Source organism: Cetorhinus maximus, chromosome 12, assembly GCF_964194155.1.
Source record: "Cetorhinus maximus chromosome 12, sCetMax3.hap1.1, whole genome shotgun sequence".
NCBI lineage: Eukaryota > Metazoa > Chordata > Chondrichthyes > Lamniformes > Cetorhinidae > Cetorhinus > Cetorhinus maximus.
Genome location: NC_135890.1, coordinates 29,631,493 through 29,775,671, shown reverse-complemented (window position 1 = coordinate 29,775,671; position 144,179 = coordinate 29,631,493). Strand labels below are relative to the sequence as shown.

At 43.2% G+C, this 144,179-nt stretch overlaps 1 protein-coding gene across 2 annotated transcripts; it reads left to right on the top strand.

Annotated features, from left to right (window-relative positions):
* The first annotated feature begins 68,385 nt into the window (after positions 1-68,385).
* LOC144687341 (hepatocyte growth factor-like) lies at positions 68,386-140,009 on the top strand. 2 transcript variants are annotated; one of them, XM_078553327.1, is made up of 18 exons: positions 68,386-68,538; positions 72,463-72,619; positions 79,494-79,606; positions 83,936-84,050; positions 89,368-89,510; positions 89,813-89,933; positions 90,657-90,775; positions 91,508-91,673; positions 99,450-99,583; positions 102,342-102,444; positions 107,879-108,009; positions 109,310-109,339; positions 111,922-112,018; positions 117,556-117,630; positions 119,857-120,000; positions 123,833-123,939; positions 125,012-125,157; positions 139,058-140,009. In XM_078553327.1, the coding sequence occupies exons 1-18, from the start codon at positions 68,487-68,489 to the stop codon at positions 139,244-139,246; spliced, it is 2,142 nt and encodes a 713-aa protein (XP_078409453.1). In that variant the 5' UTR covers positions 68,386-68,486; the 3' UTR covers positions 139,247-140,009. The 2 variants fall into 2 exon arrangements, with proteins under 2 accessions (XP_078409453.1, XP_078409454.1); XM_078553328.1 differs by lacking the exon at positions 109,310-109,339 and having other exon boundaries at positions 107,879-108,039.
* The last annotated feature ends 4,170 nt before the right edge of the window (positions 140,010-144,179 follow it).

The following is a 144,179-nucleotide window of genomic DNA, read 5'->3' as shown; positions in this document are numbered from 1 at the left end:
TGCCTTGACTCCACTTGCTCTCCCTCAGTGTGTACTCTTTTTATAAATGTTTGATGCAAGTACACCCTGCTGAAATGATTGATACTAATGTAAGATCATGGTTAGCATATTCTGAGTTAAATGCTGTCATAGCATGGTTAACTGCCTATGTATTCCAGCCAACTTGCTATCAATAGGGTTTGGGGATGAGCTATAAGCAGAGAGCACATAGGAGAAGCTATGTTGTAGCATTAACCTCACAGCATCTATCTATGACCTTCAAGAGTAATCATTTTGTATAGAAAATAGTGTTCATTAATTAACTTTCATCCTGTTTGTTAATAGTGGTGTCACACTTCTGTGATGATGTCATGAATATTTCAAGAATTCAAAAATAATGAAGATTTATCTTGTTATTTTGGAATTTTTCCACATTACCATATCATTTTAAGGTTGGTTTGTATGTAAATATGAGGAAACTTCACCCAAAATGTTAAAACCTGTGGAGAAAAATTCAGATTTCTGTGCTTTTTCCATTCAATAACTTGCATTGTGTTACTGTAAATATATTGTCCTGAACACTGAGCCAATTTGGTTTTAAGGTTCTGGGAGACCTATGTTCATAAGGTTGAAGGATTGACCTGAGTACGTTTTTGCAGGAAGTATTTTACCGCCATCCAGTATGGACAGCCTCAGCTCATTAATCCGTATGCACATGTTTATTGCCAAATGGAAATTAACAAAAGATAAAGTAAACAATTAATATTGTTCATTGCCAACCTAAAGAAGCATGGATTTTCTAAAGGAATTGATCTACTTTAGAGTTAGGTTTTACTCATCTCTTATAGGAAATCTAATTGGTACATTCTGCTAAGTTTTAAAAAGGAGTAGAAATTATAAATCCAGGCTGCTTCTTTCCCCACGTCACACACAATTTGTCAATTGGGTGGAATCCTATCGCTTGTTGGCTGATGTTGGCCTGATTTATTATAAGGAAATATTAGATTGTATTTAGATATATTTGCAGAAAGATATAAGGAGTTTGATTTTTTGCTTTTGTCATATTACTTGTTTGAAATGCGTTTGAAACAATGGGTTCATAGATACATGGTCTACAAGTCTTTTTTTTTAGATAGCTGTGATTCTGCAAAAGTAATTGAATCCAGCCAAGAGCCTGATGTTAAGAATCTGAATCAATATGTGCTAAAGATGCTGCTTCAGAGACATTGTAATGGCTATCATGATTCATGTAATCGTCTGAACTCCAACCAGAATGAATGTACAGATCAATTCAGATATTGGATAGTCAATCTGTGAAGACAAAAGGGTCACTCAATACAGATGTGAAGTACTTAAATGAGTTGGATGCAATGATTCTTATTGGTTGTAAATGGTTCAAATTCAGTGAAATAGTTATTTTCTTATTCACAGAATAGTACTGAGAATATACATTTTTCATTTTGAAAGTCTCCATTTTCCCATTAGTCATCAAAGTTGTAGACCTATTTCATAATGCCTTAATCTGCTGTCCTGTTGGAGGAACCATATCAACCCCTGTAGAATTTTTAGCACAGTGATTAGGAACAGCTTTGAATTTCACTGAGTAGTATAGATTCATAGACATTTATAGGACAGAAGGAGGCCAATTGACCCATCGTGTCCACGCCGGTCAATGAAGATCTGACTACACTAATCCCATTTTCCAGTGCTTGGCCTGGAGGCTATGGCAATGCAAGTGAACATCTAAATACTTCTTAAATGTTACAAGAGTTTCTGACTCAACCCCTTTCAGGCAATGAGTTCCAGACTCCCATCACCCTCTGGCTGAAAAATCTTACCAACATAAAAGATTCTGTGGTGTTAGGACGATATGCAGATCCCAACCCAGAGGGCATCCATTTGTGATCTTCCTGGAGGCGGCCAATTAACATGGTGCCTCCAGGAGTCCTGCCCAATCAGGAATGATGGGTGGTTTCCACAGGCGGGAAGGCCAACTGGAGTGCCTGAAGTTGTGGACAGTTGTCAGCCCCACCATGAGAGGTGGGCACTGAATGTACGCAGCCTAGTCAGAGATGCCCACATCCTATGAATGAATTAAGAATAAATCAGGAAAGCACATCAAGGTGGAGATGCCCTCAGACAATAATTAAAATAAGTTTGACCACCATTCACAGACCACCATTCGGGAGGGGAACCCCCTCCACATATTGACCTGCAGCAGCAGCTGTGGCTGTCTGGCACACCTGGCTCAGGAGTGGGAATTGGGTAGTTAAAGGAGGCCTGACTGGCCCTCTGCCTGCTGCCAGGTGTCTACCTCCAGCCATCTGCTGGGCTTCGACTTCAGTGGGGGAGGGGGTCTGTGTGCTGTCCGAAAGATCCTGTTGGTGTCACCAATCGTCCCCAAAGTGGGCATTTAATTGCCGTTAATTTGTTACCACCCATTGCCAGTCTGACCCCACCTCCAGTAAGATTACTCAGAGATGGAGCTTTCAAAAATTCCTTGCCCTCATGCCTTCAAAGCTGCCTCTATGTGGCTGATCAGATTCAGCCCACTGTCTTCACATACCTCTCTCTCATCAAGGCAAAACAAAACGCAGTACATAATTAAACAATATATGCTACATTTTCTGTTGGCCTCAGAGTACCAGTGACAATTCCAATGTTAGTAAACAGCTTGCGGGACAGTCGATTCTTTTCAAACTTTGGAAGCTTAAAGGCAGGCTATTAGGCTAACTACACAGAGTTTAAACTTCGATTAAGTTACAACTGGTGCAAAGCTAAGATAATGTGAGACAACCTCCTTGAGGCAACCCCGCTGCCAATGGCAAACATATATTTTTTTAAATCCTGTTGCTCCTCAGGTAATGTACAGTTTAATATGAAAATGAACCAAGGTGGTTTGAACCCAGTCATGTCTCTGATGAGAATAAACATGGTCAAGCTGTTTATCATCGAGTCTTGATTATTTTGAGTACTGCATCTTTATGCTTACTCTTGTCCTTTTAATCCATTCAGCTCATCATAAAGTTTTCCTTTTAAAGCTTACTTATGGTAGATAACTTGATCTGATGAATTTTGGCATGGGATTTTTTTTAACTCCAGTTCTGAGTGCGACATACAAATCTCAGCCTTTCATCTGAACACTGCACTCTTCTGCAGTAATTGTTTGCCTCTGTGCCTCTTTAAGATCTGCCAATTTAGCTGTATGGGTGATGACTGTTTCTTCCAAGTTAAGTCGGACTCTTGACCAGGAAACAGTTAAGACTGCCAATTAGTCTTCAGATGGAACCATAGATAAGTTACAGCACAGAAAGAGCCCATTGTGGCTGCGCCAGCTGAAAAATAAAAAATAAAAAACTAGCCACCCATTCTAATCCCACCTTCCAGCACCTGGTTTGTAGCCTTGCAGGTTACAGCACTTCAGGTGCAAATCCAGGTGCCTTTTAAATGAGTTGAGGATTTCTGCCTTCACCACCAACCAGGTTGGTCAACCAGATTGATTAACCAATCTTACCAAATCAGGTTTATGTATCTCATATTTGACTTTAATGTATCTATAATAATTTGGAGCATTGCATTTTTTCACAAAAACTTCCTTCTGTGGATTGGATAATTGAAGCACCAATGTATAACTCCAGTGCTAAGATTTTATTCTCATATTTGTACTGGATTAAGAATTTCAGAGTTTGATTCTGTTTGCCCTCGTTGGAAAGCGCAAATTGGTTACTAATGTTTTAGATGCTGTAGGGGTTCTGTCCCTTCCTCTCTGCTAATAGTGAGAATGTTTGGTTTTGCTCTTACTGATTTTCTATTTAGCTTCTAATATTTTTCTTTTGTCTTTCCATTTGAATCCACATTTCTCACAGAGTGCCATGTAAATTTTAACACTTTCAGTTATACTGGAACGTTTTCCGCTTATATGTCAAATTTCATTGCGTAGATTGCACTGGAAACAACAAGAATTAATATTATGATTGATCTTCCCGCAATGGAAACCCTTCAAGGTGCCATGTTCCTCATATTTACTGCAACCTGTTGTCAGAACTTCCTTGTCTGTTTATACTCTCTCCACACTTCAGGCAAAATCAAGTGCTTTTTGACTTTTAAATTAGCTTTCTCTGAAAGTTTATTTTCAGAATTGATTTTAATTGCAACTGCAAACAAATCTGTCCTAGGGCGATGTCCAAAGTGCAATAAGTTAACAATTTTTAGGTAGTCCCCTCATTCTGTTAAAAACTGATTAAAGGATCAATGCTCCTTCAGTTTTTCTAGTATGATGTGCAATGTTTAACAGTAATCCTTTGAGATAAAATGTTTCTTCCTCAGATTGCCAATTCATTTTTCACGTTTGCTTTAATCAAGGCAGCTAAGTATCTCCTTAAACTTTTAATTTGACCCCCTCAAATATGAAGTGGCCTTTCAGGTTGACCTGTTTTAACTGCTGATTGCCATCTTGGTAAAGAAATATTTCCTGTCATCTCCTAAATTTCAGAACCCTGAACCTTGACCTGCTGCCCTAGCATATCTATGAACTTACAGAAAAACTAACAGGAAATACCAGCTAGTATATTGAGGCTGTCCGATACTGTCACATTGCAGCTGAGCATCACGATCCTCAAAGCTCCGACCCACCCTAAAGCCAAGTGTTCACCTGGGAAAGACAACAGGTTTTTTAAAAAAAGCTAGACCAATTTAAGGGGGGAAAAAAGATAGGTAACTGAGCTGCAAGAGACCACAGTGTTCATGAGGAAAATTGTCAACATCCTACTTAGCCTTTTTATGTAGCGATATCAGCTACAGTCAGAATGCATCCAGGTCAATTTTGAACACGTGCAGTAAATTCAGTCAATGCATGAGTCAGCAATCTGTTTCAAAGGTTGATGACCTCTGTTGATGAAGAACCTTCTAACATCCAATCTAGCCCTGTGCTTGTGTAACTTATGCACGTCTCTGGGTTCTCCCTAACTATCGAATGCATATAGTCTATCCATGTGGACACAGCCAACTCCTTCATCATTTTAAATATCTCAATTAAATCTTCACGAAGTCCTATGCTTTTCTTTTGTAAGAAATGCTAGCTCTCTAAACCCGATCATGCTACGTAAGGATTTAGAAGCGAGGTATCAAGCTAGTAGCTCTTTGAAATTTTACCAGCAATGTCATATCATCCACTAAATGAAGTGTCTGAAACTGGACACAGTATTCTGGATGAGGTCAAATCAAGATTTTGTGTAATGACACTATAATGTGTTTGTTTTATACTGGATTATCCTAATGACATGTTTGAAAATTGCATTTTTCCTTTAATTGCAATCTCAGCATCAGTCGAGAACTTTTTAGAGACTTGTACTATGACACCCATGTCTCTTACCTGTTCAACAGACTTTAGTTCAGGACCCTGCATGGCATACACATACATTACGTAGCACTACCCATTGGTGTCATCTTCCAGATGTGTGCCCATCTCTTCATGTCCAGGTCTGATTGTAGGCATTTCTTTTTTAGCCAAGGTTCTAACAGTCGCACAAATCTTTTTGCCAATAATGAACACGTGAACAGTTCTCCCACTAACCTTCAGGCAAAAGTTAAATATAGGTTATGAAAAACAGCAGTCCTAGCAGATCCTGTGGGACTCCAATAGTAATTGGTTTCCTTACTGAAGCACTATAATTAGTAGTAGCCCTCTGCCCATGAAATAGCAACCATTTCCCTATCTAACCCAATACCTTGCCTCCAATCCCACAAAACTCTATCTTACAGGGCAATCTGTTGTGTGGCACCTTGTCAAGCTTTTTGAAAGCCAAATATAAAATGTCAACATCCACCAACCAAGTGTCTTGCTCAGAAAATTCAACCAGGTTAGTGAGTTGGGATGTTGACAGTATCTAACAACAACTTCATTGTTCAGCTGGTCATGCAGCGTATCTCTAATATTCCCTTCTAGAAATTTGCCTGTAACTAAAGTCAAGGAAATTGGCCAATGACTTTTCAGTATGAATTGTTGCCCTTTTTGAATATTGGCCTCAACATGAGCCTCCCTCCAATGGATGGGAAGAATTCCTAACTCTTGTGTTGTAAAAATACATAAGCAAAAGGCACATTTAGCACATCATAAAGTATTGTAAAAGATTTATATCTGCCCTGATAAGTACATTAAGTACCATAAAGTTCTCCTGTGTTTTCTTTGTTCAAAGCTGAAAAATATAAGTTTGAGCAGTTATTCTTCTTAGCCTTTAGAATTGGGAATCAACCTGGTTGGCAAAGTCTGCATTACCTCAAGGGACTGGATGAGCCCCATGCACCTTGTCAACCAGAACTATATTGCGCAGTCCGGGCAATGCCTGAGCTGAGCACTCTGCTACAGCATGAATTCTAGGGATTTGAATTTAACTGATTTGGCAAGTAGAACCTGAATAGACATCCTGTTTGTTTGTACTTCCTAATCACACAATGAACACTGAATGAACTAATATCCCATAAAGCCTAAAAAAAATAAAGCGCACATTTTATTAAGGCTACAAAGATGGAACTGTGAATAGGAAAATAAATCAACAGTGATCATTTTACTGATTATTTATTCAAAAGTCATGATTTAAGACTATTTGGGGGGAAGAAATAACAGAATTGTTGCATCCACAACCTTGTTAGTTAGTGGACAGATTGATTTTAATATATTTTCAATGAAGCAGCTTTAGTTATAATTGAGCTGCAACGTTTCAAAGTCCCTGTTACATGTATCATTTGATGCTAATTTTTTTAAAGCTTAAACTGGTAGATAAATTGGTGAAGAGCATTGCTGCCGTTTGTGTGTGTTGTATGAGGTTTATATAGCTTTTTTTTTTCAAAATCATCTAGCCCTGTAGCCTTACTGGGTTGCAAGTTGCAAAGCTGTTTTACAATTTGAATGAAGGGAATTGTGCTGTTGTTGACCATAGTACAGAGTGTCCAGATCCTGCTTTAATGGATTGTTTTATTTATGGTCGCAGATGGTTCAATGTGTGTTTTTGCAGAAGGTTCTCACTGCTCTCTGCAGGCCGAGGCCCTCTCCCTTTTTCTTGTGCTTTCTGAACGTTTTGTGGAACTTGACAAGCCTGAAAGAAATTTTGTATAAATTTGTACAATACTGTTAAAAAAAAAACAAAAGTTTATAATCTTAGAAATGTTGTGTTACTTTATTCTTGTGCAAATATATTCCGAATATAAGATTTATCAGTTAAATCATTAAAATGTTTCACCATGCTGAGTTTGTGAAGCTGTGTTATTTTATGAATGAACTGTTCTGACAAACATTTTCTGTATGTTTGAAACCATCGAATAGATTCTATCCATTGAGATGAAAATAATGTTAGTCATGTCAAAATATTACAAATTCAGTACACAAAAAAAAACGTGTATTGATGTAGCATATCATCTCAGAGACAGCCAAAGCACTTCACACGCAATACATCATTTTGAGGTACAGTCTAGGAGATTGGGAAAACAAGCTACTCTTCTTCACATAGTGCTGTGCGATCATTAACAAACACCTGAATCATCAAAATAGGCAGGTATGGTCTTGCTTTAACATCTCATCTCAAAGTGTAGTACTACACTGAAGTGTCAGCCTGGTTTATGTGCTCAAGTTCGGGAGTAGGGCTTGAATCCACAAACTGTTAACTCAAAGGTTACATACTACACTACATACTGAGCCAAACTGAGATTAGAATCTGGTTTTAATACAGAATAATCACAATGGCAGCACCCAATTTGAAAAACAAAGACCATTGATTAATAGTGAAAATAAGTAAGTATTGACAAACTGAAAATAAACCAGAGCTGAATGGAAGTTGCATGGCTGACTCTTTAAGCGGTTCAGTGGGTGGGGGTGAAGGAGATAGTATTATCCAATTAAATCCAAGATCATGAGATAACATAGACACAGGCCCAGCTGTAAATTCCCATGAAATGATATGACCCCTTTCTCCTCATTAGACTGAGAGAGTTTAGATTCCTCTCCACTTGTTCACAAAGAATCAGATATGTCCATTGGAGAACTAATGGCGAACAGTTCCATAAAGACCACAAATGTTTAATTCCACCATTCATACTTAGTTAAACCAATAGAAGGGTCGCTTAGCGATACATAGAGAGGCCCCTGTTTTCTCCTCGTCCTTCCTAAAAGCTTGAATGGGACTCAGTCAAATTTCCACTCGGTTGGGTGCTAAATAGAAAAATAATGATCTGAATGACTGTCCCAGTCAGACTACAATATTGTATTAAAATATTTATTATCTAAATTACAGGAGCTGGTTGAGATAGGAAGGGAAAAGGATTTATTGATATGGAATAGCAGTTGAAAACTTCAATATTGCTTTTCTCTAAAATTACAGAACAGCAGGGTCTGTAAGAAGTCAATCCTGCTGTTCACTAAGGAACCACTGAAATGGTGATATTTGGAGAGAGCGGGAACATTATGTTTGATTGTCACTGCTGATGCTAGGAGTTAATGTATATTGATAAATCACCTGCAGAGCTTCAGGGGAAGGAATTATTTTAATGTCAGTAAAAGAATGCTGTGCATTATCAAGGATCTGTGAAAGTAATTTCAACAAATCTGCCTCTGCCAGTTTTATCGGATCAAGCACCAAGTGGTGAGAAATTATATTTGTCCTGAAGTAGTCTAGATACTGTCATGGACTTTTATTTTTGAATGTTGTATGAGTTGAACACTGATTCCAAATCCAAAATAAACCCCTTTTGGGCTATGGTTTGTTCATCAGAAAATCCAAATTTTGTTCCAAATTGAATTTTGTGGTTTTGGATAAATCTATCATTTAAATGAAAATAAAAACAAAACATGTTTCTTCTTCAACAAAAGCAAGGTGCCAGGAACATGCAGAGGAACCATTTGTTTGTTTCAGTCCTACAAAGGCCATTTTGTTACAGCTCACTAATGCTTTGTGACAATTCCCTAAGTAGCTTTATAGAAGAAGGAAGTAGCGCTTTTAAAGGGTTTTTAGATTTCTTATATGTGCGCCATGTCTCTTGATTTTATTGTGGTATCTATATTAGAATCATGGTTCCTTCCAATTGTTTTGTAGCCCAGAGTCTATCTAATTCCCTGGCAATGGAATATCCCCTGTTTGCAAGTGATATGTTGGATGGTGTAAGCTTGATTCTCTGGCTGTCTAGTCAGAAATATGAACCATCAGGAAAAAAACATTTGATCGTTGGAAAGTATGCAAAGAAAAACCAATAATAGCTGTGGAGATACAGCATGAGGAAAGCGTAAAGAAATCTTGGACCCGGATGCAGAAGTTCCACTCCCATTGTGACATATCCAATTGTTGCTGGCACGGGGAAGGCGGTAGGCTGTGAATCACACAGGAGGGAAACCCATACTCAGCAGGGCCATTTGAACTTAATGCTGAGTTCAACCTGACCTCATTTTGGCTGGCCTGAACCCGCAGTGTAAGAATCACTAATTGATGGAGTAGACATAAACACGCTTGAAGGGTGGATATGGTCTAATTATGTATAATGATCTGAAGTTTTTTAAATTCCATGCGCTTTAAAATTGGGGAAAAATAGGCTGCAGCTGGCAGAATTAAAAGAAACCCTCTGCTGGACTGCATTGATTGATAGGCCATCTGGTATAGATTAGAAATAAACATTAGCATCTGTTCATTCGGCTTCAATGGAACTCTTTGTTGACATTTGCCCGAGTGCTATTATTATGTTATTATGAATCCTTGGCTGAGTTTCTAAAGCTACATTTATCTCAGCAGAGGCTTCTGTGTTCACAGTTTGACTGACAGTTTAAAGAGGCTTTTAAAGGATTAGCTGTCTATAATGTGGGGCCTAAATAGAAGTTTATTTGTTTTCGGGAGAGATTAACCACTTGAGATTTAGAAGCTTTGAATGGATTTCATTCTTGTAATTTTCTTCACCATCAAGTGTATATAAGTGAGAGCTGTATTAAATTGTTAAAAGTTTATTTTTTCATCTGCACATGGCTCCTGAGGTCTGCCCATGATGGATACTGGGTGAGTGGCTATGGAGGTGGCATGTGGGTATGAGGGGGCCATGGGGAACATGAGCTGGCATTAAGTTGACATGGGGGCTTTGTGGGTATATGTAGGTGTTGGGGGCATGAGTTGCCTTGAGTTGGCATGTAAAGTATAAGGGGATATTGGGGATGTGTGGATGGGGTAATGAGTTGGTGTTGAATTGGCATAAGGCTATGAGGGGGCATAGGGTGTGGGTGGCATCAATTGGCATTGGAGCTATGAGGGGGTGGGGAATGGGTGAGGGAGTATGAGTTGGCATTGAGTTGACATTGGGGCTATGAGAGGGCTTGAGGGTTGGGTGAGGAGCATGGGTTGGTATTGAGTTAGTATGAGGGGCTTGGAGATGGATGCAGGACATGACTTGGCATTGAGTTGGCATGGGGGCTATGATGGAAATGTAGGCAGCGGATGAGTCATCATTGAATTAGCATGGAGTGTATGGGAGGATTGGGGGTGGGTAAGGGCAGGAGTTGGCATTGAGGGGGCATGGGAAATGAGTGACTGGTCATGAGTTGATATTGAGGAAGCATACGGGTATAAGGGGTCATGGGGGATGGGTGGGCGGGGGCTGGTGGGGATGTGAGGCGTGAGTGCTGGAGGGTCTGACTTCACTTACCTGAACCTAAATTTCTACAATTTCTATTCTGAACACCCATGTATCTGAGAGGAGCCTATTTCTTTATAAAGAGTGCTAATTAGCCATTCTTGGTGTCATGCAGTGCCTGAAATTTAAAAGGGACAGACAAAACCTCTACATTGTCCATGCAGTTTTGTTTGACAGATTTTTGGAACCAGGCACGGCCCTTTTGTGCTTTAGGTCATCCTTAACTCTGCTCTATGTCAATTATTTGCAGTTTCCCAACAATGTATCCATTTCCCAATATCAGGCTAACTAGACCAACTTCATGCCAAGAACAGCCTAGTGCATGCTGGTTTATATATCTTTCTTACTTCCGGATATATCTCCAGGTTAACAATTAAAATGTAAAGGGATATCTTCACCAAAATGCTGAAGCAAAACGGCAACCTGATTTTGCATTGATTTTTGTGATACCGTAGGATCCACTGGAGACAAAACAGCCTTTTCTTTTCATTGTTATTTTAACCGTAGCATCAATGGGTTGGCAGATCTGAAAATCTAGGCTAAGTAATTACAAAATATCTTAGGTCAAAAAAAAAAGGGGCATCGGGCTTGGCCAAATTTTGGTTTTCAATCAGGTGTATATTAAATTCTCTATTGTAGATTAAAAACTGTGTGGTTTTAGGATTACCAAGCTACTGCAATGATGACCAGCATCTTCCAGTTGGCGAGTGGGGACGGGGCCTGCTCGCTGACGTGTGAAGTGACGCGGGGTGACGTTGGGTGTGCGTCCCGACGTCACCCCGCGTCATTTAGATTGTCAGATCGGCGGGTGTGCATCTGAGTCAGCTGCGCGCCCGCCGACCTGTTAGCGGCTTAGTAAGGCCATTAAAAAACCAATTGAACTCATTAATGGACCTGCCCGTCCAACGTTAAGGTTGGCGGTCAGGCCGGGAGCCCAGGCGGGCTTGTGAAAAGACATGAAACCTCATCCACGGGCGGGATGAGGTTTCACGAGTGATTTAAAAAAATGCAGAAAATTTGACAATAAAAGCTATGGACATGTCCCAGCTAATGTAACAGTGTCACATGAGGAGACATGGCAGGGAAATTTTTTTCTAATCTTTATTGAAAGTTTCAAATTGGTGCCAACCTCCATGAGGCAGCACTTTGCGCACCTCCGGCCGAGGGAATCCCCCCCCCACCCCCCCGGCCCCCCGCCCGCACAGGGGGAGCACATAGCGCTTCCTGGCGCACGTCATGCTGGGTGGGCCTTAATTGGCCCGCCCACGTAAAATGGTGGCGCGCCTCCGATCGGAAGTGTGCCCGCTCCCACACTCCCCCCCCCACCGCCCCCCCCTGCCGACGGGGGAGAGAATGTTGCCCTATAAATATAACATTTAGTTACAAACTGGTTGCAATGGGTCAACACCTAAATCTACATAAATGTCCCTTGCTCAGTTTTTGTAACACACGGGTATTCCTTTCCAGGAAATGGCAGAATCAGGCACCCAAGTTGAGCACGACCTAGGGGAACAGATACATTAGATATTGCATTCTAGTGAAGCAGAACTTCCAAAATTCAAATGATGCCATTGAATGCCCAGTGAATGTCAAAACATAGTTACATGGTCTAAATAATTACTGAGAAAACTCTCAGAATCTTGATGGTGGGCAGAAAGAACCAGCATGCTATTCAAAAACAGCTCACATAACAGGAGGAACCTTGACGGGCAAGGGGAGGTGGGTTTTGGTGCACCAGGAATGTTAAGTGCCCTAAAAGTGATGTCGGGTTTGAATCCTGACATCTTCCCACCCTCTTCCGAGTTTCACCAGGGTGGGTTTGAAGACAAGAATGGGGGAACCCCTGTGCCGCTGCCTGTCAGGTAAGCCATTTAAATGTTCAAATAGGTAAATATGTACTGATTTAACCAAGGATTCTGGCTCTAACAGAAGTTGTCAGCAACACACCAGGGTCACTGAGGTGAGTGCATAGGGAGGCGTGCTTCTTCAGTGACACTGACAGGCTAGGAAGCCTTTAAAAAGTGAAATTAAAGAGCTCCAGCCATGGCCAGGTGAGAGGTTGCTTTTCACAGTACTCCTTCTCAATACTTTCACTACTTGACAGATGATTGCCAACTTCTTGGAAGTCATTTCACCTGCGTGTCTGGCACTCCACTCACCTTCAGCTTCACTTCCCAGCTGTTAGCCTTCACAGCAGCATGGGAGCATATTATACAGCTCCACCTTCCACCTCTGATGAAGATCAAGAGGGCAGAAACAACAACACCAGCAGAATTAGCTGCCTTCTCCTCAGCCACATGTCACTCCACAGGTAAGAAGAGGTGGACACAGAGCTCCAACTTGAAGGAGGCAGGACCCTTAACACAGGGTTTGTGGACAAAGGATCAGCTCTCTTGATATGTGAGCTGTGCCTCAGGAAACTCAGGTTTTCACGGCAGGTCACGACTGGCATCTGCATCCTCTTAGATCAAGACCTCCTTCCCAGTGAGCTAGGTGGGCACACATTGCCAGTGGCTGTCAAGGTGACTGTTATTGAATGGCCATCCCCCAGTTTCTTCGTCTCCCTGTTGTTGTTCTCTTCTCCTGCAAGAATAGAAGGCAAAGAGCTATGACTGTTAGATGTAAGTGTGTGGAGAGGACAAAAGGGCAACATTTGTGATGGGTGACTCTAATGCACGGCTACGGAAGGGCAATAGGATGAAGGTAAGTGAGTATAATTGGCTATTTAGATGGGAATATGAAGTGCCTGGAGCGAGAGGAATGCATGCAGCTGTGAGATGTGCTATCCTGAGGAGTGCTGTGCAGGCAAATGTTGTGAAAGTCAGGGTTTGGAGCTTGGTGCCTGAAAGTGTTGTACCACTCAACTACCCTCCCGAGGTCCTGGATCCTCTTGGTGCCCTGTCTCCAGGTTGGAGGGAACAACTTCCCCAAACGCTTCCATCCGCCTCTGCCCAGTTGGAGAGGTTTCCCTCCCATCCTTGTGAAGATCACCCCACTGCAGCCCCTCAGATCCCACAACAGGACCTCCAGAATGGAGGGGCAGCCTTCCCATGTCTCCTCTCCATTCCTGTGGTTGCTGCAGGTTCAAAAATCTCTGTCCACTCGAGCCATTTCAATCCATGTCATGGTACCTTTAATTAGAAACCCTTTCTTCGACAGAATTGGTATGTCATCCGCCCAGGCTCTCTGGTTGACCAGGGAACATGGGAGCAGGATCCTGATGCCATGGTTCAGTTAAAAAGCCTTGGCAAAGCTGGCTGAAACTACCAATGTATTCCTGACCTGCTAATCGGTCGAAAATCGCACTGCATGTATCAAAGAGCGAGGACCTTTTAATACTTGCTTTACTGACAAGGAAATGGTCCTGTCACCTGAACACCCAGTGAGAACAAACTTCCCCATTGAGGACAAAGATGTTCTGTCCATTATCAAAGACAAATTCCGATTCCCCCATCAACAGTGGAAATCCCCCCCACCCCTTCCTCCATTAAGATTAAATCGATGCCATCTGCTGACCTGAAACTTTCCCCCTCCCTCCACTTACAGCTGCTCTAGGCCCATTCTAATGCCCCATCCACTGAAAAACAACTTGTACGCTTACATGCCAAATCAGCTCAGTGTCAACTCCCTCCATGAGCCAAAAACCAACCCTCGGCGCCCCTCCCCCACCCAACTGTGAAGCTTTTGGGAATAAACAATAAGATTCAGTAAGAACGTTTTGCACGTGCTGTTAAAACATGGGGGAGAACTTTTAGCTCAGCGGCCGCCTGACCCAACTAAGCATAAAATGATGCACGGTGACGTTGGGTGAGCATCCTAATGCAATATTTTGGTCAGTGGATGCATGCCAACATATTCCCTCCCCTGAAGGATATTAGTGAAGCAGATGGATTTTTAATGACAAATCATTTCATGCTCATCAGACTTTTAATTCCAGATTTTTTGTTGGCTTCAAATTTCACCATCAGCCATGGAATTTGAACCCAGGTCCCCAGAGGATTGTCCTGGGTCTCTGGAATACTAGTGCAGTGACAATACCACTATGCCACCGCCTCTCCCTACGTGTATGCTCTCATGTGCAGGATGTCGACTAACCTCAGGTGCGGTCTCGTTTAACTCATTCTCCACCTGAGATTTTGATGTTGGAATCAGATCGATGCTTATGAACGGTGCTTTACCACTGTGGAGAATGACACGTTTTGTGTCACGGTTTAGGTACTGCGTTTAGCAGTGATTATTAATCCTTCTGTGTTACAACAAATATCTTGATGTCAGGGGGGTTGTTTGCTTTCCAACATGACCATTCGGTTTCTCAAGCACTTTATCTCCACAGAGGCAGCAATGTTACTTCTGCTCCATTTCATACTGGTCCTACCCTTCCTGAAAATGACATCTTCAAGTAAACTGATGTTTCCCTTTGATCGTTCTGGTGAAATAATTGACATATACCTCATGACCATCAGCCTTGGAAATGAGCATAGAGTCAGCCTTTTGGGTCTTTAGTCCAAAGCTTTATTCTATTTGAGAGAGAGAGAGAGAGAGAGAAAGACTGTTGATTCCAGGGATGGAATTCAGCTGTGTGTTACTTTTACATACAGCACAGCAACTTGTATTTGCACAGCGCTATTGGCATGCAGGTAGATGCCTTGAAGTGCTGAATGTTAGGAGGAGAAACTAATTGACACCAGGCAGGGGGGTAAAATGGAAGAACAGATGAGATACCCAAGGCACTGCTAAGGTTTAGAGAAGATTTTTAAAAGCAGAGAGGGAGGTGGTAAGGCAGTATAACTGGGCAGGGATATGGACTGCATTATTTGAAGAAATTGAAGATTGTAAAGAATTGAGGCAGAGACACCACTTTGAAGAACTTTACCAAAATAAAACCAAAGGTTGAGCAAACCATGGCTTAGGCTTTGGTGGCTGGAGATAATGTATCAGAAGTAGAAGGAAATGGAGAAGATATGGAGGAGGGAGCTAACTTTGCATTCAATCAGTTTGCCAAAATTGCATCGTGTTGCAGTGTTCTGCAAATAAAGGCCTTTCGCCAACATTTTATATTGAAACTGTGCCCCTTTAATAAATGCCATGTGTGTGAATAGAGCAAATCATATTGTTTAATTGCTTTGCAGGTGCGAACTCATACTGTAGTCAGAGCTGTCTCAGCCATGACTGTATCTGTGGGTCTAAGTTGTCTGGTAAAACAGTTCAAACTGAAACTGATTCATACATAGATGTCAAGATTCTGAAACAAGGTTTTGGGATTCTATTAACTTTAACCTTCCTCGTAGATAATGAAAAATAATTTAAAAGTACCTGTGGTCTGTGTAGTTTAACTACACTGGTAATTTGAATTTGAGCTGAGGGTAGATTTCTTAAGTCAATTTGTCTGATACTGATTAAAAAAAAAATCTCCATGTGCCCCACAGTTAAATAACCTGCTAATACTCACTGACTCAGTTTACACACAAATAGTGGTCTTTTGGGTAATGTACTGGAGGGTGACTGGCCCTGTGGAACCACACAGCAGGAAAGAGTGAAATCTTTTATGAGTGGGAGGGAACATTTGGCAGAAGAAAATTAGCCTGTAAAACAAACAGTTTACATCAGAAACAGCTGCACAAGAGCATAATGCGCATTTGAAAGTTTTTGATAATTAGAAAGATTGTCAAACAATAGAAGCACCAATTTCTTTTTCGCATCAAAGGAACTTTTAAACTGTATATGTGTTTTCATTGGAGTTTAATTTATAACAATTAAAGCATTGTGCCATCTGCTGGTTGGTGAGTGTATGGCAAATTAAGTTAATTCATATGAACATATGGGGCAGAATATTACGCTCAGCATGCGGGTGCGCGCCTAACATGTCCGAGCGTAAAATGACTTGCGATGATGTTGGTCATGTGCCCCAGCATCATCACGCACTCGCGTGATATTTCGTTCGGCGGGCACGTGCCGGAGTTGGCTGCGTGCCTGCCGATGATTCAAAGGCCTCTTAAGGCCATTAACATCTAATTAAATTCAAATCTAAACTGACTGTCCAACCTTACGGTTGGCAGGCGGGCAAAAAGGCCAAGTGGCCTTTACATTTTTTAGGGAACCTCATCCATGAGCGGGATGAGGTATCCTAAAGCAAATAAACATTGAATAAAAACTTTATTTTGGAATTGAAAACATGGCCCACCTCATGTGACAGAGTCGCATGAGGGGACATGTTTTATTAAATTTTTACTGTCTTTATTAATTTTTTAAACAGCGCTCTAATCTCCCTGATGCAGCTCCATGCCTGAGGGAGATTGAAATGCTCTTTCTCACGCAGGCGTGAGCTGTGCGTGAGGCCTGGCTCTCCCTCCTCACCCCGCCTGCACAGGCAGCGCTCAGCGCTGCCACTCATGATCCACGCAGGGTGGGCCTTAATTGGCTCACCCGAGTGAAATCACTTTGCGGAGCCAATCATGGGCAGTGGTCGGCTTCCCGACCGCCCCCACCTGCCCCAACCGAGGGCAAAATCCTACCCATGAACTAGGGGCAGGAGTAGGCCACTTGGCCCTTCAAGCGTGCTCCACCATTCAATAAGATCACGGCCGATCTGATTGAAACCTCCCGCCTACCCCCAATAACATTTCTGTTGTTAATCAAGAATCTATCTATCTCTGCCTTAAGAATATTCAAAGACCCTGCTTCCACCGTCTTTTGAGGAAGAGAGTTCAAAAGACTCATGACCCTCTGAGAGAAAAAATTTGTCCTCAGCTCTGTCTTAAATGAGCGACCCCTTATTTTAAACAGTGACCCCTAGTTCTAGATTCTCCCACAAGAGGAAACATCCTCTCCACATCCACCCTGTCAAGACCCCTCAGGATCTTAAAGGTTTCAATTAAGTTACCTCTTACTCTTCTAAACTCCAGCGGACACAAGACGAACCAGTCCAACCTTTCGTCATAAGACAACCCATCCATTCCTGGTATTAGCCTAGTAAACCTTCTCTGAACTGCTTCTAACACATTTACATTTTTCCTTCAATAAGGAGAACAGTACTGTACACAATACTCCAGATGTGGCCTCACCGTGCCCTGTACAACTGAAGCATAACCTCCTTACTTTTGTATTCAATTCCCCTTACAATAAATGATAACATTCTATTAGCTTTCCTAATTACTTGCTGTATCTGCATACTAACCTTTTGTGATTCATGCATTCTGATATCCAGATCCCTCTGAATCTCAGAGCTTTGCAATCTCTCACCATTTTGATAATATGCTTCTTTTTTATTCTTCCTGCCAAAATGCACAATTTCACATTTGCACTCACCATATTCCATTTGTCAGATCTTTGCCCACTCACTTAACCTATCTATGTCACTTTGTAGCCTCCTTACATCCTCCTCATATTTTACTTTCCTACTATCTTTGTGGAGTCAGAAAATTTAGCAACCATAACTTCTGCCCCTTCATCCAAATCATTGATATAAATTGTAAAAAGTTGAGGCCCCAGCACATGACATTTGATCAGACCAAATATTAATAGTTTTCAAAATTAACTTTCTTTTTCAAATGAAGAACAAAGTTAGTACATGATAAATAAAACAAAATCCAGTTCATACTCTTCCAATTGGTCTCGTTGCCTGTAACCACCATGCTTCCATATGTTCACTGTCTCAAAGTCCCATATTCCCTTTACCTTTAACCTTTCAAGCTCCACTGGTTCCTCATATCCAAGAAAATTGACTTCGAGGCCTCTGCCCTTGCAATCAAAACCCTTCAGAGCTCTAGCCTACCCAATTTATCCCTGCACAAACCTTCCACTCCGCCAATGTCTGCTTAGCCCTTGTTTCACACTCCCTCTGCTCCACCATTGGTGTCCACTCTTTCAGCCACTCTGCTTATTGAAATTCACTCTCTGAAATCCTTTCACTTTGTCACCTCACTGGCTGCACCTACCACTCCCCCAGCCTTTCCCTTTTCCCCTTCTGTTAAATAGCCAATGATTTTTGTCCACTTTGTGAAGCGAATTGAAATACCTGTACCTGAGAGGAATTATACAACAAAGCTTCCAAACTGTTGACTGAGGATTAGTGTTCAGATCAGAGTAGTGGAGGAATCCAGAATTCAATTTAGTAGGAACTTTTGAAGAAAAGCTACTGTATGGGATTAGATTTGAGGAGATTATGACATGGAAGTGAATGCAAGTGTATGTTAATTGACAACAGTTTAAAAATGATATTTCTCAAAACGTTCATATATAAATGGGATATATAGAGTATATGGAATCATATCAAGCACAACGGGAGATGGTTGTTGCTGTTGGAGGTCAGTCACCCCAGCTCCAAGACATCACTGCAGGAGTTCCTCAGGGTAGTGTCCTAGGCCCAACCATCTTCAGTTGCTTCATCAATGACCTTCCTTCCATCATAAGGTCAGAAGTGGGAATGTTCTCTGATGATTGAACGATGTTCAGCACCATTCAGGACTCCTCAGATACTGAAGCAGTCCATGTACAGATGCAGCAAGACCTGGACAATATCCAGGCTTGGGCTGACAAGTGGCAAGTAACATTCACGCCACACAAGTGTCAGGCAATGACCATCTCCAACAAGAGAGAATCCAACCATTGCCCCTTGATGTTCAATGGCATTACCATCACTGAATCCCACACTGTCAACATCCTGGGGGTTACCATTGACCAGAAACTGAACTGGACTACCCATATAAATACTGCGGCTACAAGAGCAGGTCAGAGGCTAGGAATCGTGCGATGAGTAGCCCACCTCCTGACTCCCCAAAGCCTGTCCACCATCTACAAGACACAAGTCAGGAGTGTGATGGAATACTCCCCATTTGCCTGGATGAGTGCAGCTCTCATAATACCCAAGAGGCTTGACATCATCCAGGACAGAACAGCCTGCTTGATTGGCACCACATCCACAAACATTCACTCCCTCTGCCACCAACATACAGTAGCAGCAGTATGTACCATCGACAAGATGCAGGAATTCACCAAGGCGCCTTCGACAGCAGTTTTCCAAACCCACGAACACTACCATCAAGAAGGACAAGGACAGCAGATAGGTGGGAACACCACCACCTGGAAGTTCCCCTCCAAGTCACTCACCATCCTGACTTGGAAATGTATCGCCATTCCTTCACTGTCGCTGGGTCAAAACCCTGGAACTCCCTTCCTAACAGCCCTGTAGGTGTACCTACACCAATGGACTGCAGTAGTTCAAGAAGGCACCACCTTCTCAAGGGCAACTAGGAATGGGCAATAAATGCTGGCCTTGTCAGCGAAGCCCACATCCCATGAATGAACAAAAAAATGTATATACTTCAATGATATAGCACCAGTTTTCTTCCATACCCAGAATGTGGACATTGTTAGCAAGGCTAGAATTATTGCCCATTGCTGTTTGCTCTCAGAAGATGGCGATGATACTTCTTGAACCATTACAATGGTTTAATGCATCCTCAAAGGGCAGTCAAGGGTCAACCACATGGAGCTGGATTTTCACTGAGTCCAGATGTCTCAGGCACTGTTTAAAAATGGCGACTGGGGCCCGATTCCAAGGTTTCAGATTTTCAGGAGTCCTTTTCAAGTGTGCAGGCAGGTTTGGGGTCAAAAGCCCGGACTCTAAGTTCCCTATCTGGTCGGCTCCCTTGCAGGGATAGGCATGCCCTAGTCCTCCACAATTTTCATGGAGTCAGGCTAGGTTTTCAATGAGTCATGGTTTATGGCACTGCAGAGCTGTCGTAAGCCATAGTTTGCTTGAGGGGGACCTTGTAACAGGTAAGCTCAAATGGCCGTCCTCTCATCTCCCATTACAAGGTGTGCCCTCCACCCATCCCCAATGGTCCCTCATGCCCCCTATGCCAAGCTGTGGCACTATTGACCCACCATACATTGCATAGAACCAATGAACCCTATAGTGATAATAGTATATGTAAAAAAAACTGTTTTAAAATGTTCGTTCATTCATAACTTTCTACTATGTTTTAAAAAGTTCATTTTACTATAGCCCAATTAAAGTGTCAATCATCTTGACCCTTTAAAGTTTCAATAGTTGAAACTGCAAGCACTTGAAACCTCTTAACTTTGTAAATAAATATTGTGCAATTGAATAGCAGAGATCAGAGAGCCAGAGTAATGTTTTCACTGGGGTTTGATGCTTCAATGCTTTAATGGATGTCTGGGCTCTCAGCCAAGAATACATAATGAAGCTTGGCTAAGAACCCAGAAAAGCCTGTTGAAACACCTGAGCCCCAGAGAAAACATTGCTTGATTGACAGGTCTGGTTCCCTGATCTCTGCTGTCAATTGCACAATGTTTATTTATAAAAGGTTAAGATGCTTCAAGTACTTAGAGCTTCTATTATCGAAACTTTAAAGTTTCTGAATGGTTGACACTTTTATTGCCCTGCAGGAAAATGACTATTTTTAACATAGTTGATAGTTAGGAATGAGTTACTTTTTTAAAAAGCCTTTTTAACATGTCATATTGTCACTAAAGGAGGTCTTGTGGTGCAGTGGTAGCATCCCTAATGCTGGGCCAGAAGCTCTGGGTTCAACTCCCACTTCAGGACTTGATGGCCATGGAAGGTTTGTTCATAACATGACTAAACAGTTTGATTATCAGCCTGTAAATCCTTTCAATATACCTGATATCAGGTATATTGAAAGGACCACCAAAACGTGGCACTCAGAAACTTAAGTTAAAGTCACCATGAACACAAGAGGAACAGGTCACGGGTGATTTTATGTTCATTTATGTTTACTTTAGCTATACTGGTCTGGGAATGAAGACCAGAGAAGGTTATGTAAATTGTTTGGAATTGTCAAAATGAGATAAATTTTGTTTTTGTTTTCATGGCCTGAGTATGCTTCACCTTTTTATTTTATTGGTGCAGGGTACGCCAGTATGTAATGCTGGACCTAAGTGGTTCTGAACTTAATTGCACAGGCGCTGAGTTCTCTTCCTGCAGGCAGGAAGAACAATGGTATTCCTGGTCAGCCATACTGCAGAAGGCAATGGCAAACCACTGCAGTACTTTGCCAAGCATAATCATGGACCAATTAAATGGAAGTCCATGGTCATTAACACTCTGTTAGGGTATGGGACCTGAAGGAGGAGGATTGTCACTATAGGGTTCATTGGTGTTCTATACAATGTATAGTGGGTCAATGGGCATGTAAGTGGAACAGTTTACATAGGTAGCATGAGGGGCCATGTGGGGTGAGTGAAGGGGCACACCTTGGCATGGGGTGCATGAGGGTCCATGGGGTTTGTTTGAGGGCATTGCTTGCTATGAGGGCAAATGGAGATGCAGGGCATAGCCTTGGCATGGGGATTTGATGGGCACTGGGTGCTTGGATGGGGGGGCTGCATAGCTTTGTATGGGGGCATTAGAAACCATAGGCGGTGGATGGGGGTACGAGGTGGCATATATGGGGTTGGATAGTTTGTGGTGGTGAGGGGTTGTTAGGGCTGGAGGGCCTTTTTGTCTTTATTTTAACTGGGTGGAGGTCCCACAGTTCTGAGACAGGCCTTTTAAACAGATCCAAAATGAGAACCCCGTCCTTGTAGGCACTTTCTCCCGAAACGGCGGGACTAGCCCAGAATTTTCCCAACTCCCACTACCTGCCTCAAGGGTGAAATTCTAGGCCTTGGTGTGGGACTGAAATCACATATCACATGACTGAGTAAGGGTAGCAGGGTTCCTCTTTTGAGGGCATTAGCGAACAAGTTGGATTTTAAAACCACTTGACAGCTTCGTGGTCACTTCTACTGAAAGCAGAGTTTTCTTTTTAATTTTCAGGTTTTCTCTTTCAATTGAATTGAAATTCTCAAATTGCTATGGTGGGATCCGTCCTCACTTTCTCTGGATTGCTAGTCCAACAATATAAACAGTACACTATTAGATTCAAGAAGGTTGCTACCAATGCAAAGATGTTACACTGTTGAACCAAGAGAATGAACTTCAATTGCAATGAGCAATCAGGATTCTAGACCAACATGAAAAAACACAGACAACGTCCTGCATGGATTTGAAAATCTGGACTGGTGCCAGACCATAATGACGCGCATCTCATCAAAGCCAGTGTACAGCCTCTCTCTCTCAGTCACAGGTGAACATTTTGTGTCTGACTTTAAGGACACCCACGTGGCATAATCATGATGGTAGTCAACTGAAAAAGGTGCTGGATCCATTAACACCCTTTTTTATACTGGCGTTCATGTTGCCACCATCTAGGACAGGCTGCCGTCTCATGTAGTAGGCATCTATTCTCTGAATTCTGTCAAGCCAGAGCTGGATCTGTTTCTGGCTGGGATGGACAGGATGATCATCTTCTTACAGAAGCTAGATAACGCAGGGAATTCAGGGCCAGAGTGACCTCCTCGAATAGTTTTGATCGCCTAGAAAGGATCATAAGAAATAAGAAGCCATTCAATGACATTATAGCTAACCTTCAAACTTAGCTCCACTTTTCCACCCAATCCCCACATCCCTCGATTAGATTCCAATCTGTAACTCACTCCAGGGTATCTGTTATTCTATATATAAACTCCCCGAACCCCTCGATTAGATTCCAGCTGTAACTCACTCCCGGGTATCTGTTATTCTATATATTGATTCCCTTCCAATGATGGAGCATCCCCAGCTCTCTAGCATAGAGAATTCCAAAGTTTTACAACCTTCTGAGTGAAGGAGATTGCTCCTTATCTCAGTCCTAAATAGGTTGGTGAGGAATTTCCCAGATATTGTTCCCCAAATTGGCTTGGATTTTTGTTCTGGTTGATCTCACAGGAGATCACATGGTTTTGGCTGGGGTGTATATATAGTAATGCACAAGGTATCACAATTACATGCAACAAACTGGATGGAACAATGGGTCTTTACCTGTCCATCATTCTTGGTACATTCCGATCTTGAGTAGTTTCCTGAGATGTGTGGCAAGGGCATCCAACCTGTTTCAGGCAGGAGGCCACATGACATTCAAACATACATAGGACACAGATGGCAATTTTAAGGTACAAATGGGCAGAGTGTACGCTGCTCAAAAATGGTGCAAATACATTGAAAAGTTTGTGGCGCTAGGAATTTAGGCCCCTTCGACTTTGGGAAGCGGCAGAATGACACTATATTAAGGTATGATATATGCTAACTAGCAAACAAATTTATTAATCTGTTAAAATAAACAACAACAATAACACAGCATAGTAGTTATCAAACATAACTATCTCCTTGAGTAAGTAGAAGATAACAATTAATTTTGACTGCTGCATCAATCTAGATATTTTCATATGGTAGTTAGTTTCCATTTATTCCCATCCACTGAAGCTATGTGGCCTGACTGGAAGTCACCAAAGGCTTTAGACATTTCCAATGTGAACTAGCCGAGCTGAGAAAATACTTCCCAGAAGATGACAAATTGATGTTAAGTTTAAAAGAAAGCTGCTAATCAAACACATATTTGAACAAACCCCAGAAGATGTTTGTATTTGAATTGAATTAAATGGTATAGCCCTTTCCTCACATACCTGGCCGAGACAAAATAAGTCTTCTAGATTTAGATCAGATAAACTTGAACATTTTTTTCTGTGACTGAAGCTAGTCTTAATCCCTTGGGTACAGAGAAGAAAAGAAACCACTACTAAAAATGTCTAGAATGTCTTTAATACCATATATAATACTTTTGTGCCCTGGGTTCTTATCATACTCATCTTTGAACAGTGAGTGCTTGTGCTTAATTGACCCTGTACCATTCCCTTTGGCCTTGCACCATCAGCACTTTTGTCATTAATCCCTCCTGCCTCCCACCCAGTCACCGTCCTTCGCTTTGTTCTTTCACCCATCTTCCGCTCTTTGTCTTGTTTAAAACCTATTATCTCTAACCTTTCCCAGCCAGGGTTTAGTGAAACATCACCACCTGAAACATTAATTTTGTTTCTCTCTCCACAGGTGCTGCCTGACCTCTTGAGTATTTCCAGCATTATCTGTTTTTTTATTTCAGACTTCCAACACCTGCAGTATTTTGCTTTTGTAATTGTATTCACTGGACTTCCTCTCCCTGGAACTGGCCATATGCACACAGCTCATGTTCTCCTCAGGGTCCCTACGTCTGATTTTTAAAAAATAGCAGGCTAAATTACAAGGTCTACTTAGAAGCCTTTACAATGGAAACCTTCATTTCTTTTGGACTTTTTAATATTAATTATTTTTCATCTGTAGGTGAAGCATAATTTATCTTCTGCGTACTCGAGTTTTCGTTTCTAATTCATACTGTTACTCGGATAAATTAGGCCAGAAAATTTGACATAATTAATGCTAGAGTGAGATTGCCAGTTAATTGCCCATCTGTGCTACGGACCCATGCTTATGAGAAAATGGATTGAGACCCTCCATGTTCAATTTATTGTGGACTACAACCTTAGGGCTTGGAGCCAGACACTTTTGTCCCATCAGTTGGATTGGAAACTAAAGTCTAGAGGCAATTGGAACATATGTTAGCATACTGGCCTGCCATGTCACAAATACTTAATTTTAATATAAATATGTCAGACCTCTGCCTTGGGTTAAACTCTTTTGCAAACCACAAAACCAATTCTTCTAAAATGGAAAAAAGGTATATTGTGTGGAACAAATCTTCAGAAGGAAATTGTTACGAATTATAAAACTCTTTTAGCAGAAAATTGCTGTAACAGTGCTTTTTCATGTATACTTTTTTGCTTTGATACATGGCATCTGTTGCAAATCAGGACTTGGCAGAAAATATCACAGAACTGATCTATTATCCGCAGAACAATAACAATCATTTACTGACTGAAACATTTTGGGATGTTTCTGAGAGAAGCGATAAAGAGCCACATCAATAAAAAAATTGTTCTCTCAAAGAGCTGGTGTAATGGTTCAGATTTTCCTGTCAAAATACCTGTGAGGCTAACAGCGCAATTGTCATTTATATTAAATGGCACAAAAATGTTAGGTGAAGGAAAGATGCATGATTAAACGCAATTATCCAAAAGCTGTTGTCCAGGCTGAGCTGCTCCACACTTAGTTTAGTGTGAACGGTGTCTCACAATGTTCCTCACCATTGAAATGCAGTGAATGGTGTGAAGCTGTCATATTTGTGCGGTAGATGCAAAATAAACTCATCACAGAAAATTAAACCTTGTCCATTCCAGCCTAAGCACCCCTTTAATGACATGATAAGTAGCCATTTCTGCCAGTGAACCTCTTCTGCACTGAAAATTAACTATTGTAGGTGTGCAGTCTATTTCATTCAAGTCTTAATTGTTATTGGAAATGTTTTTAACGTAAAATTTAAAACATTTTTAACTTTTCTTTTCTGTCTTTTTACTCTCTCTCTTAATCCAATCTTTCATTCCCTCTCTTCATTTCTCTTTCTATATCTGATTTGACATTGAATGCACCCACTCTAATTCACACTTCTTGGTCTTCATGCTGATAATTTCACAATCCTTCAATTTGATTGATTAAGGAGATACCCTGTTGCTTGCCCGGTTCACTCAGGCCTCATTTTCCTGGCTTCCCTCATTCTGACTTGATTAACTTGCACTTTCAGCAACTTGTCACAAAAACAGTGTAAAGTCTAAACATGCAAGGGCGAATCTAATTAATGGCAGATGCCACTGGCTGTCCTGTCACTGGACAATTTGGCCCAATACCCTTCAGTGCTGAATTGAGCCAATTGGCAAAGGGACTGCAGATCTGAAGCGATTACTGTACTCAGCAGATCAAATCTCCACCAGCAAATCACAGAGAATTCAGTTTAAACTGTAGTTTGTTTGTTCATGAGAACCATTACTTTTTGTTGTCACACATCACAAAGGAAGCAACACTGCATCCACTCCAAATGTGACTTAAGACAAAATGTAATCACAATGATCAACAATGTTTATTTTGTGATTTAGTTAGTAAATGGAAATCTGCACCATTATTTCTCCAACATATGGCCAAATGTAAAATAGAACCCACTTATTTATCTAAAAGTTGTATGTATGCTAAACATTAATTATTCAGCTGTTGCATACAGTTTATCTTAAGATGTGAGGGGCACTGAATAGCTATCCTGTCACCTTATACATAGGTATATGTTGTGAGTGGAAACTGACCACCATTCACAAGTCTTCAGATCAGACTACTGTGAAATCTATACAAGTAGCGTCTGTTTGCTGCCATGGAGTGCTCATGGTGTCCCTATGGTGGCACATTACTTCTTACCTACATATTAAAGCCATAGCAATCATACAGCATTGATTTGCCAACATAATGCCAGGGGCAAGGAGAAATAGTTAAGAGGAGAGACTTCATACAACAATGTTTTCACTAAAGCAGGGAAGGCTAAGAGGAGATAAAAACAAAAAACTGTGGATGCTGGAAATCCAAAGCAGAAACAGAAATACCTGGAAAAACTCAGCAGGTCTAGCAGCATCGGCGGAGAAGAGTACTGTACTCTTCTCCGCCGATGCTGCCAGACCTGCTGAGTTTTTCCAGGTATTTCTGTTTCTGTTTTCGTTAAGGCTAAGAGGAGAATTGGCCTTGTTTTTCTTAAAATTATGCTCTGCTTCAATTTAGCAAAAGCCATGGCCGAAATTTCATGGCCCTGTCGCGGCAGGGATGAGGCCATAAAATGCAGCAAGCCACTCTGAACTTCATTGACGTCAGTGGGAATATAAAATCCTGCTGCCGTAATATTCTGCCCCATGTTTTAGGAACTCACATGTACAGGTACACGTGGAGCGAAGCGTGCTAAAACCTTGCAGTTTATCAGCAGTGACTTATACAGCTAGGACACCTTGTCCATTGGTGCAATGGTTTATAGTGTTTCCTGGAGTAGAGTGGGAATAATTACAGACTCCAGTGATGGTTTCCTTCCAGGTTACATTAATGAGCTAGGCTGCCTAGTTGGCCATAAGCAGAGCTCCAGATTAACTCTGAGCACCAATATATTTCCTTATATGTTTTCCTAAAATGTAACCTCTCACACACTTATACAAATTCTAATTGCCACTTGTCTGTTTCCTCTTGAAATATTTCAAAGCCTGCCTGTTTGCCAAATCCTCTATATTTATGTTACAGCAAAATTTGCCATGTTGCTCTCTATATCTCAGTACAAATCACCTACAGGCATTGGAACAAAAGTGGACCCAGCAGTGTCTACAGAGGTGCACTGTTTCCAAATCTTCTCCAAACCAAGCAGCACCCATTAATCCCACTCCTTTGTTGCCTGGTCCATCATCGAACTTTCAATCAAAACTGCTGTTTTTCTGAATCTTTGTGGCAAACCTCCTGTGTCTATGCATTCTGAAAATCTATACATGCTACAATTACTGAATTTCCTTTGTCTAGACAATCAGTCATTCTTTCAAAAGAACAGAGGAAATTTGGTCACCAGTTGCTCATCAGACAACTGACAAACATAAGCTTGAGCGTTTGTTATGCAGATAGCTGAAACTTGTCATGAGCAACATCTTGCGCAAAATGTGCGAGTGCCTGTGTGATCAATGGGTGAAATGGAATTTTTTTTCAAAGGGAAGGAAACAAATCAGATGTTGGGATGTATTTAAAGGTCAGTATTGAATAAAATAATGTTATCTTGGCACATAATACATCAAAGGTGGATTTTTGAATCCTGTTTGTGGGATTAATCTTGTCTATTCAGTAGTATGTGCTGTGCACTCTGCATCATCATTCAGTACGCCACAATGTAGACATGATCAGCATGTCAATAATCAGAGTGTGAAAGCCTGGATCATTTGCTATCAATGTTGCACAGATCACATCCTAAGGAAGTGACAGAAGCTTGATGTCACCAGTGATTGTGACGCGTATCCCCATTACCCAAATTATTCTACAAAGAACATTCCAGTAATGGCATGGATATTTGAAAGACATGGGAGGGCAGATAGACAGCACATAAATTTGGTTGCTGCCAATTAAGTTACAATAATTTATCAAGTATGCAACAACTTACATTTAATTCCTGTATCTATTGGCTCCTCATTCTACACCCTTCAACTACGGCCATCAATCTGCTTCTGTCTGCCTGTCCCAACCTTTAATAATAATATGTTTGCTGAATAATTACTGGACTGGTACCTTTGCATTCACTATTTTTTTTTTATTCTCTCGTGGGATGTGAGAGGCAAGATCAGCATTTGTTGCCTATCCCTAATTGCTATTGAACTGAGTGGCTTGCTAGGCCATTGCAGAGGTCAGTTCAGAGTCAACCATATTGCTGTGGGCCTGGAGTCACATGTTGGCCAGGTCAGGTAGGGATGGCAGATTTCCTTCCCTAAAGGACACTAGTGAACCAGATGGGTTTTTACGACAACCATTACTGAGACCAGTTTATAATCCCAGACTTTATTAATTGAATTTAAATTCAATTTTGAATCTATGCCCCCTCCCCAGTCCCCACCCCACCCACCACCGCCCCCCAGCCCCCACATCTCCCCCAGAGCATTGGCCTGGGCCTCTGGATTACTAGTTCAGTGACATTGCCACTATACCTCAATCTTTTCCCAGGTTAATACCTTACATCTCCTTACATCTTGCATTTGAATATTCCCTTCGCCACCGTGAAAGCAAGTTTTCCCAGGACAGCTCTATGTAGAATGTCAATGTTTACTAATACAAAAACTATAGAGCATGACGTGATCGTGTGGTTTTACATATTGTTTTACTTCTCAGATTAAAAGAGAAACCAATGTAACACACAGCGTTAACCACAGCTTTAATTGCAGCTGCCATGTTCCCCTTACCCTGCCAAAGTGAGAGAGATAAAAATACACTGAAATATACAGAAGTCACAACACAGAGACAGACCATTCAGCCCAACCAATCCTTAGCAACACTTATACTCCATGTGATAAAATAGTCTTAATCATATTGACATGCACGATTCTCATATCCCTTTACCCTTTTTCCTTTACTCATCTTTTAAATTTGATCTTGAATATTAACACACTTTCTGTCTCATCCACTAACTCAGGAAATGAATTCTGCAGCCTTTCAATTTTCTATGCAAAAATGTTTCTCCTGCCCTCTGTTCTTATCTTTTACATTTAATTTTGGATCTATGGACCCTCATTCTAGACCCTTCACCAACTGGAAACAGTCCATTTCCACCTACCTTGCCCATCCTTTAATAATTTGAAATACTTCTTTCATATTGCCTATCATCTGTATTGTACCAGCATAAAAGACCCAACATTTCAAATTTTTCTTTCCATTTGTATTTTCATGTACTGAGCAGCATCCTAGGGAATGCAAGTTGTAAAGTTTCGATATAAAGAATTATATTTAACAGATCCTGTACAAGCCCATTATTAATGTTTAGGTGCCTCAGTAAGTGAGAAAAACAGGTTTAGCTTAATGGTCCGGTTAGAGATGTGTCTTGTTATTAATTGAGGAGTCAACATAGTGAGTATGCCTGGAATATATCTAGCTTTAGCTAACAACCAGCTTGGTTGCTTTCAAAGGTCTCATGTTATTTTTCACTTGCCTATAAGCAAGCTATAGAGTTAATAACCAATGTAATATGATATAATAATTCGTGAACATATGTTCAGACGAGCAGAATTTGTGAGATATGTGAATGTGCTATTTGTATACATGAGATGTTGCCTTTACTGAGCAGATACAGGACCATACCTTTGCTAAGTAAATACTGGGTATGAAAAATAAAATATACTTTGCTGAGTAGATACTGGGCTGGTACCTTTGTGGAGCAGATATTGGACCGGTACTTTTGCAGAGTAGATACAGGACTGGTACCTTTACGGAGCAGATATTGGACTGTACCTTTACTTAGTAGATACTGAACTGTACATTTGTTGAGTAGATACTGGACTGTACATTTGCTGAGTAGATACTGGACTGTACTTTTGCTGAGTAGATACTGGACCGCATCTTAGCTGAGTAGATACTGGACTGTACATTTGCTGAGTAGATACTGGACTGTACTTTTGCTGAGTAGATACTGGACCGCATCTTAGCTGAGTAGATACTGGACTGTACATTTGCTGAATAGATACTGGACCGTACCATTGCTGACTAGATACTGGACAGGTACATTTGCTGAATAGATACTGGACTGTACATTTGTTGAATAAAACCGGACCGTGCATTTGCTGAGCAGATACTGGATTGTACCTTTGCAGAGTAGATACTGGACTGTACTCTTGCGGAGTAGATACTAGACCGTACATTCGCTGAGCAGATACTGAACTATAATTTTGATGAGTAAATACTATACCGTACCTTTACTGAGTAGATATTTGACTGTAACTTTGCAGAGTAGATACTCGACCGTAACTTTACGGAGTAGATACCGGACCAAAACTTTGCGGAGTAGATACTCAACCGTAGCTTTGCGGAGTAGATACTGGAATGTGCCTTTGCGGAGCAGAGACTGAACCAATACTTTGCTGAGTAGATACTGGACCGGTACCTTTGTTGAGTAGGTACTGGAACGGTACCTTTGCAGAGTAGATACTAGGCTGTACCTTTGCTGAGTAGAGACTACTTAGGTCAGTATTTTACAAGCTATGAAGTGAATTCTCTAGTCCATAGTGTTTGATCAAAACCCAACTGATTTATTCAGTAATTTAGTCTAAAAAAAGCAACAGAAAATATTTAACAAACACATCATACAGTCACATTAAAGTAATTAGACTTTCAAAATATGCTGTCATCTCTTGATGATATTTGTAATCACTGGGCAAATTAGAATATGTCAAGATGGGATTGGGACTTCCAAACAAACAGTTAGAGCTGGAAGTGATCTGATACACAGATTTACAATTAACCTTAATCAGGCATGTGTTTATCTAGAGTTATTGTTGGCAATCTAGAGTTAAGTAGGCAACTTACTGTTCTGTACTAATTAATTAAAGAAATAAATTGTACGGATACTTTTGTATCTGCTGGCATTGTAAACTTTGTATATTACTGGTAATTAAGTATACAAACCTTGTAGAAGACATAAAGCTTAGTACTCTAGTCAAGGAGTTAGTTTTTAATACTTAACAGGGAGGACTTTTAAAGGAAAATATCACTGGATCCAAATACTTTTGAAAGTAATTGAGCGTTATTAACACTGTTGCTTTAGTCTCCCAATTCTATACAAGGCTAGAAGGGTACTCCCAAGTTTGAATAGTACTCAGTGCTTAGTGAACCGACCTCATCCCAGTCAACTGTTGGGGATGCTACAGTTGGCTTTGCTGCCTTTGATTTTCTTCCTTCTCACTCATTCAATCGTTGAACCCCTTGGCAGTTTCTACTCAGAAACCCCTAATGGAAGATGCTTGAGAGTGGAGACTGGTGAGAAAAGGATTGAGCTTAGCTGTGAATCTCTATGGAGTCAAATAATCTACTTCAGTTCCTTCACCGTCACTGGGTCAAAATTCTGTAACTCCCTCCCTAACAACACTGTGGGTGTACCAGCACCACATGGACCGCAGCAGTTCAAGAAGGTGGCTCACCACCACCTTCTCAAGGGCAATTTGGGATGGGCAACAAATGCTGGTCTTGCCAGTGACACTCACATCCCAGAACAGAATAAAAAAAATATAATCAGCAAGTGTTAGCAACATTTGTAGAGGTGGGGAGGATGATACTGGGGCTAACTTCTGAGAACAGATAGCAGAGGCTTGGCTTTTATTCCCTTAAATACAGACGATCAAAGGGTGATCTAATCGATGCACTTAAGATGATGAAGGGTTTTGAAGGACTGCTAGTGAGAAGCTATTTCTTGTGGTGAGAGAGTCAAGAACAAGAGGTATGCCCTCAACATTTGAGTGAGGCTGTTCAGGAGAGATGTCAGAAGGAACTTCTTCACAAAAGGATAGTGGAAATCTGAAACTCTCTCCTCCAAAAGTTAGATTAGGCCAACCAAAAATTAAAAAATTGAGATTGTTAGATTTTTGTTGGGCAAGTGTGGGAAGGAAGGTAGGTAAGTGGAGTTAAAATATAGATCAGCCATGAACTACTTGAATAGCAAAATGACCCACTCCTTTTGCTTTCTCCTATACTGTATTTGCAATGCCTGTGTAATTAGGGAAATTATTGGGAAACAAATATTGTATAGTTTTATCCTTTCTAAATGTCATGTCAGCCTTGAAGACATAAACATAGGACAAAATTTTCACCTCCATACTGGGGTGATGGTGGGGGCAGGGAGACATGAAAATTCATGCTGCCAGCCAGTGTGCGGATTTACTGGCACCATCCCGCATCCAGGCCATTTTTCTGAAGCCTTGGTCAAAGGTGGAAGGGCACAAGTGGCAGCCAATTAAGGTAAGTTAATTGGCCATTTACAGAGGCCGACTGGAATTTTCTAGTCCCCCCCGAGGCATCACTATGCCAGCCACCTAGAGGCAGCCACCCAGCAGACAAGGGGGGGGACCTGCACTTCATGCTTGACTCTCTGCCCACTTGGTTGTAGTTGTGGCTGTTGGCTGCCCTGTTGGAGGGGGGCAGTGAGGGGAGCAATGTTTCCCCTTCATAATGGTGGTCAGCAGTTGTGGCCATTTTTTAATTTAGAAGTTTATAAAGTTGCTGAGATGCCACCTCAAGATAGAGCCGCTCTCTCTCTCCCTTACCTACAATGGTAGGCTGCAGTTCCTTCTGATCTGGAGACCCTCCTATTGTCCCTCCAGCTTCGAGAGCCCTCCTGCCATCCTTAATTGGATGGCAAGCCCACCCTTTGACCATTAATTGAGCAATTTGGGGAAAATCACTGCTGAATGACTATTCCACAGTTCAGGGCCTTGACCCCCATTTAACCCCAACATCAGGAGGTCCCCACCCAAACTCAAAAATCCTGCTTGTAAACTCTTGTTTGTGACTCTTCACCGATACTGCCTAGCCTGCTGAGTGCTTCCAGAACTTATGGTTTATTTCATTAAGTGTCAGCTTGACTTCATGGCTGTTTTGCCTCTGATTCAGAAGAATGTGAATTCAATTGTCATTCAGAGGATGCGGCACTTAATCTAGATTGACATGCCAGTGCATGTTAGATAGGGCAGTCTTCCAGGTGAGGTTCCTGTCCATCTTCTTGTGTGCATGTAAATTTGTATTTGTGCATGTAAACAATTTGAAGAAGTGCAGAGATTGAACCCAGTGTCCTGGCCAACCTTTATCCCTCAGCTAACACCAAAAATGGATGATCTTGACATTTAACTTTTTATTTATGCACATTTCACCACATTTAACAGTAATTTCATTGCAAAAGTAAATCATTGGGCATGACTCATATATTATATAAAAGCATTTTCTGCTTTTTCTCTTCAATCCCTTGTCTCCTTTTTTATATGATAGCCTCTGAATTTATAATCATCAATTTTAATTTAGTCATTTGACACCATGCTAAACTGCAATGTGGAGCTGAACTGTCCTTTAAAATTGGATTATTATATATTTTTCATGTTCTCTTAACCTTGCCTTCAGGACTCTTTCAGTTCCCATGTGTACTCTTAACCAGACATATAACTACCACAATAATCTGCAGATTTATTGCCTTTTGGGACTGGATCTTTGAGACAGCTGAGCAACTTTGGAATCTTAAAATAAGTTGACGTGAAGTGAAGATTAACTGTATGCTTGACTTGCCCAGCAATTCTTAACCATAATAGTTGTGTAGGAGGGGGAAAAAAAACTGTCTCTGCTCTTGCTACACTTCCACAGAAAACTTTCCATTTGCTTCCAGTCCTTCTGTAGTCCTTATAGTCCTGAAAGCAATGGGTCAAAGCTCCTTGGAAAAATAACAGTGTGTTAATGATGCATTTTATTGCTACTGCACTAATCAGCCAGCAGCTTCAAGGAATGAGGAAATATGCCAGCGTATGCAAAGCTCCAGAACTTGCTGGTTGATGTTCACCACTCTACTGTTTGCTTTGCATAAATGCCATCTCGCCTTGTGCACTCTCCCCAACACCGTCCAACCATACCCCCATTATTTTTCAGGACTTGGTGGATTTTCACATTAATTGCTGGAGAAAGTTGGGGACTCATAATTAACAATATAAGTTCCCTTGTTATGTTGATTGTTAATGCAATGCCAATCTATCTGTCTGGCCCAGAAAGACCACAATTTAAACCATGGAGCTTCATTTCTGCATTTCAGTGTTGTAAATCGTTGTTAAAGATTTCGGGATAAAAATTCACTCTGGCCTGTTTCTGGGTGTGGAGAGGTGGGTTAGGGGTGTGGTTGCAGTTCGCGACCTGCCTGCGCCTGTTGCCATTGAGGCAGGCAGAACATAAACTTGTTGCTACCTCCTCATTTACCTGATTGTCATGTTGGTCTGTGTGGGGTTTTTGCTGTTGGCTGCCTGAAAGCTCAGTCAATTGGCTGAGCTGCATGCACTGATCTCATGTAATACAGCCAGCCTGCTCCTCTTTAAGGCAGTCTCTCCCTTTTAAAGGGCAGCCACACTCTGTAGAACGGGCTGCCACTGGCTGCTTCTGCTGACACTAGCTCCATGTAGGAGGTGCATGAGAGTAGAGAGGGCTCCTAGGTTCATGGCTGCAGCACTGGAGGTTTTAGTCATAGAAGAGGACAAGAGGAGAGAGGTCATGTTTCTGTGGGGGGTCGGGGGGGTGTTGGTCAGAAGGAATGTGAGCAAGTGTCCAGGGAGGTTAGTGCATGAAGTCTGGCCATGAGGAACTTGCAGCAGTGTCACAAGAAGTTTAATGGCCTCATGCAGGTGGTTAAGGTCAGTGAACACATCTTTGCATCATATTTCCTACCCACTGCTCCACTAACCACACATGCTGTTCAATTTACCACACCCCCATCACTCAGCCTGACACTCAGGATTCACATCTACCATCCAAACACTCCACCTCACCCTCACACACATCCCAATGCTGCCAGTCTCACACCTAGCTCCTGCTGCTTTCCACAGATCTCCAGCTATTCAACTTAGGCAGGCACATCAACCAAACACGGTCCAGTACAATCACTGACATTCTTTCCTCTACCTTGCAGGAAAAGATTCTCCATAACTGCTGGAAGAAGAGCAGGATTGATGGGGGGTGGGGAGGAGGGTCAAAGATGCTTCAATCCCTTGCGTCCTGTGAAGGAAATGCTTTTCTGCATTTTAAGGCCGACAGTGACAGAGCCCATGTCATCCAGTGTTGCTGAAACATTGGAGGATGATGGTATGTTACAACCATATGCCCCTCCTCATCCTGGATCCTGGCAAGGAGTGCCGCTAATGGTGTGACCTTGGACCTCTTGCTTTATACCCCATTCCACCCCTCACCCCACCGCCTTCACCACCCCCCCCCACCCCACCAACCATATGCCCCAACCCTTCTTGAACACCAACCTTCCCCTTTCTGATTTTTGGCTTTCAAATGCCCAACAGCTGCCACTTATCCAGCCACAGAACCCAGGAGGAGAGCAAGCAATATCACAACATTGATGGAGAGGCCCATCGCTTGATCTGACACTTGGAACCAGCAGTTCCGACACTCACTGGCACCTACATATGAAATAGAATTGAGATCAGCACATGGTGAGTCACTGGGAATGAGTGGACTGCAGCCAGGCAGGGGGGAAAGGATAGTTTTTGTGCCAGTTCCCTGGAGGGCGATGTCACAGATGAGTTCTGCTGCAGGGGACTCAGGTGTGGACTAATGAAGCAGCATATTGGAAATCGCTGATGAGTAAACACATTGAGATGCTGGGTACATTGACTGGCCTCTCAGACAACCTCCGGTCACTGTCAAGGAGCATGGAGGAGGCCAGGTCTGAGTTGGCAAGGGGCACCGCACAGAGCTTTACCTCACCGTAGCCTCTGCTCATCTCCCTGTCATGTTGAAGACCCAGAGGCACAGCAACTGCAGCCTCCATGCTTGCTGCAGACTTTGTGTGGACAGGTCACCAAGTTCTCTGCCCTCCTTGAGTGGATGCAACAACGCTATCTGCCAAATCCAGCAACTCACCACAACACTTTCAAAAACACTCCACAGTAATGCCAGAGACTTAGCAATAACAGCATTTAATCTAAACTACCTTATCTGAAAGTTAATTGCCTGGCCTTTTAAATAATATCAGTGGGGGATCCCTCTTGCATATGTATGAATGTCCTTTGGTGAGTGGCAAGCAAATATGTTGAATAGGCCCGTGTAGTCCAAGCTTGTAAATCATGTATCAAATCAGCCACTGGCGCTCTTTGATATCAGCTGAAAAGCTTCTTCCAGCATGCACACAGCGTGACCATATTTGTGCCCTTTCCAATGGGGCATCAAGTTAAAAGCAGTGTCATGATAATGAAGGAAAAACTGAATTGTGTCCTCAAATGTTGGATTTTAAAAATAAGACCTGAGTTTTTAAAATGCACACAAGCCACCGACTGGAATGCTGTAGGGTGACTCCCTGAGAGGTAATGGAGCCCCGCCCTGTTGCCAGACCAGGTACTTCTAAAGACATCCAGAAACTAATTGCTCCCTCATGTAGAGACAATGGGACGTAATGGGAGATGAGTATCATCTCATCAAGAAATCCTGTGAGCAATGCTCAGACAGATTTGTGAATTTGCTTCTCATTTGGAATATACAAAGAAGGGGTTAAAAGTGAGCTGAAAAGCTGCCCTGGTGTCTGTCTGTTGGTGGATGTTCTGAGACAGAGAGCAAGTGCTGAAAGTTTGAATCAAAAGTAACAGCCACACACAGTACCCCTGCAAATTGCCATTTTGCAGGTATCCCAATCTCTCTCCCTCTCTACCGAATTAGCACCACTGGAACCTCGAAACTGATTATTCATCTGTCGGAATCAACTGTACTGGAACCTCAAATCCGACTGTTCATCTACTGGAGTCAATTCTACTGGAATCTCGAATTGCAATGGCCGCAATGCTCAATCACCTACTCCCCATGAGTCAAGGACTGTCCCTATACCTTCATATATATTCACTTACTTCAAGCTAAATTCTTACTTTTAACCTGTATGACCGTACATGCATGTGTTTTATCCTTTCTTGCCTTTAGTAGTTAATAAACTTACTCTTACCTTTAACTCATGAAAGTCTGACCAAATTGGCTCCTTCGAAACCAGAACCATTGGGTCTGGGAAAAAGGTATCCACGGAAGGGATCCTTTTCAGGTTAAATCTTGTTGGAACCAACAGAGGGGGATGGGGTGCTGCATAAAGACAAGGAGCCAGTTTGTCCCTCTTCACCCGGGGCATAACAATTTGGGGGTGTCCCAGCCAGACGGTGACAAACTGAAGGGTCTCGCCTGGATCAGCAACTTTGGGGAACCTCACCTGGGGGTGGGTCATAACAGTAGCAAGGGACACATTGGAGGGCCTCTGGCTTTCGTATCATCAGCTGCTGCGACGCTATAACTTAGAAAAAAAATTTACTTCTTGTTTGACTTTTTTTCTCTCACTTAATCCATTCATTCCTTCTCTCTTTCTGTAGCTGATAAGACTCCGGTTCACCCTCCTTCTCCAGTATTCCTGTTTCCCTCCAATCCTTAAATCCCCTTCACCATGGCTCTAAGGGTCCTGTTGTCTTCACCATGATCAACTCCCATTTCCAGCACGTTACATCACAAAAAGGTTTTGAACTGTGGCAAAATATTTAACTAAGGACATGTGCTGTGAGATCCCTCACCCCAGCAAGAGCTAGCCAGGGGGACAATCCTGCTTTAACTGGAGAATCCAATAATCACAAACTTTATCACAGCATCTCTTATTGTCCTGAACGTTCTGCTTGATTCGTTTCATTTCCAACTTATTTTCCTTGAGACTGAAGTACTATAAATTGGGATGACCTTTTCACCCACGTGGGCTGAGATGAATAATGATAATGATAGTAATATATAATAATAAGTATGCGTGTGAGGATTCTTTCCTTTGTCTTATCTTTCAATGCACTGAATGTGAATTTGAGTTGTTAACTTTGAAAACATTTCCCCAGAGGAGTTTTGTAAGTAAGTGAGCAAGTGTTCTGTTGTCCAAACATCTTCGGGTCTGCATGACTCAAGTGAAGGGCATGAAAGTTGCAAATGACCTGTAACGCTGTAAGCGATCACATTCAATGAAGCACCACAAAGTAAAACCAGTGACCTACACTGGGGTAATTTCACCTTCACTACCTGGGTAGAACTTGCCTGGTTTTCATTTAGCATTGCTAACTTTGATTTGACATATTCTTGGGGGTTTGATCATTTGACATTTGCATGCCTGATTTTGATCACATGGCATTTGATCATGTGATATTTATTTGCTGTTTGTAAACATTTTTTTATTTACCTTATTTGAATATCTTAGTATCACCAATCCCTGAATAAGAGATTTGACTTTTTATTTTGTAGCGAGAGGAAGAAGATAATTTATAAATCAAAGAAAGAACACAAAATGGAAAGATTCAATAAGCATTCTTTAAATAAAATCGAGATGGTTCCAGAGCATCAGGGTCAATGAGAAACCCCAAATCCCTGATACATTTTGTTGTATCACTGGAATTTAAAGATTTTGTACAATTCTATGGGCAGAATCATCCCAGGTTTGCACTAGGTGTGGTAGCGGCTGGGAATAATGATGTTTTACCTGTTGGCTGCAATGGCAGCTTTTCACGGCATATTGCCCCATTCCCGCTGCATTAATTATACATTACGGTTATATTATACATGCCGTTTCAATGATGGGCGGGTTCTCATTCGCCCGCCACACCATCACCTCACTTCCTCATGCTGGGCACCATATTTAAAGTGCATCCACGCACACAGCTCTCAGTGCTTCCAGCCTAGGACTGCTGCACGGAAGACAGGATGGCCCTGAAAGGCATAAAGACTGCAGCCCCCGGTTTAATGACGCGTCCCTCGAGTGCCTTTTGGTCACAGTGGAGGCCCGCCGTGATGTCCTCAACCCCCACTCTGCCGCAGGAGGGGCAGCAGTATCACCAATCCGGCTTGGGAGGCGGTGGCAGTGGTGGTCAGTGCCAATGCCCTGCAAAAGAGGACAGCCACCCTGTGCTGCAAGAGGGTGAATGGTCTCATCCGTTCTGCCAGGGTAAATCACTCTTCTCATCACTCTCGACTCACACACTCACAAACCCATCGCATATCCACAGGGATCTGACACCTCAAGGGACAACACCACTAACTCTCACACACACTCTCACATCTCCATCAGGCTCATACCCCCTGGAGCTCATCTCCTCATCCTGTCCATGGCTCCGCTCACCACACAAACATTCCCCACAGTGCCATGTGTCCTGCTCACACTCTTTCCATCTGTTTTCATGCAGGAGAAACTGGCTCACATCAGCAGGGAAAGGTCCCAAACTATGGGAGTGGAGTGGCCCACATTAGGCACCTCACTCACTTTGAGAAGTGCGCCATTGCGTTGACTGGTGAGGATGTGGACCCTGCCTGTGGTGATGGTGAGGTCAGTGGCAAACACGCTCATAAGGATCCTGCTCCACATCACCCCTTTCTCCTGAGTGTTCTCTCTCCTGCTTTTGACTGCTGCGCTAATTATCTCTACTTCGTTCACAGGGAACTCAGCCAGCCTGTCCCTCAGCTCCATCCGTGTGCTCACCTCCAGCCAAGAGGGCACCTCCTCCATTGAAGGGCTGGAAATAAATAGCCTGGAAGGCCCTGGGAGATGGCAGATGCCATGGAGATCCTGGTCCAGCAGAACGTGGAGATGTGTGCAGACATGCACTCCATTGCGGTCGCCATGGGTGAGTTCCTGCAGTGGCAACATGAGAGGGAAATGGGGCACCTCTACACCCCCCAGGCGCTCCTGCCCCTCAAGGAGACAGTCTGGGGCCATCGGGCACTCGAAGGGAGGAGGAGTGGCAGCTGGACACCCCTGGATCATCCACTCAGGAATCTCAGAGGCTGTCCTCTCCCTCCGAATCCCCTTTGCCTGTGACCCCCTCAACCTCATCCTCTGCCACCCAGAGGGAGCAGCTGGCCCACAGGAGGACAGCCAAAGCAAGTCAGGACCCCCAAGGCCTCAGCTTTCCAGAGACCCACATTGAATCATCAGAGGCAACCATTGCACAGGCTGTCTCCACCCTTGCTGCGGATGTCAGGGTAGCACCTAGAAGCCTAAGGCATTCAAAAGTTAAAAAATTCTGATCACAATGGGCTGCACGGGTGAACACATTTTGTCACTTTACAACCTGAAAATATATTCATTTTCATTGAATAATGTGTAATGATGTCTTTCAGCTTCATCGACAGGCTTCGCGAGTCCTCCCACTACATCCTCCCTCTCCCCCCCAAAGGAGTTCAGCTGTACACAGCCAGTCCACAAGTGATTCTGGAGGGAGACGTGTGTGCGGCAGGGCCTTTTTGAGACTTGTACAAGCACTCTCCCATGCACACACTATTCCTGCTCACACTCACCTCAGTGTCCTGAGTATTTTCAGTGCTGCTGCTGGGGTCTCTTTCAGTTGACCATTTGAGCTGATCTACATATCCACCCACCCGCTGATCACACTCCCATGCAGCACCTGATCTCGCCCACCATGAGTCTTATTTCACTTTTGATTTAAGCAGCATGATGATGATTCAGTTTTTCTTGCGCTCCCCCATCCTCTCCCCTCCCCAGTCACCCATTCCCTTTCCCCCATCACTGTAGACCCCCCTTGCATGATCTTCCACTCCCCCTCTGTGACCTACCAACCATAACTTATTTCTTTCGGGGATGTCCAGGTGAACGTGTACATTCCCTTCCTTCCCAAAAATCCCATCCCCATCCACATTAATCTCCCCAATCTCCTCCTTCCCACCCCCAGGCTCGCGCCTGCTTCTGAGTCTACACCAACCATCTTCGCCATCACTTCCACCGATACTGTCAAATCATCACCCTACCGCCTCACTCTGCCCTCTGTCATTCTCACCATTCCCTCATACCACACCCAGCCTCAGTTTGCCCCCCAGGAGGCAGTCATGGTCTCATCAGAGCCCTTCCTTGCATGTTCACCTGGACATCCCCTCTTTGGATTCCTTCCCCCCTTGGAACTCCGTACCCCCTTGGAAATCTTTCCCACCCTGGACTTCCCATCCCCGACCGCAACCTCCCCCCTCTTAGTTCTTCCACTTTCCTGACACCTTCTGCCACCCTTACTCCTTCCCCTCTCTGGACTCCTTCCTCAGCTCTTACCTCTTCCTCAGCCCTTACTCCTTCCCCCTTCCGGACTCCTTCAAGCATCCTTACTTCTTCCTCCACCCTTATTCCTTCCCCTCTCCACATTCCTTCCTTCCCCTGGACTCCTTCCCCTCTCCGCGCTTCTTCCACCACCACCCCCGAACTCCTTCCCTTACATCTTCCACCCCCCTTATACCTACCTCCCCAGTTGTTATCTTCTCCCCCATTACCGCCTCCTCCCCCTATAGTCCCTGCCCCCAAACCTTTGCCCCAACACCTTTGTTCCCCGCCTCCCAACCTCACTGTCCCCCCGACACCTCTTCCTCTCCCAGTCGATCCTGGACCTTCCCCTCCCACCCCCTGGTACATCTTCCTCTCCCAAACACAGCTGGACCTTCCTCTCCACCCCCTTCACCATCGTCTGTTATGAGCAGATTCTCAACGGTGACTTTCCACCTTCTGTGAGCTGCTTGAAGGCAGAGCCATATCCATGAGAATCCACCCAGCATACCATGGACATTCCTCCAGGGCCCCGTTGCTGTTGGGCTCCAGCATCTTCTGCTTCTTGGACGTCTGCGATGTGAGCAAGACCCTGACAGTAAGCCCCGACTTCTACATGTCACACTCGTCAAGATGTGTTCTGCACCAACGTATTTTCCTGCCAATGTGGGTGAGCGATCCAGCGTCTGGGGATGATTCCAGCGGACTGACCTTATTATGATAAGCAGAAGTATTTCAATGAGGTTCTTGATGTCTGATAGTGGGGAACGCAGCCCACCATCGATGGGCAGAGCGGACGATTGCAAACTGGTTTGACAATGTCATGAAACTGATTTTTGGCCTTCTTGCCATATTGTCCACTCGCCGCTGAACATGTCCAATGCCAGCAGGCATGGAAAGTTCCACCCTATGACTTTTACAAAACAAGTTATAAGCAGCAAGTTATAAAAATAATAAATAAAATCAAAATCAGACTTACTTCAATTCAAAGAGCCCAAATCCTCCTCCTCCCAGTTTGCCTCTTATCTCTCTCACTCCCCAATTTGTGTTTCTCTCTCCCTCTCCCACTTTGTGTTTCTATTTCTCTCCCAGTTTATGTTTTTCTCTCTCTTGTCCTAGATATTTACCTTTATTCTCTCACTCCAGCAGCTTGTGTTTCTCTCTCTCCTCCTTTGCCTTTCTCTCACTCCATCCCTCGCTTAGTTCATGTTCCCTTCTCTCTCTCTCTCCAGGTTGTGTTCCCCCCTCTCTCTCTCCTGATATGCTTGGTCTCCTTTATCCAATTGGCATTTCATGTGATGTTTTCATGAGACTGCACTAGATTGTTTGGGGTAATTCTCTTATTTGATTGATATTTGTCAACACAATGATTGCTTATTGTCCTCTGTCAGTGAGTATCATTATTATTTTATTACCTTACCTCTTCCATTGATATTTGCTCCAGATAGTTTCTGGTTTTTCAGCAGTACCATTCTAAGAATGTTAGACAGGGTTATGTGGAAAGAATATTTGAAGCATCATAAACTGTGGTGCATCACAAAGGAGAAAAGCTCCAGTTTCTTTTGCAAGCTGTTAATTTCAAAATCATTTTGAACACAACTTTAAGCTTTCCAGAATTCTTTCACATTTAATTCTGTTTCCATTAATTAACTTCCACCGAGGCCCTGATGATTTGTATTTATTAAATTGACAAGTTGTCCAATTAATCAAAGAAACATTTGGCATTGCTGTTTCACCGAATCTATTGGCAATGTATTCCATAAAGGATCACGGAGTGCTGGTAGCTTCTTAATAAACCACTTGAGCACCATGACAAACTGTGACACACCGTGTGACCGATAACACTTTCAAATTCAGAACATTCATTGCTGGTGGACCTTTTTTTCCTTATCTGGAGAGACAATTTTAGGAAAATTGACAAAAGTGAAGTTCTGATAATATTTCCACGTGAAACTTAATGCCTTCTAGTGGTGGCAAATATTCTAAAAAGCTAGGAAATCCATCAGTGCATCAAGAGATCATCTATCTTTGAATGAATCCCTGTGATTGAACAACTGAATCACAATTGATATCAATCATGGATCTGGAGAAATACTGAAAGCTGGTGTGCTGCAGGCACTTGCTGATTTTTAACCAAATAATTTAAAAAAAAATTATTCATTCACGGGATGTGGGCTTCACTGGCTGGGCCAACATTTATTGCCCATCCCTAGTTGCCTTTGAGAAGTTGGTGATGAGCTGCCTTCTTGAACCGCTGTAGTCCCTGTGGTGTAGGTACACCCACAGTGCTGTTAGGGAGGGTGTTCCAGGATTTTGACCCAGCGACAGTGAAGGAACGGCGATATATTTCCAAGTCAGGATGGTGAATGACTTGGAGGGAAACTTCCAGATGGTGGTGTTCCCATCTATCTGACAAATATCACTGTATATCTTACAGCCAAAGTTTATTTGTCTAAACTTCATGAAATAAACAGAATTCTTTTTTGAATAATTGTTATCTAGCTTTGTTAAATTGCTTTCTTGTGCAAAGCCCTTCATCCTGGCGAAGTTCCATTGAGAGATGTGACTGTATGCAATCGTCTTCTTCCTGAGCTGTAATGTCATTCTATTAGGAGTATCTGAAGCAGTTTAGAGAATTTACAGCTAGTGTATCTCACTCAGTAGTTTCGGTGGGAAAATCAGTTTTTAAAAAAATTTTGTTGATAGGACACAAATGCTTTCCATATGATAGACGTCAGTGTCAGTGTTTGTATCTGCCCACATGTTGCAATGGCTTCCTGTTGTAACGAAAGGGATTACTCACTATTATCTGTTTCTAAGAATGAGAAATGAGCCAAAGTCAGAATGTAATTGTTGCAATATCCTGACTTGCAAGAGCCAATTTTAATTCCGTTCACTGGAAAACAACCTGAAAATTGCAGTGCTGTACTTATCACTTAATTCTGAATGCTGCCGTTCTATTCAAGGCATGAGGAGGCCCCCAAACTTGGCTGAAACAAAAAGATATTAGTATTTCGATCAGAGTCCTATGACATCAGTTGGATCCCAATGCCATTTTTACCGCAAAAATCGAAGGAAGGGTGCAGTACTGGACTTAGAATCATTAAATGGCTACAGAGGAGGCTATTCAGCCTATCATGTCTGCGTCGGTTCTCTACAAGAGCAAATCGGCAAGACATACTCCCCAGCCCTTTCGCCTCGGCCCTGGATACTTTTTCTCTTCAGGTGTTCATCCAATTCTTTGTTCAAAGTCATGACTGAATCTGCCTCCACCATCCTTTCAGGTAGCACATTCCAGGTTGTAGCAACTCACGGCGTAAAAGAATACTCCCTCATATGGCCTTTGATTCTTTTGCCATTCACCTTATATCAGTGTCCTCTGGTTCTCGACCCTTCTGCCAAAGGGTACAGTTTCCCCTAAGCTGCTCCGTCCAGACCGCTCATGATTTTGAACGGCCCTATCAAATTTCTTTTCAGGAAAACAGCCCAGTTTCTCCAGCCTATTCATGTAACTGAAGTCCCTCATCCCTGGAACCTTTCTCGTGAGCCTATCCAGTGTTACTGGGTGGCAAAGGTGTGCAGCTGATTCAGAACCTCTGTTTAGAGGGGCATTCATCTGTAGGTACTCAAATCATTGGGATCTCCTCACAATTCATCTTGCTGCATTTTTGCCCTGCAAATTCACTTGATTTCTGCTCTTTTCTGCCTTAAAACCTTCAAGAAATTCAATGCGTGTTGGATCCTAGTCACCAGTTTGTTGGATCCTGTTCACATGCTTGTTGTAAGGGGTGGTCAATTTGGTACTAATGAGTAGCAGACACTTGATAAGTAGAAACTCTGTGTTTATTTACAAAGGAGCTCAGCAGTAACCAAACATGTGCTTACACTTCAAACTCTATCTCTACACTCTACTGCTGCTATTAACTACTGACTACAGACTACTAACTACAGAGGTAGCCCGTGCTCCTCTGCTATTGGATACTAAGATCATGTGATCTTCCATTATAGCATTCTTCTTAAAGGTATATTACACATCAGATTACCACAACGGGACAGAGCATGGCTCAACATGGACACCATTCTGGTTGCTTTGCACTGGTTGGTGGAAGAAGCACATCGGCAGTAAGTCAGGTAAGCTTCTCATGAGTGCTCATTTCGGGTGGGCAGCTCACTGCATCAGTTGCAATGAGGTCTGGTTGATAAAATGGATCAGGCCTCTCACAGCACCTCCCGGGGGGGCAGTTAAAATTTTCACTTTGGTGCCCCTAATGAGAATGTGATTAGCTTCCCAGCAAAAAACTTATTTCGCTTTAATTAACACAATATTTGCCAAAATGCAGAGCAAATGAAGATTGCTTTCAATCATTGATTTAATCAATCAATACTTATTGAGTTGGCGAAGGTGAATTTTTAGTTACATCTATCGGTATAAACTATACTACAAAGAACAATATATTTAGTCTTTGGAAAAGAGGACAGAATGTTTGGACCACTGCCTGCATCATCTAAACAAATAAAATTGCCAGAGTTCATTTCACATTTCAAGCTTCATTGTTCAAAACAGATTTTACAGTTGGCAACAAAGCAACAGTGCTTTTTGCCGACCTTGAAGAAAGCTATCAACAAAAGATTTAGTGATCTCCGTGGCATGCATTTCCCCTTTCCAGACAGCAGTTTAAACCTGGTGCCAAGTCAAGGGGATCTCAGCAGTCCAGCAGTAGTGAGGTCAGTAAGCAGGTTAAGCAGCCAATCACATAGAAGTATTCACAGAGGCAGCAAACCTCTCAGTGCTTCCAGCCCAGGACTGCTGCACTGAAGACAAGGCCCCAATAGGCGAGAAGACTGCAGCCCCCAATTCAGTAACATTTCCCTCGAGCGCCTTTTGAACACTGTGAAGGCCCGCTATGATGTCCTTTACCCCCGCTCTGGCCGCAGGATGGGCAACAACATCACCAATCCAGCTTGGGAGGCGGTGGCAGAGGTGGTCAGTGCCAATGCCCTGCAAAAGAGGACAGCCACCCAGTGCTGCAAGAGGATGAATGATCTCCTCCGTTTGTCCAGGGTAAGTCATTCTTCTCATCACTTCCAACTCACACACTCACAAACCCATCACACATGCACAGAAATCTCGCTCACTGCCAGTTCAAGGGACATCACCATTCACTCTCTCACACTCACCTTTATTGTCCTCATTCTGTCCATGGGAATACTCATCACCCGCACAGGCCAGGCATACTTATCATCCGAAACAAAAACAGAATTACCTGGAAAAACTCAGCAGGTCTGGCAGCATCGGTGGAGAAGAAATCAGTTAATGTTTCGAGTCTTCATGACCCTTCGGCAGAACATGAAGACTCGAAACGTTAACTGATTTCTTCTCCACCGATGCTGCCAGACCTGCTGAGTTTTTCCAGGTAATTCTGTTTTTGTTTTGGATTTCCAGCATCCGCAGTAGCTTTTAGCTTTTTGTTTTTATACTTATCATCCGGCCTGGCAGGCGTCCTGCTTACACTCTCCCCTTTGGTTTTCATGCAGAACAAACTGGCACACAACAAGAGGGAGAGGTCACAGACTGATGGAGGAATACCTGAAATCAAGGTCCTCACAGACGTTGAAAACAGAGCCATCCAGGTTGCCGGCAACGATCTGGACCACTCCTGTGCTGATGGCGAGGTCGGCGATGGTTTACCAAGTGAGGATCCAGCAGTGCAACATCCATCAGACAACCATGCTGTGAGTGATGTGTCCTGTTTCACAGGCCACGGCCATGCACTAATTATCTCTCCTTGATTCCACAGGCACATGTGGAAGGCAGCCAACGATCCAGGGCCTCCAATCAAGCCCCGAAGACATCACTGAAGAGGAATCTGAAGGCATGTTAATTGAAGATCCATCACAGCGCTTACCCACACTCTCCATCAGTGCAGAGACACACAGCTCGGTGGGACCTAGCTTTAGAGTAGCCTCGGGATCACAATCTGGTGAGCACATCGCAATGTCTAATCCGCAGCAGGCGGTGGCAGAGACTTCTTAGGTTTCCGGCACTCCAAGGACTGCTAGAGACCAGAAACCTGTTGACTCCGAGTCACATGAGGAGGCTCTGGACTCGGTCATGTCACAGTTGCTGGGACTGCAAAGGCAAGCTAGAGAACAAAAGGAAGGAATGTCAGCTGCGCTCCTCAGATTGCAAGGCACAAAGGAGCAGTCCGTCTGCCTTCAGGCTGAGGTGATAACGCCAGCATTGCAACGCACCGAGGTCAACATTGGTGGGATGGCAGCTGCCATGGAGACTTTGGTCCAGGATACGAGCCCTGCACTGCTGTGCGGACTGATGCCACAGTTGGCCTCCAACTGTGTGTACGCGAGAGAGGTACTGGGCAGCTCAATCTCACTCTAGCTTCCCCTTCTCCTCAAGGAGTCAGCCTGGGGCCATTGGGCACCCTTAGGGAAGAGGACCAGCAGCTGGACATCCTGGGCCATCCACCCAACTGACTCCGGGAGTGTCTGGCCCATCTGAATCCCCTTTTCCTGTGATCCCAGCAGCTCCAGCTCTGCAGCCTGAGGAGGGTGCCACTGCCACACAGCAGGACCCCAAAAGCAGGCCAGGGTTTCCAGGTCTCGGCCCTCCAGAGGACACCCACCAAAGTCATCACAGACAGGGCATAGCAGTCAGCAGGTTACTTCCATTTCCGCTGTGGATGTCTGGGGAGCACCAAGACTTAACGGCAGGATTAGGAAGGTTAAGAAGATGTAGTTGCACAGCCTGGGCACGAGTGTTAATCACTTGTACATAATGTTCACTATTGTAAAAATAAACTCTCAAGAATGTCTCCCTGGCTCCTTGTTCTGATGAGCAGTATTTGTGTCACTCACATGTGAAACCTTGGTTCCTGCACAAGATAAAGGCAGCTGTTTCAGTCCAGGGCCTCTTCCCTGTCAGTGTGTGACCTTCAGACCAAAGTGATGAACCGGCTTTACACTCACTGGACTCATCAGTGACGCCTGCACCTCGATGGTGCTTGTCTTTGTTGCCAGAATGTCGTGGGTAGGTGTCACAGAGTTCCATCATTCTCTCTCTGTGTGCTCTCAGCACCTTTAAGGTGGGACTGGCCCCGTCTCCTCAGCGTCTGTGACCAGTGACACTGTGCTCCTGAAGGGATCGGGTGCTGAAGGCGGACAAAGGATCAGATGCGTTTAAAGTTTCATGCCTATGATTTGACCCTGAGCGCAGAGCACAAGCGATCTACCCTCGGCCAGACAGGAGTCAAACATTCTCAGAGGCTATGTGAAGATCGATGGAGTGTCCTCACTGCATGTCTTCATCATCATCCTCCTGCATTCGAGCGACTATTAGGGCCCCCACTGCGTCTCAATGACAGGAGCATTATCACACAGGGTATGTGCGCTGCCTTAAGCCATGGTGTCTCCTCACTGCATGTCGTCATCATCCTTCATAAATTTAGCAGCTGTGAGGGCCTCCCGAGTGCCTGCCTCATCTGGCCAGTGCGATGGCCTCAACACCATCATCATCATCTTTGAGGACCTTCTCACCCTCCTCCCCATCGACATCCTCCTCCTCGGAGGATACATGCAGCTCCTCGATCTCCTCCTCAAGCAGCCCGTTTTAGCGCCAGGCTGTAAAGGGTGCAGCAGATGGCGATGATGTGTGACACCCTCTGTGGACTGTATTGTAGGGCTCCACCAAACCAGTCCAGGCACCGGATCCTAATTTTCAGCATCCTGCTGGTTTGCACCACCAAGGTGCAAGTTGCAGCATGAGCTTTGTTATACCTTCGCTCTGCTGCAGTCTGAGGCCGCTGCACAGGTGTCATCAGCCACATCCTTTGTGGGTAGCCCTTGTCCCTGAGGAGCCAACGCTGCAGCCTGTGTAGACCCTGGAAGACGTCTCAGGGTTCTGAGACCTGCTAAGTATGTAGGAGTCATGGACACTCCATGGGAACCATGCAACGACCTGCAGGATGCACTTGTGGTGGTTGCACATCAGCTGAACATTCAGCGAGTGGGAGGCCTTGTGGTTGACATAGTTGACTGCCTGTTCCCACGAAGATCTGAGCACCATGTGAGTGCAGCCCATGGCACCCTGCGCCTGTGGGAAACCTGAGATTTGGGCTAATCTCAATGCTCTTGCACCTGGCTTTCCTGGTCCCAAGAAAAATGTACAAAGTCGTGTGTCTTCACAAAGAACATAAGAATATAAGAAATAGGAACAGGAACAGGCCATCCAGCCCCTCAAGCCTGCCCCGCCATTCAATAAGATCATGGTTGATCTGCCCCAGGCCTCAACTCCTCTTTTGTGCCAGCTCCTCATAACCCTCAACTCCCTGATATTTCAAAAATTATTTTACCTCCTCTTTAAATATTTTCAGTGATCTAGTCTCCACAACTCTCTGGGATAGAGAATTCCAGACATTCACTACCCTCTGAGAGAAGAAATTCCTTCGCATCTCAGTTTTAAATGAGTGTCCCCTTATTCTGTAACTATGTTCCCTAGTTCGAGATTCCCCCACTAGTGGAAACATCTTCTCAGCATCTACCCTGTCAAGCTCCCTCAGAATCTTGTACATTTCAATAAGATCACCCTTCATTCTTCTAAACTCTAATGAATAAAGACCTAACCTGTTTAGCCGTTCTTGATAAGTTAACCCCTTCATCTCAGGAATCAAGCTAGTGAATCTCCTTTGAACTGCCTCCAATGCCTGTATATCCTTTCTTAAATATGGGGACCAAAACTGTACACAGTACTCCAGGTGCAGTCTCACCAGCACCCTGTACAGTTGTAACAAGACTTCCCTATTTTTAAACTCCAACCCCCTGGCAATACAGGCCAAAATTCCGTTTGCCTTCTTAATTACTAGCTGCGCCTGCATGCTAACTTTTTGTGTTTCATGCACAAGAACGCCCAGATCCCTCTGTGCTGCATTTTTTTTGAGTCTCTCTCCCTTTAAACAATAGTCTGCCTTTTGATTTTTCCTAACAAAATGCATGACCTCGCACTTTCCTACATTAAACTCCATCTGCCAAGTTTTGTCCACTCACTCAACCTATCCATATCCCCTTGCAGATTCCTTATGACCTCATCACAACACACCCTCCCACCCACTTTTGTATTATCAGCAAATTTTGATACATTACATTCTGCCCTCTCCTCCATGTCATTAACATAAATAGTGAATAATTGAGGCCCTAGGACTGATCCTTGTGGCACTCCACTAATTACGTCTTTCCAACCTGAAAAAGACCCATTAATCCTGACTCTCCATCCTGTGTGTGTTAACCAATCCCCAATCCATGCTAATACATTACCCCCAATACCATGAAGCTCCTATCTTGTGCAATAACCTTTTATGTGGAACCTTATTGAATGCCTTCTGGAAATCCAAATACACTGCATCTACTGGTTCCCCTTTATCAACTCTCCTTGTTATATCCTCAAAGAACTCTAGCAAATTTGTCAAACTTGATTTCCCTTTCACCAAACCGTGTTGACTTTGTTTGATTGCGTTAAGCTTTTCTAAATGTCCTGCTACCTCTTCCTTAATAATGGATTCTAGCATTTTCCCAATGACAGATGTTAGGCTGACTGACCTATAGTTTCCTGCTATTTGTTTCCCTCCCTTCTTGAACAGGGGCGTCACATTAGCGGTTTTCCAATCTGCTGGCACCTTCTCAGAATCCAGTAAGTTTTGGAATACTTTGGCCAATGCCTCCACTATCTCTGCAGCCACTTCCTTTAAAACCCTTGGATGCAGGCCATCAGGACCTGGCAACTTGCCTGCCTTTAGTCCCATTAGTTTTGTCAAACACTTTCTCCCTTGTGATAGAGACTGTTACAAAACCTTTCCTCCCATTAGCTCCTTGCTTATCTGATATCTTTGCAATGTTTATAGTGTCCTCCACCGTGAAGACCAATGCAAAATATTGGTTTAAATTATGTACCATTTCCCTGTTCCCCATTATCAGTTCTCCAGTTACATCCTCTAAGGGTCCCACGCCCACTTTAGCCACTCTTTTTTTCTTTTTATATACCCGTAGAAGCTCTTGCTGTTTGTTTCTATATTTCTTGCCAACTTACTTTCATAATCAATTTTCTCCCTCTTTAATAGCTTTTTAGTCATCCACTGCTGGTTCCTAAAAAATTCCCAATCCTCTGGCCTACTACTAGTTTTTTTGCCACTTTGTATGCCTTAGTTTTTGATTGGATTCTTTCCTTGACCACCTTTCATAACAATAGGTGGTTCATCCTTCTCATCGAGTCCTTCTTTTTGACCAGGATAAATTTTTGCTGAGCGTTGTGAAATATCTGCTTAAATGTCTGACACTGTTCATCCACTGACCTTCCCCTTAAGTCTATTTTCACAGCCTGCCTTAGACAACTCTTTCTTCATACCTTAGTAATTGCCCTTATTTAAGTTGAGGACGCTGGTTTGAGACCTGAGTTGCTCGCCCTCAAATTGAATTTAAAATTCCACCGTGTTGTGATCAATACCCCTAGAGGATCCTTAACTATGAAATCCCTTATTAACCCTACCTCATTACACATTACTAGATCTAAAGTAGCCTGTTCCCAGCTAGGTTCTGCAATGTATTGCTCTCAGAAACAATCCCTGATGCACTCTACAAATTTGTCCTCCTGGGTACATTTGTGGTTGTGGTCACCTGTGGAGCCCTGAAAGGAGCCATTGGCATAAAAATTGAGTGCCACGGTCACTTTCATGGCCACTGGCACTGGATGCCCTCCATGTCTCTGTGGCACCAAATCCTATTGGCAGATGTGACCAGCCAGTTCCCTCAGTCTTTGGTGACACTGGTTCTGGGTCATCTGCAGGAATGAAAGGTGACATTTATGGACCCTGGATCTAGCTAGGCGCTGACCAGAGACAACTCGCTGAGACTCTTCAGCGGCATATGCGGGACCCCCAGCCGCCCCTTCTTCCTGAGGGTGCTGCTCCTCCCTCTGTGCATTCAGGTGTCTCTGCTACTCTCTTCTCCTTCCCCATGCTTTTGATGTACTCCTCCTGCAGGATGAAAGAGAGAGACGCGTGGGTTAGCTTGGGTTTACTAAGAAACTCACTTGGTTAAGTTTGAAGACCCCTTAATGCATCCTGGAGAGTGCTGGTCACCACTTGGATAGTCAGACTTTAGTGCGCTGCATGGCTTCCCAAAACCCCACTCTCCTCCGCCCCACTCCACATGACCGAATAGCGGCAGCTTCACCCACTGGACTGCATGCTGTGCTTTCAGCTCGGGTGTAGGCATTCTCCTAACCCGCGCTGCAAGGCTGCGCTGTTAGCTTGAACCATGGGGAAGACTGGTCCAAACCGGGATGATGACATTGCAAGGGGCTGTGAGCGCCTCCACCAGTGACTGCTCCATGGCCTGCTTTAGCAAGGAGATTGTACAACGTGCCCAGTCATCCAACTGTTCTACAGTCCACTGAAACGCTCATTAGTTTGCAGTCTGTGCCTGATGGGTGATAATTTCATGAGCATTTGGTGGCACTTTCATGCCTCTGCATTGCTTGAGTAGGCAGATAAGCTAGAGGCCCGACTCTAAGCATGTCAATGTGGCTGTGTCTGAACTGTCTCAGTTGGGGTGGAATGGTCACTTCATACAAGGTGTCCCTAATGTGTGGCCACTTCCCTCCCCCCACACCCTGAACGTGCTTGTGCACTACCATCAACTATAGTGCAGCCCTTGGCCCCCTCCAAATTTGGCTCGAACATAGTCCAGCCCTTGCCGCACCCCCCACCGCCTGCACCCCACCCCCCCCTCCTCCCCCACCCCCTGCCCAAGCTGCCTAAGCCTTAAAGTCCAACAGGCGACCCTGGAGAGTGCTGAGAAACCTTACTGTGCAGTCACCACCGCGTTTCCCTCAAAGTGCAACCCACCAAGTGCACGCCTTATATAAGCTGTTGTGGAACACATCGGCAAGTGTGCTCAGATGATTCAGCATAGTGGGATAGTTCTGAGGGGCTGGCCTCATAATGATATGCAGTTGCATTATAATGAAGTTCCCAACGTCTGACAGCGGGAAATGCGGCCCGCCATTGATGGGCAGAGTGGACGATTGTAAACTGGTTTCACGACATCATGAAACCGATTTTTGGCCTTCTCGTCATATTGTCTGTTCATGCTGCCGAGCACGACTGACACTAGTGGGCACGGAGAATTCCACCCTTTATTTTATCTTCTAAATAGCTTAGGGATATTTTTTGATATTAAAGGGACTGTAGAAGGATCAACAATGTGACGAGCGGTGAGGACACATGTCCGGACCTGCCCTTTCTTTCCAAAACCTCAACTGTTTGTAGCAGGATTTTACATAATTTATAGGGATGACAGTATTAATTTAGTGTCTGTAGTTAACCATTTACATGCTAATTGCAAAGAACTCAACCCAACAGATGACTTTGAAGTTAAACACAAAGGGGTTAGTTTCTATTGAGCTAAAAACCCGCCCATGGAGGAAATAAAAAAATATTTAACAAAGTAAACACATTTCCTGACCGTTGCAATGTGCACACACACACACACACACGCACGCAAAATTACAAGTTACACAGTAGGAGGTTACTTTTTGGCAAAAAAAAATCAATGATAAAAGGCAAAAAAAAGTAGAGTTCACTGTTTATGAATCCTTTGCAGGCATCCATGGCTAAGGCAGATCTTTTCCACAGTAGTCTTGAAATTCCATTGGAGTTGATGCTGATGTAAACTGCAATTACTGGCGATAGTCTCTTTTCTAAACGTCATTCATCCTTTCCAAAAGTCCTGTAACCACCTCCTGTTCCTTTCATTTAAAATTCTCTATCTCTGTTACAGATTTCCAATTGTAATAGAGATAGGGTCTTGAACTTGAGAGAGAAGAGAGAGAGAGATAGTGTTACTGCTCCATTCATGGATTCATTTCAGTCTGTCTTTTTAGCAGCTTCAGTATTGTAATAAAAGACATTTCAAAAATGGTTATTTTGGTCACATGACCTCTCTCCCCATAATGATTTCAGAAGGGAATTGATTAGCTGATGTCTGAACCTACCATGGTTATAATTTCATTGCCTTGGTGATTAGTTCCTTATCACTTCTGAATGGACTATTCTTCCCTGTGATGAGGTAGGAAAAACACTTATATAGCCATTGTTCCAGTAGACTTTCTGTCACTGCCTGAAAGTTAGCTTTATAGAAATGCAAGTCGTGAGGACTGGTACAGTTTCAGTACATCTTTGAAGTAATTCTTGACATCTGCAGGTGTGAAATTCCATAAGAGGTTGCCTATGTCTTAATTGTAATTCATATTGGAAATTTCCAGTAACTGACCAACTTGTAATGTCCAGATATGTCAGGTGGCCTGTGACAACCATCTTCAGCCAGTGTCTTTGCTTGCTTTTGTAAAAGTCCCTTTAAAACAGTTCAATATATATTTGACCAGCTGATGAAATTAAAATTAATTTCACACTTGCACACGTCACATCATCGTGACAACAGGTATATTGTCAACTGAAGAAGTCACAAATATACTTAAGCATTTTTACATATGGAATAGATTACTGTACATATTAGCTCTATCGAAGGATTTAAAAGGGAGTTTGATCAGTTCCAAAGTGTTGTCCAACAGAAATTGCTGACTAGACATAAGTGTGGCTGTGGCAACACCCTTACAGCACATTTACATTTTAGTGGACAATGTTCAGTCAATTTAGGCAAATATACCACACATGCATTTTTACTTAACAGTCATGGATCACCACTCAGTATTCAAGGTAGAAAGTCACAATGATCAAAAAACATTTGCACACACTCTTTTTTATCTTATTATTTTACCAGCAAATGTACAAAAAGGTTAAAATGGACATGGATAAGATGAATGTTGAGATCACATGCCCAAGTATGGTGTCTATTACACAATTTTTATTTCCTAACCAGAAATAAAATGAGCCATTTCCAAATTTCCAATTAGCCAGATGTGGCTAATGGCTACGGTATTGAGCAGCGCAGTCTGAAAATTTCCCTTTGTTCAGGTACCATGGCCAAAGAGGGCATTGGCGATCATGGACCTCCATGTTAATTTGCTCTAGAGGCATGGTGGTACATTCATCCAGTTTGCGAGGCTCTTTAGAAAGATCGTTCTTTGTTGATCTCGGTCTTTTTTACCAGCAATTTTTCCCATCAGCATCAGACTTTTTAAATCATGATTTCTTATCACTTGCCCAAGAAATTCCAATTGTCTCTTCCTGATCTTGGTCAGCAGTCTTTTGGTTTCAGACTTTATCTAGTCTAACACCTTTTAATAGGCAGTGTGGCTTGTCCAGGATACCTTCATTATTCACCTCAAAAACAATACCTTTGCAGCTTCAATTCTTCTCTGTATTGTTTTCACTGATCATCTAATACTTGCTCCTGTATGTCAGAATTGGTGTGATGTAGCACTCCAGGATTCTCAGCTTTGTTTTCATGGCTAATTTTGTATTAATCATAATCTTTCAAAATTTTTTGCAATGTATCTTTGGCCATTCCAATCCTTCATCTTATTTCTTGGTCACACTTTCCATCCGAAGTTAACATAATTCCTAGGTAACAGAATTTGTCAACCTGTTTGATCTTTTCATTCTTCACTGTGAGCTTACATTTGGGTATGATTTTCTTTTTGGACACTGCTAGGCATTTCATTTTCTTAGAATTTATGCTCAGCCCTTTCCTCTCACTTTCACTCACTACTCTATCCAAATCTTTTGCAGTTTCTGTTCAGATCTGGCAATTAGAAACAGAAAAAATAGAAGCAGGAGTAGCTCATTCGGCCCTTCGAGCCTGCTCCACCATTCAATATGATTATGGCTGGTTCTTTATCTCAATGCCATACTCCCGCTCTCTCCCCATACCCCTTGACGCCTTTAGAGTCTAGAAATCTATCTATTTACTTCTTAAATATATTCAGTGACTCGGCCTCCACAACCCTCTATGGTAGAGAGTTCCACAGGTTCGCCACCCTTGGTATCATCGATGTATGTTATAATATTAAAGTTGTAGCCTCCAATTAATAATCCAGGAAGGTCTTCAATATCTCAAAGAGGAATGAGAAATGCTATCTTTTTATACTCATGCTATCAGAAAGAGCCATAGAGATGAAAGAAGATGCATTAATGTGTTTTATTGATGATAGTAAGGCATCTGATAAGGTGAAACATTAAGAACTGATGAGAACGTTAAACTCTCTTGACCTTGACCTTGATGCAAGGATCCTAGAGTGATAAGAAATCTTTATTGGGAACAAATTGCAGCCATAAAAGTTGAGAACGATTTAAGTGATTTTGCGAAAATTAAAAGAGGGGTCAGACAAGGGCACATTTTCTCTCCAGATTTATTCAACTTATATAGTGAAAATATTCTTAGAGAGATTGAAGGCCTTTCTGCATTATTAGTTGGAGGTTGCAACTTTAATAATATAAGATTGTCTTAAAATAATGGTCAGAAATAATTGGAATGCAATGGATCCTGAAAAATGATTTGTAATGATAAACCAAACTGGATAAGTTGAATTGCCGCTGCTTATGCCTATGTTATTAATAGGTTGCACTCTTTTTTGCCATTACAGTTCCTAGCAGTATGTAATAAACTTACTGTATAATTAGTTTCAAAAGAAGGTCAAGGTAACTGATAATGATGAATGAGCTGCAAGCTATCTAAAGCTATTTTAGCGTGTAATATAATGGCTATTTTTGACTCCTTTGTGCGGGAGAAGTTAACAACTAAAGGGTCCATGCCTATCCCAGCCTGTCTGCTGCTCCATAATCTGGAATTCCCGGTCTAAACCCCTCCATTTTTCCACCTTTAAGTTGTTTTGTACTCTGCTGCTATCAACATCATTGAAGATATTGATATGCCAGTTATGAGAAGCCTTTTTCCTCTCTCTGGGCAGTGGAGTTCACCTCTAGGAAAGGTGGTTACAGTCAAAAGTTCAGAGGTATCACAGTTTCTGCAGTGCTTTATTCCCTGTTTTTTATATATATAGTAATACACAGCTGACAAGGCTGTAATTCAAGCCATTCTACAGATGTCCTAAATTGCAAGAGTGAAATCCTTGCAGTTCATTAATGTCAGCAGACTTCAATGATTGAATTACAGCACTGAATAACATCAGCAAATTTGTTGTTCTATCTGACATTGGTAACCTATTTATTTTTAAATTGAACATCTATTCCTTTGCTGCAGTGCAACAGGAATGATGAATTTTATAAAGGTTAGGTGATGTAAACAAAAAAGTAACAAAGCTGAACATAATCTAGAATTGGCAGATACCCAATAAGACAATATAGAAAGATATTATTACAAAGCCAGCTTTGTTTGGATTGTCAGTCACTAAACTGTATTTATTGCAGTGGAGTTTTCCATTGTTCTCAGTTTTCATTGTTTTCTGATGGTGGTGATCATGGCAATTCCATAGACTTGGCTTTTTAGCCAAAGGTTCAAGACAATGGCAGATGTTACTAGTGCATCGCACACAGGAGATCAGAACCATCGGGTGGAATTTTCCATAAATGAGACTAAGTGCGGTGCCGGGAGCTTTTGGTAGCGCCCATCCTGTTGTCCGGAATGGTGGGACCCTGCGCCCGATTCTGCACTTGGGGACTCGTTACTTATGCAAAGGCGCGTATTGGTCTGAATCATCTGGTGGGTCGGGTTTTGATTCGGCCGGCTGCCGACAGCGTGTTCAAAGGTTCAGGCACCATATTTAAAGGCCAGCCCAACACACAATCTCGCTTTCTCCAGCCCACCAGAGGTGTCTGGCAGCCAGAAGAGGAAGGCCGAGAGCCTGAAGAAGAAGGTAGCACTGTGCTTCACCCACCAGGCCCTTCAGGCCTTGATCAGAGGGTGCAGACACAAAGGCACGCTCTCTATCCCAGGGATGGCTGCAGGAAGGACAGCAGCCTCCCCTCACCAGCCTGCAAGGCCGTTGCAGAGCAGATCAGTGCAACTGGTAACCGCGCCCGAAATGCCACCCAGTGCAGGAAGAGGATGAATGATCTCATCCGCTCCATCAGGCTAAGTCATCCTTCAACTCCCTCCAATGTCAAACTCTCATCATGGCATCATGCACTCAAATGGCTACTCTCTGCAGAGATCTCATGTAACCATTAGCGGGGGACACATATCAACACTCATTCTCTCATCGAGACGTTCACATCACCACCATCTCATCTATTGTGTTGCTCACACTCCATCCTCTGGCCCTTCTTGGGAGGGCTCACCACACACAGGGGAAATGTATCTCACCCAGACTCTGCTCCATCCCTTCTCATCGCATGCCTTTCTTTCTTCTTCATACAGGCCAAGCTGGCACACAACAGGCGCTAGAGTTCACAGACTGGGAGAGGGACGGCCGACATCATTGTTCTCACTGAGTTTGAGGAGGCTGCAGCCAAGCTGGCCGGGGAGGACAGGGATCGCTCCTGTGGGGAAGGAGAGATCAGCCTCTCCCACCAACCTAGTATGGATCACAGCTCCATCACTTCATCAAATCCTGACATTCACAGTGAGTCACGTGCAGTCTTTTCTAGCTCATGCTCATTAACTGAAACTCTATTTCCTATTTTCTAGGCACCAGCAGATCGAGGCCCCCAAGCTGGTCCAGCACCACCAGTGCAAACCCCAGCCTACATCCAAGAGGAAGCTCCGGAAGAACTGTCACGGCACTCACACACACCCTGTACTGCTCAGAGATACACATGTCGGCCAGGCACAGCTTTAGATTAGGCTCGGGCTCATCTTCTGGGGAACACCTCACTGACACATCCCCGCAGCAGTCGGAGGCAGGGACAGCCCAGGTCTCCAGCACTCAGAGGGCTGCTGGAGACCAGCCACCTATTTTGTCCGAGTCAGAAGATGAGCCTCTGGAAGCAGCCACCAACTCAATGCTGGAGATGCAACGACAGACGTCGGAACATCAGGCAGAGATTCAACAGTAACTCAGTAGACTAGAGTGAACGATGGAGGAGTCTGTCCGTATCCTGCCTGATGTTGTGGCTCCGACATGCCAGCGCCTCGAGGCCACCATGGGAAGATTGGCGACCACCATGGAGACCTTGGTCCAGCAGGTCTTACCGGAGTTGCGCTCGGCCCTGCATCCCATGGACACACACCCTGGTAGGCATCATCAGGATGTAGCCGACATGGGGACAAGGCACGTTGACCTCCCTCCAGGTGCACCATCTCCTACAGGAGTCAGGGCAGGGCCCTTGGGCACCCACAGGGAGGATGAGCATCAGTCGGACACCCTGGGGCCTCCTTTCAGGGCACTCCAAGGGTGTACAGCTGCTCTCAGCCCCCTCTGCCTATGACCCCATCCACTGCAGCTTCTCTGGCCCCTGAGTAGGTGACCCTTATCAGGCCCAGGCCCTCCAGGCCTTAGACCACCAGAGGACATCCACCAAGGTCATTACAGACATCAGGATGTAGCAGTCAGCAGGCTGCCGCCACTTGTGCTACGGATGTCAGGGCTGCACCCAGATGTAGCGCTAGAGTTTGGAAACTTAAGAAAAATTGATGGCACTTTTGGGTCACGGGTGTGCTAGACATGTAAATAAGCTGCACTTTTGTTAATACATCTGATGGTTTGTGAATGTTCCTGTCAACTGAAGGCGCGATTTTGTACTTTGAAATCCTCTTATTTCAAGGTTTAGTCTTGCTCCCACACAGTGATAGTGTCCCACTGTGAGATTCACATTCCTGCGATGTCACCCTCAGTTGAACTAGTCTCCGCACCCTTGTGTGATATCAGGGTAATGTAAATCTTTATTGGAGGTGTGTGATGTAAGCATTTCTAACCCTTCTTCCTCAAGGAACACCATTGAGTGAGGGCAGCTCATTAGCATTGATATCCTATTGATATTCTAGTGGCATTTGTGCCTCCTCCATGGTAGTGGCAGAAGAAAAGACATGCACAGGAGGAGGAGATTCCTAGGCACGTCTACATCTCAGTCACAGCAGTGTTTGCATTATTAGGTGGCTTCAGGTCTTCTCTCGCATCGCTCTTGTTCCTCAGTGGACTCTCAGTTCCCAGAGTGAGCACACTCACAGGGCCCCACGGACCAAAGAAAAGATCATGGCCTGGTGATTCATGAGGTCAGAATGCGCAAGTGTGAATGCAGGACTCGCTGCAATGGGTAGGCATCCCCTGAGTTGGCATTGAGGGCTAGGAGAGATGTGGCCATGTTCCCTCACTTTACTTTACTCTTCCTGGAACCTGTCAGCAATTAACGTATCACGGACACTTGTCCCATGTGTGTTCTTTCCTCCATGATGTGATCGCGCTCATGCTGACCCTCAGCAGCCTCCTGAGGGTCCTGGGCCTCTGGATCTTCATCCTCCGATGAGCTCCCATCCTCCTCCAGTTCATCCTCTGACAGTGTTTCATCTCTTTGCATAGCCAGATTGTGAAGGGTGCAACACACTGCGATGATGTGGGAAACCCTGTCGGGGGTGTATTGGAGTGAGCCACCTGAGTGGTCCAAGCCTCTGAAGCGCATCTTCAGAAGCTCTATGGTCTGCTCTATAAGGGGGCGTGTGGAGCTGTGAGCAGTGTTGTACCTCTCCTCGAAATGACTCTGAGGTTGTCACATTGGTGTCATCAGCCAGTGTTTCAATGGGTACCCCTTATCCTCAAGCAGCCATCCTGCAGACATAATGACCCTGCGAAAATCTCCGGCACCTGGGAATGACTCAGGATGTAGGAATTATGGCAGCTCCCAGGGTACCGGGCACAAATGTGCAGTATGTGCTTCTGGTGATCACAAACCAGTTGTACATTGATGGAATGATAGCCCTTGCGATTTATAAACATTAGGGTCTGCTGCCATGGAGCCCGTATAGCCACATGGGTGCAATCTATCGCACCCTGCACTCTTGGGAAGCCTGAGATGGCAGCGAAGCCAGTGAATCTCGCAGCCTGGCTATCTTCATCCAGAGCAAACCTGACATAATGTTGGGCCTTCCTGTAAAGGGCATCTGTGACGTCCTTTAGGCATCGATGTGGTGCGGACTGAGAGATGCTGCACAAGTTGCCTGTTGATCCTTGGAAAGAACCAGAGGCCAAGAAATTGAGTGCAACGGTCACCTTCAAAGCCACTGGCAGGGGATACCCTCCAACTCCACATGGTATCAGGTCTTCACAAAGAATGTGGCATATGTGATGCAGCAGAGCTCAGGACAAGTACAGATGTGCATGGCATTGCCTCTCACTCATTTGTAAATAGGAGACTCATAAACATTCGGTCTGGCGAGTTGCTTGGGTCTCTCCTTCTGACCCTCCTGTTCATGCTGTGGCTCCACTTGACCATGTCCCTCCTGCTAGAGCTGTGTGCAGATTCGCCTCCCCATCCTTCACCTCCTCCATTGCATTAGGATCCTGACAAAGGCAGCATTGAGCCCTGGATGCATATGTGCTTTGCCTTCTCTGTGAAAGGAAACATTGAAGACATTAATGATTCAAGGGGCAAGAAAGTGAAGCTCAGAAGATGACATGCTTGGAAACTGTAAGGGTCCATAGTTTTCCTGCCCTACTTGCAAGGTGGCTGATGCCGCCTCATCCCTGAGACACAAGCACATACATCGAGGTGACCAAGATAGCATCACAGATATGTAACATCTAGCTCTATGCTCCAACCTCTGATGTGGCATAGTAATGACCAATCAATTGCTCATGGTCAATGAGTGGATGTCCTTTGGCCCATTCGGAGTGTCAAATCTGGAGAACACATGACAGGCCTTCATTGATGGAATGCCACATATGATACAACTGTGTCTCCTTCACTATTGCCTGCATTCCCAAATTCGACATTCCTATGTGTTACCCTTGAGATGCAGCGATTGTGATGTGAAGCCACTGAGCTCTGAGTAGCCCTTTAACAGTGCTAATGAAGCCATTGGCTTTCAGTGGCTTTCATCGTAAGGAGGTCTTCTTCCTTCCTTTCTAAGCCGATTCCTGTTCAGTCCTACGGCAACAAGAGGTTAGAGGGCAACCCCAGAAAGACCCCTCTCATTTTCACCCTTCCCCCTCACTGCCATTCCACAGTCTTCCGTCCCTGATGTCCCCTTTGTGTTCATCAACCCCTCCCCACCTCACAGCCCACCCCCGGTTAAAGTGTTTCTGAAAGTGGAGGCCTGCATGAGTATCACGGCACAGTAGTATTCTTCGGGACAATGTAGGCAAAGAGCAGGAGCACACCAACCCAACAGCCCCAGCAGAGTGGTGTTCATCGCAACAAGACTGGCGCAGTGCTATGGCAGGTAGGCTTTTAGCAGGTGTATGCTACACTCACCTTGAAGTCACCAACGAACTGAGGTCTGATATGTGCACACCACCCCTTTTCAAACGGGTTTGAGGTCAACATAGTTTCCCGTTGGTGTGATGGAAGATTGGAAGGCCTGCCAAGATTCCAGCAAGTGGCTGTTTTAATGAGCATTTATGACATGTTATTGAATGCAAATGGTGTTCGCGCCACTAGTTGGCGGGATAGCCGATTCGCCATAAACCCACCATCAGGAGAATTGCAACCTATCTTTACAACAGCAGATTGGCAACTTTTTGTCTGCCGCTGGATTCTCCGCTCCCGCCCCCCCACGAAACCCACCACGGGTGCGATGGGAATATCCCACCCATCAGATGGAGGGGTCATGACCTACCATGTGAGACAACCATCGAATGAGGGATGGTTGGTCTGCAGATTTATGAATTCACTACTCATGCATTGTGAGGTAAGGCTGCCTGAGACAAAATGTTATCGTATTTATTAGCTATGGTTTGGGCATTGACCTGAGGGGTTGAGATGACATCATAAACTGCAAGGGTGAAAATTGAGCAGTTTACTGAGTCAAATGAATCCCAAGATAAATTAAATTGCTTAGCGGGTACTTTCTTGTGAAGTTTCCTAACACCACAGTGTACTCATAAAATGACCCCACAATCTTCTGATGCTGTTTTGCCACAGATACCATTTTGACATCAGTACCTGGTCTAGAAGATACTAAGTTACATCACTTTACATTTAAGTCAAAGGTGAAGTATGAATGTTTTAATGTTCCTTTTATCTTTTCCATGCATTTAGTTTTCTTGATGTCTCAGGCATGCAGTTAAAAACTTCAAAATACTCGCTTTGTAAAAACATTTCAAATAATGTACTCCCAGCACTGAATCAGATCATTTAAACTGCAATGGCATTTCACCATTTGACTCTGGTGTTCTATTCCTGTTAATATTACAGAGAAAGAGCCTTATTATACAAAACCCTGTTTATTTTTTGCTTTCTTTAATCTATAAGAAACAGCTAGAAACAGCATTGTCACCAAGCTGACCAAACATTTCTGAGCAAGACAGCAATCTGTGTGATATCATCTAAGTGACTTCTCGTTCATAGCATGAGTGAAGCTCAAGGCATGGATTCTGTAGTCAATCTAATAATGGTACTAAACGATGACATCGCACTCTTCAGCTAGTTCTGACTCAGTTCCCTTGCTCACTGTTTGTCCCAAGATGTTCTCACTCCTTTTCTGAAAATGTGGTGTTACATTTAGGTCTTAAACACCATGTCAAACACAAAATCAGTGTACTAGGACGTACTCAGTATACCTAACTTTTATTTTTGAAAACTATGGTGTGCATTTCCTGCACATACATATACAGATTAGGAGATCTTGTAACGCTATGAGTGGCCTCCCTGCCTGTCAGTCAGAAATTCTGCGTTTGAGTCCCATCCAAGGACTTGATGGCTAAGGAATGTGCATTGATAATGTGGCCAAACACATCCTTCCAGCACATGCCGATGTTCAGCCATGTGATGGAAAGAATTTTGGAGCTGCTACCGTCACTATCCACTATTCCTGACTGCAGCATGGATGTAAAAAGTGCAAATTGCCACAGCAACTCAGACTCCAAGTGAACTGTAAAACACCATCACCACGGCTTATATACATTCATTAATCTTCATTTATCACTGATCCCAGTTATCATTATATATTGTGTATAGTCTGCATGCATGTAATATCCTATTATCATTACATATTCATATATATTTCAAATTTTCCTGACTTAAAATTCTCCCTGCATTGATATAATTATTAATAATGGTAAAAAAAATTCTGTCCCTATGTCAAATAGATAATTATTAATGTTTTATGGCCCTTAGATTAGTTGATTTGATTATTTCAGCCAATTGGGGAGGGTATGCCACTTTAAGATTTTTTGCATGAAACTATGTAGATTTCTCACTTTCAATTTGATTAACCTCCAATTTTGAAGAGTATGGAAAATATTTATTAAAACTAAGTAGGTACAATGCTCGTCATCTATGTTGTTGACCACTTCTTCCTTTCTGAGATGTAAAGGAGGACATTAGATTCTGGTAGTAAATGACACAAGGGAAGGTGATATGGCCCATCTATCTTCTGATGAAGTTTGGATCTCATTGACAATTATATTAGTGATTCATCCTGAATCAAAGTCTAGAAAATATTTTTGCTGGCAGTAGAAGACAAGCTTTTTATGCAATCATAGGACATTTGCTATTTTGACAGATATGTTAGAATTAATGTATAAATGCCTGAAAAAGGTTTTATGAAGAAAATGGGAATGGGAATAGATATTGTTTTAAATTTATAAACCAGAGAGAAATAGCAGTAATGTGCAGGTGATAAGGAAAATTGAAAACTTACTGTATGACATCAGATTTGGCAGTATCTCAGTCCTCCTTTACATTGTTGCATATACGTCAGCATGTATGATCTGAAACTGATTTCTGATAGTTCTGTCCAAACCTTGGTTTTAATTTGAAGTGCTATAATATTTGTATTGATTAAAAGCTCACTCCCAAAACACAACTGAAGAGTATTAGGCCAAGTAGGCATGACACTATCCATGGAACAAATTTTATTAACACTATACTTGTTTTAATATGGCAGATTTTGTTTCTAGTTTAAATCTTTACAAATGCAGAACTGACTTGATTGGATTATTCAATCATGGACCATGCCATGGATGGTTTACTGGAAGCCAAAGTCTCTTTAGTAAATGTGTTAATGATTGTGTTCAAAGCAGGTGTCAAAATGCAATGGCATTTTCAATTATATGGCCCAGATTTTGAAGTGGTATTGATGGCAAAACTATCAACATTCATTGGCATTATCCATTGATACTGAGGGCAACTTTGGGGTTCACACATGCATGGGATAACAGGGAAATACAGAATTGCTGTCAGTATCTTTTGAACATACATATATATATATATCTATACTCTTTCAGAGGGTGTGTGAGGATCCCCCCCCACCCTCCTGCCCACCCCCCGACTCCCTCTCTCTCTCCTTGAGTCCAAACCCTAAGCAATCTGAAAACTGACAAAAACCTCCACGTTAGTACCTTGGTATTTCTGTAAAAACCTTTGAATGTTGTTGAATGAGGTGTAACTAGACTTTTAATCATGTACTAATTTCATAATCACCGCTCAACACCTGCATTGGTTTGGAAAAGTTAATACATTTGTGAAATTTCAATTTTCCCCATTGCGATGAGAATACACAAACTTTTATTTTAAAAAAAAATTGTCTATAATACTTTAGTTTCAATCATAATTTATTTTGCTATCTGAAAATTTCAATTAAAAGTAAAGGGATTCAGTGCTTATAACTTCCTGGTTTGCTGTCTGTGTGGATACTTCATCGTGATTGGCTGCTCACCCTGCTTGCTGCCATCACTGATGCTGGATGCATGGAGACCCATTTGTCTTGCCACCAGATTTAAACTGTTGTTGGGAAAGGGAAACCCACATCACAGATGTTGCTAGATTTTTGTGGGGACCTTTCTTCGAGGTTAATGTAAACATCATTGCTTCGTCACTGGCCTCAAAATCCAGGCCAGTATAGAAAACTTCATTCATCGTGGTTACATCTGTTAATTGTCTATATAATTGAACATCCAGTACATCTTTCCCACTGTAAAGTGTCATTTGCGTGAAGGGTATGTCAGGTTGCCCAACATGTTTGTCATGATTGGTTCAAATATCAGAAAAAGCAACAAATCACTGTTAAATGATTTATTAAATGATGTTGATGGGCTCAAATACATATATATGTATGAAACCAACCCTTGAGCAGACATCAAGCAAATAGGAAGAAACAGCAAACTGCTATCAATAAATGTTTGAAGATGAGCCAGTCTTCCAGAAGTGTACAGCTGCACAATTGCATTTTACATAGATAATTCAGCACAAACTGATCAATACGGGTAATGGCAGATTTAGTTCAAGTGGATTTTAACAAGTGGTGTGCCTTTAAGGGGTTGCAGCATGACATCACTAGAAATGAAGTGTGTCGTGCGATCCAGTTTTAGTTTCGCTTTTGCTTTTAAGCAAAGCACATCGCAGACAGCTCTGGTGCTGATGCCTACAAGTTTTATATCCATGTTCCCATGTGCCTAGTCTCAGTAAATGAACACATAACGTGTTTACCCAGTCCCTTATGAATAACTAGTGCTTTTATATAATTGGTTCAGGCTACCATGGTAAGGAGTGGATTAATGCAAAGGCCAATGCAGACTGTGACCAAGAGCCCCAGCAAAATATGGGTATCTTAGTAGAAGCCTGAGGCAAAAATGGGGGCCTCAAATCATTGTCAAGCAGAAAAAACTGCATTCAACCACTGTAATCAGTGGACATTTTTGCATATTTTACTACATGTTTGTATTTTAATGGATTGGGATGGTGACTATGTAGTCGAAGGGTCTGAAGAGGACCCCAATGCTCATGAGGCCTATAGGCTTCCAAGAATTCTTAATCGGCTCTGACTGCAAGAATGCAATAAGCCTTGGAACTGCACTCCACTCGTCACAGCTGGGCCATGCGACATCTGCTTTGCTGTAATAAAGCAGTCAAAAACAGGCTTATCATTCTGGATCAACATTAATGTAACAAGTTTAAAAATAAATTCCTGGATCTTGCTAATCCGAGTTTCTGGCCAGGGTACTATATACAGGACTCACAACATTTTACTACCAATTGGATGATTTGAGCAGCACCAGATGTAAATTGTGCTTGGTCCTAGTCCAATTTTCCTTTGCATATATCCGCTGCAGTGTATCAAGATTATTAAATCAGTTCCTTGAATCAAACCTGACATTGAAATATTATAAGAATTAACTGAAATTGCTTACACTATTAATAAATATTTCAATATTTAAAATAGTCTAAATAATGTAAATTGACTTTGGATTAGGTAAATTAACTGGCGTCGGAGGTTTAGTTCAATACCTACACCAATTGGCAGATTATGTAAATAACTGCCCAGCACAGGTAACTGTATATTGTTACTAGCTTATTGGTGAAGGTTTGTGAGTATTATACCATTAGGAGCATCGTTTGGACTGTACATTTTTGTTGCCTAAAAGATTCATTGGAAACATTCCTCTAGATTACCAGGGATCACTCAGAACTACAGTAATCTGACCCTTGCTAATTTTGTTAAACTGAAATATTCCAAACCAGTGAGCAGCATCCTGATTGGTGGAGATGAATAAGGGGCGGGGATGTGGCAGGATTGTTTGGCCTCACGCGAGCAAGTTTTTTTTACGGGAAAAGTTTTTTTTCTTCCCAGTAATGTTTTCCAAACACTGCCGGAGAGCATAAAACCCTGGGAGCAGCACCCCGCGGCTCACATCCATTGTTGACCATGCTGGGGACAGTCAGGCTCCTGTTGCTCCTCCCCACCCTCATTTTAGCAGGTTTGATGCTTTGCATTTCGTTTGCATGTGTGTCTAATGCGGGTTAAAAGTTGCTGAGAAGAGAATTCAGGGGATAACTTGGAAAGTTAGAGGAAATCCAACGGGACGTGTGCAATGACAGCGGAGAATTTCAGTTCGCAGAACAACATTGTCAGTACCTTAGAGACCGGCATGGAAGCGTTGACTGTTCCTGAAGGAGTTAACACTTTTTAAAGGGCGGACGGCTCTCTGTACAATTACCGGCGCATGTTGCCTGGAATGACCCGATCTTTTGAGTAGCGAACAGTGGCGCTTATTCAGCCCGCAAAAGCAGTGGCTGTTATTTAGACATTTAAAAATGGGCTAAAAAATAATAATAATAATCTCGTGCAAATCACGCCACAAAATGTTATTGGACGTGGCCCCTGGTCCTGGGTTATTACCCCCTCAGTCATAACAAGAGGGGCTCAGGTCCTGTTGGGGGAATTTCTGGATGAGTGTTGATCCCTCTCTTCACAGTGACACCGCTTTAAGTCATGGTTTATTGGAGCAGGATTTTCTGCTGAATTGTTTAACCACTTTTATGTTTGGGTCATAAAAAGTCTTGTTGAACATATCTGAAGATATAGAAATTGGAGGATAATTGAAATATAATTGCAAAGAATGCTTCCATACTTATTTGCAGCTTAACGTTAACTATTTTAAAAACATTTTCCTTTTTGTGTGTTTTTTTTAAAAAAGCATTATGCATAGGAGTGTTTGAGGAGTTACTGTGAAAGACGACTTGCTTACTGTGGGTGGAAATAATTACCACAGGTAATTGAATGGTTGGAGTTTTCTTACAGAGTGCCTGAGACCTCCTGGTCAACATCAATGGTGCAGTTATGGGATGGGAGTAGAATGAAGATTACTCCAACCCACATCCCCCTCTCTAGCTCCTCTTCAACTCTTTAGATGTTGTTGCTCCTTAGCAGCCATCCCCAAAAGCTGAGGAAAGAGGACAAAGGGCATTCAAGTCAACCAGAGTCCCTTTAAATCTTCTTATTAATGGGATTTTTCTTTCCTCAATGGAACACAATTAATTTAATTTAACTTGGAGACAACCCCGATTAGCAGCAAATAAAAACTGTCTTTCATTAAGCTGTTTTAAATAGACTGAAGGAAAGACATGCAGTTGAAACCAAGTTCAAGAAACCTGCAGTAATACCCTGGGGACTGTTTAACTCTGCAGGGAGACTATTACTCCTCACCGAGCATGATTACTGACAGAAAAACAGTTAAAACTGAATAAAGCCCAAATGATAAAGTTGCCAATAACTCCTCCCAGAAAGTAATTTTAACTTTTTAAACTTTCTCTTCCTCATTAATCCTGTAGGTTCAGTTGTTGGTTTAAAATAAATCCAGCTAATTTCCTAACATCACCTAAACTTATTGTTTCCTTATAATCGCCCCATATATCAATTGTAAATTTAATATTTGAAGCTGCAGAGATGTACAGCTGTCACTTTTTCTTTTGTTTTCTGTGGGGATTGCTTGAGTGTGTTAATGAAATCATGCTTATTTTGCTGAATACCGATCTTCTAGCCTTGCCTGTTGTTACGGCTAATGTTCCGTTTCTGGAAGCCATGGCTTGTCTGCTTGTCTTGTCGAATGTTCACTCCTGGCCTCAGGGTTCCTGACAGTCTGAAATACAACCTAAGGATGAAGAGCGGAGATCAGCTGTGAGAGAACACAGACCACACACCTCTAATTGGAACTGTGCAACAAATGGGCAAAAATAGTCAGCAGTTCCGCCGGAGTGCTTATGTTCATGTTTCAGATGGAGGCTGTGTTATCATTTCTCATTTTTGTTATTTGCAGATTTTTAAAGTGATTTATTTCTATTCGATAGGATTGGCAGACAAGAGCTATTTACATTTTTCTTGATCATCACAGTAACACAATGATGATTGCAGGGTGCTGCACATTTGCAACTTAGATCTGGATTTACCATTTTACCTGGCAGTAATTATAAGACAGTAATTCAATTGTGTGTTCTGCCCACATTATTAACAGTGGGAAATTGACTGATGTACCTTTCAACTAGCACATGAACCCCCAAAAATTGGAAGCCTGCATGTAAATGCCTCAGTGATGGATTATGCTGTTTCTGTTATACTTGGGGATCATTTTTGTCACGTGTAGCAGAAGCAGTTGCGTTGTGATGAGTCCTGATACCGTTGAAGAATGATAATGATTAATGAGTATAAAGTAGTTACTAAAAGATAATGAAAATGTGAAGTTAATTATCTCTTCCAAAACTATTATACACTGCAATAATTTAATGGGAAAATATCTTAATGATCTGGGGCTTCCTTAAATCCTACATGTATACTATCGAAAGCTGCTTTGTTAGATGTTCATTTATTGGCAAGTTACCAGAGACAGTGATGCAGAATGAAATATTGTAAACACTGGAGAAACATGGAGAAGGCAGGTCATGCATGATCAACCTTATAGAACCTTTTTGAAGAAATAGCAAGCAGAACAGATAACGGATGTGCAGTGGACATGAGAAGAATTGGTTTGTATGGATTTTCGAAAAGCATGTAATAAAGTTCTACATAAAAATGTAGAATTAAGGGAAATGCAATCATATGAATGAAGAAATGTTTGGAAGGGCCAAAGAATAGTATTATAAGGTAGTTTCCCAAATTGAAAAGGTCTACAGTAGTATCCATGATGGGATCACTGGTTCACTATAAAAGTTATCTAGACTTGGGAATTGAGGAAACAATGTTGAACTTGGGCTAATAATACCGGACTATGAATATATGACAGATTTTCATGACACACTGAGGAGGGCATGAATAGTGAGCAGGATGGACAACCAGATGGCAGATGCTGTTCAGTATGCAAAAATGTTATACATTACATTACGGGAGTATAAGGGAAGAAAGTATTCCACAAAAAGGGAGCATTAGTGTGCAGGCCAATTAAACTGAAATTTCAAATGTGTAAGGCTATAAAAAAGGATGACTTAAATTTTGGTTTTCTAACTAGTGCATGGAATAGAAAACTAAGTCATCTTAAATTTTTACTACACCTAGGCTGCAGTTGACATATTATGTGCAGTTGTAGGCTCCCTATCATAGGAAGCTTGTAAAAAAACAATGGAAAACATGCATGATCGACAAGGGAGTCAAGGGTTATAGAGGGCAGGCAGGAAAGCGAAGTTGAGGCCACAATCTGATCAGCTATGATCTGCACCAATGGTGGAGCAGGCTCGATGGGCTGAATGGCCTACCCCTGCTCCTAATTCTTGTGTTTTTGTGTGTTCTTGAAGTTGAAGCTTTTTTTTTTAGGATGGAGAAAAGTAATAGATGACCTTATGAGAGTTGATAAATAGTGATGCTCCATGAGGGTAATAAGAAAGCACTAATTTGGAATAAAAATTCTTTACACCATGGGGGAATTCGCTACCAGAAGGCCCGGCTAAAGTAGAGTCCATAAATTCGGTCTTTCAATAGGATATCTATGTGAAGGAAAATATTATTACAGGGTATTAGGAATAAAAAGAACTGTGGGATTAGACTAGATGGCTCATAGTGATGGGGTTGGGAGGGTGGTGGTGGGGGAGGGTGCCAGCACAGATTTGATGGGCTGATTGGCCTGTTAATGTACTGTAACATACTATGATTCTACATCTGTGCCCTGATATGTAAATCTGTTAGTAGTATATTTTAAATGCAAGTCCATTTTATTTCACTTTCTGCCTTATAAATTGAATGTACTAGTTAAAGTGATAAGACTTTTGATGAGCAGTGACATATACATTGGAAGTTAAGCCTGTCCTGCAGCAACCCTGCCAGTATCCAGTATCCAGTTAAGCATTTGGCATAACCTGTGGAAACCCTACTTTCAATCAGTTCAATATTTATAGATTTTTTTTCCCTTTCTCATCAGTTGATTCTATGACGACAAGAAAGAATGCCCTACATGATTTTCTGAAAACTCCTGGACATGTATTGGTCAAAAAGTCCCTGCCACAGAGGTCTAAACGAACGGACACCATTGGACAATGTGCAAAGCGTTGTATGAAATACAAAGGATTTGTTTGCAGGTAACTAGACATTGAAGACTGTAGGACCAATAATATGATCCTATTTTGTTGCCTGACAAGCTGCGAGGACTATGGGACTGGGGCTATGCTATTGGCTGTGGTGTAGGATTGCTGGTTGCCTAATAATTGCTGCCATGCCAACCTTTACACCCCTCTCCCCATCCCTCCTTTCAACTGCACAAGAAACATTATGCATTATTGCTGGATCTCGAGGCTGGGGAAAAGTGAAGGGTAACCTACAATTGGAAGGGAGTCATCCAGTAGTAAGATTTTTCATGATCTGGGCTTCTCCTGTAGAGGCTAAAATGGCACCTAGTGACTAGAGCTCTTTTTTGGTTGTCTTTGGGAACTACATCTGATTCACTTCAGTGCACTGGGTGGCAACAATTGCACTATCTGCCCCACCTGTGGAGTCTTTCAAAAAGTGTTTGTGCATGAGTGGCATTTTTCAATATACTTTGACTGTTTTGCAGTGGTAATGTACTTTAGTGATGAAAATGAAACTTGCTACAATTATATGGACGTGTCATTGTAATGAATTGACCTTTTTGTATCTATCCCTGCATTGCAGTTTAATTTGGCAGTTTTCTGATGAGCTAATTCAAAGAAAATCTAGTCAAAAGTAATTGATAACTTCCTGATGATCCATCGTTATCACATTGTAAAGTGTGCCAAAAAATGTCCTGTTTTGGTCAGGTTTTTTTTTCAAAATAAGTTTACTACATCTGCAAGAGGAAAATGAATTAGGAAAAGCATTTGACCTAACATATAGGCCTGAGTTCCCATGGGGGCGGAAGGTGTCTCTGACTTAGCCAAAATGTGGCTGTAGCCCCGATTCCGGAAGTCCCACCCCTGAACCTGGCACCCACCATTTTGGCTGGGGGAGGGCAGCCGGGGGAGGAGGGAAATGGGGCTGGTTGTGGTTTGCACATTTGTGGTTCATGGGGCCAGCTGCACATGTTGAAGTGCAGCTGCCTTCAAACAGATGCAATTTTCATTAGTGGGATGTGCAAAACATGGCTTGTAGGCTTTAGACATTTGAACAAAAGGTCTAAAGCTGTGAGAGTCATTTGGGAGGTAGGGTCTCTTTTTGGATAGGTCTAAGGACCCCTTTGAGAGAGATAAGGTGCACTTTGGGTTTGTTAAAATTAGACATAAATGTGTGTAAAAAATAGATAAGCTCATTGGAACTGTCAGGCTGTTAAAGGATTAAAATCCCAAAGCTTTTTAAATTAAAAAAAAAGCCAGCTGTGACGACTTGCAATTTCACGAGCTGTCTTTTGATATAACCTCAGGGTTATCATTATAGAATTAACGCTGTAGGACTGATTCCACAAACTATCATTATCACATTGGGGTGCCTGTCAGTTCACAGTTTGATCGACAGCTCTAAGTGGTTATAACATCTTTGATCTGGGGCTATGAATACGAATAATTGTTTTCATTAGGGATTAAGTCAAAGGAATTTAAATGCATTGAATGTTTTTTATCAGAGTGTTTTTTTTTAAATAGTGAAGTCATCAATAGATGCTTAGACCATTATTTTATTTCACCTCAGCATGAGTCCTGAGATATGGCCATGGTAGATACTGGGTGAATTGGCATGGAGAGTGGGGGGGTGGGGTCGTGAATTGGCATAAGTGATATAAAGGGCCATTGGGATCAGTGGGAGGTCATGGGTTGGCACTAAGTTGGCATAAGCACTATAAATGGTCATGGGGTGGGTAGAGGGGACATGAGCTGGCATGAGTTTGCATGGATGGGGAATGAGAAATGTATGAGAAGTGAGGGCTAAAGGAGTTTTTTTTGTTTTATTGTTTTTTTTTAATGCTGGGATGAAGTCCCAAATTACCAAGGTGGGCCTTTCACACAGCAAAACTACTGAAGATTTAGAAGCTTCAGAAGTAGCTGTGCCCCAAGCCAAGCTGTGCCAATGCAGCTATAACACTAAGACCTACCAAGCAATATGGAAAATTGCCCAGGCATGTCCAGTCCACAAAAATCAGGACAAATCCAACCTGACCCATCAATCTACTCTTGATTGTCAGCAAAATGATGGAATGTGTCATCAACTGTGCTATTAAGGCAGCACTTGCTCAGTAATAACCTGCTCGCTGATGCTCATTTTGGGTTCCACCAGAGCCACTCAGTTCCTGACCTCATTACAGCCTTGTTCTAAGTGTGGACAAAAGAGCTGGTTTCAAGGGATGAGATGAAAGTGACTGCCCTTGATATCAAGGCAGCACTTGACTGAATGTGGCATCAAAGAGCCCTAGCAAAACTCTGTCAACAGGAATCAGGAAGAAAACCCTCCAATAGTTGGAGTCGTGCCTAGCACAAAGGAAGATAGTTGTGGTCGTTGAAGGTCAATCATCTCAGCCCTGGGACATCACTGCAGGAGTTCCTTAGGATGGTGTCCTGGACCCAACCATCTTCAGCTGCTTCATCAATTACCTTCCCTGCATCATAAGTCAGAAGTGAAGATGTTTACGGATGATGGTACAATGTTCAGCACCATTCATGGCTCCTTAGATACTGAAGCAGTCAGTGCCAATAAGCAGCAAGACCTGGACAATAACCAGGCTTGGGCTGGCAAGTGGCAATTAACATTTGTGCCACACAAGTGCCAGGCAATGACCATCTCCAATAAGAGAGAATCTAATCATCTCCTCCTGATATTCAATAGCATTACCATCACTGAATCCCCCACCATCAACAACCTGGGGTTACCATTGACCAGAAACTGAGCCGGACTAGCCGTATAATTACAGCAGCTACAAGAACAGGACAGAGACTGGGAATTCTGTAGTGAGTGGCTCGCTTCCTCTCAAAACCTGTCCACCATCTACAATGCACAAGTCAGGAGTGTGATTTGCCTGGATGAGTGAAGCTCCAACAAAACTCAAGAAGTTCGACACTGTTCAGGCCAAAGCAGCCCGTTAGATTGGCATCCAGTCCACCACTTTCAACATTCACTCCCTCCACCACCGACAGACAGTGGCAGCATGGGGTACCGTCTACATGACGAACTGAAGGAAGGCGTCATTGTGCCTTTGACAACAGGGATCTTTGAAAGTCAACAAAGGTTCTGGTTTATAAGGCCGTTGTGTTGACCATTCTCCTCTACTGCAGTGAAATATGGACTGTCTACTGATGCCACATTAAGACCCTTAAGAGCTCTCATCAGCAGTGCATGTGTTGATCCTGGAGATCAAATGGGAGGACCGCTGGACTAATACAAGCGTCCTCCATGAAGTTGTGTCAACCAACGTTGAAGCCCTGCTCCTGCGAAACCAGTTCCGATGGACGGGCCATTGCATCCAGATGCCAACGCTCAAAGGGCAGCCAAAGGAAAAGGTTTAAGGATGTGATCAAGGTTGCCCTAAAGCACGGAAGCATTAACACTGCTGACTGGGAAGAGAATACTGCAGATCGCTCGGTGTGGCACCACCTGGTCCATCAAGGCACAAGCTACTTTGAGGCTCTGTGACTCGACAGCGAGGTGGAACGGCGGCGCCAGAGGAAGGAGGAGGAAGCCAACCCGGGGCTGTGATTTCCACTCCCCTGCCCAGCAACATGCACCAGCCCCTCTATGGAAGAACATGTGGATCCAGAATTGGGTTGCTCAGTCACCTGCAGTCTCACCAAGCCTGACACGTCATCCTCGATTCCAAGGGACCGACGACGATGATGCATTGCAGGAACTCACCAAGGCTCCTTCAACAGCACCTTCCAAATCCACGACCTCTGCCACCTGGAGCAAGGATAGCAGATACATAGGAACACCACCATCTGTGAGTTCCCCTCCAAGCCGCAGATCATCCTAACTTGGAACTATAGTACCGTTCCATCACTGTTGCTGGGTCACAATCCTGGAACTCCCTAACAGCACTGTGGGTGTTCCTAAACCACATGGACTGCAGTGGTTCAAGAATGCAGCTCACCACCTTCTTGAGGGCAATTAGCGATGGGCAATAAATGTTGGCCTAGCCAATGGTACCCACATCCCATGAAGCAATAAATTACAGAAAAGCCTACCTCCAAACCCGGCAGCCTACGTGGCTATCTCTGAACCTTTCCACAGCGACAGGCCCCACTCCCATTAGCACACCTTGAGGATGAAAATTAGATCATTGGGTCACTTTTCCCCAAGTCAGGCTTGTGGAGGCAGAAATTTTCCCAATGTTTCAGGATGTAGGAATCTTGGAATAATGCTGCAGAGGAGTGGGATTGGGGGTCGAAAGAGATGGGAAAAGATGTAAGCAAAAGTGTTGTGAGGAGGCAGAGAGAAGCTGTGAGAATTATTTTGGAGGAGGAATAAGGGAGTCGAGGTGCCAGGAACAGCACTTTGGGGAGAGAAGCATTGGTCAAATCAACTACTTATGAAGGAATTTATTCAGTGGAGGGTTTAAGGACTGAAGAAAATAAGGATGAATTGGAAGTGTTGGAAGAAAGCGCATCATGACCTGTGGGGTTAGATGAGTGCCATATTAAGCTGATGGGGAGAGCATCCTAATTTAAATAGGGAAGAAGAGGATGGAGATTGCAGCTCCAATGGAAGATTCATATCGTTTCGGAAAGGGTAAGAAGAGTGATATCCTTAAGTAGGGAAAGAGAAAACTGCTAGTATGTAATGGAAGGGGAAAGCACAGTATTGTGAGCTGGATGGAGCTGGCAGAAGTATAATGTCACTTTGAATTGTGTCCAGAAAATGGTAGTGTTTCTGGGTGAATTGGAGGAGTGATTTTTGAGATAGATTTTAGAGAAGTGCTGGTTAGGCTTGTTTGTTGAAATTGGGGGAAGTGAATTGATCGCTCATTCTGAATACTGTCCAATTTTCTTTTCCATGGATCAGAAGCAAAAAAAGCTCAGGAAACCAAATTCCAATTTAAGGAAACGTTGAGTTAAAATATGGCATAATTGCATAGTTTTCTAAATATTAACATATGGAATATATTGCCTCCTAGTGTGGTAAGTTTAGTCAAATGCACTACAGTAATTCAATAAGGTAGCTCATCATTATTTTCTCAAGGGTAATTAGGGATGGGTTATATATGCTGGCCTTGCCAGTGATGCCCACAACCCATGCACAAATAAAATAAACTTAAAAAGTATAGTTTTGAATTATGAGCAACCTCAATAAAGATTTATAGTATAATTAGGGTTGAAAAGAAAGGGAAACTAAATCAAGAAGTAATAATTCAATTATACCTAGCTTGTTCATTGTTTGATTTCTCCTCGTCATTCTTAAAAGCACTGACGTGATGGAGCGTAGTTCCATGGGTTTGAATAGCCCGCGAATACCTCTCCCAATTAGTCCTTATTCATGTGTGAGTGCAGACAGTGAAGGATGGCAGACTAGCTCCTTTTGGAATGCATCAGATCTAAACCCATTTCCCTCTTTGTACGACATGATCACTTTCCATCAAGCAACAGAGATTTGCAATCAGGAGCAAGGATTTAATGGTTGTGCCTCAAATGTCCCCATGGCCGAAATCTGCTACTTCAGCACAAACTAGTAATTAAACCTGTGATCTTCTGGTCTGTGTTGCTTAATGCTGCAATTAATTACCATTAATCATGATGCCATTTCGTAAGCTAAGTTTAACTTTTAAAGGCTCTTTGATTGCGAAATATTGGAAGACTAGAGGTCTTTCAGGAGCTCCTGATTTTTCAGATCCTGACATAGAATGAGTTTGAATGTGAAAAAAGACCTGCATTCAACCTTGACTTTAGCAAAGTGAGGGATTTGTAGGTTGTTGTATTTTGACTTTATTAGGCAATTATTAAATGAAGTAGATAGGCTTGACATCAGGCAAAGATGGATAATATACATTGACAAGAGCAGAGGACATGCATTTGTTTAATTATTACAGGGTAGTTTCTGCTTTGGGTGCAATTGACAATTCCAGCACAAATTGCATATATTTAAAAAGTGGTTTCATTTCTTACGTTTCGACTCAAGCTAACTTGCATATTGCTGAATGCTAAATTTGCCATTAACCAAAGGAATTGGGAAGTGTTTTAAAATATAATTTTTAAAAAACTACTTTAAAATATGTACCTTGATACAACTGAGATTGGTAACTTGGTAAAGCTTGACCAGTACAACTGAAAATTGGATTACCTAAGTATTTTTAATCACATTGTCAATCTCTACTTGTAAGTAACCCATTTTTAAATGACTGAAAATGTCAGTTTTTACAAATGTACAGGACCATTTGCGAGTTGCTTTGTGGTACAGTAGTTAATTTCTTAGTGAATTTTCAAAAAAAACACATTTTTGGTTGTGCCTACTAGAGCCCTTATAGAGTCTTGATAGCACAGAAGGAGGCCAATCGGCTCATCAAGTCCATGCCAGCTCTCTTTAGACGCATTCAATTACTTGCGGCCAAAAAATCCAACTTTGTTTTTCAAGTCTCTTTGAAGACTTACAAGTTAGTCCAATTAATGCAAACTCCCAATGGTGATTAATTCATCCTCGAGGTGTGGCAAGTTTTGAGTGGGGCCTGCGTATAGCAGGATTTTATTAAACTGGTGTAAATGATTGGAGAAACTCCAATTAAATTGAATTTAAATTGTGCTTAAAATCCTATGAACTTTTGCGCAGGTTATGCCGATATCAGATAAATTGCGCCAAAGAAGACCAGGGTGACTAAATGGAAACTTTAGCCTAAGATTTTTCTTGCACTGTGTTTATTAATCTGTTTGTGCTGGATTGGTATAGGAGCGATCTGTTATTTTGTTCAGCTATAAAATGTAGGAACAGGGGCTGCTTAAGTTATTGTCAGTGTTGTTCAGATTTAGAAATTAAACTTGTCTAGTTCAGGTCTAACCGAATAGTTCAGCTTAACTTAGTGCTTTTTCTTTCCAGGGCTTTTTATTTTGCTAAAGATGAGAAGCGGTGCTATTGGCTGTCATTTAATAGCAAAACAAAAGGGGTGAAAGGGAGGCCAGACAAAGGATTTGACCTTTACGAGAGAAAAGGTAATGTTGTGAAAATTAAATAAATCTGTGATGTGCCAATTTGAACAATATATAGCATTGTCGGTGATGAATTTTGAGAGAAGGCTAAATGCAACTGGACTTTCCATCCTTGGGACACTGCCCTGTGTACAGATTGCTCAATGCGTGGATCCAGTACTTTTCAGGATTCACTAGATTATCCCAGCAATTTACAGGACTGGAAACAAGCCGTATAACCTGACTGTTTGTATATCGGGTCTTCTTGGAAATCATTTTCAAGCAACTATTTGTAGCCTAATGGCTTAAGGTGGATTAAAGTCCACTAAATTTCAGTTTTAAGTAAAAAAATCATCAGTTTGCGGATACCTGAACTTTGAATTTCTACTATTGTCATCATATCGACCAGAATATTCAGTGACGGGTTTCAGATTGAGAGCCAATATTCCAAACTTGGGTTATTTACAGAACTTCAAGCACAGGTTTGGAAGGGTGCAGAGAGTAGATCGCTGTTGAACGTATGAAATTTTATCAGAAGAAATAATTAAAGGTGGATATCAGAAAAGAAGATATAAATTCTAAAAGGCCCAAGAGTCCTCCCTGCCCCTTAGCTGCATTTCAAAGGCTGGAGGAGCATGGGCAGGGATTAACAGTGAAACCCCAAACTTAAACATAAGTGTTATGACACAGCAGTTGGTAAGTCAGAGTCATAGTCATTGAGGTGTACAGCACAGAAAAAGGCTCTTCGGCCCATCGAGTCTGCGCCAATCAAACAAGTACCTAACTACTCTTAAACCCATTTTCCAGCACTAGGCCCATAGCCTTGAATGCTATGGCATCGCAAGTGCACATTCAAATACTTCTTAAATGTTATGAGGGTTTTTGCCACTACCGCCCTTTCAGGCAGTGAGTTCCAGATTCCCACCACCCTTGAAAAAATTCTTCCTCATATGCCCTCTAAACCTCCTGCCCCTACCTTAAATCTATGCCCCCCTGGTTATTGATCCCTCCACCAAGGGGAAAAGTTCCTTTCTGTCTACCCTATCTATGCCCCTCATAATTTTATACACCTCAATCATGTCCCCCTTCCATCTCCTCTGCTCCAGGGAAAATAACCCCAGTCTAACCAATCTCTCCTCATAACTAAAACTCTCCAGCTCAGGCAACATCCTGGTAAATCTCCTCTGCACTCTCTCTAGTCCAATCACATCCTTCCTATAATGCCGATTCCAGAACAGCATGCAGTACTCTAGCTGTGGCCTAATTAGCGTTTTATACAGTTCCAGCATAACCTCCCTGCTCTTATATTCTATGCCTCGGCTAATAAAGGCAAGTATCCCATATGCCTTCTTAGCCACCTTATCTACCTGTCCTGCTACCTTAAGGGACTGGTGGACATGCACACCAAGGTCCCTCTGATCCTTGGTACTTCCCAAGATCCTACCATTCATCGTGTATTCCCGTGCCTTGTTTGTCCTGCCCAAGTGCATCACCTAACACTTATCCGGATTAAATTCCATTTGCCACTGCTCAGCCCATCTGACCAGCCCGTCTATATCCTCCTGTAATCTAAGACTATCCTCCTCACTGTTTACCACCTCACCAATTTTCGTGTCATCCGCGAACTTACTGATCGACCCTCCTACATTCAAGTCTGAATCGTTTACATATACCACAAACAGCAAGGGACCCAACGCTGATCCCTGTGGAATCCCACTGGACACAGGCATCCATTCACAAAAACACCCCTCGACCATCACTCTCTGCTCCCTGCCTCTCAGCCAATTCTGGATCCAATTTGCCAAATTGCCTTGGATCCCATGGGCTCTTACCTTCCTTATCAGTCTCCCATGCGGGACCTTATCAAAAGACTTGCTGAAGTCCAAGTAGACTACATCAAATGCATTGCCCTCATCTACACACCTGGTCACCTCTTTGAAAAATTCAATCAAATTGGCCAGACATGACCTCCCCTTAACAAAACCATGCTGACTGTCCTTGATTAATCCCTGCCTCTCCAAGTGTAGATTAATTCGGTCCCACAGAATTGCTTCCAATAGTTTCCCCACCACTGAGGTTAGACTGACTGGCCTGTAGTTCCCTTGTTATCCCTTTGTCCCTTCTTGAATAACAGTACCACATTGGCTATCCTCCAGTCCTCTGGCACCTCTCCTGTGGCCAGAGAGGTACTGAAAATTATTGCCAGTGCCCCTGCTAACTCCTCCCTTGCCTCACTCAACAGCCTGGGATACATTTCATCTGGGCCTGGAGATTTATCTACTTTTAAGCCTGCCAGATCACTTAGAACCTCCTCCCTTTTTATGCTAATTTTTAAAAATTATATCACAGTCCTTCTGCCTGATTTCCATACCCATGTCGTTCTTCTCACTTGTGAACACCTAAATTAAAGTATTCATTTAGAACCGGCTCCACACACAAATTACCACTATGGTCCTTAATCGGCCCTACTCTTTTCCTAGTTATCCTCTTGCTCTTAATGTACTTGTAAAATAACTTTGGATTTTCCTTTATTTTACCTGCCAATGTCTTTTCATGCCCCCTTTTTGCTCTCCTAATTTCCTTTTTAAGTTTCCCCCCTCTACACATTCAATGCTCCTCCACGGCTTCCGCTGTTTTGAGCCTTCGGTATCTGCCATAAGCCTCCCCTTTTCTCTTTATCCAATCCTGCATATCCCTCAACATCCAGGGTTCCCTGGATTTGTAGGTCCCACCCTTTGTCTTTACTGGAATATGTTGGCCCTGTACTCTCCCTATTTCCTTCTTGAATGAGTCTCATTGTTCTTACCTAAAGGTAGCTGCTCCTAGTCCAACTCTGGCCAAGCCTGCATTGTTTAAATCCCAGAGGGAAATCTGTCATAACCTATATTTCTAATTGATATGTTTGAGATGCAACTCTGAATTCAGAAATAAACCAGCCAAGCCTCAACGGGTTTTTATATAGAACAAACTTAAACATTTATTAATTTAACAAGAAATTAACACATACACATGTCTACAAATTACTACCATAATAACTTTTAAACAAATCCCCAAATTAATCACCTCCAGTTAAATCTTCACCAAGGCAACAATAACCCATAGACTTTAAACAGACACCAGGCAAAGCACATTTGACCTTACAAATTCAAAATGAGGTCCCTTGCAATTTGGTTCCATTGCAGACAGTTGTTGGCTTACAGGTTCTTTAGATCTTAGATGCCTCTGACTCACACACACAAACTTCTCGTGGTTTATACCTAGCTTTCCCCTTGAATGTAAATTTTCCATTCTATCACTAGGTTTTTTTTTATAACATTTTACCTCTCCAAACAATAATCCTTTCATTCCACCAATTTTATTAGTAATATAAATACATTGCTTGGCATCTCCCAGCTAGGTGCAAGATTTTACCCATTCTTTTCTTTACCTTCTATCCTTATATTTACCTAATTAACATCTCAAACTACTATACAGCAAAGTACCCAGACTAGCTGGCTTTAATTCAATTAAGCCATGCATAGACACAGACGCTACTACAATTCCAATTTGAAATAATTTCCAATAACATAATATTAATAATATTAATATCTCTTCATGACAATAAGAAAACACAAGGTAGAAGCATCCTGACCTTCTGTTTCATGCCTGCTAATGTGGTGAATGTGTTACTTGAGCTGCACCTGAGGAAAGTGGCCCTTTGAACCATCCCACAGCACCATCTTTGTACATATGTATTGCCAAACCCCAGCTTTCAGATCACTTTAGTTACATCATTTCCAGCCCAGTGCTGTATGTAGCTGGTGTCTTTGCAATAGATGGCATGGTTTTGTGTCTAACTTTCTGTCAACCCTGCAAAGATGCTCACTGTCAGGTAAGTCTGTCTGGGCCAACAAATGTGTTGCGATCTTGGCTGTAGCCTCCACTCAAGGTAAGCCGCCTGTTAATCACCCTGACATGCCTTCTTTCATTTATTGCCACTGAAAATAGCAGTAGGCAGCATGAAAAATCCATGTGCTCTTAAATCAGCCAGTGCCACAGGGATAACCTGGAAAGCCTATAGGCTTCACATCCTGTATTCCCAATTGTTGGGAAATGATGGTAGCATGCCTCCCACACCCCAGGCCTCCCATCCCAAATGTTCCAGGGCTACTGCCCTCAACTCAAAAAAGTTGCCCATAGTAAACTGGAGGGAATTCCTGTCGAATGAAATTCCTGCTTATTTTCTATGAACTGTTGCCACCTAAAGAGAAACTGTTCATCATAATGGAAAGCTATTTGCGTTAATGTTGTGTCAATGAAAATCTTCTTCTGGACAGGGATGCAATATTAACAAACTTGTTTCATTTTCTCCAGACTACATTAGAGAATGTATTATTGGAAAAGGTAAAAACTACCGGGGTACAAAGTCAGTGACAGAAACTGGTCAGACCTGTCAACACTGGAATTCAACAATCCCACACGACCATAGGTAACGTATAAATTATTTTTGCACTTGATGATGTTATTGACTTCATCCCCTCCAAGCAAATTAGTCTGCTTAGCGTAAAGATCATAATGCAATGTTGGATTGTTTAGACATCCCAAAGTAGCTTTACTGTCTGAATCCAATGCGAACCAGGCTCCATTAATCCACTAGAGTTGAGGATATGTTTTAATAGAAGGATTTCAAAATTGAGGAGTTCAATACGTCCCTCAGTCTTCTGTTTGTCTTAAAATTTACAGATTTTTAAATGTCAATAAAATGAATATGACTCTTGCCATTGGACCATTACAGGACTCCATCAGAGAAAAATATAGGTAGTAAGATTGCAAAGCAAAAACAAAAATATTTTTTAGATGTTGTGCTGCATAACTATGCATTATGTTTGAAAAATTAGATTCTAAAGTTGTAATTTTTAAGTGTTGTAGATAAACCTCCTGAGGAGCATTTAGGGGGAGGTTTGTGGTATTGTTGCTGGACTAGTATTCCAGAGACCTGGGGTAACGCTCTGGGGACTCGGGTTCGAATCCCGCCACGGCAGATGGTGGAATTTGAATTCAATAAAAATTTGGAATTAAAAGTCTGATGATGACCATGAATCGATTGTCGATTTGTAAAAACCCACATGTGGTCAAGGACACCCTTTAGGGCGTCCTTACCTGGTCTGGCCTACATGTGACTCCAGACCAACAGCAATGTGGTTGACTCTTAAAATGGCCCAAGCCTCTCAGTTGTAACAAACCGCTACAAAGTCACAAAAAAGGAATGAAACCGGATGGCATCAACGGCAATCTCAGCCCTGTTGACTCCGCAAAGTCCTCCTCACTAACATTTGGCAAGTGCCAAGATTGGGAGAGCTGTCTCACAGGCTAGTCAAGCGACAGCCTGACATATTCATCCTCATGGAATCATACATTACAGATAATGTCCGAGACATCCCCATCCCTGGATATGTCCTGTCTCACTGTCAGGACAGATCCAGCAGATGTGACAGCACAGCGGTATACAATTGGGAGGGATTTGCCCTAGGAGTCCTCAACACCAACTCTGGACCCCATGAAGTCTCATGGCATCAGGTCAAACATGGGCAAGGAAACCTCCTGCTGATTACCACGTACTGCGCTCCCTCAGCTGATGAATCAGTGCTCCTCCATGTTGAAAACCACTTGGAGGACACACTGAGGGTGGCGAGGGTGCAGAATGTACTCTGGGTGGGGGACTTCAATGTCCATCACTAAGAGTGGTTCAGTAGCACCACTACTGATTGAGCTGGCCATGTTCTAAATGACATAACTGCTAGACTGGGCCTGTGGCAGGTGGTGAGGAATCAACAAGAGGGAAAAACATACTTAACCTCATCCTCACCAACCTGCCTGCTGCAGGTGCATCTGTCCATGACAGTATCAGTAGGAGTGACCACTGCACAGTCATTGAGGAGACGAAGTCCTGCCTTCACATTGAGGATACCCTCCATCATGTTGTGTGGCATTACCACCGTGCTAAAATCGATAGATTTCGAACAGATCTAGCAACTCAAGACTGGGCAACCATGAGGTGCTGTGGGCCATCAGCAGCAGCAGAATTGTACTTGAACACAATCTGTAACCTCATGGCCTGGCATATCCCCTATCCTACCATTACCATCAAGCCAGGGGCTCAACCCTGGTTCAATGAAGAATGCAGGAGGGCATGCCAGGAGCAGCACCAGGCATACCTAAAAATGAAGTGTCAACCTGCTGAAGCTATAAACACAGGACTACTTATGTGCCAAACAGCATAAGCAGCGAGTAGTAGACAGGGCTAAGCAATCTCACAACCAATGGATCAGATCTAAGCTCTGCAGTCCTGCCACATCCAGTTGTGAATGGTGGTGGACAATTAAACAACTCAGTGGAGGTGGAGGCTCCACGAATATCACCATCCTCAGTGATGGAGGAGCCCAGCACATCAGTGCAAAAGATAAGGCTGAAGCACTTGCTACAATCCTCAGCCAGAAGTGCCGAATGGATGATGCATCTCAGCCTCCTCCGGAGGTCCCCAGCATCACAGATGCCAGTCTTCAGCCAATTCGATTCACTCCATGTGATATCAAGAAAGGGCTGAACAACTACAGCAAAGGCTATGGGCCCTGACAACATTCCGGCAATAGTACTGAAGACTTGTGCTCCAAAACTTGCTGCGCCCCTAGCTAAGCTTTTCCAGTACAGCTACAACACTGGCATCTACCCAGCTATGTGGAAAATTGCCCAGGTATGCCCTGTACACAAAAAGCAGGACAAATCCAACCCAACCAATTACCGCCCCATCAGTCTACTCTCCATCATCAGTAAAGTAATGGAATGCGGCATCAACAGTGCTATCAAGCGGCACTTGCTTAGCAATAACCTGCTCACTGATGCCCAGTTTGGGTTCCGCCAGTGCCCCTCAGCTCCTAACCTCATTAAAGCCTTGGTTCAAACATGGACAAAAGAGCTGAACTCCTGAGGTGAGGTGAGAGTGACTGCCCTTGACATCGAGGCTGCATTTGACCGAGTGTGGTATCAAGGAGCCCTAGCAAAACTGGAGTCAATGGGAATCAGGGGGAAAACTCTCCGCTGGATGGAGTCATACCTAGCACAAAGGAAGATGGTTGTGGTTGTTGGAGGTCAGTCATCTCAACTCCAGGACATCACTGCAGGAGTTCCTCACGTTAGTGCCTTTGGCCCAACCATCTTCAGCAGCTTCATCAATGACCTTCCTTCCATCATAAGGTCAGAAGTGGGGTTCTTTGCTGATGATTACACAATGTTCATTACCATTCTTGACTCCTCAGATACTGAAGCAGCCCTTTTCCAAATGCAGCAAGAACTGGACAATATCCAGGATTGGGCTGTCAAGAGCCAAGTGACATTCATGCCGCACTAGTGTCAGGCAATGACCATCTCCTGCCATCGCACCTTGATGTTCAGTGGTATTACCATCACTGAATCCCCCACTATCAACATCCTGGGGGTTACCATTGACCAGAAACAAAACTGGACTAGCCATATAAATATAAAACCTACAAGAGCAAGTCAGAGGCTAGGAATCATGTGATGAGTAACCCACCTCATTACTCCCCAAAGCCTGTCCACCGTCTACAAGGCGCAGGTCAGGAGTGTGATGGATACTCCCCACTTGTCTGGATGAGTGTAGCTCCCACAACACTCAAGAAGCTTGACACCAACCTGGACAAAGCAGCACGCTTGATTGGCACCACATCACAAATATTCACTCCCTCCACCACCGACGCACAGTAGCAGCAGTGTGTACCATCTACAAGATGCACTGTATGAATTTACCAAGGCTCCTTAGACAGCACCTTCCAAACCCACGACCACTACCATCTAGCAGGACAAGGGCAGCAGATAGATGGGAACACCACCACCTGGAAGCTCCCCTCTAGGTCACTTGCCATCCTGACTTTGAAATATATCGCCATTTCTTCACTGTCACTGGTTCAAAACCCTGGAACTCCCTTCCTAATGGCACTGTGGGTGTACCTACACCACATGGACTGCGGTGGTTCAAAAAGGCAGCTCACCCCAACTTCTCAAGGGCAATTAGAGATGGGCAATAAATGCTGGCCCAGCCAGCGAAGCCCACATCCTGTGAATTAATGAAAAAAGTATTTTCCATTAGTCTTTGAAAAATATTTCAGTAATTCTTTATAAATAATACTTGTCTAGATACAGATGAAGCGATCTTCTGGCAGATAATTCAACAGCAAATATATTTGAATCACTCATGAAGGAAGGCGCTTATTCTTCTAAGAACATTAATCGTTTGAGTGACTTGCCTTTTTCCATGTATTTTCTGAGGAAACTTCTGCTTTACTGCCATAGACTCTTGTATCACTTAGTGGAATGGAACACCATTACATGACCTGACCACTGCTTGTAGGAAAACACTTAAAATCCATTTTAGAAACCGTCAGCAATATGGTCAGAATGTGCAAGTAACATTCTTTACCCATCAAAAGCACTATGATTTATAACTAACGTTTTATTAATGATCTTTACTTGCTTCAAAAAGTGATACAGATAAAGAGGCTTTGCAACTTTTACCAGCATAGTTCTGCACTTTCTTTTATGTTCATTTCTTTCTATTTGAATAAATCAGCTTTAAGATCTAGAATTATGAATCAACTTGTTCTGCTTGTAGTGCATCAGTAATTGTTGTTGACATAGTTAAGTGCTCTCCCTCGCAACATATCTGATTTCGAAGAGCTGGAATTTACCCCTCACTTTAAACCATCCTCATTCCTTCACTTTCACAATCAAGTTTAGTTGAAGGAGACTTCTGTTGTCCTTTGTCCCTTGGTAGCTCTTTGGTCACCGCATCAAAATAGTACCTTCTATTTTGCATTTAAAAATGTGGTACAAGTATGTCATAATGATACAAATGTTTAAATCACATAAGATTTTTTTTATCTGTAAAGCTTAATGTTCTCCAAAGAAAACTGAACATTATCAGTTGGACATTGAAAAACTAAAGTATGTAGTCATGATAAAACATGTCAAGTGATTTAGTGTTTTGAACTTTCAGTAAGCAAATATGAAGCACTTTCACAAATATGTATTAATAACTGCAAATCCAAAAAAAGTAGATCAACACGTATTTCCTTTTTGAGCAATGTTTCTTTTTCCCTTATCAGATGGATGAACATCCATGTTGGGAGATGATAATTTATGTATCAAATGTTGGTATCAGTCACTTTTAGGTGACTTATTACATGGGTCAAATGCAGGTTAAAGCCCACCAATAAATCTTAACTTCAACCTCTGGAGCATGTGAATATGTCCCCTTTTAATTGCAGCAGCCATCCCTTTGACAACTTTGAATAAAGTTGCTAATTTTAATGCAAAGTGGGCTTAATGATATGTTTCTGCGCTGTTAACTCTGTTCATGGAATTAAATTGAAACTGCTCAAGTTAATTTAGAATTTTGAACTCTTAGGGCAGAATTTTACGGCCCTGTTTCAGTGGGGATGGGGCTGTAAAATGCGGCGAGATATTCTAAACCTCATTGGCTTCGGCGGGAACGTAAAATCCCGCTGGCGTAAGATTTCGCTCATACAGTTAGCATAGCATTTTACCCCATCAGCCCGAACTAGGTTAAAACACAGTTCCCAGAAGTAAGAGGACATAGTGAGAGATTGATCAAATCCAGGTGATTCTTATTCTAGTTGATTTATACATCTTGAAACACAATAGATTTAATAGTTTTTGGAGTGAATCCAGGTTGCACATGTCGTTAACTTGAAACAGTTTGTCTACCTAACTAGGTTTTTGCCTTCAAGCAATCGCGATAAGAACCTGCAAGAGAACTACTGCAGGAATCCAAGGGGTGAGGAAGGAGGTCCATGGTGCTTCACGATGGACCCAAGGACTCGTCTGGAGAGCTGCGCTATTCCACAATGTTCAGAAGGTGACATGTTCCCTTTGAGATGTACAAAAAAAATCTCTGTTTGCAAAATGTTTAAATATAATATGCAAGATCAGATCCATAAGGTGAAGAGTCTGGACTGTGGACGGTTTGAGAGCACTGAGAAGTATTTTTAGATGTACATTAGATTCAGATGGTGTGAATCAGTGATGGGATGAAATAGTTAACTTGCCCATCATTGTTTGTTCCAATTCATTCTGCAGCCCCCACTTCAAAAGAAGTGTGCAGTATTTGATTTTAAGAAACTTTTGACCAAAACATTTTTTTCCTACTTTAAAATGTAGTTGAATGTATAACATGTAATGGAGAAACTTACAGAGGACCCATGGACCACACTGAGTCTGGAAAGGAATGTCAGCGCTGGGACCTCCAGATGCCACATAATCACAGATTCAATCCTGAACGGTGAGAGCAGCTAAAATACTCAAGGGCTTCTTTGAGATTTCAAGATCTGCAAGATTTCAACAACCAAACCTGTTTTGAATAAGTTCAATAAATTAAACATGGTGCGATCAAAAGCGCTCAATATTGTCTTGAAGAATTGAGCCATAATTTCAAATTAACATGAAAGGAATAAATACATCAGTGTTTTTAATTCAAATTCAATGCAAGGAGCAATATAGAATGAGTTCTGATTGTTTCCCTTGTATCTGTGGAACCGCACACAAGCTGCCCATAATCTGTCACAAAGTGAACCCAAATTGGGAATCTTGCTCAAAGTGCCAGAAGGATGCTTGATGAGCAATGGAAATATTAGATTGGTGTAGCAGACTGATGTTCAGAGTTTTAGACTAAGTTGCATGCTAAAGCAGCGAAGAGGAGGTTGACACTATAGCCGAGAGTACTTGCCACTTGCATTAGTTGCCTGAACTGGGGAAGTGTTGCATTTGTTGGCATTAATATTTTCCACACAGAAAACTGGACATTGTCTGACATGTCAATACGTTACAATGCTCTATCTTGTTTGTCAGCTTTGTGTAGCACACACCATTCCATTTCAGGAACTTTTTGAAACTTTGTGGACTCTTGAAAATTTCTCCAAAACATTATCTGATTATCTTGACTTAAATATGTCATTGAACACTTGAGCAAAATAAGCTATTGCAATCCTTGTGGTTTCATTTGCAGATTTCCAGATAAAGGACTTGATGATAATTATTGTCGTAATCCTAATGGACATATCAAGCCTTGGTGTTATACACTTGACCCTCATACCCCTTGGGAATATTGCGCCATTAAAGAATGTGGTGAGTAAATATTGACTTTATTTCTTATATAGTTTAAATTTAAAAAAATAGCCAGGGGCTTTCTGCATCAGCAACAAACTACTGAAGTCTCTGGTCATTACTAATGACTTCCTTAGTTGTCAATCCTGAAACCCAGAACAATGATTCATATTTTCCTTCATGCAGAACCACTAGCTGGAAAAAACCTTACTGACCACTGCAAAGCCTCATATGTTGGATTGTTAGCATTTAGTTACAAGAGCATTGATTTCTTCAGTGATATATAGTGTGACTAATAAGTGTTATTTACAAGATCCCTCTTCCCTGTTCTGACTTGGCTCGGATCATGATCTGACTTGATCTGCAAAATAATGATTCAGAAGCTGGTCTTTGGGGTTCAGCTAATCACTCCAGGGAGTTTTGGGCTTCACGGCTTGCTTTTTTAATGCATTTCCTCAACCATTGAATTTATGCAATTAATTGTTTCAGGATGTTTACTGAATGAAACATGTCTCGTCCTTAAGTTTGGGGAGATGGTTTGTGAATAAGAAAACTTTGTGATAATGCATTTGCCAATCTAGAATGAACACAGAATGGGACCTTGGGTACAGTACTTAGCATTTTTGAAAAGGGGCTGGCATTTTCTAAAGAAACAGTTTGTATTTTGACTTGGGTGCTGTAATAGCTTTCCAGGTTTAATACGAACGTAATTCTGAAAGGAGTCCTCTGTTTGACGCATTATCAATGTTTCAGTTCACAATTGTGATCATGAGTCGGAGGTGACTACAGAATGCTTCAAGGGTCTTGGGGAGAGTTACAGAGGGATCATGAACACCACACCTTCAGGAATCCCTTGCCAACGCTGGGATCGGCAGTATCCTCACCATCATAACTTCACCCCTGAGAACTATAAGTGCAAGTGAGTAATCTTGCTGTTGTTGAGGTTATAAACCCTGTGCGTGGTTGTTGTTTTTTATGACTTTCTAATTTCTTCCAGATGGTGTGGTCTTTTTTTTTTCTACTCTTGAAATATTTATGTGATATTTATGTAATATGGCCAGGGGATGGTTGTGGGCTGTAGTTGGACCAGCTGACCGAGGAAAGCGGTCAGAGGTGGTCACAGGGGCTATTGGTGAACTATTGCTTTGTGAAGAATATTACATAAAAGATGCAGCAAAGAAAGAGGCTACGTGGCTCAAACTGGTCCATACTGATGTATATGCTCCACATGAACCTTCTCCCATCCTACTCCATCTCACCATATCAACATATCCTTCTATTTGCTGATCTAGCTTCCTCTTAAATGCAAAGATAATTAAGAATTCACTTTTGATATTGGATGTCAGGGATACTCAATTTTACTGTTGACAGTAATACGAATAAAAACTGGGTTAATTCCAAGTTCCTAAAATAAGATCCTGCCACCTTTGCAACCCAAATGCAAATCAAATACTGTGATAACTGTTGCACTGATGAATGCAATATCACAATTCGAGACAATGGCCTGGATTTTCATCACCAAGGCAGGTAGTGGGAGTCGGGCAAATTCCTGGCCCTGCTCGACAGCCTCCGGAGAAAGTGCCTACAAAGGAAGGATCTTCATTGCCAGGGGATGGGTGTGGGCTGGAGTTGGACCAGCTGACCGAGGAAAGAGGTCAGAGGTGGTCACAGGGGCTATTGGGTGCTGAGGTGGGCTGTTTAAAAGGCCCGCCCTGGTGCTGTGAGATTTCTTCCCAGTTAAAGTAAAGATAAAGGCCCTTCAGCCCTTACCCCTCACATTCCTTCAGCCCCCACATACTCCCGTGCCCCATTCATGCTACCTCATGCCCCCCACCCACCCTCTATGGACCCCCCCATGTCAAAGTAAGGCCCCCCCCCCACAAGAGTCCCTATGGTCCACATGACCCTTGCCAAGATGAGGCCCACCATCCACCTCCATGCATGAGGGACTGTAGACGGTTGGTGGGCGGGATCTTACCTTGGCATGCGGGGCATGAAGAGCCTTAGGGAGGTGGGTGGGGGGGGCATACCTTGGCATGGGGGCATGAGGGGGACCATTTTTAAATTTGCCTTTTTAGAAGGCCTCCTCATGCAGACCACTGTTCACAACTCCTCTGAGGGGCTGTGAGCCACAAGTCCTTTAAACCCTGGCCTGATTCCATGAAAATTGCGGAGGAGTAGGACATGCCTGTCAGCACAATGGAGCTGGCCAGGCTGGGAGCGCAGGCCGTGAGCTTTTGACCCGAACCAGCTCACACCCTTTAAAGCCACTCCCGTACATCAGACAGCTGGGAATAGGGTCAGGAATCCCAGAATCGGGAGCCGCCCGCCATTTTTAATGGGCTCCCAAGTCATCCTGAACTGGTGAAAATCCAGGCCAATAAAACTGATTAACCGGAGTTTTTTGAGAAGCAAGAAGAAATTGTATAGAATGTTTCCACAGTGGGAGGCTGCGGTTGTGATAGGGTACATTTTCCATTCTCTGTGCAAAGAATGAACTTGATAGGCCCAATGCCTTTTCTTGCTCCCTATTTGGGGGCATAGAAAACTAAACATATTCTACCTGTCAGTCAGGCGCAGAAAATGTGTTGCTGTTGTTTAGCTTTTTAGAGGATTTGGTGTTACCATTGTTACAGTCTTGGGTTTGTGTGCCAGATGCAAAATTGCATCAACAAACAGATTTGCTGCATCATTCAAATTATTGGGCAATTCAACTTTGCAGTTACAAACTTGCGATCGCCAAGGAAACAGTGATGTAAGAAAGCAGGGTTAGCACACAATCACACTAAAGTATTCTCACAGACAACAAAACAGCAAGATAAAATTACTGAATCCCTTTACTTTTAATTTAAATGTTCAGATGGTCAGTTTTATGATTGTGATATAGAAGTTAAATTGTGATAAATAACCATTAGAAAACATTAGTTTAATAAAATGTGAAACATTTTATCATAATGGAGAGATGTAACACTGTACAAATATAAAATTAACTTTTCAGGGCCAGAGAGAGTGTCTAATAGTAATAATGAACTTAGGACACTGTTAAAAACCCAGCCACATACTATTTAACAAAGGGCTTTTGCAGCAAGACTAATGTGCCTAAAAATGGAAGTTGTTGTCAATTTATTGATTGTTTAGCCGTTGCATTCTGGAGAACCTCAACAGCACACATCTAAAGGAGCGTAAATCACTAGACAGCCACTTCTGGATTTCTGTGTTACATTGCATATATGCTGTAGTATAAGGGTTTTCGGCATAGCAAGTGTTACTGTGGGACTGGAGAACAGTGCCACCTATGGTATGATGTAGAGAGTCACATGATAGTGGACTGAGTACAGTAATAAAAACAAAAAACTACTGCGGATGCTGGAAATCCAAAACAAAAACAGAATTACCTGGAAAAAAATTACCTGGAGTACAGTAATAGTCTAGCAGATGCCAGCATGGAGGTTGTACCTAGTTAGGGCTATATCCTGGAGATGTACATAGTTATGTGTTAACAATAAGTGTTTCATGTTCAACCACACAAGTCCCCAGACCTCTTTGTGAGACACAGAACAAACCTGTACAACATATTCAGGCTCCCAAAGTTACTATCCGTTTCAGTGGAGTAATGGTGCTGAATGCTGACTGTTTTGCCAATGTTACTACTGCAAAATCTGGGCCCTTATTATGAACTTGTACTGTGTTTATAAATACATACACTGGACCAAGTTGTCATATTTTGGAAATTTCTAGATCCTTAATTTTCTCCTCAAACTAACTTGTTACGATGCCTGTAAATATATATTTTGAATTTATGGTGCAGAATTTTCCGCTTAGCGTGTGGGCGCGCGCCCGACATGCTTAAGCGTGAAATGGCACGCGGTGACACCAGGCGAGCGTCCTGATGTCATTGCGCACTCGTGCAATATTTCGGTCAGTGGGTGACTGCAAGAGTCGGCAGTGCACCTGCCGACAATTAAGGCCATTAAAGTAGCAATTGATGGTGAATTTTTGCTGCCCGTCCAGCGTTACAGTTGGTGGGCGGCTGAATCGGCCAGGCGGCCTTCGCATTTTTGAGGAAACCTCATCCAAGGGCGGGATGAGGTTTCCTTGGTTAATTTTTAAAAAAAGATTGAAAGGTTTTGAAAGAGATTTTCATCATCCTTATGTTGAGGTGTCTTATTCTGACGTGTGGACATTTTTTGCTGATTTTACATTCTGCTTTTATTGGTTTTAAATTCATCAGCTCCCTGAAGCACCTCTCTGCCTTCAGGGAGCTTTCCTTCCGCGCTCCCCTGCGCCCGCGCTGACTTCAGCCTCCACCCTGGCAGCGCTGAGCCTTTCAGTGTGCGTTACACGCTGGCTGCCCGTTAATTGGCCAGCCAGGGTGAAATCGTGGTCAGAGCCGATCGCGGTTGGCGGTCCGTCCCCCGGCCACTCCCGGGCCCACCGATCACGGCCGCCTGCTAACCCAAAAATTCTGCCCGTGCAGTTAGTTTATCTTGAAGAAGTACCTTCTTCAGACAAACAGCATTGTATAAACCATGATAATCTTTTGACCTTCTATTAAAGGCTATGTTGATCAGTGGTGAACCTGAAATTTTCATGAAGAGTGATCTGTTCACCAAGATGTAACTCCTTCACTGAAAACACATTATGGGTGAATTAGTCTATGAATGCGTAAGCTTGCAAAATCACCATTTGATGCTTGATACCATCGTATGGTATTAATCTTTTTAATCTCTGAAAATATAGCTCTTTCAATTGTTTGGAAACTTTTTAAATTTCAAAATATTTTACACAATATATACTCTCACAATTATTCCATCTTATAACATAAACATATATTAATCTGTTGTGTTTTTAAAAATTCTCAGAATTGTAGTCATTTTAAAAATTGATGAGTTTTAGCCCACATGTTTTTGTATATGCATATGTATGCCATGTGTTTGTGTTGTATCCGTGTGCATTTAGACAGCTGTGAACACTCAACAAAGGTCAAGTGGGCTTCTTATGATTTTCGTTGCCCATTTTTAGCTATGTTTATTCATTGAGGCCCAATTAAACTCTTATGGTCCGTGGCCATTTTTTATTTTTGAAAAAAAAAGCTTAGAACCTATTTTAGAAAGAATTGAAAGCAGAACTTGCTATTCACTGCTGACGAATCGGAGGTAGAGGTAGCAGCTTGCTGCAAGTTCATCAATAGAAATTGTGGCTGTCTTTCACTTCTGCCAGTATCCTGGATTATGTAAAATGTGGACAAAAACAGGTCATTCAGCTCAACTGGTCTGCGCTAGCGTTCATGCTCCACATGAGCCTCCTCTCGCTCCTTTCCTTCTAATCCAAATAGCATAACCTGTGATTTATTTTTTCCCTTGTGTTTATCAAGCTTCATCATGAATGCATCAATGGTGTTTGCCTTAGCTCAAGCTCATGAACTAACGCTATACTGAAACTTCGGGCATAGAGATTAGGAATCTTTGAATATTTTGTATGTTTCTTATTTATGTACTTAAATAACCTTTATAACATGTTGTTTTGTTGGTGGTATATGCTTCCATCTGGAGTGTCTTCATCTGGCGCACCTTTGCTGATGGTTGAAGACACCTATACAAGTGTTGCACATGAAGCTACCAGGGTTAAAAGCAAAATACTGCAGATGCTGGAAATCTGAAACAAAAATAGAAAATGCTGGAAAAACTCAGCAGGTCTGACAGCATATGTGGAGAGAGAAACAGAGTTAATGTTTCGAGTCCGTATGACCATATGCTTTTGTTTCAGTGTGGGTTGTTGTTTTCTGTGTTGGTGTCTCTTGCCAAGCTGCTGTAGCCACTGGGTCATCGTGGTGGTACATTTACCAGCCCACGTGAGGTGTCGCCATTTTCTTCCGTCATCAGTACTTACTGCCAAGTGAGATAATCGATGTTTAGGGCCTTTATGTCACGCTTCCAAGCATTCTTGAAGTGGAGCTTTGGGGGTCTAACTTTTTGTCTGACTCTGGCGACCTCACCATACAGAGAGTCTTTGGGTATGTGACCACCTTCCATTCTGTGGATGTGCCAGAGGCAGTGAAGCTCTGCCTTTGTTTGATGAGTGCCAACAAAATTAGGAGCTCTGCTTTTGAGAGGACTTCTGCGTTCATGACTTTGTCCAGCCAGGGTAATGCGCCACAGACAGCAAGTTTTTTGAGCTTATTTTCTTGATAATTGTAACTCGTCCATGTTTCACAGCCATACTGCAAGATGATGAGAATATAGGCCTTAAAAACTTGCATTTTGGTTCTAAAAGTCAGCTTGATGTTACGCCAAGTGCGGTTTGTGAGTCAGCCAAAGGTGGTAATTGCTTTTTCTATGCGTGTATCAAGTTCTGCATTAAGGACAGGTTGTCTGTCACTGTGGACTCGAGGTAGCAGTATTGGCTCACCACTTCCAGTGGGATGTTGTTTAGTCTGATCAGGGTGGAGATGCAACACCTTGCCCCATTTTTTTGATGCTTATAGTCGGCCAGAACAAGTTATAGGCATGGGAGAGACAGTCCACGAGTTTTGGTATCTGAGTTTCTGTGTGGGCAACCAATACAGCACCATCAGCGTGGAAGAGCTCTCTGATCAGGACACAATATGTTTTTGGCTGTGCTTTCAGTCTTGATAGGCTGTAGAGCTTGGCTTCTGAACTAGTGTGCAAATAGACTCCTTCCATAACTGCAGGGAAGGGCAAAGGTCAGGAGCATGGAGAATAAGATACCAAACAGAGTGGGGGCTAGGACGCAGCCCTGTTTCGCTCCATTCTTCACATATGTTATTGCTCCCTAACCCTCCCGCTTGCCGACCTTCTCCCGCTCGCCCACTGCCTCGCTACTGCTCGCCCACTCTCTCCCTCCCGCTCGCCCACTCCCTCCCGCTCGCCCACTCTCTCCCTCCCGCTCGCCCACTCTCTCCCTCCCGCCCGCCGGCTGACCCCCTCACGCCCGCCAGCCGACCCCCTCCCGCCCGCCCGCCGACCCTCTCCTCGATGACCCTCCCACTATCTGACCCTTCTGCTCACCAACTCCCTCCTGCTCGCCATTTTGTTTCACAATTAATAATTTTAAGATTAATTGTATTTTATGGTTGCATCCAGAATTTGTAATACTGTAACATTTTTTCCTAAGAGGTTATCATATTAAAGTAGGAATAAGTGTGAAGTATCCACTTCGATACAAAAAACAGAATGACAGAGTATTACTTAAATGGTGATCGATTTGGACATGTTGATGTACAAAGGGACCTGGGTGTCCTTGTACACCAATCACTGAAAGCAAGCAAGCAGGTGCAGCAAGCAGTTAAGAAGGCAAATGGTATGTTGGCCTTCATTGTGAGAGGACTTGAGTACAGGAGTAAGGATGTCTTACTGCAGCTGCACAAGGCCTTGGTGAGACCACACTTGGAGTATTGTGTGCAGTTTTGGACTCCTTACCTAAGAAAGGATATCCTTGCCATAGAGGGAGTGCAGTGAAGGTTCACCAGACTGATTCCTGGGATGGCAAGATTGTTGTATGAGGAGAGATTGGGTCGATTAGGCCTCTATTCACTGGAATTTAGAAGAATGAGAGGAGATCTCATTGCAATGTACAAAATTCTGACAGGGATGGAGAGACTGGGTCACAGGGATGATGTTTCCTCTGGCTGCAGGGTCTAGAACAGGAAGTCACGTCTCAGGATATGGGGTAGGCCATTTAGGACTGAGATGAGGAGAAATTTCTTCACTCAGAGGGTGGTGAACCTATGGACTTCTCTGCCACGTAAGGTTGTGGAGGCCAAGTCACTGAATATATTTAAGAAGGAAATAGATAGATTTCTACACTCTAAAGGTGTCAGGGGTACGGAGAGAGAGCGGGAGTACGGCATTGAGATAGAGGATTAGCCATGATCATATTGAATGGTGGAGCTGGCTTGAAGGGCCGAATTACCTACGCCTACTTTTATTTTCTATGTTTCTAAGAATAGTACATCATGAACAAAACCAAGATCTTTAGCAGCCGAGTTATGATTCCCAGTTTGCAATGTTGAGAAACAATTTTAGCTTTGCTTCAACTCAAACTGTATAGGACATCTAGGGAGTGAATTAAACCAGACAAAACTTTGGCAGACAATGGCAGACTACAAATGGCACGAAGCAAACCAGTTAACAGACAATTTGTTAGGCTGCCAAGAAAATTGTTTGAATTCCCTCACGTTTGAAAACAGCAGCTGTTGAAATGTTACGAATATTTGGATGTTGACAAGGAGAGTTGTGTTTTGATTGGTAGATAGCTAAAATAAATGTTGGAAATACTCAGCAGGTCAGGCAGTGCCTGTGGAGAGAGGAACATAGTTAACATTTCAATTCGATGACCTGTCATCGGGTTGACTCCATAGTTGGCGCTGCAGTTTGATATACTGGGTCTTGTGCTGCTCCAGGCAGGTGCTACCTGGTATAACATTGCTTTATGATCTAATAGTTATGACAATGAAAATGGCTGAGTTTGAAATATAAATGTAAATATATGATTACGATAGATCTGGAACATTCTAACATGCTTATCAATTAGTCTATATATTTTAAATAAGAAACAGTTTGCAATGTAAATGTTACATTTTGTAGTTTTGCATAGAATAAGGAGTAAGTCTGTTCCTTTACTCAAACCGTTGACATCCTGCATCCTGTAAATTTTAGTTCTGATTATTTTACAGGGACTTGAACAAAAATTATTGCAGGAATCCTGATGGAGCAGAAGCCCCTTGGTGCTTCACTACAGATCCCGAGATTCGAGTAGCTTACTGTTTTCATATCCCGAGATGTGAGAATAAGACTCCTCTTTCAGAAGGTATAATGTGCAAATGACTGTCTGTATTTCAAATGTGCCTAAAATAGAGAATTTCTTCAATAAATAATGGGGATGTTTCTTAGTTCAGAGATTTGAGGATGCTGGATCTTGGTTACAGTTTAAATGACGCCTTTCCTTAGAAACTTTAGCACCATTTAAACAGACAGCAATATTCTCACTATAGTCTCATTGAAAACCAGTAGAGCACAAGAGGGCAGCAAAAGCACGCACTGGCCTGAAATCTACACGTTCCTGCACACAGATTCATTCAGCATTGTTGTGAGAGGTGGCCGAGTTGGTACTATTGATAGAATTGATTGGCAGACACTTCTTAGGTGGAAACTTCAAGTTTATTTACAAGGTACTCAGCAGCAAATACATGTGTGCTTTCAACTCAAATTCTATCTCTACACTACTAACTACCAACTACTGAGGTAGCCCATGCTACTCTCCTGTTGGGTACTAAAGATCATGTAGTCCTCCTTAACCAGCATTATTCTTAAAGGTATGTTACATACTAAATAAAAACATAATTACTACAGGCATGGAAAGTACACTACTGCTGAAATGTTGGAAACACACATGGCTGGATTTTGGAGGTGGGTTGGGAGGTGGAATCCCCTGTAAAGTGACGGCAGAAGGCGTCGAGAGAGGAGCCTGACATCTTACTGCACACGGGATATTCTCAGGATCAGGAACGGCATCTCCATTGGGTGGGAGGACACTAATTAACAGGCACTTCCCATCCCTGCCGGCATTGTACTGGTGTTGGATAGGCCCCTGCCTTAGGGAGGGACTGGTAGGGGAACTCCGGAGGCCTTTCGGTGGGTTCATGGATAGGGGGAGCCTTCCTTAAAAGCTGCCCCATGGTCTCCAGAGGGGCTTCCAGTGACAACAGTCACCCTCGTGGCTCCAACACGGCTGCTGCAAGGCTCACCGCTCTGATCACTGGGCCTGACTACCTGACCCAGCACAATAAATTAAAAATCCTACCTGGCCTTCAACGTGCTTTAAAATGGAGGCTCCCTCTTCCTCTCTCTGCAGCCTCAGCAGCAGCCAGCAGTAATATCCCGTGCAGGGTCCTGCCACCCGTGCACATGAGCCTGGCACCTGTTTCAGTCCTGACAGGAGGATAAGCCAGGAGTTGGAAAAATTACCACTAGTAAGTTGGTCAACATCTGAAAGAGAATGATGGAAATAGAGACTTTCGAGAAATTGGGTGTGTTTTAGGGTTAGACCCTTTATCAGAACCATTGCAAAGAAGAACTTGGCATTTATATGGCACCTCATTGTATCATATCCAAAATGTTAACTTTGAAGGTCCATCTCAAATACTAACCTAATCATTTGTGTTCTGCTCTATATTACCAACATGTTTTCTTGTCACAGTTTTTCTTTTTTTATCATGATTGAAGTACACTGTGGGATTGATTTGTTTAAAGCACACTTGTGTTGAGACTGAGGTGGGAACAAAAAGTAGAGAGGCTGTACAAGGATACCAACTATTTTTTGTTCACTCCCAAATCTACTCTAGAAAAATATTTGGTTATTAATCTTTATCCTTCATCACCTCATTGTATTTCTGGGGCATTGAACAGATTATGGAAAAGCTTTGAGCTCTACAGTCACCCATCAATCCAAAAATGACCCACAAAGCAGCTAATCTCTTATGCAAACCAGAGATTTGAGTCAGGAGGCTTTTTAGTACAAAAACTGAGATTTATGTAATAATTTAAAATCATCTTTTATAATCTGATTTTTTTTTGGACAGCAGTGATTTTTTAATCTTCTAAACAATGATGATATGACTTGCCATAATGAAGCCTGACCTGTAAAAGAATAATTATGATATTTTTGTTTTTAAATATAGCATTATAACTAGATATATTTCTAAATTCAATGGTTGAACTTCAGATTAACATCTTTATTCCGCAAGCTTTTTTGTGTTGTAATTCATCTGTAGTTTTAAATAATAAAATGTATAAAAGGCTTTCAAAAGAGAATTGGATAACTATCTGACGAGAAAAATATTTGCAGGGCTACAGGGAAAAGGTGGAGGAGTGGGACTAAGCAGGTTGTTCCTGCAGAGAGCTGGTACAGGCATCATGGGCCGAATGGCCTCCTTCTGTGCTGTAACCATTCATTGATTCTGTTGTGATCTTGAGAAATTGCTTTTGTTTTAACTCGCAGATCATGTCCTGGCGATCTAATTAACATGATGCCAGGGCTTACCCCAGTTTAGCACGTGTTACTGAATCATGGACCCCGATTATCTGTCGGGCATGCATGGGAGAGGCTGTGGAGCCTGACAGGACCAGGTTGCAGAGTTCTTGCTGAACCTAACGGCAGAATCTCAGTAGCAATTGAGATGTGGAAATGGACCAAATGTTTGTTTGAAATTTCACTTAATTATCATTTGAGAGTCAGGAATAAATTGTTCGGGACATGTGTTCAAGAAATGAAAAGGGTTAAAGGTATGATTGGGTAGTTTGATGGGTTCCTGTGGAAGAAGTGTGCTCGACACACATTTTGCGTTGCTATGTGCTGCTGCCTTGCTGGGCTGCTATATAGACCAGCCCCTTGAATGCTGAGGTGGTGACTATCAAATCATACCCCAGACTGAGTCAGTGATTTTAGGAAATGTTGGGTAAGGAGTGGAAAATGAGAAAGATGATAAAAGGATAAAAATGTGATGAGTTGAAATTCCAAGTTGACACTGTAATTTTTAACCCTAATCTATGATTTTCTATTTGTCTAGAGTGTTACCAAGGGACAGGAACAACCTATAGAGGAACTGTATCTAAAACCAGGACTGGGATATGGTGTGCACCCTGGGTAAATTACAACCAGGCTTCCAAACGGTAAGATTCAGATTGCTGTGGTTGCTAAGGATAGGATTGTTGGTGTTGGATAAATGAAACACTTGTGACACAACCCAGTGTTTGGCATGCCTATCCACTCGGTGCACCTTCAAGCATCGACGCACTGTGTTGGCTTTTTTTAAAACTTCAAAAAAATTTTATTCGTTCATGGGATGTGGGCTTCACTGGCTAGGCCAGCATTTATTGCCCATCCCTAATTGCCCTTGAGAAGGTGGCGGTGAGCCGCCTTCTTGAACTATTGCAGTCCCTGTGGTGTAGGTACACCCACAGTGCTGTTAGGGAGGGAGGCCCAGGATTTTGACCCAGTGACAGGGAAGGAACGATGATATATTTCCAAGTCAGGATGGTATGTGACTATGGAAGGGGTTGTCCTTGCAGGTGGTGGTGTTCCCATGCATCTGCTGCCCTTGTCCTTTTAGATGGTAGAGGTCACGGATATGGAAGGTTCTAGTAGGCCTCCCACTTTCTGTGCCAGATAATGAGGGAGCTCCCCCACCCCCCTCTGGAGGCTGCCAGCAAACCCGACAAGGGGGAGATACAGGAAAGACATAATGAATTGCAGTGGGCTCAGGGATAATGGGTATCAGTTGGCTCATTAATGAGCCTAATTGATATCCTGCTGCTGGCCGGGAATCCGGTGACAGCCCCTGATGCCCTCCCACTTCACTGGGGGAGGTTTTGTCGTTGCCTGCAGACTGATATGGGGCCTCTCGGCAATTAAGTGTGCCTGGCTGTCATTGTTCCCATGACAACGGGCTGCATTAAATCTAGAAAATGCTGGAAAAACTCAGCAGGCCTGACAGCATCTGTGGAGAGAAAAACAGAGTTGACGTTTCGAGTCCCTATGACCCTTATATATGGATTTGAAATGTCAACTCTGTTTTTCTCTCCACAGATGCTGTCAGGCCTGCTGAGTTTTTCCAGCATTTTCTGTTTTTCTTTCAGATTTCCAGCATCCGCAGTATTTTGCTTTTATATTATTTTGCATTAAATCCAGTCCGGTGCCTCACCGCCCTGCCCCGCACCCCCCCAACTAGTCATTTCTGTTCCCTATACCAAGCGCCCATATGATCCCAAAGTGACATTGTTTTGCCAAGTGACTGAATGATGAGTGAGTATTGTGGATAGGCCCTTACTTTAGTCTTTCATTCTATTGGCCTGGGCTGGATTCAAATCCAGGCCCCAGAGGTGAAGGAAAATACTCACAACGTGGACTGAATTTAACTTTCAATAAAATACAAGGTTATTCTTGCTGAATATATGTTGGACTAAGTTTTGACAAAATCGTCTGTTTTTAAAATGACACTTTAACCCTCAGAGATCAGATGCCAAGCTGACATGAATGTTGGTGTCGTTCTGTTTGCAGCGCTTGACCTTGTCACTGCAACTTGTCATGAAGAATCCAAGGGCAAATATTCTTTAAAATTAATAGATTTAGTCCTACCAATGGTTTTGTTTAGTTTTAAAGTCTTCCTAGATTTTCCTTTTCAGGAGCTATCCTGTTATTGAATAATCCATTGAACCAGTTACCACTGTATCTAATTTCTCTCCCGCCCACTTCCCTCTCGTATTTTGTGCTGAAAAACTGATTCTCCTAATTAGTAAAGATATTTTCCTTCAAACTATTGCCTTTAAGCAGATTCTTTCACGGAAGTTTGAGTCTTTGAAATGTCAAGTGGTTTAGTCGCATTAGATTATTGACACGTTGTGTTGATTTTCAATCTGGAAAGGTGAAAGCTCAATATTCAGCTCAGTGCAAATTCAATAGTTGGATTTTGTTGCCAAGGGCAACCTTCTTTTCTGAATCTGCTATATCTCCTACCCTGTGCAGATAATCTTTGAATCAGATTGAAAGATTGTACGTATACATGGCTTGTTGCTGCAGTTCAGGAACCACACTCCCTCTTCAAGGTATGAAGCCTCCTGCAGGCTCAGCCTGATGAGTTCCTAATCCACTCTGCCTAGGGGAAACTTTGGCCTGGGTTTTTGTGGAGTTGTAGAGATTCCATGGAAGGTCCAAAATGGTGGACTAGCCCCAGATCCAAAAGTCCTGTCCCCATTTCCGACAGATCCCATTTTCGCCGGTAGGGGAAAGGGGGTGGGACACTCGGGCCATTTAAACTCAGTGCTGAGTTCAAACAGGCCACTTTTCCATTGTAGCAAGGCATTAACCCTCAGTATGAGAATTATGACTTCAGAGAGTAATAATAAATGCACTTGAAGGGCGGATAAGGTCTAAGGAACTGTCAAGCCGCAAAGTTATTTAAATCCCCAGCCCTTTTAAAAATAAAATCAAAAAAGGCTGCCTGTATCAGTAAGAGTTAAAAGTAAATCTGTTCTAGCAGCTACAATAGTTGTTTGTTGGCATAACAATAAGGGCTATTATATTTACGCCTAGTTGCTTTCCACAACCTATCATTATCTCAGTAGGGCGTTCTAAGTTCATAAAAGCAAAATACCGTAGATGCTGGAAATCTGAAACAAAAACAGAAAATGTTGGAAAAACTCAGCTGGTCTAACAGCACCTGTGGAGAAAAAAAAAGTTAACGTTTCGAACCCTTATGACTCTTCAGAGCTCTGAAGAAGAGTCATTAGGACTCGAAATGTTAACTTTTTTTTTCTCCACAGATGCTGTTAGACATGCTGAGTTTTTCCAACATTTTCTGTTTTTGTTTTAAATTCATAGTTTGATTGTCAGCTCAGAGGTTGTTAAAGGATTAGCTGTCTTTGTGGCATTATGTATACAAAAAAGGATTGAGTACTTGAGGGGATTTAAATGTCTTGAATGGGCTTTCATGAATCAGTTTTTTTTAGAAAGTGCAGCCAATAATAGATATTTAGAGCTTTATTTTATTTCATCTCAACATGGCTCCAGATATTTGCCGATGGTAGATACTGAATGAGTTGGCATGCAGGATTTAAGGGCAAAGCGTGGTGGGTGGGGGCATGAGTTGGCATTAAGTTGGCATGGTTGGACATAGGGAGTGGGTGAGGAGACTGAGGGGGTGTGAGTGCTGATGACTAGAGGGCCTAATATTTAGCAAAACAACTGGGAACAAGTCACAGCGAATTGAGGTGGGCCTTTTAGTCAGTCTGACTTGGCAGCTGGCAGCCTCTGTGGCTGCCTCCACTCTGTGTCCGGGGGCAGCGGGCCAGACCCCATCCTGCACCCGTCCACCCTGGAATGAAGATCCGTCATTCAGGAGAGTTTCTCCTGAGGCAGGTATGGCGAGCCAGGAGATTCCCTGGCTCCCAGTACCCGACTTGGGATCGAAAATTCAGGCCCATTTGTTTCTTGTTCATGAGGTGTGGGTGGTGGTGCATTTATTGCCCTTTCCTAGCTGCTCTGAGCAGGTGCTGCTGGACCCTGAGCTACTGCAGCTGTTATGTTAATTCCCACAATAGTGTTAAATGGGGATTTCAGGATTTTGACCCGACCACAATGATGGAATGTTTGTTTTATTCATTTGTGGGATATGGGGATCGCTGGCTGGGCCAGCATTCATTACCCATCCCTAATTGCCCTTGAGAAGGTGGTGGTGAGCTGCCTTCTTGAACCGCTGCAGTCCATGTGGTGTAGGTACACCCACAGTGCTGTTAGGGAGGGAATTCCAGGACTTAGACCCAGTGACAATAAAGGAGCAGCGATATATTTCCAAGTCAGGAAGATGGTGTTCCCATGTATCTGCTGCTCTTATCCTTCTAGAAGATAATGCTCATGGTCATGGGTTTGGAAGGTGCTGCCTGAGCAGCCTTTGGTGAGTTGTTGCAGTGCATCCTATAGCTGGTACACACTGCTGCCACTGTGCATTGGTGCTGGAGGGAGTGAATGTTTTTGGAAGGGATGCCAATCAAGTGGGCTACTTTGTCCTGGATGGTGTCAGCTTCTTAAGCGTTGTTAGAACTGCACTCATCCAGGCAAGTGGGGAGTATTCCATCTCACCCCTGACTGGTGCCTTGTAGATGGTGGACAGGCTTTGGGGAGTCAGGAGGTGAGTTACTCGTTGCAAGATTCCTAGCATCTGACCTGCTCTTGTAGCCACGGTATTTATATGGCTCGTCCAGTTCAGTTTCTGGTTAATGGTAACATCCAGGATGTTGATAGTGGGGGATTCAGTGATGGTAATGCCATTGAATGTCAAGGGGCGATGGTTTGATTCCCTCTTGTTGGAGATGGTCATTGCCTGGCATTTGTGTGGCGTGAATGTTACTTGCCACTTGTTAGCCCAAGCCTGGATATTGTCCAGGCCTTGCTGCATTTGGACATGGACTGCTTCAGTATCTGAGGAGTCACGAATGATGCTGAACATTATGCAATCATCAGCGAAAATCCCCACTTCTGACCGTATGATGGAAGGAAGGTCATTGATGAAGCAGCTGAAGATGGTTGGGCCTAGAACACTACCCTGAGGAACTCCTGCAGTGATGCCCTGAAACTAAGATGATTGAACTCCAACAACCACAGCCATCTCCCTTTGCGCAATGACTCCCACCAGCGGAGAGTTTTCCCCCTGATTCCCATTGATCCCAGTTTTGCTCAGGCTCCATGATGCCAATAAAACTCCGATTCATGAAAGCCCATCCAAGACATTTAAATTCCCTCGAGTACTCAATCCCTTTTTGTACACATAACGCCACAAAGACGTGATGGTCAAGTGTTGTCTTGATGTCAAGGGCAGACACTCTCACCTCACTTCAGGAGTTCAGCTCTTTTGTCCATGCTTCAACCAAGGCTGTGATGAGGTCAGAAGCTGAGTGACCCTGACAGAACCCAAACTGAGCACCAGTGAGCAGGTTATTACTGAGTAAGTGCTGCTTGATGGCACTGTTGATGATGCCTTCCAACACTACTTTTTTTTGATATATGTCCAATTCAAGGTGGTGTGTGACTTGGAGGGAACCTTGATCATAATGGTGCTCCCATGCTCTTGTATATCTTGGTGGTAGACATTACAGGGAAGGGAGTTGCTATCGATATAACCTTGTTGAGTTGTTGCAGTGCATATGTACAGTAGGCAGAGTGCACCATTGATGGCAAAGTGGATATTGAGTCCAATGACAGAGGCTATTGATCAAATGAACTACCCTGTCTGAATGGTGTTGAACCTCGCCTCTTCACCTATCCAGGCGAATGGTGAATTCCAGTGGGTCCTCCACAGACACACTTGGAGAATAGTCAAGTTTTATTGATTGTGGGATTTATTTGCTTGCCTGTTCCCCTCTCTGTTGGTTGTGGAACACAGGCAAGATTGAGCAAAGTCACCATTAAAAGTAGACGTCATTTAAAATTTAATCATGTTGTTAATAAATAAGATTGTGTTGGTGGAAAAGTTAAAACATCCATCCTGTCATGTCTTTTCAAAGGTGAACAAGGCTTTTCATTGTGTAACTGCTGATCTTTACTTATGTGCAGAACCATTTTTTACACCAATTCTGAAAACCTGATGGAGAACTACTGTCGTAATCCAGATTCAGACAAACATGGTCCCTGGTGCTACACTAGTGACCCCCTCACTCCATGGGACTACTGTGCAATAGAATCTTGTAAGTACTTGAAGACATTACCTACAAATTGTAAGACTCCACTCACTTCCAATGCAAAGTCTTGCTCACCAGGAACACAGATCAGAGAATTGGACCTGGAGGACCATGTACCTGTTCACAAGACTTCTGATTTGTCTGCTGTTCATTTGAATGGCTAGAAAGTTGGGAATCTCACTAATCAGGTGTGTGGACGTCCATGCTCAAGTCTCCAAGTGAGACTCTCAATTTTGGGGCTATTGTATACATTCCTTGTATGATGCAATGCAAATATTTTAGAGAAATTCCATCATGATCTGTGGCTGTGTATTAATAGCATGTGGACAGTGAGGCACTGTACTGTCAAATGATTGGACCACAATTTCTCAAATAAGTTCCCAGCCACACTGCCGTGGATGCTGCAACCTTTGGCTGCATCTGTGTTTTTTTCAAAGTTCCACCAGGTCTGTAAAGCTCGGAAGAAAAGCTTGGGGAACAGAGAAAGCTGACAAGTTAAATGAGCGTCTGTTGCCTCTGCTTTTAACCAAGATAATGAGTCTATTGTAGCTTTTTGTTGCTTGGGTTTTTATTATTCAAAGCATGAAGTGCGACTTGCTAATGTTTTTATAAAAGCCAGTTATAAATGTTTAATGTTCCTAAACATTACCTTGAAATTCAAATTCTTAAGCTCCACTGGAGAAATCATTTAAGGCCTCATTAATCTTTGAATGGTAACGGGTAGATACAAACACTACTTACCCATGACTTTTAACCTCTGTTTATAAACTACTTATGAACCTCTGTCTAAACAACAGAGCTTTTCATACTTCGCTAAGAAAGCATGCTAATACAATAGCAATGGATGCCAAAGACTGGACAAGAATTGTTGGCAATAAATATATTTACTAAAACATGACATTTGGTATATTATAGTAGTATTTATTAACACAACCTTTTGCTTTAATAGTTTTACTTATTATGCACAAGTACACAGCTAGACCTACATTATACCTTTTTTTGAAATGTACAGTTCATTTGAATTTTAATTGGCATTGAGTTAAATTTTAAGAGTTTTTTTATTAATTATGACTGCTGATACATTGCCTTCTGCACGGCTGGGTTCAAATCCCATTCTTGTCGATGCTTCTTGTGCTTGATTGTTTTGGCTGCACATATACTAAAATTGGAATGATACAGGGAAGATTACCTTTGCAGATTTTGCTTTGGGTGTTTATTAGGACTAAATATATGTTTATCATGCATTTCAACTCATTGTGTCAAGGAGTAACTTGCCTTATAGTAACTTCATGCCCTTTCTATTTAGGTGACAAGACACCCAAATTAACCCCAACAGGTATGCTTCTTATATTATCATTTTGTGTCATGTTTCTATGGGAATGTTCTGATTCAAGTTCCTAGTGAGACCCTTTCGCCTAAACAGCAGTTTGTTAGTTCATGTTAGTAGTTAAACCTACCATGGACAGAATGTTCATGCTTTTCCTGCCTCCTCACAGCCTTCTAATTTTGGTGAATTAGAATGTTGTTGCTCTAAAACCCCCCCTTCCATCATTGTGGGAATATACGAAGAGGAGGAGAGCATTTACCCCCTCATGCCTGTTCCATCATTCAAGGAGATCGCGACTGATGTGCAACCTAACTCATATACTTTTGGTTAACAAATATCTACCAAACTCACTCATAAATTTACTATCAATTAGCATTCATTGCAGTTTGCAGCAAAGAGTTCCAAATGTCTACCACCCTTTGATCTTATTGTCTTATTAAACTGTTAAAATAATTAACTTACTTAACTTGTAATTGTTTTGATAACCACCACCAATCAAACTTTTCTCTTCCTTGTAGTTGATTAAGGGATTCAGTCAGGAACATGTACAACATTGTAATATAGAGTGTTGAATAATTGAATCCCGATGTTGTAACGGGACAAAAGGGCAATTCCATATTTTTTATGTGTATTTAAATATAGACGAGGCAAACATTTTGCAAGTCTTTGGAGTCCAATGTTTTGGCATTTATTGGACTTTTTGTGAGATTTTTGTTTTATTCTCCCTTCTCTCATACATAGGGTGGAATTTTTCCCTCGGAGGGTGGGTGTGTGCCTGACTTGAATGAGAGAAAAATAGTGCGCGATGACGTTGGGCGAGCGTCTCAATGTCAACGCGCACTCTTGTGATGCTTCGCTTGGCGGGCGCACACGAGAGGCGGCACTGTGCTCGCCGACAATTAAGAGGCCTATTAAGGCCCTTAATCAATTTCATTCAATCTGATTTTTCGCTGCCCGTCCAACCATTCGAGAGGGTGAAAAGGCTAAGCAGCCTTTGGATGTTTTATGAAACCTCATCCACGGGCGGGATGAGGTTTCCAACAGGAATTTAAAAATAAAATAGAAATGTTGAAATCTCATTTATAACATGTCCCTGCTCGTGGGACAGAGTCAGATGAGGGGACATGTTTTTAACATTTTTAAAGTCTTTATTTATGTTTTTAAAAACCTTCAGCTCCCTGAGGCAGCTCTGTGCGTGTGCTCGCCCTCTGCCTCCGCCCCCACCCACCCACCCACCCAGGCAGCGCTGAGGCTCCCAGCGCGCAATTCATGCTTGCTGGCTGTTAATTCGCGACCGCTCCCGGGCCCGCCCTCCACACCCACCTGCCGAGGTAAAAATCCTGGCCCATAGAAACTCCCAAAATCAATGGGCAGGATTTTTTGCTTGGCGTGTGGGCCGCGCCCAACAAACCCAAGCATAAAATAGTGTGCGATTTGACATCGGGCGAGCGTCCCAACGTCATTGTGCACTTGGGTGATATTTTGGGCGGTGGGCACACATGAGCGTTGGCAGCGCATCCTCCGACAATTAAGAGGCCTGTTAAAGCCATGAGTGTATTAATTAACTTGGATTTTTCTCTGCCCATTCAACGTTATGGTTGGCGGGCGGGCGAATCAGCCAGGCGGCCTTTGCCTTTTTCAGGAAACCTCAAGCAAGGGCGGGATGAGGTTTCTGATATTAATTTTTTTTTTAAATGTTTGGGCAGAATTTTTATAATCTATATGTTTAGGTGAGTGAGTCCGATGTGTGGACATTTTTTTTTCAGCATTTATAAATCTTTCTTTGATGGCTTTATATTCTTCAGCTCCCCGAGGCGGCTCTCTGCCTTCAGGGAGCTTTCATTGCGCGCTCCCCCGTGCCCGTGCTGACTTCAGCGCTCACCCTCCTCCCGCCCCCGCCCCTCCCCGCAGCGCTGAGCCTTCAATGCGCGTTCACGCTGGCTGGCGCGAAATGGCGGTCGGGGGCCAATCGCGGGCAGCGGGCCGATTCCCGGCTGCTCCCGGGCCCGCCCACTGTGCCTGCCTGATGACTTCAAAATTCTGCCCTGTGTCTGCACAGTACCTAAAGCATTTATCTTCCAAAACAACGTTTTACTGTTGCTGCACTAATGTATTCCCATTTCTCCCTGTGGGCACGTAGAAGTGTTTTCACTGAAAAATATTTCAAATCTTGAATTTACCTTTTATTAGCTCTGTGTACTGAATATACATTCCATACATAAATACACTCACATTTTACTTCTATCTGAGTAGTGGCAGATATCCAGGATATATTTCAGATTTACCCCTTGTCTAACTTTTTAAAACGTGCGTGACTTGTTAATCATAACAAGATTACATCAGTAACCAAAATATGTTGTTAAAGGGACAGTGGACAAGGGCAGTGGGGGTGGTGTGGGGGTGGGGGATGATGTGGGGAAGCAGGCCTTTGAAACAGTGCTGTTGGAAAATACTCCAATTTTTAATTCAGGATTATTCAAAGTTTGAGTGTCTTGATATTAAAAGGGTGATGCCTTATGTTATAGCTATTTTTCTGAAATCTCGATTTTAATGACAAACTTTTACTTCTTCCTCCCCTGTCCAATCCCCAGGCTCTCAAAAATGTTCAAGTGGAATGCAAACAAGAATAATAAATGGATTTCGAGCAAATGCCAAAACGTCCAGCTGGATGGTTAGCCTGAGACACAGGTAAATCAGTTTGATTTGTGAACAACCTCCCCAGTTATTCCACAACCTTAGTTTTGAATATGATCAAGCATATATCCATCATAGCCCTATATAAGCAGAAAGGAACACATTTTTCACTCTCTCTTTGTAAACAAGTTTATTATATGTGTGTGCCATTGATATCCCGAGGCACTGAATTAGATATTTACTTCACCTATTCATGTTCCCCATCTTACTCCCATGACATTGATGACTTGAGATTGTCTGCCATGCCCAAACTGTCTGATATTTCACCAAGTAGCCATTTCTTTCCATAATTGTGGTTTTGTTTACTCTTTTCCTCTCACACACACAAACCCTGAAGGTTGCTGTTGTGCCCCCACTACCACTTTGACCTGGGACTTTCCTGATGTCTGTTGCTGAGTACCAGACTATGTGTTGACTTTGTTGAGGCAGCTCCCATCTCCTGCCCAATCAAGAAAATCAATCCTGAATTGAAGGACCTGGTTTTAACAGAAATTGGGGTTATTCTGTCGTGACTTTTCAATAGTCTGTAAGATCAGCCACCTGGTATACACCCTGTGCAACAGATTTCAATACCAAGGAGAATCAGGTGGGATTTATAATGAGCAGCAAATTCAATATCGTCCATTTTACACCATTGCCCAAACTTAAAATTACCACCAACAGAAGTGTGATATTTTAATAAATTGTGAATTGGATTTTTTTGAATATGAATGATAGATATATTCATACTTTTGTTACAATTTATTTGCTTTTGAATAGTTTTTCTGCTCTTCCCAAGTATTCACCCCACCCAACCCACGATCTTTTGTACTACCATGGGTCACAGCGTCTCAGAGGTACTAAAGAAATTGGCTGAACTACTGAACCTTTACCCAGAGCTGTCTTTAAGAAAAATAAAAAATTGGTAAAGTCCTCAATTCTTTGTTCCAATACAGCCACTTTCTGGTTGATGAAAAGCAGTTTTAAATGTGGGTTGTTCTCAATGTTCTGGCTCTAGGAAGCATTAAAATCAAATGATATGGGGGTCCCTTGAGAGGGCCTTCTCACACTATTTAAACTTGACATCATATGGAGTGCAGTCCAGCATAGTGTGAAGTCAAGTTTAGAAAGTGTTCAACAATCCTTTGCAGTTCCTGGAGACATTATGAACTTATTAAATCAGCCTTCTATGCTGTGAGAATGCCAATGCATCTCTCCCCCACTCCTTTCTAACATTTAAAATAACAGTCACTTGAAGCTTTTCACCTTGTACACAGCAGGACAAATGCAAGAATGCCAAATTTCAAACAATCATAACAATTTATTTTACAGGAGAAAAGGGGTGTTGATTGGTTGGTAGTTTGCCTCAGATTGGCCAAGGCATTGCCATGGAGAAAGCAAAAGGGAACTAAAGGTTCCCCAAGCACCCTTCAAAAAAAGGCGCAAGGCTTGAACATATTCCCTTTGTTTGCAGAGAATGTATGAATGTACGTTGCTTCTAGCGAGTATAAATGAGCCTCGTTATAAGCATGACTGATTTTCTTAGATTGGTTGTAAGTGGAGTTATTAGCGCACAAATGATTGTTGAGCAACTGCTGCCCAATTGCGGAATCACATCTAACAGTTGACATTTGTTTTGGGTTTTGCAAGCATGGGCTGGTTGAGTATGGTTTGTACTCTGCCTGTTACGATTAGCCAAAGGAACATGCTGTTTGATTCAGTCAGCCAACTGTCGGGACATCCGGCCTATGTACCTGACCAACTGTTGATGTGATTCTGGGATTGGGGAGCACTTGCTGAATGATCCTGAATGTGCTAATAGCTACACTAACAACCAATTTAAGATTATCAATTGAGCTTGTTTATGCTTGCTAGAAGTGACATAGATTCATACGTAGGGAAACAAAGCAGCAGGTTAGCGTGTGGGGTGGGGTGGATTCAACTTCATGGAAAATTATGAAAAAACTGAAAAGAAAGGAGAGCCAGAACACAAAATAGGACAGAGTGTTTGGAAAGGGCTAGGAATCTAACTTCAAGCACATCAGATGAAGGGACGACAATGAGAAAGGGGATGGGAAATACAGGACTGAAGGTGTTGTATCTGAATGCACGCAGGATATGAAATAAGGTTTACGAGCTAGTGGCGCAGATTGAAATTGGCAGGTATGATGTGGTGGGCATTACGGAGACATGGCTGCAAGGGGATCAGGACTGGGAGCTAAATATACAAAGATATACATTCTATCGAAAAGAAAGGCAGGTTGGCAGAGGGGGTGGGGTTGCTTTGTTAGTAAGAAATGAAATTAAATCGATAGCAAGAAACGACGTAGGGTCAGATGATGTAGAATCTGTGTGGGTAAAGTTGAGGAACCGCAAAGGTGAAAAAACCAAAATGGGAGTTATGTATAGGCTTCCGAACAGTAGTCAGGATGTGGGGCACAAGATACACCAGGAGATAGAAAAAGTGTGTAAGAAAGGCAAGGTTACAGTGATCATGGGGGGTTTCAATATGCAGGTAGACTGGGAAAATCAGGTTGGTAGTGGATCCCAAGAAAAGGAATTTGTGGAATGTCTACGAGATGGCTTTTTGGAGCAGCTTGTGGTGGAGCCCATTAGAGAATAGGCAATTCTAGATTTAGTGATGGGTAGTGAGGCAGATTTGATAAGGGAGCTTAAGGTGAAGGAACCCTTAGGAGGAAGTTACCATAATATGATAGAATTTACCCTGCAATTTGAGAGGAAAAAGCTGGAATCAGATGTAACGGTATTACAGTTGAATAAAGGCAACTACAGAGGCATGAGGGAGGAGCTGGCCAGAATTGACTGGGAGATGAGCCTAGCAGGAAAGACAGTGGAACAGCAATGGCAGGAGTTTCTGGGAGTAATTTGGGAGACACAGCCAAAATTCATCCCTAGGAAGAAGAAGCATACTAAAGGGAGGACGAGGCAACCATGGCTGACAAGGGAAGTCAGGGACAGCATAAAAGCTAAAGAGAAAGCATACAATGCGACGAAGAGCAGTGGGAAACCAGGGGATTGGGAAGCCTACAAAGACCAACAGAGGACAACTAAAAAAGAAATAAGGAGAGAGAAGATTAAATATGAGGGTAAACTAGCCAGTAACATAAAAGAAGATTGCAAGAGTTTTTTTAGATATATAAAGGGTAAGAGAGGGGCAAAAGTGGACGTTGGGCCGCTGGAAAATGACGCTGGAGAAGTAGTAGTGGGGAGCAAAGAAATGGCGGAGGAACTGAATAAGTACTTTGCATCAGTCTTCACGGTGGAAGACACGAGTAACATCCCCAAAGTTCAAGAGAGTCAGGGGGGCAGAGGTAAGTTTGGTGGCCATTACCAAGGAGAAGGTGCTAGGAAAACTGAAAGGTCTGAAGGTGGATAAATCACCTGGACCAGATGGATTACACCCCAGAGTTCTGAAGGAGATAGCTGAAGAGATATTGGAGGCGTTAGTGGTGATCTTTGAGGAATCACTGGAGTCAGGGAGGTCCCAGAGGACTGGAAAATCGCTAATGTCACCCCCCTGTTTAAGAAGGGAGTGAGGCAAAAGACGGGAAATTACAGGCCGATTAGCCTGACCTTGGTCGTTGGTACGATTTTAGCGTCCATTATTAAGGATGAGATTTCAGAATACTTGGAAGTACATGGTAAAATATGGTAAAGTCAGCATGGTTTCATCAAGGGGAGGTCATGCCTGACAAATCTGTTAGAATTCTTTGAGGAGGTAGGTTAGACAAAGGAGAGCCAATGGATGTTATCTACTTGGACTTCCAGAAGGCCTTTGAAAAGGTGCCGCACAGGAAGCTGCTCAATAAGATAGAGCCCATGGTGTTAGAGGCAAGGTACTAGCATGGATAGAAGAATGGCTGCCTGGCAGGAGGCAGAGAGTGGGGATAAGGGGGTCCTTCTCAGGATGGCGGCCGGTGACTAGTGGAGTTCCACAGGGGTCAGTGTTGGGACCACAACTTTTCACTTTATACATTAATGATCTAGATGAAGGAACTGAGGGCATTCTGGCTAAGTTTGCAGATGATACAAAGATAGGTGGAGGGACAGGTAGTATTGAGGAGGCGGGGAGGCTACAGAAGGATTTGGACAGGTTAGGAGAATGGGCAAAGAAGTGGCAGGTGGAATACAACGTGCGGAAGTGTGAGGTCATGCACTTTGGTAGGAAGAATAGAGGCATAGACTATTTTCTAAATGGGGAGAGAATTCAGAAATCTGGAGTGCAAAGGGACTTGGGAGTCCTAGTCCAGGATTCTCTTAAGGTTAACTTGCAGGTTGATCGGTAGTTAGGAAGGTAAATGCAATGTTGGCATTTATTTTGAGAGGACTAGAATATAAAAGCAGGGATGTGCTGTTGAGGCTTTATCATGCTCTGGTCAGACCACATTTAGAATATTGTGAGCAATTTTGGGCCCTGTATCTCAGGAAGAATGTTCTGGCCCTGGAGAGGGTCCAGAGGAGGAATGAAAGGCTTAACATATGAGGAACATTTGAGGACTCTGGGTCTATACTCGATGGAATTTAGAAGGATGAGGGGGATCTGATTGAAACTTACCGAATAGTGAAAGGCCTGGATAGAGTGGACGTGGGGAAGATGTTTCCATTAGTAGGAGAGACTAGGACCCGAGGGCACAGCCTCAGAGTAAAGGGAAGACCTTTTAGAACAGAGATGAGGAGGAACTTCTTTAGCCAGAGAGTGGTGAATCTATGGAATTCATTGCCACAGAAGGATGTGGAGGCCAGGTCATTGAGTGTATTTAAGACCGAGATAGATAGGTTCTTGATTGGTAAGGGGATCAAAGGTTACGGGGAGCAGGCGGGATAATGGGGTTGAGAAACTTATCAGCCATGATTGAATGGCGGAGCAGACTCGATGGGCCGACTGGCCTAATTTCTGCTAATATGTCTTATGGTCTTATGGTATGGACCCATTCTCTGCAAACAAAAGGAATATGTTCAAGTCTTGTCCCTGTTTTGAATTACCTGGGAGCTTGGGGAGTCTATTGTTTTCTCCATGGCAATGCTGCAGTGAATCAGTGTCGACTTTCCAACTAATCAACACCCCTTTCTCCTGTAGTATTAATTGTTGTAATTGTTTGAAATTTTTCATTCTTATGTTTGTCCTGATGAATGCAAGACAAAAAGCTTTGGCGGCATGTCTCTTTTCAGCAATATTTGAAAAGAAGATGCTGGAGGAATGGAGCTTTATGTATACAATATGCAGCCCTCTCATGTCCCGCAATGTAACTTGGTCTTGCTGACTATGGTTTACGTCCTAGCACTGCTGGCTTCATACTAATAACTCATTATAACTACAACCTAAGGTTGCTAGGCCAGAGGTTTTTATCAAAAACTCCAGTAGATTTCATTGACAAATAATAGAGTATATGGAAATCTCCGTTTTGCATCCGCTAATATTCAGATTACTGAAGAAAATGAATAGCCCTTAAATGTATTTTATAATCTGTCAGTGGTGGTAATGAGCTTACTTCTGTAACTGTTTATTGGTAAATCCTTTCTCTTCCTCTCAGGGATACCCATTTCTGTGGTGGATCATTGATTCAAAGTAATTGGGTTCTCACAGCCAAGCACTGTTTCTCCACATGGTATGCAGGTTTTTTATTTCATTAAACTATTCAAAAGCTCAAGGGTCTGTTTGTGGTGGTTGGATGTAGTAGAATGTAATACTACTAGTGTTCAATGTTGTGGAGCAGAGACAAATCCAGGTCCGTTGTAATTCTTGACCTGAGCTGCTACATATGGAAGCTGCAGCACATCCCCAAAAGCGGAGGAGGAAATATAGATGAGAGCATCACACCTTAGATGACCCTTGTTGCCTCCTGGCACTGGGTCCATGGGTATTCATTGTAGTCTGGGGGCAAGCTGTTTCACTGGTCATTTGGTTGCGAATATTATCAAGTTGGCTGGACGAAAAAGTGGATAACTTGCAAAAGTGGATACTTAACCCCAAGCATAAACTAATAAACAATAGTTCCAACAGAATATACTACCTCCAGAAGTGTAGGTCAGATATAATCTTGCATGTTGCACAACATGGTAGTTATGGAAGTTTAGTAATTACGTAGCACGTAATAGACACATAGAACCATAGAAAAGTTACAGCACAGAAGGAGGCTATTCGGCCCATCTTGTCCATGCCAGCCTGAGGACACCCAGGTGCCCTTTCTAATCCCACCTTCCTGCACCCGGTCCATAGCCCTGCAGCTTACAGCACTTTAGGTGCAGATCCGGGTACTTTTTAAAAGAGTTTAGAGTTTCTGCCTCTGCCACCAATTCGGGCAACGAATTCCAGACACCCACTACCCTCTGCGTAAAAAAGTTCTTCCTCATGTCCCCCCTACACCTTCTGCCACTTATCTTGAATCTATGTCCCCTGGTTCTAGAATTCACCACCAAGGGAAACTATTTTATCCTGTCCACTCTATCTATTCCCCTCATAATTTTGTACCCCTCAATCAAATCACCTCTCAGCCTTCTTTGTTCTAAGGAAAATAACCCCAACCTATCCAATCTCTCCTCGTAGCTACACTTTTCTAACCCTTGCAGCATTCTTGTAAACCTCCTCTGCACTCTCTCCAGAGCTATTACGTTCTTCCTGTAATGTGGTGACCAGAACTGCACACAATACTCCAGTTGTGGCCTCACCAGTGTTTTATACAATTCCAACATTATATCCTTACTTTTATATTCTATACCTCTGCCAATGAAGGAGAGCATTCCATATGCCCTCTTTACAACTTTGTCTACTTGAACTGCTGCCTGTGTACTTGTATGCCAAGATCTCTCACTTCATCTACCCCTCTTAGCATATTCCCATTTATTGTGTAATCCTTATAACTGTTTGACCTCCCTAAATGTATGACCTCACACTTCTCTATGTTAAAATCCATCTGCCACTTTACCGCCTACTCCACCAATCCATCTATATCGTTTTGGAGATTTTGGCTGTCCTCTACCCTATCCACCACTCGGTATCAGTTCGAGTCTTTAATGCAGTCGACTACATGACAGTAAAGCAATGATAATAAAACATCTTGTGGGCCACAATAGTCAAGCTTTTTAGCATCTATCCTGTGTTACTGACATCAGTTCGTGGTGGTGGAATCCAACAAAATAGTTGGCTGCATCCATGTTTGAATAGTATTGGTTAACAGTGACTTGTTTAACTGTGTGTCAGGATTTATTTCACTGTGTTATAAGGGAATATCTCAATAACAATTGCCTATGACAACAACCTTTTGCGAGTGAGCTCACATCATCTGTATTAATAATCAACCTAGCCCAGGTTTATATTAAATTGATTTTTTATTAAAATGATGCATTGAATATCACTATTTGACTGAACTTTCATTTTTTGCAACAAAAACAGAACATTCTGTGAAAAACTCGGCAGGTCTAACAGCACCTGTGGAGAGAAAGACAGAGTTAACGTTTAGTGTCTGTATGACTCTCCTTCAGAACCATACGGACTTGAAACGTTAACTCTGTTTCTCTCTACACAGATGCTGTTAGACCTGTTGAGTTTTTCCACAGTTTTCTGTTTTTATTTCAGATTTCCAGCATCCGCAGTATTTTGCTTTCATTTTTTGCAATTGCTTTCAAGAAGGACGCTAGCTCATTGAAAAAATAATCCCTGCTTCCTCCTATTCAATCATCTTTTCAAATTGTTATAGTATATTGCTATTTTGTAGATTTGTAGCCTTAGTATACGTCTCTGCATCCAGAATGCTGTAATATTTGGTTGAAGAAAGGTGACTTGTAGAGGTTGGAAGGTTTGGCTGTCTAACTGGTACATGTGTTTTTGGCTTTAGTAAACCAGATTTGAGGGGATATGAAGCTGTGATGGGGATTCTGAAAGATGATAAAAGTGAGGAAGCCCATAAGCAAGTGATGGAGATATCTCAGCTTGTCTGTGGACCAGAAGGATCCAATCTTGTAATGTTGAAATTGGCCAGGTGGGTCTCTTAACCGTTCTGGTGTAGAATGTTAAAGTCGAAAATTGGCATCTAGGCCAAATTCCATCCTAATCACGAACTTTCATTCAATTTTGCACATTTACAGTTTGAAATCTGTTTGATTCCTGAATGGTGTATGTATAATATTATCAATGTCTTTTTTCCTTGTGAATCTAGGTGTCAATATGTGCAATTGTTCATCTGCTGGCTTCTTGCTATTTCTAGAATTCTCTTTATACAGCGATTCAGTGAAGCTATTAAGCTGTTAAACCAGAGACCACTCAATCTTTTTAACTGAAAATTGGACAAGTATTTGAAACAAAACAAGTTAGAAGGCCCTGGGGAAGGTGTAGAATTAGTTTTGGATTGTCCTAGCAAAGTGCCAGCACGGGCATGATGGACCAAATGGTCATCTTCTGTATTTATAGCTTATAGGGAACGGTTTTCATCTTGTCACCACCCCATGTGTGCCTAAAAATAGGATAGCAGCAGACCCAAAATTATGTGGGGGTTTGGCCCACCAACTTGTCCGCCTGCTCCAAATTTCAAATAGACCTCAATATAGGCTGCCAGAGCTTTCACCAGAAGCAGGGAGGGCCCTCATTAACATAGAAACATAGAAACTAGGAGCAGGAGTGGGCCATTCGGCCCTTCGAGCCTGCTCCGCCATTCATTATGATCATGGCTGATCATCCAACTCAATAGCCTGCTCCCGCTTTCTCCCCATATCCTTTGATTCATTTCGCCCCAAGAGCTATATCTAACTACTTCTTGAAAACATACAATGTTGTGGCCTCAACCACTTTCTGTGGTAGCGAATTCCACAGGCTCACCACTCTCTTGGTGAAGAAATTTCTCCTCACCTCAGTCCTAAATAGTCCACCCCGTATCTTCAGACTGTGACCCCCTGGTTCTGGACTCCCCCACCATCAGGAACATACTTCCTGCATCTACCCTGTCTAGTCCTGTTAGAATTTTATATGTTTCTATGGGAGCCCCCCTCAATCTTCTGAATTCCAGTGAATATAATCCTAATCGACTCAATCTCTCCTCATATGTCAGTCCCGCCATCCCAGGAATCAGTCTGGTAAAGCTTCGCTGCACTCTCTCTATAGCAAGAACATCCTTCCACAGATAAGGAGACCAAAACTGCACACAATATTTCAGGTGTGGTCTCACCTTGGCCCTGTGTAATTGCAGCAAGGCATCCCTGTTCCTGTACTTGAATCCTCTCGCTATGAAGGCCAACATACCATTTGCCTTCTTTATCGCCTGCTGCACCTGCATGCTTACCTTCAGCAACTGGTGTACAAGGACACCCAGGTCTCGTTGCACATTCCCCTCTCTCAATTTATAGCCATTCAGATAATAATCTTCCTTCCTGTTTTTGCTACCAAAGTGGATAACCTCACATTTATTCACATTATACTGCATCTGCTATGCATTTGCCCACTCACTCAGCTTGTCCAAATCACACTGAAGCATCTCTGCATCCTCCTCATAGCTCACCCTCCCACCCAACTTTGTGTCATCTGCAAATTTGGAGATATTACATTTAGTTCCCTCATCTAAATCATTAATAGTTATTGTGAATAGCTGGGGCCCCAGCACCGATCCCTGTGGTACTCCACTAGTCACTGCCTGCCATTCGGAAAAAGACCCATTTATTTCTACTCTTTGTTTCCTGTCTGCCAACCAGTTTTCTATCCATCTCAATACACTACCCCCAATCCCATGCGCTTTAATTTTACACGCTAATCTCTAATGTGGGGCTTTGTCGAAAGCCTTCTGAAAGTCCAAATAAACCACATCCACTGGCTCCCCCTCTTCAACTCTATTAGTTACATCCTCAAAAAATTCCAATAGATTTGTCAAGCATGATTTCCCTTTCGTAAATCCATGCTGGCTCTGTCTGATTCTGCCACTGTTTTCCAAGTGCTCAACTATTAAATCTTTTATAATGGACTCTAGAATTTTCCCCACTACCGACGTCAGGCTGACTGGTCTATAATTCCCTGTTTTCTCTCTACCTCCCTTTTTAAATAATGGGGTTACATTAACTACCCTCCAATCCGTAGGAACTGTTCCAGAGTCTCCCCCTCTTCCTTCTCTCCCCCTCCCTTTCCCACTCCCCTTCTTCCCCCCTCAATCTCTCAACCTCTCTCTTTTCCTCTTTCTCTCCCCCTTCTCTCTCCCCTCTTCTCCTCTTCCCTCCCCTCTTTTCTGCCCCCACACCCCCCAATGCTCCCCTCTCTGACCCCCCCAATCTGAACCCCCTCCTTGCCCCCATCCCCCTCTGCCCCCTCTTCCCCCGCGCTCTCTCCCCCCATCGCGCTCTTTCCCCCTCCTCACTCTCTCTCCCCTCCTCGATCTCTCCCTCTCCTCGTGCTCTTTCCCTTCTTGTCCCCCCTCACTGTCTCACCCTTCCCTCTCTCTCCCTCTCTCACCCCCTCCCTGTCTCACCACCCCCCCTCTCACCCCTCTCTCTGTCACCCTTCCTTCTCTCTCTTGCCTTCCTCTCTCTCTCGCCTTCCTCTCTCTCTCTCTCGCCTTCCTCTCTCTCTCTCGCCTTCCTCTCTCTCTCTCGCCTTCCTCTCTCTCTCTCTCGCCTTCCTCTCTCTCTCTCGCCTTCCTCTCTCTCTCTCACCTTCCTCTCTCTCTCTCGCCTTCCTCTCCCCCTCTCTCTCTCTCTCTCTTGCCTTCCCCTCTCTCTTGCCCCCCCCTCTCTGTCCCTCCTGCCCCCTCCCTCTCTCTTGCCCTCCCTCTCTCTTGCCCTCCCTCTCTCTTGCCCTCCCTCTCTCTTGCCCTCCCTCTCTCTTGCCCTCCCTCTCTCTTGCCCTCCCTCTCTCTCGCCCTCCCTCTCTCTCGCCCTCCCTCTCTCTCGCCCTCCCTCTCTCTCGCCCTCCCTCTCTCTCGCCCTCCCTCTCTCTCGCCCTCCCTCTCTCTCGCCCTCCCTCTCTCTCGCCCTCCCTCTCTCTCGCCCTCCCTCTCTCTCGCCCTCCCTCTCTCCTGCCCTCCCTCTCTCCTGCCCTCCCTCTCTCCTGCCCTCCCTCTCTCCTGCCCTCCCTCTCTCCTGCCCTCCCTCTCTCCTGCCCTCCCTCTCTCCTGCCCTCCCTCTCTCTCACTGTCTCACCCCACCCTCTCTCTCTCTCTCTGTCCCTCTCTCTGTCTCACCCCCTCTCTCTGCCTCGACCCTTGCCCCCTCTCTCCCTTGCCCACCTCTCCCTCGCCCCCCCCCCCCCCCCCCCTCTTTCTCTCTCTCTCTCTCTCTTGCCCCCTTTCTGTTTCACGCCCTCTCTCTTCCTCTCAGGGAGAACGCTGATTCTGTGAGATTCGTTGGCACATTAAAAGCAGTTACGCTGGCCGGAAATTTCGAGCCCTCCTGTGGCGTTGTCCCCTGCGCCAGGGCTGGTGAACCATTGAAACCTCTGTTCACATTGGTGGGGCTGGCATGATGGGCTGGAAAATTGCAGCTCCTGTGTGGGACAGTGCCCATGAGAACCTGATTAAACAGCATCCTTGTCAGAAAATGTCTGCCTTGGCTAATTGAAAGAGCAGTCACAGAGTTGAAAGGACGATGTGGAAAGCGGCTGCATCAGCTGCTGTCTACTGGAGGAACAAACAGCTGGCAGAAAATAACAAAATGGATATTAAAGGAATTGAATTTAATCAATCCAAGTCTAGGATTGGAAATTTGCACACAATATCTTATGACAAATATCTCCTGATATTTTTTTTAAGACTGTTTTTGGATATTTGACACTTTCGCAGAATTGAAACGTGCAGTGCATTAACTGTCCGCTTTAATGCTTTAATCTGATCCTTTTTCCAGACCTGTAAAATCAACTGATTATGTTCACTGGATTAAGCTGCCTCTATCTGAATGCGTCATACGTGAAGGTGTCTATTGTAATATTTCTGGATGGGGAGAAACCAAAGGTAAATGATCAAGATTTGAACATTTTGAGGGGGGGAATATTTCCTACAGATTTGGGTGATGTAATCTATGTTGGATCATTTAAGTTCATCGCTGCCTAAAAGCAGGCCCCTTGATTTTGACTCATAAAATATGCTGAGGGTAAATTGGCCCTGTGACCAAGCATCTTCTCTTTAGTTTGTACTTGTTTTTTGTTGCTGTATTCTGCTCATGTCCTTTCCTATTAGACTCCTGCAAAGCTTGAGCAAACTTATACTGTTCCCCTCCTGCAGGCAGCTCATTAATTCATTTTTTAAACCAGTAGCACTAAAGGCACTACTCATGTCATGCCACTAAATCTAAACAGTTTTAGTTAGTCTCTCAGTGCCGTTAATATATTATTCGTATTTATGTATGTATTTTGGAAACTCGACAATGAGGAAATCTGCTTAAGCCAGCCAAGTAGAGAGCCTTAAGAGTCTGAAATTTCAAGGTTGGAAGCATTGGGGTACATTGTCATCTTCACTGCCTGAAGAGTGTTCCGGTCAGCTGGATTACAGAGGTTTCATAGAACGTGGCAGATATTCTTCATTCCATTGACATCAATGGGCTGAAAAATCAGGCAGGTTCTATATAGGATCTGGGAGCTGACCTGCCACACGTTACCGCTCGTCCAGCAAAGGCAAAACGTACACCAATATGTCTCTGTTCATCACTGGAGTATAGGCAGGATGAGAGCACAATGCTTGTTTCCACTATAATTGTAGCAGCACAATCCGGGGATAGTTGGTTGAACCAGCACAAAATATGGTGGGATTTTAAACGTGAGTTACATCCAAAACCTCTTGCATTCATGTTTCCCACGATCTTTTACACTCATTCAAGATTCAGTGCCCCACCCATAAAACTGGCTACATCCCAGGTCCAATTTCTACAGATTGCGCTTGTCCTGGAAGGCACTTCATATAGTTTTCTTAGCCGTACAAACAGTGGTAGGCATGTTTTATAAGTTTATTTCATATCCAGATATGTTTAATTTAATGTCCAGCATGCGTTCGGTTATCTTTAGCTTTGTTTTTCCCATTTCTCTTTTAGGTACGGGTTATGAAGGCGAACTAAAGGTAGCCCAGATTCCAATAGTTGGAAATAAGAAATGCAATGAGTACCATCAAGGAAAAGTCCAAATTAATGAATCTGAAATCTGTGCGGGAGAAGAAAAGGGCACTGTTGGTACATGTGAGGTAAGAGAAGCATTAAGAGGATAAAGAACTTATCCTTTTGGCAAGTGTACACTGATTGTCAAACTGTCAAATGCCTCACAGTATTTTAAAGAAAATAAACACAAGGTGGCATATGCTTTAGTTAATCTGTTCAACGTTAACCTGGTCTACCTGCAGGGAAAGCCCATCCTGATGCATTTAGTTGGCAAAGCGTAAATCCTATAACAGATACTTACTGGGGAGAAATATCATGCTGTTTGTTACATATGTGAAATTTGCCTGGTGAAAATAATGAGCTGGGTAATGCCATTACTGCATGTTGTTGGGACATCTGGTAGTCTGGGAAATGTGGGCCATGGTCTTCCTCCACTCATTAATGTTGACGAAGGTCAGTACAAATTTAAATCAGGAAAGTGTGACTCTAGAACACTTGTTTTTGACTATCATTAGGTTAAAATATTCATCCAATTTTGTAGTTTTTCTCTTAGTAGTTTAAATTATGCAGAGCTGTATGAGCTTTATATATATCTGAAAGTTGCTTCTGCATTGGTGTTGTTCAAGAGATGAACGACTGTTGAACAGTAACTAACTGAATGTCAAGTCTTGGACCTGCACTTGAAATTCTAACTCCAGATCCTGCGTATCAGTCTAAAATAATTGATATGGATATAATTTTATATACAATTTATAATTTAGTTAATGAGATGTCTTGGAATTAAGATTAAGAGATTATAGGGGCTGTTTTGGAACTCCAAGGAAGGAACCACATGTCTATGCTAAAAAACTTATACCAACATCCTGATAGAACTTAGTCACTTCACTAATGCTCATTATTATTCTGAGTTCTATGGGTGGTATTTAACGGAGGCAACCCTGATGTTAGCCCCTTATGGGGAAGAGCCAGTGAAAGCCCCATGTTGTCTCCTCTCGGGAAAGCCCACCAAATTAAGTATCAATCAGGCACTTAACTGGGCAGCAATGGGCGTTCCCGAGGATCAAGAACTCTAGGGCCAGAAATTCCTACCCCCGCCAAGAGTTGCCAGTCAGTCAGAGGCCCTCAGCTGTACAATGCTTGGCAGCCCCAAATGAAGCAGTCACCCGAGGCCCAGGGTCACTGATGGATCCAGGCCACAGGTGACAGATGGAAGTCATGTTGCGGGGAGGGGGATCAGCAACAAGGGCATGAGGGTGGCCCTCAGCGCACGCCCCACCTTCCTGATGGTGGGTCCTTCAATCGGGTACTGAGTGCCTTTGAACAGCGGATCCCCTCTGGAAGCCCAGAAGAGACCACGACAAACTTTGCTTTCCGGGCTTCCCACATGGTGAGTGCCCTGCCTGCTGCTGGGTGAATACCAGTGGCAGTAGGATGATGCCCGTAAGTGGGCATTGATTTCCCACTTAAGGGCCTCAATTGGCGATGCTGCAGGAAGGCTGTTCACAAGCCTTCTTGTCTGATTTAAATGCTCCCACCACCAAAACTGCCTCGGGGAAGGACATTAACTTTCTTGCACTGAGTACGTTTTACAGTAAACCCTTAACTGTTAGCCATCTGAACATGAAGCATTCTGCCAATGAAAGAAAGATGACCAGTTTTTAGCAGAACAGCTGCCTTAATTCACCACTCAACTAAAATAGCTACATTACAAGTACAATATATCATATATTTAGTTTTGAGGCAGGAAACATGTTTTCTTTTTGTCTCTGTGGCAAATTGGGAGGGGTATGCGATGCTAGAATGACCAAGAATCATGACTGAAATTTAAGTTCTGCATTGAAGGGAGTAATGTTCTGTACACAGCACTGATAGAGGAGGGCCATTTTGACAGAGCTTCAGCATCAGAAAACTGAAAACCACTTGAAATCTAAATGTAGGAGAATGCTTTGTGCATGCCTCATTCTGTATCTTGTCAGCAGTTTGCGATAAGCTGGGCGATATCAAGTGGTTAGTCTTGCCAGCCTTTAGTTTAAAACCTTGTTCACTTTGTATGGAACCATCATCTTTCTAAAAAGTAATGCTATTTTTTTGCTGAGACAGAGGGTGAAATTGTCCGAGAATTGCATTAAGTGCGGTAGTGGGTGCGTGAAACGTTTTTCCCGTTGGCCGCAATGGCAGGTTTTCACTCCGTATTGTCCCCTTCCCACTTCATTATTTACACAGTCATGGGAAACGCACGGTTTCACTGGCAGGCTTCCTCCAATTCGCCTGCCGCTCTGTCGCCTCACCGGGCGCCATACTTGAACTGCAGCCACGCACACAACTCTCAATGCTTGCAGCCCAGGACTGCTGCACAGAAGACATGGCCCCAAAAGGCAAGAAGACTCCAGCCCGCCATTTTTTGACGTGCCCGGATGATCCAGTGTATGGGGGGATGATTCCGGCGAGCAGGCAAGATGATGAGATGCAAGTGCATTGAAATTAGGTTCCCGACGTTGGACAGTGAGAAAGGCGGCCCGCCATTGATGGGCGGAGTGGACAATCGCAAACTAGGTTCATGATAGTGTAGAACTGATTTTTGGCCTTTTCATCATATTGTCCACTCACGCCCGCCACAACGCCCAACGCCAATGGAGGCTAGAGCATTGACAATACATGTAAGTTGAAGGTGTGGTAATTGCTGTATCAGACAATGTTATGTGTTAAATTAACATCTATTGATGAAGTCTTTTACTCTTATTTTAATTGTGTTCTGTTATGCTGATTTATAATGCAATAAAGTGATGAGGTGTGATCGAGAAGTGGTAAAGTTCACTGACTTAACATTTTTGGGGGCGGGGAGCGAAGGGTCAAGTCTGAAGTCTGAGCTCATGGGGTACTATCCCTACACTCTGACAGCTAGAAAAAGCTGGTGAAATAATAAATCCATTTCGATGATGGTGAATTGATGACTATGGGCAGAATTTTCTGTTTCTGAAACTAACTTTCTGCGACACATATCCCGCTGCTCAGAATGGCGGGAAATCACACCCGATTCTGTGCCAGGGTGCTTATTAATTATGCACAGATGAGTATCTCGCTGAATCACATGGTGGGTCAGGAGCTGATTCTTCCGCCCCGCCATTACCTGACGAAGTCAAAGGTCTGGGTGTCATATTTAAACGCCACACATCTTACTCTCTCGAGCCCAGCTATCTCCGGGAGACTGTTAGAGATGTTTGCCAACCAGAGGAAGAAGGCTGTACCCTGCTTCAGACCTAGATAAGAGGAGTGTGTGCACATAGGGTTGAGCTCTATCCCAGGGATGGCTCCAGAAAGCATTCCAACCTTACCTCTCCAGCCTGGGAGGCCATCACAGAGGAGGTCAGCACAGCTGGCCATGGCATCCAAAACGCCATCCAGTGCAGGAGGAGGATGAATGATCTCATCCAATCTGCGAGGGTAAGTCATCCATCAACGCCCTCCAATATCAAGCTCTCATCATAGCACCATATACTCAAAGGGCTACTCTCTTTATGGATCTCTCACAGCCATTAGCGGGCACACATCACCACTGATTGTCTCACAGTAACTTTCACATCACCACCACCACCACCACCATCCCATCTATCGCGCTGCTCACCTCAGCCATCCTCAGCCCCTCCTGGGGATGGCTCACCACACACAGGGGGCATGCATATCTCCCAACCTGTGCTCCACCCCTTCTCATCACATGCTTCTCTCTTATCTTCATCCAGGGCAAGCTAGCCCACAACAGGCGGGAAAGATCGCAGACTGGGGGAGGGATGGCCGACATCCTTGCCCCCTCAGAATTCGAGGAGGATGCCGCCAAGATCGCTGGGGAGGACCGGGATCGCTCTTGTGGGGATGGGGAGATCAGATTGTCTCAGCAACATGGTATGGATCACACCTCCATCAGCTTATCACATCCTGACATTCACAGTGAGTGACATGCGATCTTATAATCCGCAGGCTCATAAACTAACGCTCTCTTCTCTTCTAGGCGCCAACGGATCAAGGCCCATAAGGCTGGCCAACATAAGTCCCAGTCTCCAGGCCACATCAGGTGAAGAAGCTGAGGAAGAACCATCACAGCACTCACCCACGCTCTCCACCAGCGCAGTCACAGCTTGGTGGGCACTTGTTCCAGATTAGGCTCGGGCTCACCTACTGGAGAATGCCTCACTGGCACGGCCCTGCAGCAGTCAGAGACAGGCACAGCCCAGGTCTCCGGCACTTGGGGGGGCTGCTGGAGACCACTCGCTCAGTCTGGGTCAGATGATGACCCTCTGCAAGCGGCTGCCAACTCCATGCTGGAGATGCAACAGGCAGCGGAACATCAGGCAGAGATTCGACAGCCACTCAGCAGACTAGAGTGAACAATGGAGGAGTCCATCTGCGTTCTGTCTGATGCAGTGGCTCCAACATGCGAGCACCTCGAGGTCACCATGGGAAGGTCAGCGACCACCATGGACACCTTAGTCCAGCAGATTTTGCCAGATTTGCGCTTGGCCCTGGACTCCATGGCCACACACCGAGGTTTAGCCATTGTCAGGAAGATGTAATAACTTTCATAATGTTATTGGAAGTTATTATTAAGTAGAGTAATAATGGGGTCTGTGTGTGTGACTTAATTGAATTAAAGGCAGCTGGTCTGAAGGCTTTGTTGCAATAGAAGACAAACTAGGTTTGAATGTTAAATAGGTAAACATAGGAGTAAAGGGAACATCTGCATTTTTAAATAAACCAGGCTACCTTGAATTCAAAGAGGAGTGAAATATTGGGCAGAATTTTCTGCCTGTCGGGCGGGCGGGCCCGACCCAATCTCCGGCGGACGGGGAGTCGATCCCAGCCGGAGAAGCGGGCCCCGCCGCCATTTTAAATGGGCGGGCCAATTAAGGCCCGCCCAGCGTGACGTCCGCCGAGAAGCGCTATGCGTTCCCTGTGCGGGGTGGGGGGGGGGGAATTCCCCAAATGCGAGAGTGCACTCTTTCGCGCATGCGCACGAAAGACCGCACATCCCCCTGAGGCTAAGTGCTGCCTCAGGGAGATTGCTGACAGCTGTAAAAACATTAAAAATAGAAAAAAAAAATCCTTAACATGTCCCCCTCATGTGACAATGTCACATGAGATGGGACATGTTCATAAATTTCACTAACACTTTATTAAAATTTTAAAATCCCTACATGAAACCTCATCCCGCCGGTGGATGAGGTTTCATGTTTTTTCTATTCCCTGCCAGGGCTCCTGGCCTGCCCGCCAGCCTTAAGGTTGTTCGGGCAAGTCTTTTAATTGTTTTAATGATCCTGTCAATGGCCTCAATTGGCCATTGACAGGTCAGCGGGCGCACAGCTGAATTTGCTGCACCCCCCACCTTCCTGAAGATTTAAATGGGGCGCGGTGACGTCGGGGGTTCCGCCCAACATCAACCCGCGTCATTTTACGCATCGGTGAGCGGGCCCCACCCCCTGCTCGCCAACAGCAAAATTCAACCCACTGTGTTTATTTTCCCCAAAGACTACTGGTAAAATTGGCACAATGAGAGATTTTTATTATTAGAAAGGTAAAGTCCAAAGATATAGTGAAGCAATGGGAATTTGCATTCAAAGGGAAAAATATGGTTAAAGGAGAGAAGACTGTGTGCAAGGAAAGGAATTCTAAGATCTAAAACAAGTGTGAAAAAGCCTCCAGCACCTACGCCTTAAGCTGCTGTCTACAAAGAACTGAAGTTAAGAAAACTCACTTTGAAGTTGACTGTTTCAGGGTATGGTGTTCCTTTGCCTGGGTCTTTTAAAATCTATGGACAGAATTTTGCTCTTGGCGTGCGGGATCAGCGGGGGTGGTAGGGAAGCCGACCGCCGCCTACTATCGGCAGTGCACCGCGATTTTAGGTGGGCGGGCCAATTAAGGCCTGCCCAGCGTAAGGTGTGGTTGCGGAATGAACGCGAAGGGGCGGGTGGGGGCGGGTACTCAATATCCGCCAGGTCCAATGGCTACCTGGCAACCGATTCAAATGCGCTCTGCGTCCTTGGAAGCCTGCCACCGAAGGGCGCAGGCCTCATGTTGGCGCACGACCTGTCTGTCATCTCTGCGCGCTCCTGTCAGGGTGCATCAGATGAGGGCAACAGCTCCTCTGCCCCTCTGCCAGTGACTGTGGCATTTGATGAGGCTGCGGCGACTGGGGAGGTACCAGCCTTGGCACTGGCCACTCCCTCCCAGGCGGGGCCAGCACAGGCTCCACGGGCCAGAGGACAACCGCCAAAGTCATTAAGGCCAACAGGACAGCAGAGTGAGCAGGCTGTCTCCACTGCCAGTGCCAGCGAGGGGGAGCACCCAGACATAGCACCCACAAGCAAAAACTTAAAGCACCTTAATCACAACACGGCCTGATCATGGGTGATATTTGGTTTCCCCATTTTTCCGTTCAGTGTTTATTGGTACGATGGAAAACACCTGTCAATGTTAACTGATAGGATGTTTGCCAGGCACCAATTAATTAAATGTGTTTTTGTGTAACTGGCCTCTGGATGCTTCATTTGTTCTGCAGGTGCAGGGTAAGCCATGATGTTATGATGGACGTGTTTCTCCTCACACTCTGTGCCATTTCAATAAAGTTTATGTTGTTGACCAAGGAACTGGTCCTTTCAGGGATGGAGTATGGAGCCTGCAGCCCTGTCATGTGATGGTGGCTCTTATTTGGTAGGCTAGCTGAAGGAGTGTTGGATCAAAGTGTCCCGGGTGTCCCTGCCTCCCTGGAGGTTGCCCAGGTCAGCGTCCATGCCCTCAGCGTTCTCCTGACCGTGCTCATCCTTGGACTCACTACTGGACTCATCGTCTGTTGCCTGTGCAGCTGCATCAAGATCTTCCTCCATTGCGTCCCCCCTTTCCAGTGCCAGATTGTGGAGAGCACAACATGCAACCACTATCAGTGACACATAATCCAGGGGGTATTGGAGTGCGTCCCCTGAACGGTCCAGGCATCAGAAGTGCATCTTGAGAAGACCTATGGTTCTCTCTACCGCCTGCCCTTCTGGAGGCGTGACTCCTGTTGTACCGCTGCTCGGCCTCTGTTCTTGGGTGGCGGAGAGGCACCAGGAGCCACCTTCTGAGGGGATATCCCTTGTCATCCAGTCAGGCTGGAGCACTGAAGAGCCTCGGCACCTGGGAGTGTCTCAGGATGTAAGCGTCGTGGGAGCTGCCTGGGTACCTTGCACAGACTTGTAGAATCTGCATCCTGTGATCACACACTATCTGCACGTTCATGGAGTGGAAGCCCTTCCTGTTGCCGAAGGCACCAGGCTCACCTGCTGGCGCCTTGATGGCCACATGTGTGCAGTCGATTGCACCCTGGACGTGGGGAACCCAGCAATCACTGCAATGCCTCTGGCTCGCTCTGCCTAGCTGGCCTCATCCTTACAGTAATGAATGATAGTCAATGCACGCCTAAACAGAGCGTCTGTCACCAGTTTGACGCAACTGTGGACAGCTGATTGGGACACTCCACAAAGATCACCCACCGACCCCTGGAAAGAGCCGGAGGCAAAGAAGTTGAGGGCCACTGTGACCTTCAGCGCCACTGGCATGGGGTGTCCACCCACACAGTCAGGGCTGATCTCAGGGCCGATTCTCTGACAAATGGAGGTCACGCTCTCCCTTGAGAGGTGGAGCCTCCTTCGTCATTGCACCTCAGACAAGGTAGCTGCATCGCCGCCTGTAAACCCTGGCAGCAGGATAGTGGCGTCTTCTGCAGCTCCTTCCGCCTTGGGCTTCCTGTTGGCCCTGCACCCCTTGTGCCTGTACCTCTCCTCCCACAGGTCACTCCCCTGGAGGCTGAGTGGGGCCACCTGGCCTCCTCCCCCTTCTGGCCCTCTCTTACTCCTCAGAGGAGGTGCCTCCAGCGGAGACCACAATCCCCATTCCCAGGGTAAGGGAAGGTTCTCTAATATCTGGAAGGCCCCAAATGATATGAATCCTCTAGGGCCTGGAAAACAACACTGAATCCTGAACTGAAGCCTCTTATTTCTGTCAATGCAGCTCTGAAGCAAAATGAAGATGTCCTGTTCACTCAAGCAACCAGCAGCAAGTTATATCCTAAACTACAAACTACTCACATTTACAAGCCTCCTGACCCCTCTTATCCCGCCCGTGGATGAATTTTTTGAAATTGCGGCCTGCCTGCCTGCCCGTTTAGCCCATGTGAGGGCCTGAAAATCACATGGGCTACATAATTCCGAGACAGTTGGTGTCTCAAGGGCCTTAACTGTTCACTTAATTAATGGCGGACGCGCCTCCGTCTTCAACCCGCGCCCGCCTACCAAAATATCGCAAGAATGTGTGTTGACGCTGGCACGCTCAGCTGACGTCAACGCGCTTTATATCACGCTCGGGCATGTCGGGCCTGCACCTGCACACCGAGCTAAAAATTCCGGCCTACGTGTCTTACTGTTGCCTTACCGAAAGTGTAACTGGGGGTTAGATTAACTAGGGGATTTACAAGTTATCATTTAGTAATTTGTAGATCTGTGTGTGTGTACTTAAAATCATTTCTTCTATTAATAAAGGTTTAATTTAGTTTTGTAAGAAACCTATAAGACTTGGTGGACTTATTACTGCTGAATTCAAGGCACGCATCTCGAAATTTATGCAAATTGAAAAACAGTTGTGGCAGTTGTTTCAAGTTTTCCTTTGGGATTTAAGTAGCTCAGCATTTACCATTAACTGTGCCATAACACCATCCTCCAACTCAGTGATAGTGTTGCTCTGTGAGCTTCACATTCATGTGATGTCAACTTCACCAAAGGTAGTTTCCGCACCCTTGTGTGATGTCAGGTAGATGTTAAAGTCTTTATTGGAAGTGTGTGCTTAATGTGTTTGTAACCCTTTTTCCTCACAACACATCATTGTGTGAGGGCAGCTCAGCAGCCTTGAGGGATTCGTGGCAGTTGTGTCTCCTCAGTGGTAACACCAAAGAACAAGACTTGGATGGGAGGAGGAAATACCCAACCATGTCCTCATCTCACCGGTCTCTGTAGTTTCTCATTAATGTGGGAATGACTACATCAAGTATGTTTTCGCAGCGTTCTGGCTGTTGAGTCAACTCTCACTTCCCAGAACGAGCACATACAGGGGGCACCGCTGACCTTCTTAGAGATCATGGCCCGGGTGAAGCATGAGGCTAGATGGTGCAAGTCTAAATCCTGAACTAGCTCTTGCTGTGACTGGTTGGACATCCCTTTCAATATAATGGAATGGCATTCAGGGCCAGGAGAAATGTGGCCAGCCCCCTTTGCCTTCACTTTATTCCTCCTGGAATCTGGTGGCAATTGAAGTGGCACGGGCATCTCCCACAACTTGCTTCCTTGATGGCATCGTCCCCTGGAAGCTGACACTCATTACCCGCTTGAGGTTCCTGGGCTCCTGATCTTCATGCTCTGAGGAGCTCTCATCCTCCTCCATTTCTCCCTCTGCCAAGGGATCACCCCTTTGCACTGCCAAATTGCGAACGGTATAGCACACAACGATGATGTGGGAAACCCTATCGGGTGTGTACTGTAGTGTGCCACCTGAGCAGTCCAAACATCGAAACCACATCTTCAGAACCCCATTGGTCTGCTTGGTTAGGGACTGTGTGGAGCTGTGAGCTGCGTTGTACCTCTCTTCCATAGCACTCTGATGCAAGTGTATCATGAGCCTGTGTTAAGTGGGTACCTCTTATCCCCAAGCAGCCATCCCTATAGACACCAGGCCCTTCAAAAATATGGGGCACTTGAGAGTGACTCAGGATGTATGAGTCATAGCAACTCCTAGGGTACCTTGCACAAAGCATTATATACTTCTGATGATCGCATACCAGTTGAACATTGATGAATTGAAAGCCTTTAAGGTTGATAAACATGGAGATCTTAAAGCCACATGAGTACAGTCGATTGCACCCTGCATTCTTGGGCAGCCTGAGATAGCTGCAAACCCATTGAATTGCGCAGCTTGGCTACCTTCTTCGAGTGCAAACCTCACGCGGTGATGTACCTTGCTGTAGAGGGCATCTGTGACCCTGCTGCATCTACATGTGGCCGACTGCGAGATGCTGCACAGGTTCCCTGTGGCTCCCAGGGACGACCCGTAGGCAAAGAAATTGAGCGCCATAGTCACCTTTAAAGTCATTGGCTGGGGCTACCCCCCAACTCCACGGGGCATTAGGTCTTCATGAAGAATGTGGCAGATGTGTTCTACCAGAGCTCGCAACAAGCACGAGGTGCACAGCTGTAAATAGGAGAGTCTTCTTTGGTATACCATAGGTCTGGCGAGTCATCTCTGTTGTCTAGGCCTACCCTCCTGGATAGGATTCTTCTCTGCATCCCAGAAATTTACCTGGAACCTGATGGTGTGAAGATAGAGCTCTTTACTGTTATTTTCCAGCCTTCCCCAGTAATACTGGATCCCATTGTTGTTGTGGTCAACATTCCTACCCTTCCCCCCCCGAGCCCATCATTACAGGTGTGCCCATGCCCCATGTGGACCTCATCCCTCCCCACCTAGAGGCTGTGTGCACAGTCACCTACTGAGCAGAATCCCCCCAGGAAAGCTTCACACCCCTCCCCCCCACTTTATTATGTTTTCTCTAAATGCAGGCTGCAGATGCCTCCCATAACCATTACCATCCCATCTGCAGACCAGCACAAAGACAAACAAGCCAATGGACAGCGACTGTGAAAATGCCATGCACACCAAGATGTACACTATTCCAATTGAGCACACAGCCCCTGCCCCCGCACCCCCCCCCCCACCCCCCACCCCCCACCCCCGAATGGGAGTACACTGTGCTTGCTATGAATAGCCCTGCATCATGGCCCACTGCTCCCCATGACTGTCTGAACTCTCTGACTCTTGACTGTGAGGTTCACAGAGCCCCAGGACTGTCTCTATTCTTTGACTCTAATCTGCTAGCCCCAGATCAAGGACTTTGACTTTTAATAAGTTCCCTGTTTCCCCCATGACTGAACGTTACACTGTCTCCCTTTCCACCCACCTCGCCCCATGAGTCTCCGTGCGGCTATACCTATTGCGCCACACTAACACCCCACCTTTCCTATTCTAGAATCTGTGTGCATCCCTGCCCATTCATACATATGGCATCCCATTCACCCCCTTGTTTGTCAGTGTTTCAGTTTCCCTTGCCAGGCTCCTGCTTCTCGGTTTCCTCTCTGCCTGCCATCATTCTCCCTCCTCCTGCCCCTGGCAAAGCCTTTCTGCCCCTTGGCCGTCCATCCTTCTCCCTCCCCCCTACTAAGCCCTTGCAAAGATTTGTTGCTCTTTGCCCCCTGTACATTACCCCTCCCCAACCCCTTACAAAGCCTTCCAGCCCCTTTGCCCCCATGTACTTGTTACCCTTCCCTAATCTTCGCCCCCCCAACCCCCCCCCCCCACAAAATGCTGGTCTCTGAATGCATAAATATGACTTCAGCCTTGTCTGAGTACGACTGCACAGTGGTGCTCCTCAGGACAATGGTGGCATCCACCAAGAGCAGACCAACCGCCACCGGTTGCAATACTGGTCTCTGTCTGAATGCCTCAGTACCATTGCACAGTTGTGTCATTGTGACTACATAGGCAGCCACTGGGGGCAGACCAACCCTACAGCCCTAGCAGTGCAGCGTTCCACTGGCATCGCAATGAGACCGGTGCAGTGCTATGGAAGGTAGGCTATGTATATTACACTCACCTCGAAGTGGCGAGCAAAGTGAGGTCCAACCATGCGCGCCACCTTTTTTTTGAACAAGATTCAGGCTGACGTGATTTCCCGCTGGCATGACGCAAGATTGGGAGGTGGCTCATGATTCCGCTGTGAAGCATATTTAATGGGCATTCATGAGATGGTAATGAATGCAAATGGCATTCACGCCACTACTCAGCAGGATATCCGACCCGCCACTAACCCGGGTCAGGAAAATTTCAAATTATCTTAATGCTGGCGGGTATCCGACTCTTTTGTTCCCGCTAGATTCTCTGCTCCTGCCCACCATGAAACCCTCTGGGAGCACGATGATTTTCTGGGTATTAGAAATTAAATTGCTGCGCTCAAGTTTGTTGTTTTTGATAAGTTGAAGTAGGTGATCTTCCCATCCTTTCACTAAAGTCATATTTATGCTAAAACAGCTCTTGATACTTTATGTTTCCCTTCAGTGCAGTGCACATGATGGAGCTGCATCACCAGCTGTGAAGGAATGCAGCAATAAATACGAAGTTGTAAAAAAATCCAGCTATATATACGGAGTTATAAGACTAAAATAGTGATTCTCCAATGAAGTAGCAACTAAATTTAAAAGCAGAGTTCATCTTCTGGACAAAGGTTCAAAAAGTTTATAAACGTGCCTGGGCATTATTGTATGCTCAAGGACAATAACATCCTGTAGCATAGGATATGGTATATCCTTTAACACAAGGCAGTTCTAAAAAAAAAAAACCAGGAACTGGCCTCTACATCACCTCAACAAGGCATTGATAAATTGTAAGATGCTATAATCTAACAATGGATAATCTTAAGGATGACCCTAAATAACTTGTCAAATAAATCCTGGAAACTTAGTGTGGTGACCATTATCTGCACCTCTCAGTATCCTGTTTACTTAAAGGATGTTAACAAAAACAAGCTTGTGTGCTTAACAGGCTTCCTGCTGGCTCAGGTTTTTATGGTATAAATATTGAACCACACAGTAGGATTTTTGGATTAGTTGGATTCAATCCAGCTTCTCTCAAAGTAAAGGCCTAGCTGCTGTCATGTAGTGATATAATTCTTCCCTTAATTGGGGTAAAGGTATCTTGCTAGACCTTGGTAGCTTTCTAGTAGGGGATTTAAGGTAAATACTACTCTAACTATTGATGGATATCTTAAACATCTCTTTCAAATATTAATAAGACTTGGATTCTCTAATAGAAACAAGATTATACTTTTTCTAGAACTATCAATGTTGCAATTACCATCAAAAGTGAATTGCAGGCTCGGTTCTTCAAATTTTAATATAATTTAGAAAATATAATGTCTCATATAGTCTTCTGTATTCAGACTCAGAAAGCCACCCCATACACACTTCAATGGAAAGGTACATTGTTGAGGGCTCTTTACAATATCCAGGTTTTTATAATCTAGCTAAAATGTGTTAAAAATGCTCTCTGGAGGACAGTAACATTCTCTGGTGGCTTCTTTTCTTAGGGGAGAATTGGATCAGTTCATCAGACCCATTTAAGTGTCTGTAGGGCCTGTCCTTCTCAGCCTTAAGTGAGAGTGATCATCCGAGGAATACGCCTGATCTGGCATAGTCCTAAAAGAGGTCTAGGATTATAATCCACTTCACGGCAAGTGTGTGTTCTGACTGTGGATTAATTGCTTTGCTTCCCCACTCTGTCAGGCATTGTTAGCCTAAATCAAACTAATTATTCATTAATATCATTAGTCCTAACTGTTTAAAGTCAGTAAAATTGATAAAAGTACAAATGTATTAAAGACCAACCTTTAATCCAGGCGGAATAATGGTATTACGACCCTATTTAATTTTTTCAACATAATTGGGAGTCTTTATTGTAGTGGTGTCCACACTTTGGAGCTTGCTTGATTCCATTGCATGTTTCACTAACCATCACTGTAAACTCTCAATAACTTTGTTCTACTGCATCAGTGATTTTGTTTTTACCATAGAGCTGGAACATAACCATTCTAATAATTGTTTTGTTTCCCACTTTGGCTCTGAATATTATTTGATCAAATAGCTTTCAGTTCTTGTATATTTTTCGGTGTGTTAAATGCAATCTTTACTTTATTAATCTTATACTGCGCACATGGAGCTTCAGCTATTCCAAAATAAACTGTTCCTATATAATTAAGGCCATATATCATCTCCAGATGTCAGAACAAAAAAAAAATAGTGTAATACGCTGATGCTGACGATATGTCATTTTGTAATAGCTTACAGTTTTGTGGTTTTCTCTTTGCAGAGAGATTATGGTGGTCCTCTAGTCTGTGAAGAAGGTGACCAGTACCTATTACAAGGTGTCATAATTCCTGGCCGAGGTTGTGCGAAACCAAAGCGTCCTGGAATTTTTGTGAGGGTGTCGTACTATGTTACATGGATAACGAAAGTTTTTAACACATACAGAAAAAATAACCACACACGATTAATATAATGTATGTCCACGGAAATTCTTAATTGTCAAATACATAATTTATCAATTGAAGATCCATGTTGCTGCAGAAACTTATCAAGTCTGTTGATACTTTCCTTTACAAATGATTTATCTGACCTTTTGTTCATTCTTTGATGTAGATTATATCTGTATATCTGTATGTGTTTTTGGAAGAGTTCCTGAGGTAACTTGAAAGAGCACAACTACAGCAATGTAGACACACATAAGGAAGCCTTTTAAACATTTCATGTAAATGTATATCTTACATTTGAAAATCTTTTATGTCTGCGTTTCTTCTTGCTGGAACAATTGCATGTCTGCCCTGAAGACAGACATTACAGGAGACTCCTTTAAACCGTTAACACTCTTATTTCAAATTAGTTTCTTAAAAATTCTCTTGCTCAGCTTAAGAATGTTGATCAAAACCTTTGGCATTGAAGTAGGGCAAGCAAAGAACTAGACTCTACAGTAAGATGATTGTTATCTATAGTTGAAACTTGGTTTGGGCTCATTTAGGAGCAGTAGCCTTCCAACAATTTAATGTAAATTTTCCAAGAAAATGATATTTACATTTTATTTCAATTTCTGCAACTTAGGGTTTCAAAATGCTTCATGTCTGCTGAACTGGATTTAAAATCAGCATTTTAAGACTGAAACCTTCATTAAAATTTAAGCACTACGTGGTTATTCAAATGTGGTCTGTGGAGGGTAGTATTCATCCCATGGACTAAAATGGTGTTAAAGCTAATTCATATCACTTTTCAAATTCAAACACAGAAAAATAATTTTATTCACATCCTGTTGTTAATAAGGCAATCAGATAACTTGCACCTAAGCCTCTACTTATTCCTTGAGTGAGCGAAACTGCCTCCATGCTATTATGAAAAAGTGTTGTTTGCAGGAACACCTCTTGCAAACTGGCAGCAGAGAAAGGCATTTCTACAAATTTGTGTCCTATTCCTATTGTGATGCCATCTGTACACAGCCTTACTTCTTTATTCATCTGCCAATCTTTATTCATCTGCCAATCAGACTTGGCCTTCTGGTTCTCAATCAGAGATTGCAGAGCTCCGTGATGCAGAGGGATCTGGGTGTCTTAGTGCATGAATCGCAAAAGGCTAGTATGCAGGTACAGCAAGTAATTAGGAAAGCTAATAGAATGTTATCATTTATTGCGGGGGGGGATTGAATACAAAAATAGGGAGGTTGTGCTTTAGTTATTCAGAGCACTAGTGAGACCACATCTGGGGCACTGTGTACAGTATTAGTCATCCTATTTAAGGAAGGATGTAAATGCGTTGGAAGCAATTCAGAGAAGGCTTACCAGACTAATACTTGAAATGGGTGGGTTGTCTTATGAGGAAAGGTTGGACAGACAAGCCTTGTGTCCGCTGGAGTTTAGAAGAGTAAGAGGTGGTTTGATTGAAACCTAGAAGATCCTGAGGGATTTTGATAGGCTGGATGTAGAGAGGATGTTTCTTCTTGCGGGAGAATCTAGAACGAGGGGTCGCTGTTTAAAAATAAGGGGTCGCCCACTTCAAAAGGAGATGAGGTGACATTTTTTCTCTGAGGGTCGTGAGTCTTTGGAACTCTCTTCCTGAAAAGTTGGTAGAAACAGAGTCTTTGAATATTTTTAAGGCAGAGTTGGATAGGTTCTTGGTAAGCAAGGGGGTGTTAGGTTATTGGGGGTAGGCAGGATGCAGATTTGAGGTTACTATCAGATCTTATTAAATGGCGGAGCAGGCTCGAGGGGCTGAATGGCCTACTCCTGCTCCATGTTCGTATGTTCGTATTCTCTAAGTTTAACAAAGACAAATTCTACATGTTCCAACTTCTGCATTCCATAACTGAAATATGGTTTATTCAGCATTGGAGCTTTTACTACTTTTGTGACCACCTGTTGAGCCTTATAGTTTTTTTAGCTTCTGTGTTTTTGCCTGTTCACCAATCCTTTCTGTCCTGTCACCTGCTGACCCCTGACCTGATTGTGATGGCAATTCGAGATTGCTGAATGCTGTATAACCTCAAGTAATTGCTCTTTCATCAATCATGCTTAACATTACCTTGATTAACCGTTTATTTGGTATAACCAGGAATTTGGAGCTGATCCCAATTAAGTTGGTTTATAATAACTGGCACACCCTTTTTTATAAGTTCAGCTCAGGTTTTGAAATCAGCATTCCCAAGTTTCTGTTTGCTTTCTCATTGGATAGTTCCTTTTTATAGTGTCAGTAATGTTTTTAATTTTTTATTTCCCTCTCCCAAGCTGCTCTGAGAATAGAATGGATTCCGATAACTATCGTTTTCTACCTTTATTCAATCATTCCTTTTTTCTGAACAGAGGAAATAAGAATAAACATTTCCTGGAGTGCAAATTATAGCTATAGACATGAAGTTTTAGTCTTCCACCAAACTATAACTACCTAGGTTAAATGCCTTTGTTTGCATATTGAAAGAGTCAACTGTGACAAAATGTAGAATTATGTTTGTTTTCCTGTCATTCTCTTTTTGTACTTAATTGCTGAGGGGAGCTGAAACCTTCTGAGTATAGTCATACAAGAAATAATACAGAAATCCACTCAGCAGCAAGATGAACAATTTTGGATCTTCTGTCTACATTTGGGGGCGATTAAGTAAAAACAACAGCAGAAGCAAATTTAAATCCTGTAACCAGAAGAACCCAGATTAAATCTTAATTCTCTGCTGAGTTAGTTGACCTGAAGTCAAATGGTACTAGATGAAGCAGGGTCAGCAAGGTTTTCCAACATTGTTGATATGCAGCCACTCCTGCTTGGAAATGCACATGAATGTGAGAACAGGAATGGGCTCTCCAATCCCTTTTACAGTGAAAATAGTCTGTTAGCATTTGCATGTCTAGGCTCCATATTGGGTTCACTTGACTGAAGTAGAGGAAAGCTGACAGTGCCCATGAAACCAACTTCTCAGCATTAGCTGGTGTCATCAGGAGTTGAAAATAGGGTTTGGGGAAACAGAAAAAAGAATGATCAATTAGCGTGTCTATTGGGTGAATGTTGCGTGTCCGCTGGGTGAATGTTATGAGTTTTCATCAAACATATTACTAAGTAATCTTCCCGATTGTGTGTTTAATCTACCATTGCTGCTTTTATTAAATTATGTTCATGTCCTCTAGTGATTACAGCCACTATGTACCCATTATGTTACACATTATGTAATAATTCGAATGGGGAAACAGAGGGATAACTTATCCATCTTATCCCAAACTCCAATGCTTTAAAAAGAATGATTTTCACCCAGTATTTTTTTTAATGCTAAATAGCAATATAATTTTGAAACAGCATCTGGGTGTTGTTGCAGTATTGGTACTAAAGCTGGTGCAAATTGTGTGCCATCTCATGCTACAATGCTTTTGAGTACTTTAGCAAATGCGATGCATGTTGGGCTAGATTTTGTGGGGATCTCTTTTATGGATTTCATCATTTCTTTCTCAATCCCTTTTTATGGTCTGAAAGTTGTTTATATTTTGAGATTACTTGATGGCACTTCTAGCACCTAGAATTGTGCTATTATTTAAAGTACAACTGTTGTATGTAGTTGTGCATCGAAAAACAAACCTAGTGGTACTTGCTATCAAGGGTATGAAGGTAAAATTACCAAGATTTTTCTGGTGCTTAATGTGATGATGATAGCAGGAGTTTGTGGCAGCCCTGTATGTTCCAAACAATACCCGGATAAGCATTTCTTTATAAAGTTTTCAACTTACTTTATCACTTAAAGAAAGGGATATTTTCAATTATCCTTTTTTTTTACAAAGAACTGGTTTCTTTTTTGGAAAATATGTCAAAGGAATTTGTAAATTGAAATCAATAATCTTAGAGGACTTTGGTTTGTCTTTCTCATCGTCTCCCTGCGTCCCAGCTCCCGAAGGAAAAAAAAAGCCATATAGATGTGGGTCAACAGCAGTTCAGATGAATCTAAGATAAGAACAAAAAGTACTCAGCGGGTCAGGCAACATCTGCAGGGAAAAACACAGGTCGATGACCTTTCACCAGTACACCTGAGGAATCGAAAGGTGTGATTATAGTACAAATGGAACAGTTGGTGTGAAGTGGTTTCACTTTGAAGTAGTTTTAAGGAAATCACAGGCAGGATCCCTTAGATGTGCTCCTGATGGGGGAGTACACACTCATATATAAAGTGAGCGAATAGTGTAAATTTAGACTAAATCCCTGGCAGAAGGAGGCTTCACATCACTCCAGAGGACACGTGGGCTTTCACATTGCCTAAGTTTGATGCTGATGTGAAATAGAAAATACTAAACTTGTAGTGTGATTTAACCTGAAAAACTATCCATCTTATAGACTGTTATAAAGGTTACTGAATGATGAGGTTGCAATATATAAAGTGGATCTCTATAACTACACCTGGCTCAAATCACTGACCTGAGAATTCAGTTTGTGTTTTACAAAAAACACATAAATTTTGATGGAAAAAAAAAGGCTGTTCCTCTCTTTTTGAATTAAAGTACACACGCTGGTGAGGGTTACTAAGGAAATAAAGTTGCTTGCAGTGTATTTTACACCAATATTTACAAGCAACTCCAATGCACAGTAAAACTATTTTCTGAGAGAGTTTTGGAACTCGTGTTGCACAATTCTGTATACAACTCTTGACTTGTAAAATTGTTTTTGTGTTGCACACTCTGCAAATGTTTAAATACAATTTGAGATCTTCTGTTGAGCAGGAGAGACTTAACCTTTTATCCCAGGGATGGGTTTGTATTGCATCAATTCACATGTGCTATTTTGAACTGTACTGATTGTTGAAAATTATTTTTGTGTACTATTTTTAATAATGAACCTTTATATATAAAATAAAAGTATTATTAGCGTGGTATTTTAAGGTGTTTTTTGTGAATCTTGGTTGGTTACGCTTCACAATTTTGTAAGGGCAG

Coding starts and splice junctions, on each gene's coding strand:
- LOC144687341 (XM_078553327.1), top strand. CDS start 68,487: ATGCTGGGGACAGTCAGGCTCCTGTTGCTCCTCCCCACCCTCATTTTA. Junction 72,620..79,493: donor TACAAAGGATTTGTTTGCAG/GTAACTAGACAT, acceptor TTTTCTTTCCAG/GGCTTTTTATTTTGCTAAAG. Junction 108,010..109,309: donor CTACTGTGCAATAGAATCTT/GTAAGTACTTGA, acceptor CTTTCTATTTAG/GTGACAAGACACCCAAATTA.